The 141,762-nt window shown below is 50.6% G+C and overlaps 1 protein-coding gene across 1 annotated transcript; it reads right to left on the bottom strand.

The window, feature by feature from the left end:
- Nucleotides 1-25,515: 25,515 nt before the first annotated feature.
- On the bottom strand, nt 25,516-131,885 carry CD109 (CD109 molecule). Its single transcript, XM_054398291.1, has 33 exons — nt 131,815-131,885; nt 131,169-131,329; nt 116,306-116,334; nt 112,828-113,058; nt 111,972-112,097; nt 102,801-102,840; nt 99,814-99,898; nt 94,870-94,966; nt 92,022-92,157; nt 90,581-90,690; nt 89,403-89,642; nt 88,303-88,404; nt 88,146-88,208; nt 87,163-87,339; nt 85,716-85,868; nt 84,385-84,459; nt 83,838-83,898; nt 82,517-82,652; nt 81,230-81,347; nt 58,523-58,636; nt 57,432-57,650; nt 54,641-54,785; nt 53,570-53,746; nt 50,753-50,834; nt 48,259-48,487; nt 46,002-46,167; nt 44,147-44,337; nt 39,884-40,039; nt 39,726-39,791; nt 30,934-31,070; nt 28,317-28,473; nt 26,819-26,921; nt 25,516-25,706 (listed from the first exon to the last, which is right to left on the bottom strand). Exons 1-33 carry the CDS (start codon nt 131,883-131,885, stop codon nt 25,516-25,518), a joined length of 4,344 nt encoding a protein of 1,447 aa, XP_054254266.1.
- Nucleotides 131,886-141,762: the final 9,877 nt, after the last annotated feature.

Raw genomic sequence — 141,762 nt, 5'->3', positions numbered from 1 at the left:
GAGGATGGGGTATGCACAGGACTCTTGGTACAGGAACTGCAGCTGGGAGGTGGGCAAGGGGCTTGTCAATAATGAGATAGCTCAATAATGAGATCATTGGTTAATTCATGTAGACAAGTTAAATGCCACTGGCTCGCTGCAGCATGGGAGTTTTGTGCAGCCTTGATGGCTGATGCTCTCACAGCTGGGAGGGTGATGGAGCTGCTTACTGAGACCAGATCTGCTGGATTTGGCTTCCAGTGGCTGTGCTCACGTGGCTCCTTGCACATCTGTGGGGCCAGAGGGTCTAGGAGCCCCAGATCTTAGCCAGGTTTTTTTCACTGCTGTGGGACTCATGGTCTTCTTCTCCCTCTGCTTTACTGCTGTCTGTGTGTCTTTGCTGCTGCCATCGTTTGGCTGCAGACCATCAGCAATGTGCTGCTCCACTATGCTGAGATCATCTCCAAGGATTTCTCCTCGTACTGTTCCAAGGAGAAGGGGAAAGTGGTGATGTGTCTTCCTTCTGCTTGCCACCCATTACCCTGGTTGCTCGCCAGTATGATTGTTCCCAGGAATCGAGATGCATCACCAAACCTCTATATTGGCTTTTCCCTCTTAACAAAAAGAGTAAAAAAAAACAAGAAGACACATGCCACAACTTCCATATTCACATACATAATTACCCCTCCCACACACAACTGCACTTCCTTTTTTCATCGAAACAAGCCGTCATACAACCGACCTTTGAACTCATTTTTCCCTTGCTACTTCACCACACTCTACATCTATAGCACGAGAAATTGTCAAATAAAATGCCCCACCCCCTTCAACGTCCCTCCCAGCAAATACATTAAGAAGCTGCACCCATCCCACCTCGAATAACTCCCTTCCAACACAGGACAAAACAACCAAACCGCCAACCACACAGGATTTTGCACATATATTTTGCAGTGTACCCTGGAGGTCTCTCCCTGCTGATCTTGGACCACAGAGGAGGGTGGCTCTGTCAGAGGGTCCTGAGGGCAGTACCATTCCTTTCCCTTAGCATGAGGCTGCTACCCACCTGATTTCATTGCTAGCATAGCATCACAGAATGGCTTCAGTTGGAAGGGACCTCAAGGACCATCCAGTTCCAACCCCCTGCCATGGGCAGGGACACCTCACACCACAGCAGGTTGCTCACAGCCACATCCAGCCTGGCTGCAAAAACCTCCAGGGATGAGGCTTCCACCACCTCCCTGGGCAGCCTCTGCCAGTATCTCACCACCCTCATGGGTGTCCAACCTAATGTCCAATCTAAATCTACTCTGCTCTAGTTTCACAGAATCACAGCAACATTCAGGCTGTAAAAGCCCCTCAGGAGCACTAAGCCCAACCATTAACCCTTCCAGCCCCCAACAGTCTGTGATTCTGTGAAAACAGTGTGGCAGTTTAGGCTGGGTGCCCCCTGCCACTGCTACATAAATTACACCTCTGGTGTCCTGGGTGCCCACCCACTAGGGGTGGACACAGGAAACGGCATATTTCTAGCCATAAATCCTGCGCCCTATCAATCCATCTGCAGAGTCATCCTCTTCCTCTTTCTTCCCTCTCTGCTCCCATGGGAGATGTCCTCTCTTATCGGGTTATGCCAGGGGAGTATCTCAGGCCTCTTAGGCCTGTCTAGGCCTAATGCCAGGAGGAGAATGGAGGGGGGGGCAGTCTCAGACCTGGACAGCCTGAGACTTGCCTAGCAGCGGGAGGGGGGAAGAAGGAGCCCTGAGGGATTGGGTATACCCTCAGGTGGGAGGAGGGAAGGATTGGAAGCCTCTGGGAATTGTGTAAGGGACTCTGTATGCTTTAGGATATTATTGCCACTATGCTATGTAGTTTTTCTGTAGTTTCACCAATCGCTTTTCCATTTAAACTTTCCATCACTCTCCAATCCGTTTGTGTGTGTCATTCTTTTGTCCCTTTCGGGGCAAGAGATGTTCTGTCTGGCCTCAAACCAGAACAAACATCAAGAACAGAAATAAGCCCCAAAAAAATACAGTTAAAATAAATAAAATACAATAAAATGAAATAAATAAAATAAATAAAATAAAATAATAAAAACTAAAAAATAAATAAAATATGAAATAAAATAAATAAAATTAAAATAATAAATTAACAAACTAAACTAAAATAAAAATAAATAAAAATAATAAAAATAAAATAATAAAATAAAAAAAAAAAATAAAATAAAATAAAATAAAAAAAAAAAATAAAAAAAAAAAATACTAAAAATAAATTAAATTAAATTAAATTAAATTAAATTAAATTAAATTAATAAAATAATAAAATAATAAAATAAAATAAAAATAAATAAAATAAAAATAATAAAATAATAAAATTATATTAAATTAAATTAAACTAAATTAAATTAAACTAAATTAAAAAAAAAACACAACAAAGAGAGAAAAAAATACAAAACAGCTCCACACCATTTCAGATGAAAAAAGGAAAAGGAATTGGGCTTTATTCTGCTTATATTTTCCAAACCCTTAAAATCTGAAGAGGATAGAGTGAGATGAGCTGCTGTAGAGAAAGGAAGGGAAGTGCAGAATTATTACAAATTATGCCAACTGATAAGGCTTTCATTGTCCTCACCACAGATGGCAAAATATGAGGAAGACAAAAATCTGTACTTGGAGGAACCTAGAGAAAATTGAGGACAGTGGTGATCAAAGCACTGATTGCTCATTTTCACATGTTCAGACTCCATCATATTTCCAGAGGAGCAAAATGAGTTACGGGGAGGCGGGGGGGGGCGGGGAAAGACTATGGTGAAAGAGAAGAAGCTCTGCTTGGCAGTTGTGCTATAGAAAGAGTTAGAAAATCCACACAATGGAACTGAAAGGGAGAGGGGAGAGTATGAACTGCTGAGAGCCTGCCAGGATATTACTCACCCCTTGAGTCTCCCCTGAAATGTTAGGGATATTTTTAAGAAGACATTCCTTTAAGGAAAAAATAATTTCCTAGCAGAGGTCATTTCTGGATGGGCATAAACTCTCTCAAGGGAAGCAGAAACCCCAGCAATGAAGTCAACAAAAGTGAGGAGGAGGAAGAGAAAAACTGCACAGGAGTCCTCAGGGCAGCCCCAGGAGTGACTTCCTACTGGAAGGGAAGATATGGAAAATCCTGGCAGAGGGCAGCTGCTGAGTAGATAAAGATCTGGATGGGAAAACAAGGAAAGGGAGCAGGAAACTTCTTTACAGTGAGTGTGAGGGAGCCCTGGGTCAGGCTGCCCAGAGAGGTTGTGGAATCTCCTTCTCTGGAGCCTTTCCAGCCTCACCTGGATGCATTGCTGTGTGGCCTGCCCTGGGTGATGCTGCTCTGGCAGGGGGTTGGACTGGAGGATGTCTGGAGCTCCCTTCCAGCCTGCAGTGTTCTGTGGCTCTGTGTGATTCTGTGAAACAGATGTGTGCTTCCTGGAGATCAGCTCAGGTTAGATGGCAGTGCAGAAGGCTGCCTTGCTCCAGTTTAGCTCAGGTTGGCTTAATCTGAACCACATGAGATTATGAGATTTTCATGGGGAAGGAGCAGGCCAGAATGTTGTCACCTACCCTATGGCTCACAGCACAGAATTCATGAATTTTCCCTTTTGAAGGATTTTTAAGGCTATCTCTAGCAACACTTAACCACCTGAGAGCTGTTATGCAGATGTTTGTCAACCTTCTGGTTCCATAGCAGACTCCCAGGCCAGCGTCTTCTCCAAGCAGCCTCAAGCTGCACTGGAATCTAATTAGTCCAGTGAAGAAAACATCACTGACTGTGCAAGCTGAAAACACCAATTTTTATCATTCTTTGTTTTACTGAAGGACTGCAGAGGGGGTTAGACAGGATGACCTTTGGAAGGCCATTCCAACCCAGACCATTCCATGGATCTATGGTTCTTTGGTCCTATAGTTCTAGGATTCTGTAGTTCTATGAATCTTAGGTTCTGTGATTCTGTGACTTTATGATTCTATGATTCTAAGGTTCTATGATTCTGTGGTTTTATGATTCTATGATTCTGTGACTCTATGATTCTATGATTCTATGATTCTGTGACTCTATGATTCTGTGACTCTATGCTTCTATGATTCTGTGATTCTATGATTCTATGATTCTGTAATTCTATGATTCTATGATTCTCTGATTCTGTGATTCTATGATTCTGTATTTCTATGATTCTATTGTTCTGTGATTCTGTGGTTTTATGATTCTATGATTCCCTGGTTCTATGATTCTGTGATTCTGTGACTCTATGACTCTATGGTTCTGTGACTCTATGACTCTATGATTCTGTGATTCTATGGTTCTATAACTCTGTGATTCTATGATTCAATGATTCCATGATTCTATGGTCCTATCATTCTATTATTCTAGGTGTTTTATTTCCTCTGGACTTGTAGCATGTTTCCCAGGAGACAATCAAAACCTGTTTTATGAGACTGTGGCAGGTCTTATCCATCCCTGGAAGGAAATAAGGGTGTGGAGAGAGCCCATCAGCCTGGAGAAGCACTGTGCCAGCACCTGATCTGGAAGCCCCCAAAGCAACAAGTTTGTGAGCACTCCTAAGCCCCTGTGACCTGCCTGTCACAGACTGAAGGCTGCCCAGCACCTCTGGGTGAATCCCTACCACAGCAGTTTGATCCATTGCCACCTGGAGAACAAAACACTCTGCCCACTGAACAGCAAAGGCTGACCCTTGCCTCACTGACATAACTTCATGTGTCAAACAAGCTTGATTGCTAAGCCTTCTTTAAAACTAAAAAACCCACACTGGTAGGCTGAGTCATTTGATCTGCTGTGAGGTGAAGATGATGCACTGCAATGCTCCTCTGAGTTCAGGAAGGAAGAAAGAAATCCTGTGATGTTAGCCTGTAAATTCAGTTTATCACCTCTAAGCAATCACAGCATCCCAGCAACATTCAGGCTGGAGAAGCCCCTCAGGATCCCCAAGCCCAACCATTAACCCTACTCTGCAAGGGGCACCCCTAAACCACAGCCCCAAGCACCACAGCCAAACCACCTTCAAACACAGCCAGCCTTGGGCACTCCACCACCTCCCTGCCCAGCACATTCCAAGCCCTGACCACTCTGCTGCCTAAGGGACACTCTAAACCTCCCCAGGGGCAGCTTGAGGCTCTTCCCTCTTCTTCTCTCACTAATCACTTGGGAGAAGAGACCAGCACCAACCTCTCCACAACCTCCTTGCAGGGAGCTGCAGACAGCCAGGAGGTCTCCCCTCAGCCTCCTCTCTTTCACACTAACCAGCCCCAGCTCCTTCAGTCTCTCTCCAGCACATTTCTTCTCCAGGCCCTTCCCAGCTTCCTTGCCCTCCTCTACACTCACAAAGGATCATCCTGACCAACAGCAGACATAAAGACTCCTGAACGTGCCTGTCATTCATGGCAAGGCTTGCAGCTAAGTGTTTCAGGTGCAATCAGGTTTCCTTTGCTGTCTGCCCTCTCCACAGTTAACCTCCTTTCAGTCTGTCACACCTCAAATATGTTCATGTTGTGGGAATCTTCTTGGAGCAAGGAAATACAGTTCTAAGCTCCACAGAATCACTCAGAGAATGGTCTGGATTGGAAGGGACCTCCACAGCTCATCCAGCCCGACCCCTCTGCACTCAGCAGGGACATCCCCAACTAGAGCAGCTTGCCCACAGCCCTCTCCAGCCTCACCTGCAAGATCTCCAGGGATGGAGCCTCAACCACCTCCCTGGGCAACCTGTGCCAGTGTTCCACCACCCTCCTGCTGCACAACTTCTTCCTCACATCCAATCTCAAGCTGCTCTGCTCTCCTTTGAAGCCATTGTCCCTGCTCCTGTCCCTGCAGCCCTTTGCAAACAGTCTCTCTGCAGCCTTCTTGGAGCCCCTTCAGGTCCTGGCAGGCTGCTCTTAGGTGTCCCTGCAGCCTTCTCTTCTCCAGGCTGAACACCCCCAGCTCCCTCAGCCTGTCCTCCTAGCAGAGCTGAGGAGCACTTTTGTGACCCTGAATGATTCATCTGAGCCTCTTTGAACTCTCAAGACAGGGCACTCAGGACACCCTTGTGCTTGTGCCTCCATTTGGCAGTTTTAAGCCTTCTGCAGAGCTATCTCTGGGGATCTGCATCCACCCTTGCAAACAAATGCTCTGCTTTCATGACACCTTCTGATAGACCCTGATAGACCTCCAGGCTTGTGAAAGAGTACAAAATGATCACAACACCAACTAATGACCAAAAATAATCTCTGCTGTCCATAGCAGAACACACAGAGCTGCACCTGAAGCCTTCTGAAGTACCTCCATACCACAGTACCACAATACAGATACTGTGAGCACAGGATCACAGCATCACAGAGCATCACAGGTTGGAAGGGAGCTCCAGAGACCCTCCAGTCCAACCCCCCTGCCAGAGCAGCAGCACCCAGGGCAGGCCACACAGCAATGCATCCAGGTGGGGTTGGAAAGGCTCCAGAGAAGGAGACTCCACAACCTCTCTGGGCAGCCTGCTCCAGGCCTCCCTCACCCTCACATCAAAGAAGTTTCTCCTCCTCTTGAGATGAAACCTTCTCTCTTCCACTTTGTCTCCATTGTTCCTTGGCTTCTTGCTGTGCAGCACCCAGCAGAGCTTGGCCCCCTCCACTTGACCCCCAGCCCTCAACTCTTGAGAGACATTGATCAGATCCCCTCTCAGCCTTCTCTTCTCCACACTAAACAGCCCCAGGGCTCTCAGGCTCTCTTCCCAGGGGAGATGCTCAAGTCCCCTAAGCATCCTCCTGCCTCTCCCTTGCACTCTCTCCAGCAGCTCGCTGTCTCTCTTCAAGGGGGGAGCCCCAAACTGGACACAGGATTGCAGCTGTGGTCTCAGCAGGGCAGAGCACAGCAGAGGGGGAGCAGAACCTCCCTAGCCCTGCTGGCCATACCTTTCTCGATGCTCCCATATCTTTTTTACCTGCCCAAGAATGTGTGCAACCCCTCCCTCAGGCCCAGACATTACCCAGCAGCGTTGGCTGATAAAGGTTTTCCTGCTCCTAAACCTCTTTGCTTTCTGAGCCCTTTCAGTGAGGCCAATCTCTTGGAGGCAGATGATGGTTGGCAGCAGATGTTTCAGATTCAGAAGTCCTCTGGAGCTCACCCCAGAGTGAGCTGCTTTCTCAGCTCTCCTAAAGGTGTCAACAATCCAGCTTTAAACCAATGGAGAAATTGTACAGCTCTGGGGTTTCCAAATTTCAAGGCAGAAACATTGAAGCTTTAAGAAAGTTCAGGTTTGGTTCAAATTTTCCAGTGTTGTTGGATCTGGAATTCTCTCTCTTCTCTCTTCACTACCCCCACTGGTCATCTGGATCTCCTCTGCTCATAAATCATCTCCTGCATGACCAGGCAGTTCCAGAGCACTGTGCTCATCCTTTCTATTTCTGAAGATGGTATTTGCTTACCAGGAGCAGAAGCCAGCAGCTTGAGGTTGCTCTTCAATTTTGTTTTGGTTTTTGCTTTCTCCTGTGATTTATTTCCAACCCCCCACCGCCACCACCCCCACTCTCTAGTTCTGCACACAGAGGTGGAGCAGGAGTCCTCCAACAGGGAGAAAAGATAACTTAGGCGAGGGCTGCTTCTATTTAATTAACTTTTACTTTGAAAAAGAGAAGATAAAAATTACATCTGCAGAGCTTTGACCTTCAGCTCGTTTCAAAACTTGTTGTTTTCCAAGGGGGAAACTTGACTGCAAGGCTGAAACTTCTCTTCTGGGTAGCATTTCTTGTTAAGGCACTTTAATGATGTTTCCAGAATCACTATTTGGTTACAGGGAGGGGAGTAATCAAAAGAAAGGAAGCCCTTTTTGTTGTTATTATTATTATCATTTCCTTTTTAACATTGAAACCAATATTCAAGCTGTCACCCCCCAGATCTGCAATCAGCTACAGGTGTGCTCAAATCCCATCATGGTTCTTCATCTGGCCCTGAAAAACTCATCAGGAGACTGCTAAAAGACCCAATCAAAGTAGTCTTAATGATCATAGAACCATAGAATGGGCTGGGCTGGAAGGGACCTCCAAAGCTCATCCAGTCCAACCCCTCTGCACTCAGCAGGGATATCCCCAACTAGATCAGCTTGCATAGAGTCCTCTCCAGCCTCACCTGGAAGATCTCCAGGGAAGGAGCCTCAACCACCTCCCTGGGCAACCTGTTCCAGTGTTCCTTTTATTTTTGGCTTTGTTTCTCCTGTAACCTGTCATAGAAGTCCTCTAGATTGTGGTTGGTCTCTGTGCTGGAAAAATGGTGGAGGAAGGAAGCTGGGGAAGGAAGCTGGAGAGCTGCATCACACCACCTGCAATGGAGCAAGCAGAATATACAGCACAGAGTACAGCATCAGCCAGCAATGGGAGGCTGCAGCTCAGGAGGCAGCAGTTGTGCTGGGCTGCAGCAAAAAGCAGTGAGAGCAGCAGGAGGAGGGAGGGGATCCTCCCCCTCTGCTCTGCTCTGCTCTGCTCTGCTCTGCTCTGCTCTGCTCTGCTGAGACCCCAGCTGGAGTAGTGTGTCCAGTTCTGGTGTCCCCAGCACAAGGACAACCAACTGCTGGAGGGGGTCCAGAGAAGTGCCATGGAAATGACCAGAGGGCTGGAGCACCTCTCCTCTGGGGACAGGATGAGGGAGCTGAGACTGTCAAGACTGAAGAGAAGGCTCCAAGGAGACCTTAGAGCAGCCTTCCAGTACCTGAAGAGGGCCTACAAGAAAGCTGAGGAAGGGCTTTTGACAAGGGCTTGTAGCGATAGGATGAGAGGGAATGGATTGAAGCTTGAAAAGGGCAGATTTGGACTGGATATAAAAAAGAAATTCTTTAGAGTGAGGGTGGGGAGACACCAGAGCAGGCTGCCCAGGGAGGCTGTGGATGCCTCCTCCCTGGAGGTGTTCAAGGCCAGGCTGGATGAGGCCATGAGCAACCTGGGCTGGGGGGAGGTGTCCCTGCTCGTGGCTCAGGGGTTTGGAACTGGATGAGCTTTAAGGTCCCTTCCAACCCAACCCATTCTCTGATTGTAAGAATGTCAAACTCAGCCCTGACAGCTGTCTCACCATAACTTAATGTTGTTAAGGAGTTAAAGTGTTCAACTTTTGTTGTTGTTGTTGTTGTTGTTGTTGTTCTAGCTCAGATCAAATCAAAACCAGGGAGGGAGAAACAACAAACCTAAGGTGCATGTGAAGGACTGACCAAAGAAGAGGATCCTGCACAGGAGCAAAACATTTTAACCACATTAACTCTCATCTACCCTCCCAAGCCAAGCCATCCACTCATCTTTAAATGCTCACTGTGCTGCTCATGCATAGCTCATAGAAACACAGAGTCAGAGAATCACAGAATCATAGGATCATAGAATCATAGGATCATAAAATCATAGAATCACAGAATCATAGAATCAGTCAGGGTTGGAAGGCACCACAAGGATTATCCAGTTCCAAGCTCCCTGCCATGGACAGGGACACCTCACCCTAGATCAGGCTGGCCAGAGACTCATCCAGCCTGGCCTTAAACACCTCCAGGGATGGGGCCTCAACCACCTCCCTGGACAACCCATTCCAGGCTCTCACCACTCTCATGGGGAAGAACTTCTTCCTCACATCCAGTCTGAATCTTACCACTTCCAGCTTTGTTCCATTCCCCCCAGTCCTATCACTCCCTGATATCCTAAAAAGTCCTTCCCCAGCTTTTTTGTAGCTTCCTTCAGATACTGGAAGGCCACAAGAAGGTCACCTCAGAGCCTTCTCTTCTCCAGACTGCACAACCCCAACTCTCTCAGTCTGTCTCCAGAGCAGAGCAGCTCCAGCCCTCTGATCATCCTCGTGGCCCTTCTCTGGACACCTTCCAGCATGTCCATAGCCCTCTTGTAGCAGAGGCTCCAGAACTGGACACAGTACTCCAGGTGGGGTCTCACCAGAGCTGAGTAGAGGGGGAGAATCCCCTCCCTGGCCCTGCTGGCCACACTTCTCTTGCTGCAGCCCAGGCTCTGCTTGGCTCTCTGGGCTGCAACTGCTCACTGCTGGCTCCTGATGAGCTTCTCATCCCCCAGCACCCCCAAGTCCCTCTCCTCAGGGCTGCTTTCTAGCCAGTCCCTGCCCAGCCTGGATTTGTGCTTGGGATTGCCTTGACCCAGCTGCAGGACCTTGCACTTTGTCTTGTTGAACCTCCTGAGGTTGGCTTGTGCCCACCTCTCCAGCCTGTCCAGGTCCTTCAGTTCATTCCTGAACTCAAGCTGCAAACCAGAGAGGGAAAAAAATGCTGTGGCACCTTGCTGCTGCTTGCTCTTGTGCTGAACTTAGAATGCAATGTACAGAGAGAGCTCTGCCTTCACCAGCTGCCCCTTGAGCTGCTGGAGCTGGCTGCTGGATGTTTTTTTTCTCTCCATATGAAACCACAGAGCTTGCTCAGTACATTGCTTCCACATGTGTTTATATTACTATCCCTGGTCCTTGATCCAGCATTTTAATAAACATTAATCTCTAAAAATAAATATAAAGAAATGTCTCTCCACTCACCTAAAGTATCCCTCAGCCCAGTCTTGCCTTTCCATCAGTGTGAGCCAGGAGGATCCCCAGGGAAGTCCACAGAGACTCCCTGGCAGGCTGCTGTTGTGAGAAAGATCAAGAGGCTCTTTTTTTATATCATTGTATTTCACTTTATCAGTGAAAGCAGTTCTCATTCTTTGCTCCAGTGGCCACAGGGCTTAAAGTCCTCTCTTGCCTGAGTAGCAATGTCTAAGGTTCCACTGATTTCAAGACATAGAACCAGAATTGTCAGGGCTGGAAGGGACCTCAAGGCTCATCCAGTTCCAACACTGGAACTTACCTCACACCACAGCAGGTTGCTCACAGCCACATCCAGCCTGGCTGCAAAAACCTCCAGGGATGAGGCTTCCACCACCTCCCTGGGCAACCTCTGCCAGTGTCTCACCACCCTCATGGGGAACAACTTCTTCCTAACATTCAGTCTGAATCTCCCCATTTCTAGTTTGTCTCCATCCCCTCCCCAGTCCTATCACTCCCTGACACCCTCAAAAGTCCCTCCCCAGCTTTCTTGGAGCCCCCTTCAGATACTGGAAGGCCACAAGAAAGTCTCCTGCGGGCCTTCTCTTCTCCAAACTGAACAGCCCCAACTCTCTCAGCCAGGGGAACCACACCAGCAATGCCAGCCAGCTCAGCAGTCCAGGCTGTGAACCCAGAGAGCCGAATGCTCAGGTCCAAAACTGCAGCAGGGCAGGTGGCACTGAGAGCTGGCTGCCACCCCTGGCATCAGAGCCGAGGCAGAGAGCCCTGGGCAGAGCTGCAGTGAGGGCTGTGCTGCTCCTTGACAGACTCAAGAGCTGCTTGGCTCTCCGCCCACTGCAAATTCCTGTTTGAGTTGTCAGGAGGTTATCCCTCCTCTCTCCCCTCCCTTTGTCCCTGTGTCGGTGTGAGCTGAAATTCCCCCCCCCCACCGACAATAACCAGGCTGGCCCAGTCTGGAAGCAAATGAAAAGCTGTATTTACAAGCAGAGTCTAAAATCTACAGTGAAATGCAATGAATATGTACAAATATACAAAATTCACAACATTCACAAATATATACAATCAACAGAAAAAGCACAATCGATCTCCCTTTGCTTCCCCCCAAGGGGACCCTCCCAAAGGGGCCTCTCCTCTCCCAGGAGCTTCCCCCCAGACCCCCCTGGACAGAGAAGCAGAGTTAGTTAAGCAGAAAGTTGTTAACTTAGCTGCCAAGGTCAGTGTGTTATCTTCAGCCAGAAGAGAAGAAGAAACAGCAGCCAGACAGCCCAGCAACTGCCCCCACTGCCGAACGCAGAATGTGCAGAGTGCCTACTTTGTTTTGGGTAATAGTTCTTAAACATTTCTATCTATCCAATGGAAGTGTTTAGAACAATCGTTATTTTGCTTTCTTACACCCAATAGTGACTTATTTACATTCTTTCACTTTCTCTGTTCTGAACTTTGCAAGGAAAAATTAAAAAGACATTTTCAAACCATCACAGTCCACCCCTTCTAAACAATTCCATTGGCTGCTACTATCATTTATCTAATCTAAAATAATATCTACAACAATAGGTGAATAAAGACCATAGTCCATTCCGGCTATCTCAGATGTAGATGATTCAAAAGAGTCAAATCACAGGAAAAACAGCAAACAGCTTGTTTCCTCGCAGATGGAGAGAAGAAAGGAACAGGGACTCTCAGGTGACTCAGGGCTCTCAGGGTTCGTGCACCGTAGATCTCATGAACTCTCCTCTTGGGCGCGATGCTGTATCTGCGCAACACTCTGAATTTAACCTCTCTCAGCCAAAGTTAGATTTCTTTGTGGAATACACTGAATTTCACCATTTTCTTGCATCACCCAATAGGTGTGACCAGGACCTTCAGCAGAAACCACCCCTCGGACAGGTTTGGCCTCTCCTGAAGGAGAAAATACCCAAACAGTTTTGCCTAACAGATTCTTTTCTCTGATAACAGGAACTCTATCACCTTCCTCCTTTCGCAACAAATCTGATTGGGCAGGTCCAGCTCGATTCACTGAACCTCTACTATTCACCAACCAGGTTGCTTGTGCTAAATGTTTCTCCCAGTTTTTCAAAGATCCACCCCCCATGGCTTTGAGAGTGGTTTTCAGCAAACCGTTGTAGCGTTCGATCTTCCCTGCAGCTGGTGCATAGTAGGGAATGTGGAATATCCACTCGATGCCGTGCTCTTTGGCCCAGTTTTTTACAAGATTGTTCTTGAAATGAGTTCCGTTGTCCGACTCAATCCTCTCTGGAGTTCCGTGTCTCCACAGGATTTGTCTCTCCAGACCAAGAATGGTGTTACGTGCAGTTGCATGAGGAACTGGATAAGTTTCCAGCCATCCAGTGCTTGCCTCTACCATAGTCAGCACATACTGCTTACCAGATGGAGAACGAGGTAGAGTGATGTAGTCAATCTGCCAGGCTTCACCATACTTGTACTTGGACCATCGGTCACCGTACCACAAGGGCTTGATCCGCTTTGCCTGCTTAATAGCAGCACAAATGTCACAGTCATGGATGACTTGTGTGATAGCATCCATGGAAATGTCAATGGATCTGTCACGAGCCCATCGGTAGGTTGCATCTCTGCCTTGATGTCCTGACGAGTCATGGGCCCACCGAGCTAAGAACAGCTCACCTCGGTGTTTCCAGTCAAGATCAGGATCAGGATCAGAGTTTGTGTCCACCTGGGAAACTCTTGCAGCTAGATCTGCCTGATGGTTGTGTTGTTGTTCCTCAGTAGCTTTGCTCTTAGGAATGTGAGCATCGATGTGTCTCACTTTCACTGGGATTCTCTCAATGCGAGCAGCAATGTCTTGCCACAGATCTGCAGCCCAGATTGGCTTTCCTTTCCTCTGCCAGCCATTCTTCTTCCAGTCTTTCAGCCAACCCCACAAGGCATTGGCTACCATCCACGAGTCGGTGTAGAGATAAAGCTTTGGCCATCTCTCACGTTCAGCTATGTTAAGAGCTAGCTGGACAGCTTTTACCTCTGCAAATTGACTGGATTCTCCTTCTCCATCTCTCGCTTCTGCAACTCTGCGCGTTGGGCTCCACACTGCAGATTTCCATCTCCGCTTGTTCCCAACAAGACGACAGGAACCGTCTGTGAACAAAGCATATCTCTTTTCATCATCAGACAGATCACTGTAAGGAGGAGCTTCCTCTGCATGAGCTACTCTCTCCTCTGGAGGTTTTGCACAGCTTGTGCCTTCTGGCCAGTTTGTGATCACCTCCACCAAACCAGGCCTTTCGAGATTTCCCATTCGAGCTCTCTGTGTTATCAGAGCCATCCACTTAGACCAGGTAGCATCTGTTGCATGATGTGGTGAAGAACCTTTGCCTTTGAACATCCAATTCAGAACTGGCAATCTAGGAGCTAGAAGAAGTTGTGACTCAGTTCCAATCACTTCAGAAGCAGCTTTCACTCCTTCATAAGCAGCTAAAATCTCTTTCTCTGTTGGAGTGTAGTTTGCCTCTGAGCCTCTGTAGCCACGACCCCAGAAACCAAGAGGACGTCCTCGTGTCTCCCCTGGAGCTCTTTGCCATAAGCACCAGGTTGGACCATTGTCACTCGCGGCCGTGTACAGAATGTTCTTAATGTCTGGACCAGTTCGGACAGGTCCCAGACCCATCGCTTGGACTACCTCTCGCTTGATCTGGTCAAAGGCTGCTTGTTGCTCAGGACCCCATTGGAAACTGTTTCTCTTTCGAGTCACATCATAGAGAGGTTTCACAATCTGACTGTATCCAGGAATGTGCAGTCTCCAAAATCCCACTATGCCTAAGAAACGCAGAGTTTCTTTCTTGTTGATGGGATTTGCCATGGTGGAGACTCTGTTTATCACATCCATTGGGATGTGACGGCGACCATCTTGCCACCGCACTCCCAGAAACTGGATTTCTCTGGCAGGTCCTTTCACCTTGTCTCGCTTGATAGCGAAACCAGCTTGCAAGAGAATGTCAAGGATTTTGTTACCTTTCTCGAAGACTTCTTCAGCAGTCTCACCCCAGACGATGATGTCATCGATGAACTGAATGTGTTCTGGAGCTCCACCTTTCTCCAAAGCATCATGGATCACTGCATGGCAGATGGTTGAACTGTGAATCCACCCCTGGGGCAAACGATTGAATGTGTACTGAATGCCTCTCCAGGTGAAAGCAAACTGAGGCCTGCATTCCTCTGCTATGGGAATAGAGAAGAAAGCATTAGCAATGTCTATGGTAGCATACCATTTGGCCTGCTTGGATTCCAGCTCATATTGGAGTTCCATCATGTCTGGTACAGCTGCACTCATGGGTGGAGTTACTTCATTCAAGGCACGGAAATCAACTGTCAGACGCCACTCTCCATTCTGCTTTCTCACAGGCCAGATTGGACTGTTGAAAGGTGAATGAGTTTTGCTGATGACCTTCTGACTCTCCAACTGACGAATCAAGTTTTGAATGGGCACCAAAGAGTCACGGTTGGTTCTGTATTGTCTGTGATGCACAGTTTGAGAAGCAACCGGCAGCTTTACATCCTCTATCTCATGTTGTCCCACAACTGCAGATTCATCTGAAAGCTCAGGTCTAATGGACAACTTCAATTTTCCTCCATCAATTTCTACAGTTGCTATTCCAAAAGCCCATTTGTAACCCTTAGGGTCTTTAAAACGCCCTTCTCTCAGAAAGTCAATTCCCAAAATACAAGGTGCATTAGGACCTGTTACAATAGTATGTTTCTTCCACTGCTTCCCAGTTAAACTTATATCAACCTCTATCTTAAACAACTCTTGAGATCCACCAGTGACTCCCTGAATAGTTATAGATTCTCCCCCTTGATAATTTGATGGTATTATGGTGCACTGAGCTCCTGTGTCAACCAAGGCCCTGTACTTCTGAAATTTTGAAGTGCCAGGCCACTGGATGTACACATCCCAATAGATTCTGTTATCTCCATTATCCCTTACCTCCCCCTGGCGGAAGGCAGGGCACCCCTAATGGTGGGGATTACCTCCACATGTACAGCTGGCACAATGTCCAGCACCAGAATTAGGATCACTGTTGGAGCTATCAGAGTTGTTCTGGGAAACTGAGGAAGCGACAGCTACCCTCCTGGTATTGCTACCTCGGGATCTGCCCCTCTGCAGCTCCCGTAACCTCTTGAAAAGATCAGAAGTTGGTTGACCATCCCATCTGTTCATGTTCTCACCAAACTGATCACGCAGAGTTATCCAGATACTGCCACGTGATTGCCTCTGCTGTCTGTTTTGGTTTGACCTATTCTGGAATGGCCTTCTTGGAGCACGTCTGTTCCTAACAGCTGAAACTTGTATCCATCTGGAGGAAGAGGAATCAGAATCATCCCCCTTCATCAAGTTGGATATGGAGGTTTTAAGTTCCTCCTTCAGCTCTTTCATGCAATTCTCCATCTTCTCCAGACAGAGTTTCAATGGCTGAAACCAAAGAAGTACGTGCAAGACTATCCTCCAACTGCCTCATTTGGTCAGTGAAATGGCCAACAGTAGGAGGTGCTCCACCATAATTTCTTGCCACAATCCTGCTTGCCAGAATAGTAGCATAATTAGGAGGAGCAAGCTTAATGAGCTTTTTGGCAAGGCCTGTTCCAACAGGAATTTCATCAGGATTCAGAGTCTTATGATCTCCATACATTACTTCTCTCACAGCAAACTCTCTCAGACGCTTGATTCCCTCAGCTATTGTGGTCCAAGGCTTAGGGTTCCATGGTAAATCATCTCTGCTGGGGTACCTCAGCGAGACTGCCAGTAGGAGGCGTGCCCACAGAGAAACTTTACCAATGCACTTGCCTAGGTGCCTGTCTATGCCTGTATCCTTTGAGAGCATCCCCAACTGAGAGGCCGACTTGTCACCTACCACCAATGCTGGGGCTCCCATATCAAAACACCTGGCTAGCCAAGACAGGACTGGCTCATTATCTCCTCTGATGTAATCCTTCCTCACATGTCTAGTTTCCTGTCTGGGTGCATCAGCTGACTGTATGTCATCCTCATCGTCATCATCATCATCATCCTGAGGTCGCTGTCCCCATATTCCTATTGTAATCCTCCGTTGAATTTCCTTGAGTTCAGAGGCTCTGCCAGCAGTTGCTAATCTACCAGGGTCTACATCCTGACCTACATCTCCATCATCCATGTGGGGTCTCAAGAGGTCTACCAGAGTTTTAAGGCTAACCCTCTCTTCCTCATCAGAAGGATCTTTCTTAACAGAGGGACCCTGAGTAGAAGGACCCTCATCTCCATCTGCACCATCTCCTGCAGCATCTGCATCTCCTTTACGCTTTCTGGTTACAGTGGCCACCAAATTTACTGGCTTGGTTTTCACATTCACAGCAGAGTTGGAAGAGCAAGTAGCCTTATGTCTTTCTTGACACAGTGCTATCAGTAGCCATATGATTATTCCAAGAAGCAACAAAATTAAGATTAAGGCTAGCACAAGATATCTAGGGTACCACTGGTTCCAAGACCCTCTGTAGTTGTAAGAGGAGTAACAAACTCATATGTGTCTGCTAGCACATCCATAGTTGAGTTACCATAGCTTCTTAGCCCAATAAGACCACAACAGAATTCACCAACATTCAGTAACTTGTTCTTAACCCAAAGAAATGACTTATATGCCACATATCTCACAATCTTGTCTATCATGCAGGAAATGGCCCATCTGTAAACAATCACACTGATAATAGACGAAATAGAATGACTCAGAATCCAAAACAGCTTCATTTTGCTTCCTAATCTGAGCAGAAATAAATCACAAGCAATCGAGCCCCACGTTGGGCGCCAAAAATAAAAAGTGTGTCGGTGTGAGCTGAAATTCCCCCCCCCACCAACAATAACCAGGCTAGCTCAGTCTGGAAGCAAATGAAAAGCTGTATTTACAAGCAGAGTCTAAAATCTACAGTGAAATGCAATGAATATGTACAAATATACAAAATTCACAACATTCACAAATATATACAATCAACAGAAAAAGCACAATCGATCTCCCTTTGCTTCCCCCCAAGGGGACCCTCCCAAAGGGGCCTCCCTCTCCCAGGAGCTTCCCCCCCAGACCCCCCTGGACAGAGAAGCAGAGTTAGTTAAGCAGAAAGTTGTTAACTTAGCTGCCAAGGTCAGTGTGTTATCTTCAGCCAGAAGAGAAGAAGAAACAGCAGCCAGACAGCCCAGCAACTGCCCCCACTGCCGAACGCAGAATGTGCAGAGTGCCTACTTTGTTTTGGGTAATAGTTCTTAAACATTTCTATCTATCCAATGGAAGTGTTTAGAACAATCGTTATTTTGCTTTCTTACACCCAATAGTGACTTATTTACATTCTTTCACTTTCTCTGTTCTGAACTTTGCAAGGAAAAATTAAAAAGACAGTTTCAAACCATCACAGTCCCCATAGGGAAAAGATAGGCAGGGGGAGCAAAAGGAGTAAATGAAAGACTTGCACTGAACTGGAAGTTAAAAATGTCATTTTAACTAAAAACATCAAAGGCATTTAGGGGAAAGGGATATACAGATGTGTTAGGGAAGAAAAGTCACTCCCCAGCTTTCTTGTACCTGATCAACTGGGAGTCCACAATGAGATCTCCTTGGAGCCTTTTCTTCTCCAGACTGAACAAGCCCAACTCTCTCATTCTGTCTCCAGAGGGGAGAGAAATCCACACTACTAATGCCAGCCAGACTTGTGCTACCTCAGCACAGGGAGCAGGATACCATCACCAACTTCCACTTCCTTTCCAAGGGGTAAGAGGTGTTGTAAAGATATCCATGGACCAAGGGAAAAAAGGAATAGCAGCACTGCTGTACAATTTACACATGGAGCTGCCTGACACTTCCAGGGCTGCTCCTGTAGAACAAGAGGAAACAGCCTTAGAACCAGAGGAAATGGCCTCAAGTTGCACCAGAGGAGACTTAGGTTGGATGTTAGGAACAAATTTCTTTGCTGCAGGAGAGGTCAGGCATTGGAACAGGCTGCCCAGGGAGGTGGTGGAGTCACCACCCCTGGAGGTGTTAAAAAACCTCCTAGACATGGCTTAATGGCCATGGTGGTGCTGGGTTGAGCATTGGGCTTGACCTTAGAGGTCTTTTCCAGCTGAAATGTGCCCCTGGCTCTCTGTGCAGGAGAAGATGGAATGTTCACACCAGTGTTTACACTTCAGCTCCAGCTCTGACTGCTTCTGTGTTTTATCTCACAGCCTGAACCCAAACCTTCCTAGGAAGTGGTCTGTAGTCTGAATGTCTCATCTGCTCAGGGTGCTTTACTTAGGGCTAATAGCAAGAGTGGAAAAAGAAATAAATTCAATAGAATGTTTTGACTGGCATCCAAAGTCGACTTCAGATGTTGTTCCAAGCTACATTTCTGCAATCTTTTTGCTCATATTTCAGTCATAGAATGGCTTAGGTTGGGAGGGACCTTGGAGACAGCCTGCCCCACCCTCCCCACCATGGGCAGGGACACCTCTCAGCTAGACTCAGCTGCTCAAAGCCTCATTCAACCTGGCCTTCAACACCCCCTGGGAGGAGGCAGCCACAGCCTTCCTGGGCAGCCTGTGCCAGAATCTCACCACCCAGGTGCTGCAGGACTTCTTCCTCAGCTCCAGTCTGACCCTGCTCTGGCTCAGCTTCACATTCCAGTTCCTGACCACTCTTTTGGGCAACTCTAAACACAGAGTTTAACTAAAGCCTCCTTCTTTCTTCACTCTTACTTCTGGGTCACACACATGGAGTTTAATGAAAGCCTCCTTCTTTGTGCACTCTTTGGGGACAGAAGACTGGAGTATTGTGTCCACTTCTGAGCACCTCTAATGGACAAGCACAGGTTGCCCAGGGAGGTGGTGGAAGCCTCATCCCTGGAGGTTTTTGCAGCCAGGCTGGATGTGGCTGTGAGCAACCTGCTCTGGTGTGAGGTCTCCCATGGCAGGGGGTTGGAACTGGATGGTTCCTGAGGTCCCTTCCAACCCTGACAATTCTATGATTCCATGAATCTGATCCAATGCAATCTGTGAAGCTGTGAATTTAAGTGCTTGTATCAGTAAAGCAAATGATAAGTTTCTGGAGCCGGGTAAAGAAGAGTGTCAGGGACACTGAGAAATTATTTCCATGCCCCCAGCTCCTCCAGGAACTCTCTCCTCACATCATCTCCTCCAGGAACTCCCTCCTCACACCAGCTCCTCCAGGAACTCTGTCCTCACACCAGCTCCTCCAGGAACTCTGTCCTCACATCATCTCCTCCAGGAACTCTGTCCTCACATCATCTCCTCCAGGAACTCTGTCCTCACATCATCTCCTCCAGGAACTCCCTCCCAACATTGCCCTCCATTAGTCTTCTCAGTGCACCTCACCAGCAGCCTTTGCAATCTTGCAGTGGTCCAGCTACAGTTGTTGGATTCCATAGCTTAGGCTTCCATGGTATTATCTGTGCTTGATGACTCTGGGGTCACTTTTGGGCCCCTGACTACCAGAAGGACATTGAGGGGCTGGAGTGTGTCCAGAGAAGTGCAACCAAACTGGTGAAGGGTCTGGAGAACAGAGCTGGGGAGGAGCAGCTGAGGAACCTGGGGGTGTTTAGTGTGGAGGAGGCAGAGGGGAGACCTCATTGCTCTCTACAGCTCTCTGAAAGGAATTTGGAGCCAGGTGGGGGTTGGTCTCCCTAGTATCAGTTGATAGAATGAGAGGAAATGGCCTGAAACTGTGGCAGGAGAGTTGCAGATTGGAAAACAGGACAAAATTCAATGCTGCAAGAGTGACCAGGGGTTGGAGCAGGCTGCCCAGGGAGGTGGTGGAGTCCCCATGCCTGGAGGTGTTGAAGGAATGTGTGGCCATGGCAGCCTGAGACATGGTTTAATGGCCATGGTGGTGTTAGGCTGACCTGGGACACACTGATCTTAGAGGTCATTTCCAGCAGCAGCAGGTCCTTTATTTTGTGATTCTCTTTATGCCTCTTTATGTTCCCTCCACAGCAGAAGGACAACAAATTAATCAATCAATCAGGAGATATTTTAGGGGCCCTGACTTATAACACCCCATCAATTATGGGGCTGACAGGAAATCTGGGGAGGGACTTTTCAGGGTGACAGGACTGGGGGGAGTGGATGCAAACTGGAGGAAGGGAGATTTAGATTGAGATTACCCTAGGGGATCCTGCTTGGGCAGAGGGGTTGCACTCGATCTCTGGAGGTCCCTTCCAACCTCTGATGTTCTGTGAAACAAACAAACTGCAGCCTGACCAGGAAACCACTTCAGATAATGAGCTTTAAAACACAGGAGAGGAAGCCTCTAAGGTGTGCTGAGGACAGGGAGTGGTCAACAGTGTCTAGAAACTCTGATGGACTATAGGTCTCCAGGACAGGTTAGGAACTGCCCTGCTGGAGAGCAGCTCCATGGAGAAAGAGCTTGGAGTGCTGGTGGGCAGCAAGTTCTGCATGGGACAGCAATGTGTCCTGGTGGCCAAGAGAGCCAATGGGGTCCTGGGGTGCAGCAAGCAAAGTGTGGCCAGCAGGGCTAGGGAGGTTCTGCTCCCCCTATGCTCTGCTCTGCCCTGCTGAGACCACAGCTGCAATCCTGTGTCCAGTTTGGGGCTCCCCAGGTCAAAAGAGACAGAGAGCTGCTGGAGAGAGTGCAAGGGAGAGGCAGGAGGATGCTTAGGGGACTTGAGCATCTCCCCTGGGAAGAGAGCCTGAGAGCCCTGGGGCTGTTCAGTGTGGAGAAGAGAAGGCTGAGAGGGGATCTGATCAATGTCTCTCAAGAGCTGAGGGCTGGGGGTCAAGTGGAGGGGGCCAAGCTCTGCTGGGTGCTGCACACCAAGAAGCCAAGGAACAATGGAGACAAAGTGGAAGAGAGAAGGTTTCATCTCAAGAGGAGGAGAAACTTCTTTGGTGTGAGGTGAGGGAGGCCCTGGAGCAGGCTGCCCAGAGAGGTTGTGGAGTCTCCTTCTCTGGAGCCTTTCCAACCCCACCTGGATGCACTGCTGTGTGGCCTGCCCTGGGTGATGCTGCTCTGGCAGGGGGGTTGGACCTGATGATCTCTGGAGGTCCCTTCCAACCTCTGATGCTCTGTGATGCTGTGATCCAGGTAGCTGCACTGTGAAGCAAGCAAACACTACACATCTGTTATTAAAAGTCATCTTTAATAGAATTTAAAAATCAGCTACTGCTAACTTTATTGGAAGGAAAAAACCCAAAATAAATCAGTACCAAATTTCCAGCCCCTGCAGGAGACAGCCTAGTTCCTTAATGGTGCAACTTTAGGCTGGTGCCTAGGAAAATCCCAGAGAAAAGAGGAGAAATGCAAATAAATTACCCTTGGATGGAAAAGGAAAACAATGATAAGGTCTAAGAAATTCCATTGGTTTGCTAACTGGCATACAGTGAGTTGTATCAACTGTTCTGCTCTTATCTCTAGCTCCAGCTGATACCAGCTGGTGCCTTCTGCTTGGCTGTGCTGACCCTGGCTGCATCCTGTGTTGTGGCTAACAGCTACACTCTCTGCTTTCTCCTTTCCTCCTTTCCCTTTTACAGGGGAGGTGGGGGCAGGGAGGGGAGCTATTGGGAGCCCCCTGGTTGCGTCCAGAGGGGGTCTCTGTGTTGTTCATAAATTGTGAATATTTAATCTGTATGTTGTACACATTCATTGCATTTCACATTTCTAGATTTTTAGATTGCTTGTAACTAGAGCCTCATTTGCTTCCCAGCCCCTTCTGAGCTGGTCTGGTGATTTATTCTGGGGGCAATTGCTCCAAATTCGTGTTGGGGGGTGATTAGCAAACCCACCACACTTAACAGTTGGGGTATGATTGGAAAAGAGAGAAGCACTCTGCACAGCTGGCAGATCAGTTCATCCCTGTCTCCCCCAAACACCACTGATCTGCTCTGACCACCATTGGAACTCCCTACAGTGGCCCCAACTAGGTCAAAGTGGCTACCTATGCCTCAAGGCAGCCAAGAATTTTACTGCAGATTCCTTAGGGGCATGGAAAAAGAAGAGCTGTGATAGCCAATAGGACAGGTAGTGTATGGAGCATCAGAGCTGCTTGTGTGATACCTCCTCTGAGACACTTCTTTGGCTATTTCCTTCCTCATATGAGCGTGAGGAAGAAAGGAACAATACTGAGAACCACCACCACAACAACAAATCAATTAATAATATAACACTAAAATCTGAGCAAGGCTTGAGAAGCTCTGGGGTAGCAGCTAAGAAATACAGAAACATACAATGCATGGTTTGAAACTGAAGGGAAATGTGAGCACTGGAGTTCCAGTGACTCTAAATGCAGCAAATCAGCAATTAATGCCAGAGAGAGCTGCAAAATAATGAGCTGTTCATTAGGGAAATGGATGGGAGGCTGAGCATGAGCCAACAATGTGCTCTGGTGGCCAAGAAGGCCAATGGCATCCTAGGGTAAATTAGAAGGGCTGTGGTTAGGAGGTCAGAGAGGTTCTCCTCCCCCTCTACTCTGCACTGCTGAGGCCACACTTAGAGTATTGTGTCCAGTTCTGGGCCCTCAGGTCAAGAGGGACAGGGCTCTGCTGGAGAGAGTCCAAGGGAGGGCTCCAAGGATGCTGAAGGGACTGGAGCACTGCCTGGGGAGGAGAGGCTGAGAGCCCTGGGGGTGCTTAGTCTGGAGAGGAGAAGGCTGAGAGGGATCTGATCAATGTCTCTCAATAGCTGAGGGCTGGGGGTCAGGAGGGAGGGGACAGGGACAGGCTCTGCTCAGTTGCAGCCTGGGATAGGCCAAGGGGCAATGGATGGAAACTGCAGCACAGGAGGTTCCAGCTCAACAGGAGGAGGAACTTCTTGACTGGGAGGGTGACAGAACCCTGGAGCAGGCTGCCCAGAGAGGTTGTGGAATCTCCTTGTGTGGAGCCTTTGCAGCCCTGTCTGGATGTGTTCCTGTGTGACCTGTGCTGGATTCTCTGCTCCTGCTCTGGCAGGGGGTTGGACTGCAGGATCTCCAGGGGTTCCTTCCAACCCCTAACATCCTCTGATCCTGTGATGCTCTAGGCACTGAAGTCTACAGAATGGCTGTGTACAAACAGATGTTCTCCAGGCATCTGCTCCAACCAAACCCTCTCCAGATTCATACCTGCTTGAGCAGCACTACCTTGCTAAGGTAGTGTTTGGAAAGCTGAATTCAAGTAATTTTTGACTCTCAGGCTTGATTGTCAATGCAAAGGAGAGGCAGATAAATAAAGCAGGCACTGTGCCACACAATCTTCCCTTTGCCACGTCCCATTCACTGCCAGCACCCTACCCAAACCCCTCTACAGCTCATCCAAAGCAGGGGCCACAGCTGTAGGAATGTTCAAGTCCACTTGGTGTAAAGGCATAGGATGGGCACTGATCCTTTCCAAGAGCTTAGACCAGAAGCAGATGTGGGAGTCTGTAATGAGAAGTTTGCTCTATAGAACAAAAAAGTAAAACAAAAGAGATTTGTTTGTCCCCTGGCTACAACAATTTCCATCACTTGGGGCTTTGTGACTGAGACTTCTTCGCAGCAAGGCAGCCAAAAGCCATTTCAGAACCTCTGCTGTTTGTCTCAGGAATTAATGCAAGCAAACACTAAAGCAGAGCTGCCCTGCCTGGATTCAGGCTGAGCAATTCACATCCTTTCTTCCCAAAGCACATTCAGGAGGCAGGGACTGCCTGCAAACTAAAACCAGTAGATTTCTACTACCTGCTGCAAAGGAGTAGTTTATCTCCAGAACATCTTGTCTAGAAAATAAACCTCTTCATCTTAACATTCATCAGGCATCAGTCTCCCTCTTAGAAGCTCTCTATAAAGCAAGAATTGAAAGGATGACAGCTTGCAGTTCTTGAAGTTGTGTTTTTTAGAGGCAAAGGACAAGTCTGTTTAGTGTTAAAGAGAGGAGGCTGAGGGGAGACCTCCTGGCTGTCTGCAGCTCCCTGCAAGGAGGTTGTGGAGAGGTTGGTGCTGGTCTCTTCTGCCAGGTCAGTAGTGAGAGAAGAAGAGGGCAGAGCCTCAAGCTGCCCCTGGGGAGGTTTAGAGTGGCCCTTAGGCAGCAGAGTGGTCAGGGCTTGGAATGTGCTGGGCAGGGAGGTGGTGGAGTGCCCAAGGCTGGCTGTGTTTGAAGGTGGTTTGGCTGTGGTGCTTGGGGCTGTGGTTTAGGGGTGCCCCTTGCAGAGTAGGGTTCATGGTTGGGCTTGGGGCTCCTGAGGGGCTTCTCCAGCCTGAATGTGCATCAGGAGGGTGGTGGAACACTGGAACAGGTTGCTCAGGGAGGTGGTTGAGGCTCCATCCCTGGAGATATTCAAGGTGAGGCTGGAGAGAGCTCTGAACAACCTGATCTAGTTGGGGATGTCCCTGCTGACTGCAGAGGGGTTGGGCTGGATGAGCTTTGGAGGTCTTTTGGAGGTCCTTTCCAACCCAGATCATTCTATGAAATCAGACTGACAGTTTCCTGGAGCACTCAGCACTTTTTGGCTCTTGGCTCTGTTCTGGTGCCAGATCTTTGTATTTTTTTTTCATGTTATTCCCCAGGGGAGCACACAGCAAATTTCAATCCTAATGCTTAGCATCACGTCTGCAGAGTAGAGCAGAGCAAAGCAAGCTCTGGTTGCAAGCTCTCAGCACTCTGCCTAGCAGCACCCCAGCAGAGAAACAGGTCTGGGACAGCATGGGAAGCTAATACCCACCCCCACTAAAAAGCAGGCACAGCTGGAAGCTGGGCTAAAAAAGCCAGTGGGGATGTGGAGCTGGGTTTGTATGCCCTCAGCCTGCTCCCTCAGGAACTCTGTGCTTCTTCAAGAAAAATAACTCCAGTAAGAAACTAAACACTTGTTTTTTCCAGCAGACACTCAAAGAAGTTCTTTCTGGCACAGCCAGAAATTCACCACCTGGGCCAGCCCAGCTCTCCCTGAATGAAGCAGGAGTTTGGTCACTCTGAAAGCACTAAGGACAGGCTGGGAGCTGCACACAAAACTTTCTTTGGATCAGTCATGAAAGCCTTAGATGCCAAAGAGTCTGTTTCCTTTTTTACAGCACCCAACTGCACAGCAAGTTTACATGAAGGACAAACAGCACACAGAAGGAAGAGGCCACTGGAGAGTGCTGAAGCAAGGCTGGAGAAGCATCTCGGGGGCAGAGGCTGCAGTCACTCTCACAGAAGTCACAGGGGGTTATGCTCTGCATCACTTCTGAATTGTAGCTTCTCACTGCTCTTCTCCCTGTTCAGAAAGGTTAATTCACATGGGTTAATGAACTCCTGAGAGCTGAGCAGCAAATTAACCTCACAAGGAAAGCACTTTGCAAGGATGCACTAAACTCTGCTGCAGACCACATCATACTCTGCCAGACACTTCCCTAAGCCTGGGCATTGATCTTTGCTCTGCTGCCAAAACATAAAAACATTCTCAACATACTCAAGCCAAAGCTTGCACTGACTCAAGTGGCTGGAAGGTCACATCCAGAGGGTGCTGCTCAATGGCTTGAAGTGCAGATGGAGAGCAGTGACAGTGGTGTCCTTCAGGGGTCTGTGCTGGGACCTGTGCTGGGTAATGTTTGTAGCAATGACACAGAGAATGAGAGTGAAAGCACCATCAGCAGTGTGCAGGTGGCACCAGGCTGAGTGGTGCTCATACCCCAGAGGGACAGGAAGGGATCCAGAGGGACCTGGACAGGTGGCAGAGGTGGTGCAAGGGTGAACCTCATGAGGTTCCACCAGAGCAAGTGCAGGGCTCTGCACCTGGGCTGAACAACCCTCACTGGCAAGACAGACTGGGGGAGGAGGGGAGAGAAAGCAGCCCTGAGGAAAAGGACCTGGGGGTGCTGGTGGGGGAGAAGCTGGCCAGAAGCAGGCAGTGTGAGCTTGCAGCACAGAAGGCCAAGGGCAGCCTGGGCTGCATGCAAAGCAGCATTGCCAGCAGAGCCAGAGAGGTGATTCTGACACTTTGCTCTGCTCTGCTCAGACCTCCCCTGCAGTGCTGTGTGCAGCTCTGGAGCCCTCAGCACACAGGAAGGACATGGAGCTGATGGAGAGGGGCCAGAGGAGGCCAGGAAAATGCTCAGGGGCTTGGAGCAGCTCTGCTAGGAGGACAGGCTGAGGGAGCTGGGGGTCTTCAGCCTGGAGAAGAGAAGGCTGCAGGGACACCTAAGAGCAGCCTGCCAGGACCTGAAGGGGCTCCAAGAAGGCTGCAGAGAGACTGTTTGCAAAGGGCTGCAGGGACAGGAGTAGGGACAATGGCTTCAAAGGAGAGCAGAGCAGCTTGAGATTGGATGTGAGGGAGAACAAAGAAACTTTCTGAATCACTCAGATCAGTCTGCAGTGAGTGACACTTACTGGGTTCGTAGTAATCCACCACGGACACTGAAGCATCTTGGATATTTGCCACTTTGAAGTCTCTCACAGCTGGAATATCCACACAAAGCTGTGTGTCATTGAGCTAGAAACAGAGAACAGATACATCCTGAAAAGCCTGTTGACAGTGGGTATCCATGGAAGAGGTATCAGAGAATCCCAGCAACATTCAGGCTGGAGAAGCCCCTCAGGATCCCCAACCCAACCATTAACCCTACTCTGCAAGGGGCACCCCTAAACCACAGCCCCAAGCACCACAGCCAAACCACCTTCAAACACAGCCAGCCTTGGGCACTCCACCACCTCCCTGCCCAGCACATTCCAAGCCCTGACCACTCTGCTGCCTAAGGGCCACTCTAAACCTCCCCAGGGGCAGCTTGAGGCTCTGCCCTCTTCTTCTCTCACTAATCACCTGGCAGAAGAGACCAGCACCAACCTCTCCACAACCTCCTTGCAGGGAGCTGCAGACAGCCAGGAGGTCTCCCCTCAGCCTCCTCTCTTTCACACTAACCAGCCCCAGCTCCTTCAGTCTCTCTCCAGCACATTTCTTCTCCAGACCCTTCCCAGCTTCCTTGCCCTCCTCTGCCCTGGCTCCAGCACCTCCACATCTCTCTTGCATTCAGGTGCCCCAAACTGGACACAACACTCCAGGTGTGGCCTCCCCAGAGCTGAGTCCCAGGAGACAATCCCCTCCCTGCTCCTGCTGGACACAGCATTGCTGATCCCAGCCAGGATGCCTTTGGCTTTCTTGGCCACCTGGGCACACTGCTGCCTCCTCTTCAGCTGCTTGGCCATCAGCACCCCCAGCTCCCTTGCTGCCAGCAGCTTTCCAGCCACACTGCCCCAAGCCTGCAGCCTTGCTTGGGGTTGTTGTGCCCCAAGGGCAGCACCTGGCACTAGGCTTTGTTGAAGCTCCCCCTGGTCACTGCAGGCCATGGATCCAATCTATCCAAGTCCCCCTGCAGAGCCTCCCTCCCCTGGTGCAGATCCACACTGATCCTCACTTGGTGTCATCTGAGAACTCACTGCTGACACACTCTGGGTCTTCATTAAGGTCATCAAGGTCAAGACTTCTAACCCCTCAGTAGTCTGCTTCTGAAGAGTTGGGAGTCAGGATGCATATAAAATCATTATCCCATTTGTCGACTTCTTTAAATATCTGACTTTTAAATGTCTGATTTTCAAGAATCTTAACCCAGAAACCTCTTCCAGCAGACCTGAGTTGTACCTAATCCAAGCAGACTCACTGAGAAACAGTGCAACTATTACTTCAGTGTTGATTTCCTCCGAGACAATCAGGACATCTAGTGTGAGGTGTCCCTGCCCAGGGCAGGGGGGTTGGAACTAGATGATCCTTGTGGTCCCTTCCAACCCTGACTGATTCTATGATTCTATGACATCCTTCCACACCTAAGCCAAGCACTGGCAGCTCAGCATCACTCCAAACACAACTCTTTTGTGATTTTTTTTTTCAGCTTACAGAGTCTAAGTAGAGGTTGACTTTTCCATTGTCCTTCTCCGTCTTCTTCACTCTGTGGTTTAATGGAATGAAATCTGGTGGCACGGAGAAGCCACTGAGTAAACCAACCTCCATCAGCACCATTCCGCTGTTGGGAGCTGTGCCAGGAGCCAGGTACCTGTCCCAGACACAGAGGAAAAGAAGCTTTTAATGCAAAAACTCTCTCAGAGAAACTCTTTGGTCATCAAATCCCAATTCTGGAAGTAACAATCCCTGAATCACAGAAGGGTAGGGCTTGGAAGGGACCTCTAGAGATCATCCAGTCCAACCCTCCCTGCTAAAGCAGGGCCACCCAGAGCAGGGCACACAGCAATGCACCCAGGTGGGGTTTGAAAGTCTCCAGAGAAGGAACCTCCACAACCACTCTGGGCAGCCTGCTCCAGGGCTCTGGTAGCCTCAAAGTGAAGCTTTTCCTTCTGTTCAGATGGAACTTGTGTTCCAGTTTGTGCCCTTTGCCCCTTGTCCCAAGCACTACTCAAAGAGTCTGGCCCCATCTGGTTTCAGTGCAGAGAGGCTTGATCTAATCTGGGCAATAGCCAGCAGGCACAAAGCCAGAGCCCTGTTTTGGTATGTTTCTGGTTACCAGCTCAGTAGCACAGATGCTGGGCTGGGCCACCAGGGCACATGAGAGCCCTTGAGATAGCCTGGGCTTGTTTTGGTTTCAAGGCTTCTCTGAGGTGTCAACAGCTGTCTGAAGACTAACACAAACCCCTGACATGTGAAAGGCTTACAGGATGAGTCTGAGATAAGTCTTGGCTGAGCCTTCTGTGATTCTAGCTGAGATCTTTGACTCAGGAATACAGGCAGCAAGGGCTCCCATTCTCAGATTCACCAGAGCTGGTTATTTGTATGGTGGTGTCATCTACAGGCTCCAGTTCCAGTCACAGCTCTTCTCTGGTAGGCAGACCATAAATATAGTTCTAGGCAGGCAGGAATGAAGGCAAGAAGGAAGGAGAGCAGGAAGGCAGGCAGAAAGGCAAGAAGAAAGGAGGACAGGAAGGAAAGTAGTCAGGAAGGCAAGAAGGAAGGAAGACAGGAAGGAAGGCAGGAAGGCAGGCAGAAAGGCAGGAAGGCAGGAAGGAAGGAAGACAGGAGGCACAGCAACAGGTTGCCCCAGGGAGGTCGTCCCTGCCCATGGTGAGGAGGTTGGGGCAGATGCTCTCTAAGTTCTCTTCAACCTAAGCCATTCTGTGATTCACAGAACTGTCAGGGCTGGAAGGGACCTCAAGGCTCATCCAGTCTCAACCCCCTGCCATGGGCAGGGACACCTCACACCACAGCAGGTTGCTCACAGCCACATCCAGCCTAGAATGAAAAATCTCCAGGGATGAGGCTTCCACCACCTCCCTGGGCAGCCCGTGCCAGTGTCTCACCACCCTCATGGGGAACAACTTCTTCCTAACATCCAATTTTAATCTCCCCACTTCTAGTTTTGCTCCATTCCCCCCAGTCCTATCACTCCCTGACACCCTCAAAAGTCCCTCCCCAGCTTTCTTGGAGCTCCCTTCAGATCCTGGAAGGCCACAAGAAGGTCTCCTGGGAGCCTTCTCCTCTCCAGACTGCACAACCCCAACTCTCTCAGGCTGTCTCTGTAGCAGAGCAGCTCCAGTCCCTTGGAGGTGTTCAAGGCCAGGCTGGATGAGGCCTTGAGCAGTGTGGTCTAGTGGAAGGAGTCCCTGCCTATGGCAGGGGGATTGGAACTGGATGATCTTTAAGGTCCCTTCCAGCCCAAAGCATTCTGTGAATCTATGAATCTCTGGTATGGAGGAAAGGAACTCAAGAGCATCCACAGAGTACCAGGAGGTGCTTTCAAAACTTGCATTTCCCAAGAATGCATTCAAGTGTCAGCAGAAGAAAGCAGTGTTGCTAGGAGAAGCATTCACAACCAGGGGGAAGCCTAAAGATACAAAGACTGCAATCACCTCAACATCCTTGTAGAAGAGAAAAAAGTACAACTAGCCAGGGATGCAATGCCCAGCTGGAGTCTCCTTCTCTGGAGCCTTTCCAGCCCCTCCTGGATGCCTTCCTGTATGACCTGCCCTGGCTGCTGCTGCTCTGGCAGGGGGGTTGGACTGGATGATCCCTTCCAACCGCTAACCTTCTATGATCCTCCACATAGCCAAGGAGCACTTGAACCAAAGAAGCCTTTGAGTTTTCTCTTGCATTTCACACAGCCTTTTCCACCTGCCCCTAACATTTAGGGTACCACTATCTTTATGCATACCAGTATGGAAAATATCACTGAGAGCAAAATCTATGCATAAATATATATATATATATATACATATTCCTTTCTATACTGACTTCTGAATTGCTTCTTAGCTTAACTACTGCCATTCTTACAGAGCAATTGGATCTAGGTGGGGATGTCCCTGCTTACTGCAGGGGGGTTAGTCAAGGTGACCTCTAGAGGTCTCTTCCAAGGCAGTGCAGTCTATGATTCTATGATTTTACTCTCTAGTTAGACATTTGTCTCCCACACATAAGCAGATTCACTCAAACAAATGGCTAATTTAGCTCACTTTAAATAATTCCCAAGCTGTGTAGATTCCTGAGCTGCTCCAGGGGAATCACCTACCTTGTGCACACATTCACAGTCAAATGGTTTTGATCTTCTTTGTCATCCTTTACATCAACATTCAAGTCAAAGGCTTCTTGTTTCTGGGCAGATCTGAGCCTCTGCTCAGGGTGTTTGGTGTTGTAGATAACATTGAGCTGTGGGTTGCAAGCAGAGACATTAGATGGTTTTTGGAAAGCAAATCTGTGTGGTTAAAACTCTGAGTTTCTAACAGCACAACCAGGTCTCCTGAGGTGAGACCTCACCTGGAATATTGCATCCAGCTCTGGGCTGCCCAGCTCAAGAGGGACAGGGATCTGCTGGAGAGAGGCCAAGGGAGGGATCCAAGGATGCTGAAGGGACTGGAGCACTGCCTGGGGAGGAGAGGCTGAGAGCCCTGGAGGTACTTAGTGTGGAGAGGAGAAGGCTGAGAGGGATCTGATCAATGTCTCTCAATAGCTGAGGGCTGGGGGTCAGGAGGGAGGGGACAGGGACAGGCTCTGCTCAGTTGCAGCCTGGGATAGGCCAAGGGGCAATGGATGGAAACTGCAGCACAGGAGGTTCCAGCTCAACAGGAGGAGGAACTTCTTGACTGGGAGGGTCCCAGAGCCCTGGAGCAAGCTGCCCAGAGAGATTGTGGAGTCTCCTTGTGTGGAGCCTTTGCAGCCCTGTCTGGATGTGTTCCTGTGTGACCTGTGCTGGATTCTCTGCTCCTCCTCTGGCAGGGGGCTTGGACTGGGAGAACTCCAGAGGTCCCTTCCAACCCCTAAGATCCTGTGAGCCTGTGATAACACCAGAGGAGTGCTCACATGAGACAGGATATGTGGTCTTGTATCTAATAGTTGTACACTTGAGGTTTATAAGGAATTACTGTGAAAGAAATTTCCTCTCTGTAGCTTTGTAATGCAGCAGGACCAAAGCAATCAGCAGGACACAACTGTGGCAAATGTAAGGCAAACTGAGGCACTCTGGAGCCCCTATTAAAAGAAGGATCTGGAGGTGCTGGAAGGTGTCCAGAGAAGGGCCACCAGGATGAGCAGAGGGCTGGAGCTGCTCTGCTCTGGAGACAGACTGAGAGAGTTGGGGTTGTGCAGTCTAGAGAGGAGAAGGCTCCCAGGAGACCTTCTTGTGGCCTTCCAGTATCTGAAGGGGGCTCCAAGAAAGCTGGGGAGGGACTTTTGAGGGTGTCAGGGAGTGATAGGACTGGGGGGGATGGAGCAGAACTAGAAGTGGGGAGATTCAGATTGGATGTTAGGAAGAAGTTGTTCCCCATGAGGGTGGTGAGACACTGGCACAGGTTGCCCAGGGAGGTGGTGGAAGCCTCATCCCTGGAGGTTTTTGCAGTCAGGCTGGATGTGGCTGTGAGCAACCTGCTCTGGTGTGAGGTGTCCCTGCCCATGGCAGGGGGTTGGGACTGGATGAGCCTTGAGGTCCCTTCCAGCCCTGACAATTCTGTGATTCTATGAATCTATGATTCTATGATGAGGGAGCTCAAGGACACCCAGCAGCTTTCCCCCAGAGTTATCTGCTGGTTTATGTTTGCAGCTACTTCCTGACAGTGCAAAATGGGAGGAATGAAAGCAAAGTGCAGAGCCCAGCCCCCACTGGGTTCAAAGAGACAGGGCTGGATATGAAAGCAGAGCAAGAGCCTAATCCCCAGCATGCATACAGAATGTGCCTTGGGTCTGCACCTCCCAGCACTTTGTACACTCAAACCAGATGAGGATTCTTCTGCAAGCTCAGAGCAATAGAGTTCTCTTGCAGCTAAGGAAGTAGTTTCATTATCTGCTTCATCTGTGCAAAGACAAATTTCCAGTCCTCAGCCTGCCCTCAGGGCCCAAGCTCTTCCCATCTCTGCTCAACAGCTGCCAGGCTCTGCTACATGAGCCAAGTAAGGAAGTGGGACAGGATGTCCAGGGCAGGGCAGGAACATCAACAAGCTAAGCTGTTACACACAGCCTGAAGAGGTTCCAGGTCTTCTTGTGCAGATGTACAGAAGATGCTTGAAATAATGGGAGAGGAATGGTAAAACCCTTGGAACAGTGGAAGAGGAATGGTAAACCCTTGAAACAGGGGAAGAGGAATGGTAAAACCCTTGAAACAGTGGAAGAGGAATGGTAAATCCTTGAAACAGGGGAAGAGGAATGGTAAATCCTTGAAACAGTGGAAGAGGAATGGTAAATCCTTGAAACAGGGGAAGAGGAATGGTAAACCCTTGAAACAGTGGAAGAGGAATGGTAAATCCTTGAAACAGGGGAAGAGGAATGGTAAATCCTTGAAACAGGGGAAGAGGAATGGTAAACCCTTGGAACAGTGGAAGAGGAATGGTAAAACCCTTGGAACAGGGGAAAAGGAGTGGTAAAACCCTTGGAACAGGGGAAGAGGAATGGTAAAACCCTTGGAACAGGGGAAAAGGAGTGGTAAAACCCTTGGAACAGGGGAAGAGGAATGGTAAAACCCTTGGAACAGGGGAAAAGGAGTGGTAAAACCCTTGGAACAGGGGAAGAGGAATGGTAAAACCCTTGGAACAGGGGAAAAGGAGTGGTAAAACCCTTGTAACATGGGAAGAGGAGTGGTAAACCTCTTGAAACAGGGGAAGAGGAGTGGTAAACCCCTTGGAACAGGGGAAGAGGAATGGTAAAACCCTTGAAAGAGTGGATGAGGAGTGGTAAAACAAGAAACTCTTTTAAGATTGCTCTAGTGCATCAAAACTGGCAAAAGAATACAACTCTCCAGAGGTCCCTTCTAACCCCTAACATCCTGTGACCCTGTGGCCCTGTGAAACTCAGCACCCTCACATTAAACAGAGATCTGTGGAGGTGGTGATTCACTGGACTGGGTAGTGGACACCTCACCCCTGGAAGTGTTTAAGGCCAGGCTGGCTGAGGCTTTGAGCAACCTGCTCTAGTGGAAGGTGTCCCTGCCCATAGCAGGGGAGTTGGAACTGGATGATCACAGGATCAGAGGCTCACAGGGTGTCAGGGCTTGGATGGGACCTCTGGAGAGCTTCCAGTCCAAGCCCCCTGACAGAGCAGGAGCAGAGAATCCAGCACAGGTCACACAGGAACACATCCAGACAGGGCTGCAAAGGCTCCAGACAAGGAGACTCCACAACCTCTCTGGGCAGCCTGCTCCAGGGCTCTGTCACCCTCCCAGTCAAGAAGTTCCTCCACCTGTTGAGCTGGAACCTCCTGTGCTGCAGTTTCCATCCATTGCCCCTTGGCCTATCCCAGGGCACAAGTGAGCAGAGATTTAAAGGTCAGGTATTAAAAAAAGCTGCAAGTTCAACTGCATCTCTGATTTAAGCCTTTAAATGATCTTGAATGATCTTCCCACTCAAGGCATTCTAACAATGATTTCTCTGTTCCCTCAGGCATCAAGACAGAACACGTGGCAGGGCAGGGGGAGATCTTCTTTGACTTTTGGTAGAAAAAATGCCCAAAAAGTGGTTCAAATAACAACAGTGCACTGAACATGGCTGAAGAAAAGGGATTGAAGAGCATTTCTGGAAAATCCTAGTCCCTGTACAACAATTCCTGGCAGCAGATGGAACACTGTCAGTCCAGACCTCAAGGTAGGACAGAGAGTTGTCCAACTTAGAGGTCACCAAGCCAGTTTTAGGTTGCCAACCCAGTTCCAGGTTAGCAAGCCCATGCCAGCAGAGGAGTGTTTAACTTCTGATGTTCTGATGTTTTGCTTTTTTTGCTCTCAGGACCAGCTGTGGTGCAGAGGAAAGATTTATGGTGTCCAACTGCTCAGCAGGAGAAGGCAGCAGCCAGGATGAAGCCAAGCAAGTGAAGTCTGCCAGCTCCAGGCATGCAGAATGTCTGGTAAAGACAAGCTGGCACTGCCTCAGCCAGCTGTCACCACACAAACAAAGCTGTTTCAACTTCTGCCAGAAGAAAATAATGCATGGGAATTTTCTGCCAGGGCAGGATGTCTGAAGCCACATACAGAAGAGGTCAGTCAGCCAGGGGCTGCATGGAAGAAGTCATCACTGCTGTGCTCTGACTCATGATAGTCAAGGAAAAATCCTTTTCACAACAAAGGGTGCAGGCAAACCTCATGGAGTTCAAGAAGGACAAGGTGAGGGTCCTGCATCTGGGGAGGAACAACCCCAGGCACCAGGACAGGTTAGAGGCTGCCCTGCTGGAGAGCAGCTCCATGGAGAAAGAGCTTGGAGTGCTGGTGGGCAGCAAGTTCTGCATGGGACAGCAATGTGCCCTGGTGGTCAAGAGAGCCAATGGGGTCCTGGGGTGCAGCAAGCAAAGTGTGGCCAGCAGGGCTAGGGAGGTTCTGCTCCCCCTCTGCTGTGCTCTGCCCTGCTGAGACCACAGCTGCAATCCTGTGTCCAGTTTGGGGCTCCCCAGTTGAAGAGAGACAGAGAGCTGCTGGAGAGAGTGCAAGGGAGAGCCAGGAGGATGCTTAGGGGACTTGAGCATCTGCCCTGGGAAGAGAGCCTGAGAGCCCTGGGGCTGTTTAGTGTGGAGAAGAGAAGGCTGAGAGGGGTCTGATCAATGTCTCTCAAGAGCTGAGGGCTGGGGGTCAAGTGGAGGGGGCCAAGCTCTGCTGGGTGCTGCACAGCAAGAAGCCAAGGAGCAATGGAGACAAAGTGGAAGAGAGAAGGTTTCAGCTCAAGAGGAGGAGAAACTTCTTTGATGTGAGGGTGAGGGAGCCCTGGAGCAGGCTGCCCAGAGAGGTTGTGGAGTCTCCTTCTCTGGAGCCTTTCCATCCCCACCTGGATGCATTGCTGTGTGGCCTGCCCTGGGTGCTGCTGCTCTGGCAGGGGGTTGGACTGGAGGATCTCTGGAGCTCCCTTCCAGACTCTGATACACTGTGATACTGTGATTTAATTGAAGCCTCCTTCTTTCTGCACTCACACTTTTTGAGGACAGAAGAATTGAGTATTGTGTCCAGTTTTGGGTACCTCTAATGGCCAAGCAGCTGAAGAGGAGGCAGCAGTGTGCCCAGGTGGCCAAGAAAGCCAAAGGCATCCTGGCTGGGATCAGCAATGCTGTGTCCAGCAGGAGCAGGGAGGGGATTGTCCCCTGGGACTCAGCTCTGGGGAGGCCACACCTGGAGTGTTGTGTCCAGTTTGGGGCACCTGAATGCAAGAGAGATGTGGAGGTGCTGGAGCCAGGGCAGAGGAGGGCAAGGAAGCTGGGAAGGGGCTGGAGAAGAAATGTGCTGGAGAGAGACTGAAGGAGCTGGGGCTGGTTAGTGTGAAAGAGAGGAGGCTGAGGGGAGACCTCCTGGCTGTCTGCAGCTCCCTGCAAGGAGGTTGTGGAGAGGTTGGTGCTGGTCTCTTCTGCCAGGTGATTAGTGAGAGAAGAAGAGGCCAGAGCCTCAAGCTGCCCCTGGGGAGGTTTAGAGTGGCCCTTAGGCAGCAGAGTGGTCAGGGCTTGGAATGTGCTGGGCAGGGAGGTGGTGGAGTGCCCAAGGCTGGCTGTGTTTGAAGGTGGTTTGGCTGTGGTGCTTGGGGCTGTGGTTTAGGGGTGCCCCTTGGAGAGTAGGGTTCATGGTTGGGCTTGGGGCTCCTGAGGGGCTTCTCCAGCCTGAATGTTGCTGTGATTCTTATAGAGAAACCAGCATTAGATCAATAAAACCAACAACTGCATTTCTTTTTAACCCTTCTAAGAAGCAGCTTCTAAACCTTAAGGCAAAAGTAAACATTGAGGTGCTGGAGCACATCCAGAGAAGGGCAACCAAGCTGGGGAAGGGTCTGGAGAACAAGGGTGGGGAGGAGCAGCTGAGGGAGCTGGGGGTGTTTAGTGTGGGGAAGAGGAGGCTGAGGAGAGCCCTCCCTGCTGTCTATAACTCCTGGCTGTAGTGAGGTGGAGATCAGGCTCTTCTCCCTAATATCAGGTGACAGAACAAGAGCAAATGGCCTGAAATTGTGCCAGGGGAGGTGTGAAGGGATGAGCTAGGAGACTTTAGTGACTGCAGCAGCACTAAGCTACAAGCAAACATCTGTTTTCTCCATTATACTACCCAAAACAATTACCTTTTTTCAAGACCTTACAGGGTGAAGAGTGAAGGCACTGCCAACGTGCACACCAAAAATGAGGTGGGTTGGGTTTTTTTTTTCCTAAGAACCCATCCTGTTGGGCAAGCAGCCTCTTGCATTAATGGATCAGATCTTCTGGTGTGTGAGATTTACAGGAATTACTGCTTTGAGATGTTGCACTTGGGCAGGAAGCCAACTCCCAGGAGAGTGAATCTCACCACTGCACTCTGGCAGGGCTCAGACAACGAGAGCCAGCTGAAGGAATTATGGTGGTAATGTCCTATCCTATCTGATTTATCAAATGGGACCCGGATCTAGCTTGGGTGTGGGAAAAGAAAAAAAGAGAATCCTCACCCAAATGGCATCAGTGCTCTTTCTTGCAGAGCATCAGACTTGCCAGAGGAAGCAGGAGGGGAGGAAAAAAAATGATCCCAAGAAAGAAAAAATTGTGGAGAAGCTGCTGCAGTGTGTTAAGTACAATATTCTGACTCTGACCAAAGCCCCTCCTGACTCAAAGCTGCAGCAAGAGAGGCAAGAGCACAGTGACCTCAAAGGCGAAGATAAATCATGAACCTAAAAGAAGATAACCTGGCACTGGTTCCTGATCAGCAGTCACTTGGGAGCACATTTGATGCTCACACAGCAAACCAGGAACCTAAGGAGAAGATAATCACAGGATCACACAGAATTAACCAGCATGGAAAAGACCTTTGAGCTCATCCAGTCCAACCTATCACCCAACACCATCTGATCAACTAAACCATGGCACAAATGCCTCATCCAGGCTCTTTTTAAACACTTCCAGGGATGGTGACCCCACCACCTCCCTGAGCAGCCCAGTCCAAGGGCTAATCTCTCTTTCTGGGAAGAATTTCTTCCTAACATCCAGCCCAAACCTGCCCTGGCATTGGTTCCTGATCAGCAGTCACTGGGGAGCACATTTGATGCTCACACAGCAAAGCAGGAACCCAAGGAGAAGATAACCTGGCACTGGTTCCTGATCAGCAGTCACTGGGGAGCACATTTGATGCTCACACAGCAAAGCAAGATCTTCAAGCATGGTGCTGGTACGGCCCCAAGGAGCCCTCTAACCATGGAGCCAGCTCTTGGCTATTCTGGGTGGAAGACTTCTACTGAGTATTCTGCAGACAGCCTGGTCTGGATGTGAACTGTTCCTGCTGGCAGGGATGGAATTGGAAAGCAGCTTCTTGCCACAAAAAGCATTCATTCCTTTCAACAAACCAGCAGCTTCCAGCAAGAAACTTATTTGCTGAAAAGTTCTTGAGGAGCTGGCCTGACAAATTAGTTGACTTAATATCAGGGAGTGTTTCCCAGCAATGCCTAAGGTTAAGTAGCCTGAACCGTTCTGGAGCCTCCTTTTGTTACATTCCACATGCAAACCCCACAGCTGGAACCACAGATGTGTGAAGCCACTCACTCCCTGCTGAGAACTTGATTCCCACCCTAGCCAGCAGGGCTGAATTCAAATCACCCCCTGAGAAACTTTCCAACTTCCTTTGCACCTTTGAGAATGAACAAACACAGGTCAGGATTTATGGCCCTGTGGGTGCTGAATGAAGGAGGTGGATCTCTACCTGCTGTTCCCTGCTGGTAGGCAGCTGTGAATGTTTCTCTGTAAAGGTCTTTAGCCAAAAGCATCTTTGGCAACCATCACCATGAGTTGGTTTTTTGTTTGTTTGTTTCCCAGGTGCGTAAGAACACTGAAGTGAAGGTTGGAAGGGACTTGAGGTGGAATCTAACCTGGCATAAAACTTTGAGATCACATAATCCCAGCAACATTCAGGCTGGAGAAGCCCCTCAGGAGCCCCAAGCCCAACCATTAACCCTACTCTACAAGGGGCACCCCTAAACCACAGCCCCAAGCACCACAGCCAAACCACCTTCAAACACAGCCAGCCTTGGGCACTCCACCACCTCCCTGCCCAGCACATTCCAATGCCTAAGGCAGCCTAAGTTCAGTTTTCTCAAGTGTGACTAGAAGCAGCCTGGCAGGAACTCTGTCTGGTTTTGTTATCCACTCAGCAGTTAGGAGTTTGTCTAGATATTTCCAGTAAAATTAACCTCTTGTGCTCAGAGACTAACAGTTCTGCACTATGCCAGGCTTTCCAAAGGGCTTCTCTTTCAGCTATGTGATCCTAGCCACTACCATGCCTCTAGACACCCTTGTGACAAGTCCCTCTCCAGCCATCCTGGAGGATCTAAGCAGCTCTAAGTTCCCACCAGAGCCTTCTCCTCTGCAGGCTGCACACCCCCAGCTCCCTCAGCCTGTCCTCACAGCAGAGCTGCTCCAGCCCTTGGATCATCTTTGTGGCCTCCCCTGGCCTCTCTCCAGCAGCTCTGTGCCCTTCTCCTGCTGGGGACAGCAGAACTGGAGGCAGGATTGGAGGTGAGGTCTGAGCAGAGCAGAGCCAAGGGGCAGAATCCCCTCTCCTGCCCTGCTGCCCACACTCCTCTGGCTGCAGCCCAGCACACAGCTGCCTGCTGGGCTGCAGGAGGGCACTGCTGGCTCCTGGGGAGCTGCTCAGCAATCAATACCTCCAAATCTCTTTCTTCAGAGCCACTCTCCACACCCTCTGACCCCTGCCTGTATTTGTGCCTGGCCCAACCCAGATGCAGGACCATTCACACGGTATTTGGTCCCCAGCTTTCTCCAATCAGGGAAGTGCTTCGGTCCTGACTTAAGCCATTCCTGAAAAGCTGATGATAAGAGCAATCTTATGAAGCTTCCCCAAAAGCCCTTCCTTACAGAGAGCACATTGGTAGCAAGAATAACTGCACTGCCCACCTGGAAGACAGCAAATCCTGTTCCCTCTGCTGCCACTGTAAGAGTCATTGGCTGTGCAGGAGCAATCTGAAAGAAAAAAAAAAAAGGAGGAAAGCAACATTATCAAAACTCTTTCAGCCAGCAGGCTGGACAAGAGTGCTCCTCACTCCCTACTGTACCTCCTTGGTCTGCAGCAGGAAGCGGTTTTGGGAGTCAATTGAAAAGGTCTCTGGGCTTTTCCAAGAAGGTGCTGATACTCTTACATCCATTGCTGTTTTGCCCACAGCTGTGAGAGTTGCAAACAGACTCAAGGCTTGCAGGGCCACCACTGTGTCCTGTTGAGAGAAACAAATCCTTCTGTAGGAGCCTGCAGAGTGAGCTACCTGTGAGCTACAGGTGCTGCTTTGGGAAGATCATGGTCCCTGCATTGTCCCTTCTGTGCATCATGCTGGAGTCTTCATGCAGACACCCCCACAGCTGTGTTGGGATTCACAGAATCCCAGCAACATTCAGGCTGGAGAAGCCCCTCAGGATCCCCAAGCCCAACCATGAACCCTACTCTGCAAGGGGCACCCCTAAACCACAGCCCCAAGCACCACAGCCAAACCACCTTCAAACACAGCCAGCCTTGGGCACTCCACCACCTCCCTGCCCAGCACATTCCAAGCCCTGACCACTCTGCTGCCTAAGGGACACTCTAAACCTCCCCAGGGGCAGCTTGAGGCTCTGCCCTCTTCTTCTCTCACTACTGACCTGGCAGAAGAGACCAGCACCAACCTCTCCACAACCTCCTTGCAGGGAGCTGCAGACAGCCAGGAGGTCTCCCCTCAGCCTCCTCTCTTTCACACTAACCAGCCCCAGCTCCTTCAGTCTCTCTCCAGCACATTTCTTCTCCAGGCCCTTCCCAGCTTCCTTGCCCTCCTCTGCCCTGGCTCCAGCACCTCCACATCTCTCTTGCATTCAGGTGCCCCAAACTGGACACAACACTCCAGGTGTGGCCTCCCCAGAGCTGAGTCCCAGGGGACAATCCCCTCCCTGCTCCTGCTGGACACAGCATTGCTGATCCCAGCCAGGATGCCTTTGGCTTTCTTGGCCACCTGGGCACACTGCTGCCTCCTCTTCAGCTGCTTGCCCATCAGCACCCCCAGCTCCCTTTCTGCCAGCAGCTTTCCAGCCACACTGCCCCAAGCCTGCAGCCTTGCTCGGGGTTGTTGTGCCCCAAGTGCAAAGATTTCACTGCCACAAAGGACACCAGAAGGAGGATTGAAACACAGAACAAGTTATCTTGTCATTAAAAACACACCCCAATGAAACTGTTCATTTTTGCTGGCTCTGACAAAGCATCTGAAGGAGTCTGCCCTTCACTCAGACCTACTCACATCAAAGCACAGAGCAGCCCAGGCTTGAAGGAATCTTGAAGGACCATCTGGTCCACTTTTTTCATGAGGAAGGGAATCTAGATGAGATTATCCAGCACCCTCTCATTGTGTCTCAGTTCATGATGGAGATCTATGATGAAGACTCACAAAACGTCTCTCACAGCAAAGTGAATGAAAATCAAACGATCTAACACATCTACTTATCTGGTCTCTCTTACAGACCAAAGGAGCTCTAAGATCTTCCCAGAGAATCCAACCTTAATCATCTGAAAGCAGAAACATGCCTGCCCTTACCTAAGTTGTGGAAACCAGGGAATGCCCTGAAGCATCCTCAGCAAATCCTCACATTGCTTACACTTCCATTTTTCACCCTGAATGCAGACAGAGTTCAAGACACCCAACAGGGACCTTTCATGTCCAAATATCAAAACTCATGGCAAGCTCCACCCCATCTGTCCTCTAACTCTCAGCACATCACACATGCAACTGATTCACAGATTGTATTGGGCCTGAAGGGACCCTCAGAAGGTCACCTTGCCCAAGCCCCCTGCAGTCAGCAGGGACACCTCCAACTAGGTCAAGCTGCCCAGGGCCACATCCAGTCTGATCCTGAATGTCTCCAGGGACTTTTCTCCTTGTTCTTTACCAATATATTAAGTTTCTAATGTAATCAACTCACAGAAGGAAACACTGCAAACATTATCTTTTTAAAAGCAACCTTAACAAAACGCACAGCACCAATTCCACACATCAAGGAAAAAAAATAGTATCTAGAGAGATAGTGGAATAATCCTGAAATTAAAGTAGTTTAGGGTATGGAACAACAACAGGATCTAAATAATTTCTTAACTTCATCCTCAGGGGTAATGGCACTGCTGGATCTCCAACCTCCCAAGTGAGATGGGGTTTTGGAGAACAGAGAAAAGCTTTTCCAACTCATTGAGGGATTCATTGAATCATAGAACCATAAAATGGTCTAGGCTGGAAGGGACCTCCACAGCTCATCCAGTCCAAGCCCTCTGCACTCAGCAGGCACATCCCCAACTAGAGCAGCTTGCCCACAGCCCTCTCCAGCCTCACCTGCAAGATCTCCAGGGATGGAGCCTCAACCACCTCCCTGGGCAACCTGTGCCAGTGTTCCACCACCCTCCTGCTGCACAACTTCTTCCTCACATCCAATCTCAAGCTGCTCTGCTCTCCTTTGAAGCCATTGTCCCTGCTCCTGTCCCTGCAGCCCTTTGCAAACAGTCTCTCTGCAGCCTTCTTGCAGCCCCTTCAGGTCCTGGCAGGCTGCTCTTAGGTCTCCCTGGAGCCTCCTCTTCTCCAGGCTGAACACCCCCAGCTCCCTCAGCCTGTCCTCCTAGCAGAGCTGCTCCAAGCCCCTGAGCATTTTCCTGGCCTCCTCTGGCCCCTCTCCATCAGCTCCATGTCCTTCCTGTGCTGAGGGCTCCAGAGCTGCACACAGCACTGCAGGGGAGGTCTGAGCAGAGCAGAGCAAAGTGTCAGAATCACCTCTCTGGCTCTGCTGGCAATGCTGCTTTGGATGCAGCCCAGGCTGTGATTTGCCTTCTGTGCTGCAAGCTCACACTGCCTGCTCCTGGCCAGCTTCTCCCCCACCAGCACCCCCAGGTCCTTTTCCTCAGGGCTGCTTTCTCTCCCCTCCTCCCCCAGCCTGTCTTGCCAGTGAGGATTGTTCAGCCCAGGTGCAGAGCCCTGCACTTGCTCTGGTTGAACCTCTTTCAATACTCAATCAAGCTCCTTAAATACTCAGCAAAAATTAACACATTAGGAAGGCAGAAGAACCTCCAGGGAACCAGGCTGGATCTTAAATTGCATTTTATTGTGCAGAACTAATTTCTCTCAGATTAATCCCCCCTACAAACATATGAAAATCATGAAGGACAGAGACTGTACAGCTTGGTATGATGAAATGTGACCCAGCATTTGCAGTTAATTTCAGAGCTGGTTTGAACTAATGCAATCCAAAGTTATTTATTTTTTTTTCCTGGATGCCAGCACAGCTTACAAGCTGTGGTTTCAATAACACGGAAACCTCCTGGGGAGAAATGAAGATCTTCCAAATTTCACAGCCCCAGCAAAACTTTATGCCATAAAAGAGGACAAAGCACATTGCTAAGTTCAGGGAAGCTGCCAACAGAGGCATCAGGTCAGGTTGTTTCTATACAGCTTACTGCCCCCCTCCTTATTTCAGTTCATAGACTGCCAGGACTTTGAGGACCTACATATGGAAAGAATAGAAAGAGGCTTCTCCCCTTGGAAAGAAAGTGAACAGGGAGATTTATCAGACTCCCTTGGAAAAATCTGAGTTTTCTCCCCCATTTTTCATTGCTTCTTCTTAATTTAAGGTCTTTTGTCATTAGTATTTTACACAATCAAAGTGGCCTCAAGTTGCACCAGGGGAGGTTTAGATTGGGTATGAGGGAAAAGTTCTTCACCGAAAGGGTCATTGGGCACTGGAAGAAGCTGCCCAGGGAAGTGGTGGAGTGACCACCCCTGGAGGTGTTTGAACTGGGATAGGCTGCCCAGGGAAGTGGTGGAGTCACCATCCCTGGAGGTGTCACCATCCCTGGAGGCATCACCATCTCTGGAGGTGTCTGAACTGGAACAGGCTGCCCAGGGAAGTGGTCGAGTCACCATCCCTGGAGGTGTTTGAGCTGGAACAAGCTGCCCAGGGAAGTGGTGGAGTCACTATCCCTGGAGGTGTTACCATCCCTGGAGGTGTTTAAAAGATGCTTGGATGAGGAGCTTAGGGCCATGGCCTACCAGTTGTGTGCAGGGAGGTGTCAAGTTATGGTTGGACTCAAAGATCTCAAGGCAATTCTATGACTCTAGTTCTGTTTTGTCTAACATTTGCCCAACTCCTAAATCTGGTAGTCCAGGTTTCAGATGCCAACATCATCCCAAACCCCAACCTGCATGTAAGCAAAATGAAATTCAGTCATTATTAGGTAAAAAACCCCAACCAGTCTCTTTTCTTCTCTTACTTCTACACACAGAACTCATTTAGAAAGCATAACAAAGCCTCCTGAGGCAAGATACTACCTGAGTAGACAAGAATCCCCCGAGGTGGTTTCTTTGGTGGCTTAACCATTTCATAATGGGGATGCCCTCAGCTAATCTGTCTTGATAGAAGTGTGAGAGCAGAGCATATGCTGCCAGTTCAATGTCAATGGACCCTGGCTGCCATGAGTCAGACATCTCAGCAGCAGGTGTGACCCAGAAACGAAATTCTCCTGCAAAAAGAACCAGCAACAGCTTCAGACCCACAGGCTGAGGGCTCTGGGACAGACTTGAGGAAAACTTCTTAATTAATGCTTACACATGGGATCTCAGGCTCACAGGATGTTAGGTGTTGGAAGGGACCTCTGGAGAGCTTCCAGTCCAAGCCTCCTGCCAGAGCAGGAGCAGAGAATCCAGCACAGGTCACACAGGAACACATCCAGACAGGGCTGCAAAGGCTCCACACAAGGAGACTCCACAACCTCTCTGGGCAGCCTGCTCCAGGGTTCTGTCACCCTCCCAGTCAAGAAGTTCCTCCTCCTGTTGAGGTGGAACCTCCTGTGCTGCAGTTTCCATCCATTGCCCCTTGTCCTATCCCAGGCTGCAACTGAGCAGAGCCTGTCCCTGTCCCCTCCCTCCTGACCCCCAGCCCTCAGCTATTGAGAGACATTGATCAGATCCTTCTCAGCCTTCTCCTCTCCAGACTAAGCACCCCCAGGGCTCTCAGCCTCTCCTCCCCAGGCAGTGCTCCAGTCCCTTCAGCATCCTTGGAGCCCTCCCTTGGACTCTCTCCAGCAGATCCCTGTCCCTCCTCCACTGGGAAGCCCAGAGCTGGATGCAATATTCCAGGTGAGGTCTGAGCAGGGCAGAGTAGAGGGGGAGGAGAACCTCCCTGGCTCTGCTGGACACACTCCTCTGAATGCCCCCCAGGACCCCATTGGCCTTCTTGCCCCCCAGGGCACATTGCTGTCCCATGCAGAACTTGCTGCCCACCAGCACTCCCAGCTCCTTCTCCTTGGGGCTGCTCTCCAGCAGATCCCCTCCTAACCTGTACTGGGATCCAGTAAGATCCTGCACAGTGTGTCCATGTTTAGGCACCTGTCCCATAAAGCACTTTTTCAGAAGTGGCTGAATATAAAACCAGAAAAAGGCCAGGAGTGAAATCATCACTGCCATTGATTTCAGTGAACGTGAGAAGGATCTCCTGCTCAAAGGAGCCCTGCTGAAAAGGGCCTCTCCCTGCTGGGGTGCTGGGTCTTCAGGACGGGAAAAGGCTCCTCACTCACTATCCATTCTCTAGGCTCAGCCTGCGGTGAAGCCTTCAATAGAAGGGACCTCCTGCCCTCACTGCAGGCACTGCCAGCTGGGCACACTGCTGGCTCATGTTTAGCTGCTGTCACCCAGCACTGCCAGGGGCCCAAGGCTGTCCTGGAAGTTCTTAGCTCATTCTCTACATCACACTCAAGCCACTTGAAAGGAAGGATTCTCTTCATCTTTAATCCTCTGTGCAGCTGTGATAACAAAATGTTGCTAAAGTTGTGCAGGGGGAGTGCCCAGAGGCTGGAGCCAGGCTCTGCTGGGTGATGCCCAATGCCAGCACAAGGGGCAGTGGTGGAAGCTGAGCCATAGGAAGTTCCATGCAAACAGGAGGAAGAAGTTTTTCTCTGTGAGGGTGACAGAAGCCTGGAAGAGGCTGCCCAGGGAGGTTGTGGAGTCTCCCTCTCTGGAGATATTCCAACCCCACCTGTCTGTGTTCCTGTGTGAGCTGCTCTAGGTGCCCCTGCTCTGGCAGGAGGGTTGGACTGGATGAGCCTTGGAGCTCCCTTCCAGCCTATAAGAGTTTGTGATTCTGTGAAAAATCCATCTCTACCAGAGTGGAAGAACAGTTGTGTAGTACCTTGGTGCTCTGCTCTCTGGTTCAGTTCATTCAGGGCTTCCTTTGCTTTTGTGCTTTTTGCCCAGGACAAGGCATATGTCACAAGTGCCAGGGTGTAGTTCTCCACAATGCCCTCCTCCAGTTTGTCTTCCAGATAGTTTGTAGCACTCTTGATGACATAAGCATGCTGGAAATCAAGATCACATTAAAGAATGCTGAGGAAATAAAAGAGAAGGTGAAATATTTCAGAGTTGTGCAGAAACAGAAATATTACCATCTCCAAGAGACAACCAAGCAGTGAAGATCACATTGAAGAAGTAAAATATAGGCTGAGATATTGAAAATTAAGAGTTGTGAAGAAACAGAAACACTACCCTCACCAGGAGACAAGCAAGAAGTGAAGGTCACATTAAAGAAACAAAATATAGGTTGAAATATTGAAAATTAAGAGTCATGGAGACACAGAAACATTACCATCACCAGGAGACAACCAAGAAGTGAAGGTTACATTAAAGAAATAAAATATAGGTTGAAAGATTGAAAATTAAGAGCCATGGAGACACAGAAACATTACTATCACCAGGAGACAACCAAGAAGTGAAGGTCACATTAAAGAAGTAAAATATAGGTTGAGATACTGAAAATTAAGAGTCATGAAGACACAGAAACATTACCATCACCAGGAGACAACCAAGCAGTGAAGATCACATTAAAGAATGTTGAGGAAATAAAACATTGGTTGAGATATTGACAATTAAGAGTCATGGAGACACAGAAACATTACCATCACCAAGAGGCAATCAAGAAGTGAAGGTCACATTAAAGAAATAAAATATAGGTTGAGATATTGACAATTAAGAGTCATGGAGACACAGTAGCATTGCTGTCACCAAGAGGCAACCAAGCAATGAAGATCACATTAAAGAATGTTGAGGAAATAAAATATAGGTGGAGATATTGAAAATTTAGGGTCATGGAGACACAGAAGCATTACTAGCACCAAGATGCAAGCAAGAGATGCTGAACTTCTCTAGCAGAGACTGGCATGGGTATAGGCACACACCTCCAAGGCCAAGCTTTGGATCTGTTTTGAATGTAATTTTTTTCTGTGAACTCAACTGGAATGGCTTTAACATCTCTAAGGATAGCTCCTCCCAGAAATTTCTTTGCAAGATGTTGGACTAAAGTTCTGGCAGAAGTTGTTCCCCATGAGGGTGGTGAGACACTGGCACAGGTTGCTCAGGGAGGTGGTGGAAGCCTCATCCCTGGAGGTTTTTGCAGCCAGGCTGGATGTGGCTGTGAGCAACCTGCTGTGGTGTGAGGTGCCCCTGCCCATGGCAGGGGGTTGGAACTGGATGAGTCTTGAAGTCCCCTCTAGTCCCCATAGTTCTGTGATCTGTGACTCAAGTGTATCTGCAGAGGTTACTGTAGGACATTTATTCCTCCATTTTCCTAAATTGCCACTCTGATGCCCTGTGAAAGCCATGACAATATTCTTGCTAAAAGCAATTGCCTTTAGGTTTTGAAAGGCACAGCACGCTGCAGAGCCTGCCAGCACCACTTTGTACTGGAATCACTGAATCACAGAATGGGCTGGGTTGGAACAGACCTCCAAAGCTCATCCAGTCCAACCCCCTGCACTCAAGCAGGGACATCCCCAACTAGAGCAGCTTGCCCACAGCCCTCTCCAGCCTCACCTGCAAGATCTCCAGGGATGGAGCCTCAACCACCTCCCTGGGCAACCTGTGCCAGTGTTCCACCACCCTCCTGCTGCACAACTTCTTCCTCACATCCAATCCCAAGCTGCTCTGCTCTCCTTTGAAGCCATTGTCCCTGCTCCTGTCCCTGCAGCCCTTTGCAAACAGTCTCTCTGCAGCCTTCTTGGAGCCCCTTCAGGTCCTGGCAGGCTGCTCTTAGGTGTCCCTGCAGCCTTCTCTTCTCCAGGCTGAACACCCCCAGCTCCCTCAGCCTGTCCTCCTAGCAGAGCTGCTCCAAGCCCCTGAGCATTTTCCTGGCCTCCTCTGGCTCCTCTCCATCAGCTCCATGTCCTTCCTGTGCTGAGGGCTCCAGAGCTGCACACAGCACTGCAGGGGAGGTCTGAGCAGAGCAGAGCAAAGTGTCAGAATCACCTCTATTGTCTTGGGCAGATGAGGGAAGCCTGACAAAATCAGGTGCAGGTTGATCCCTCTGCTTCCTTCAACTACAAAGTGCTTGTCAGCTGCTATGACAATCTATGAAGTGTTCCAGGGGTATGGATTCGATTCCTGACCTCCAGTACCTGTTTGTCTGGGAAGCCTAGGAGGGAGGACATGACATAAGCTGTGAGAGACACTGGATTGTTGGTGCCTCCCTGAAGGTCACTGTGCAAGACTTTCCCAGGCTCCTGAAACTCTCCATTTAGCTTCTGGTGGCGAACAATCCACTTGGCTGTGTCCAGGAGCACATCTTGGTCAATGTCGATGAAGGGACGAGCTTGGAGGAAACATCTCAGCACAAAAGCTGATAGCCTGCGGGGAAGGGTAATCAAATGGCACAAAATTAACAACACAGCACAGCTTCACAGAGTCACAGCTCCACAGAGTCACAGCTTCACAGAAATGAGAGGTTGGAAGGGAGCTCCAGAGCTCCTCCAGTCCAACCCCCTGCCAGAGCAGCATCACCCAGGGCAGGCCACACAGCAATGCATCCAGGTGGGGTTGGAAAGGCTCCAGAGAAGGAGACTCCACAACCTCTCTGGGCAGCCTGCTCCAGGCCTCCCTCACCCTCACACCAAAGAAGTTTCTCCTCCTCTTGAGCTGAAACCTTCTCTCTTCCACTTTGTCTCCACTGCTCCTTGGCTTCTTGCTGTGCAGCACCCAGCAGAGCTTGGCCCCCTCCACTTGACCCCCAGCCCTCAGCTCTTGAGAGACATTGATCAGATCCTCTAACCTGTCACCACACTGTTTTCATGCCAGATTTGCCAACACAGATAAATGAGCAAGATCAGAGGCTCACAGGATGTTAGGGGTTGGAAGAGACCTCTGGAGAGCTTCTAGTCCAAACCCCCCTGCCAGAGCAGGACCAGAGAATCCAGCACAGGTCACACAGGAACACATCCAGACAGGGCTGCAAAGGCTCCACACAAGGAGACTCCACAACCTCTCTGGGCAGCCTGCTCCAGGGCTCTGTCACCCTCCCATTCAAGTAGTTCCTCCTCCTGTTGAGGTGGAACCTCCTGTGCTGGAGTCAGCACCATTTTCCAGTCCATCCACACTGAGCCTAAGTCAAATCCTGCTGCTGGCAATGAATGATGCTTGCTGGCTCCAGGAGCAGTGGCTCAACCCGTGGCATAGTACCTGGCATGGCCCTCTCAAAATAAGTGCAGTGAGGCTTGGGTTTGGGGGTTTGGAAGGCTTCTCATGTGAGGAGTGGCTGAGGGAACTGGGTTGGTCTGGTCTGGAGGAGAGCAGGCTGAGAGGAGACCTCACTGCTCTCTGTGATTACCTGAAAGGAGGCTGGAGGGAGGCTGGGGTTGGTCTCTTCTCCCAGGTGACCAGTGATAGAACAAGAGGAAATGGGCTGAAGGTGTGCCAGAGCAGGTTTAGGTTGGATATTAGGAAAAATTTCTTTACTGAAAGGGTGATCAGGAATTGGAAGAGGCTGCCCAGGGAGGTGGTGGTGTCCCCATCCCTGGAGGTGTTCAAGAACTGTCTAGATGTGGTGTTTCAGGATATACTTTAATGGTAGCTGGGTTACAGTTGGACTTGATGATCTGAAAAGCCTTTTCCAACCTTAATGATTCCAGGGTTCTCTTTCAAGCCAGCAGTGTGCACTGAAATCCCTCAGTACATGTAAGCTGAGCAAGGCTTAGCTGAATGAAGGGCTGGAACTCTCCACAAGTCCCTGAAGGGAGGTGGGAGTGAGCAGGGGACAGCCTCTGCTCCTTGGTGGCGAGCAACAGGAGCAGAGGAAATGTTTCCAAGCTGCACGAGGGCAGGCTCAGCCTGGATGCCAGGGAATATTTCTTCCCAGAGAGGGCTCTCAGACCTTGGGATGGTCTGCCCAGGGCTGTGCTGGAGTCACCATCCCTGGGGGTGTTCCAGCAGCCTGTGGAGCTGTGCTTAGGGACATGGTTTGGTGGTGACCCTGCAGTTTGGACTGGATGAGCTCTGACATCTCTTCCAACCAGATACATTCTGTGGTTCTGTTATTTGTCTCAGGTACCTGACTAGTTTCCAGTGCTACACTCCCCATGCTTCTCAGGGTGACATTCAGCACCAAAGTCTTTTCCACTTGTATCTGTGTCTCAAAAAAAGGAATGAAAGAGGCAAGGAGGACAAATTTTTACCACCAATAACTCTGTTCACCCCCTAGAAAAAGCCTCAGCCAGTTTTCAGCCTCCAGCCTGGAGAGAACTGAGGATCTGTTTGAAGCAATGATGATCACACAGTTCTAAATACTTCCAGTGGACCACAGGAATAAGTCATTTAATTATTATTCTACATTCCTTTGAGGGAAGCAACAGAAATCTTTCAGTCCAAGCTACTCCCCTGCCTAAAATAATTCATCTTCCATCATTTGCAAAAATGAAAGGTTAATTAATGGCTTTGACAGCAAGTTACCCAGCAGGGTGACCTTAGAGTTGGCCTAGACACCCAAGGAAAATCAGACAGAAGGCTTAACCCAGCTGGAAATTTTTACCAGCTTCACAATCAAAAAAATTTTTTTTTAGGCAGAGGGAAAATATGTGAAATACTCAAATCCTGCAGGGTGAAGCTAGCAGAAGCACTTACCATGTGCTGCCAGAGGGGTCTTGGTTTCCAAAGGCACTAAAAGAGCCATCATCCCTCTGGAAGAGCAGCTCTCTCTGGTAGCCTGGAGTGGAAAAGCAGAGACAGGTGTTGAACACTTTCCTCTCACACAAGTTCCAGCACCAACTGCCTGCTGATGGGCAGGGAGGCACTTCTTGAGGCTGAGAAGGGCACAACTTGAGCTCCTACTTCATTTAAAAAAACTCCTAAATATGTAGGAACACAAAAAAATCTGTGCAGAAGCTGATGAGAGAGCAGGCAGCAGTAACACAAAGGCTGTTCAGTGGGTAAGGAAGAGGCTGGATGGTTGCATCCAGAGGGTGCTGCTCAATGGCTTGAAGTCCAGATGGAGAACAGTGACAGTGGTGTCCCTCAGGGGTCCCTGCTGGGACCTGTGCTGGGTAATGTTTGTAGCATATGACACAGAGAGAGAGATTGAGAGCACCAGTGGAAGATCTTCCTCAGGAGGAGAGGCTGAGGGAGCTGAGGGCTCTGGAGCTTGGAGAGGAGGAGCCTGAGAGGTGAGCTCCTTGCTGGTGCTAAAGCTGTGCAGGGGGAGTGCCCAGAGGCTGGAGCCAGGCTCTGCTGGGTGATGCCCAATGCCAGCACAAGGGGCAGTGGTGGAAGCTGAGCCATAGGAAGTTCCATGGAAACAGGAGGAAGAATTTTTTGCCTGTGAGGGTGACAGAAGCCTGTTGGAGGCTGCCCAAGGGGGTTGTGGAGTCTCCCTCTCTGGAGATATTCCAAGCCCATCTGGCTGTGTTCCTGTGTGAGCTGCTGTAGGTGCCCCTGCTCTGGCAGGGGGTTGGACTGGATGAGCTCTGGAGCTCCCTTCCAGCCCTAACATTCTGTGACTCTGTGAAATATTCCCAAAGCCCTGAAGATGCTGAAATCCTGAGAAGGTCCTTCCTTCTCCACAGGGCTGCTCTCTAGCAGATCACCTCCTAAGCTGTACTGGTGCAACTGATTCTTCCTTCCCAGGTGCAGGTCTGACTACCCTCACCACCTTGCTGGCAGTGCAAAAGCACTCAGCTAAGCCCAACAGCCTGTGTAACACAGACTGCTGAGCAGCACAGGGATACATTTAGGCCAGAATTTGTTGAGCTTGGGTGGGATGAGAAAGCTGAGCAGAAGCAGAGGGAGAAGACTCAGCTATGTCCCACAGCTGCTCTGCTTTCTTCTCCACACCAACCCCCTCACAGGCATACAGAAGGCTCCAAACATGAGAGCATCTAAGACAGGGAAGCCTGGAACAGGAGACGTGGGGGCTGTGAACCACCACATCCATGCCAACAGGCACTCAATCAGACATGAAAAATGATGCTGCAAATGTCAACACACACAAGTGGGAAAGCAGGGAAAAGCAGGATCCTATTAGGAAGATGCAGGCTGGTACTCCCAGAGGAATGGCTGGCAGCCAAAAGGGGTAGGAGGCTGCAGGAGGAGCACAGCAGGGTGGAAAGGACTTCACCACCATGGGAAAGACTGCAGGGGCTCACATTTCAAACAGCTGGGAAATAGATTTGGTGCTTGCTTTGGGTCTAGCACCCAAGTTTTCAGAGCAGGCAGGACTTTTTCTTTCTGAAGAAGTGATTCCAAGCTGGGATCTGTTATTCCCACAAATGATGGACTGGGTCTTTTGGAAAGGCAATGGGTTTTTTTTTTTTTTTCTCTGCCTTTGCTCTAGGTTAATAAAAACTGCTGGAATAAAGATGATAGAGCAGTGCCTGGCCAAATGCCAGGTGCTGCACTTGGGGCACAACAATCCCAAGCAAGTCTCCAGGCTTGGGGCAGTGTGGCTGGAAAGCTGCTGGCAGAAAGGGAGCTGGGGGTGCTGATGGGCAAGCAGCTGAAGAGGAGGCAGCAGTGTGCCCAGGTGGCCAAGAAAGCCAAAGGCATCCTGGCTGGGATCAGCAATGCTGTGTCCAGCAGGAGCAGGGAGGGGATTGTCCCCTGGGACTCAGCTCTGGGGAGGCCACACCTGGAATATTGCATCCAGCTCTGGCCTCCCCAGTTCAGGATCTGCTGGAGAGAGTCCAAGGGAGGGCTCCAAGGATGCTGAAGGGACTGGAGCACTGCCTGGGGAGGAGAGGCTGAGAGCCCTGGGGGTGCTTAGTCTGGAGAGGAGAAGGCTGAGAGGGATCTGATCAATGTCTCTCAATAGCTGAGGGCTGGGGATCAGGAGGGAGGGGCAGGGACAGGCTCTGCTCAGTTGCACCCTGGGATAGGCCAAGGGGCAATGGATGGAAACTGCAGCACAGGAGGTTCCAGCTCAACAGGAGGAGGAACTTCTTGACTGGGAGGGTGACAGAGCCCTGGAGCAGGCTGCCCAGAGAGGTTGTGGAGTCTCCTTGTCTGGAGCCTTTGCAGCCCTGTCTGGATGTGTTCCTGTGGGACCTGTGCTGGATTCTCTGGTCCTGCTCTGGCAGGGGGCTTGGACTGGAAGGTTTCTGAGGTCCCTTCCAACCCCTAACATCCTGTGAGCCTGTGAAATCCATATGAATTACCTTCTAAACTCTATAGTTAATATGAAGTGGAGAAAAAAAAGTAGCTATATCAAAGCAAGATGGTTTCTTCTCTGAATCATCTTCTCTTTATAAATAGAACCATTTGCTCTTTAACTCTGACAGCCAGGAAAGAAGAGGGGAAAAAAAAGAAGTTGTGGACTTCTCTTCCAGTTCCCATGACACCAACAGTGCAGCATCTCAAATACTTTAATGCAGAGCTCCAGATGTCTTTATACCAGTAAGAGCTCTTAAAAACCTAGCTTTTTTTTTTCCCCCTCTCAAGCATACAGACCTTTCCTCATAAAGGATACAGCTTTAGATTTGATCTCCTCCCTCAGCTGCCTGGTTTTAGTCAGGTACTGCAGAACATAAATGTTGGGGGCAAAGTTGATCATATTCTGCTCGCCACAGCCGTAAGGCATCTGAATCAGTGCTGACAAGCCATGGATGGAAGGCCCAAGCAGGTCACCTGGAAGACCAAATGTAATGAAAAATGTCATCAAAAAAGAACATAAGAAGCAAACAAAACTATGGTAAGGGGTTTGAGCTAGTCCCTAGGGTCCCTGGCTTAGATACTAACTGTGAAGAGGAGAATTTTGGAGATGTTTGAGTATAAGATAAATAATGTAAGGCATTGGATACAGAGTGATGACAGCTGAGAGGTTAAAGTCATTCCATTGGGGTATTGAAAACCTTAGAGCTTGCAGCAGAGTTTGGTTGCTCTGCTTTGCCTGCTGGCTCTGCTTCTGGGATTCAGGCTGTGCTATCCTCCCTCTGGCCTTGGGCTTCTCTGTTTTTCACTTCTCTAAAGGCACTGGGAGGGACAAGAGGGAGTGTGTGGCTGTGTGGCTGTCTTGGGCTCCTTTGTCCCCAAGAGGGGGCAAAGAGCTGAATCAAAGGTACAGGGGGGTCCTGTGCTGTTGTTATGATAGATAGATAGATAGATAGATAGATAGATAGATAGATAGATAGATAGATAGATAGATAGATAGACAGATAGATAGATAGATAGACAGAGATAGAGATAGAGATAGAGATAGAGATAGAGATAGAGATAGAGATAGAGATAGAGATAGAGATAGAGATAGAGATATATAAATAGAGATAGAGATGATAGAGAGAAATTATAGAGATTAGAGAGATAGAGACAGAGAGATAGAGATAGAGATAGAGATAGAGATAGAGATAGAGATAGAGATAGAGATAGAGATAGAGATAGAGATAGAGATAGAGATAGAGATAGAGATAGAGATAGAGATAGAGATAGAGATAGAGATAGAGACAGAAATAGATAGAGATAGAGTTGATAGAGATAGCAAAGCAGTAAATACCAAAGATGGAAATCGAACAAGGCAGTCCTTACCAACAGCAGTGACCTGTACTCTCTCACTGCCACTGACAACATCAGCAGGAAAAGTGAAATCCAAAGTTTTTGACACTGCTTGTGGTTTATTGCCAGTCAGGTCCAAAAGGACTGTCTGAGAATAGGTCTGTTCCACTCCTTCAGCCTAGTAAAATGAAGAGAGGGTTATTGTAACCTCCAACAGTGTGCTGCTTTTAGGGCAGCAGTTGTCTGCTTGCTGTACTGAGGCTTCTAAAATGCTGCAGGTATTTTGTGCTGCTTGCTAACACATCAAGGAGCTGAGCTATTGGCCTGTCCAGACTGACACAGAAATGCCTTTCTTACAAAGACTTACCTCCATGACTTGCTCTTGAAGCCCACATTTCATTCACACACTCAGTCAACGAAAGCATCCACACCAAGGGCAGAGCTCCATGGCCAAGCACTTGCCAAGGCAGGAGATGGCACCTTTGTGCTCTCTGTAATCCTATGGCCTAAGGAGGACTTAAACTGAAGTTAGATACATGGCCAAGGAGTTTTTATTTCCTGATGCATGCAAAATCCCTTGAAAAAGCAAAAATAATGTCCCTGGAGCAGAGAAAATGAATGGGTTTCTTTCTTCAGCCTACACCTGAAGCCTAAAAGACATTTAAGTCTCTTCTGCACAACAACTGAACTCCAAAAGGAAGGATATTAAGTGGCTCCACCTGAAAACAGCTTCACAACCCTGCAGGATAGTGAAGTCATTTAAGAGAGGCTGAGCCAGCTGAGGCTGTTCAGCCTGAGGGAAAAGAAGGCAGAGGGGGTTCTCAGCCATGTGTATAAAGACCATGAAGGGAAGGTGTAAAGAAGGAAGGTGGAGCTGAGCTCTTCTCACTGGTGCCCAGAACAGGAGGCAATGCAGACAAATTGAAATAAAGGAATTTCCTTTTCCACATTAAAAAAAAACAACTAATCCTTTTTGTAACTGTGAGAGCAGTCAGACACTGAAATAAGATGCCCAGAGAGGCTGTGAAGGATCCTGCTCTGGCAGGGGGGTTGGACTGAATGATTTTTCAAGGTCCCCTCCAGCCCCTAACACTCTGTGGTTAAGACTCTGACTGCACACAATTCTGAGCATTCAGCTGTGGTTGATTCTGCCCTGAGCAGGGAGGTTGGACTATTCCCTTTCAATCCCAACCACCCTCTAATTTTATGGTCTTAAGCATTTATTTTAGGGTGAAGTCTACAAATGTCTGATACCTTCCCCGAAAATGGAGCCTAACACAAAACAGATGTCCAAAGCTAGGCAAGTCTTACAATTTCTGGTTTCTCACAACATCTGGGAGGGGGGCTAAAGGTCCACCACCAGCAAAAGAGAAATGTTCACTTAAAACAGGCTTTGAACTGAAGCCAGGTGTGTGGCACAACTGATTCCACTTATGCAGAACACAACTATTTGGTCCACTCTCCACAGATAATTAAGCACAAAGGCTTCACTGCTGCACAAGAGAGAATCCAAGGGAGAGGCAGGAGGATGCTTAGGGGACTTGAGCATCTCCCCTGGGAAGAGAGCCTGAGAGCCCTGGGGCTGTTTAGTGTGGAGAAGAGAAGGCTGAGAGGGGATCTGATCAATGTCTCTCAAGAGCTGAGGGCTGGGGGTCAAGTGGAGGGGGCCAAGCTCTGCTGGGTGCTGCACAGCAAGAAGCCAAGGAGCACTGGAGACAAAGTGGAAGAGAGAAGGTTTCAGCTCAAGAGGAGGAGAAACTTCTTTGATGTGAGGGTGAGGGAGCCCTGGAGCAGGCTGCCCAGAGAGGTTGTGGAGTCTCCTTCTCTGGAGCCTTTCCAACCCCACCTGGATGCACTGCTGTGCAGACTACCCTAAGTGATGCTGCTCTGGCAGGGGGGTTGGACCTGATGATCTCTTGAGGTCCCTTCCAACCTTTAATATATAGTGAGACTGTGAAGTAGGCTTCACCTTGCTTTCAGAAGCACTTGAGGCACTCTCTGTTACAGAACAACTCTACATGAGCATTACTGGAAGGGGATCTAAAGAATTTTAAAGGAGAAATTGTTTTCACAGAGTCACAGAATGTTAGGGGCTGCAAGGGACCTCAAGAGCTCATCCAGTCCAACCCCCCTGCCAGAGCAGGGGCACCTACAGCAGCTCACACAGGAACACAGCCAGATGGGCTTGGAATATCTCCAGAGAGGGAGACTCCACAACCCCCCTGGGCAGCCTCCAACAGGCTTCTGTCACCCTCACAGAGAAGAAAAAAATTCTTCCTCCTGTTTGCATGGAACTTCCTATGGCTCAGCTTCCACCACTGCCCCTTGTGCTGGCATTGGGCATCACCCAGCAGAGCCTGGCTCCAGCCTCTGGGCACTCCCCCTGCACAGCTTTAGCACCAGCAAGGAGCTCACCTCTCAGGCTCCTCCTCTCCAAGCTCCAGAGCCCTCAGCTCCCTCAGCCTCTCCTCCTAAGGAAGATGTTTCCATGGCACTTCCTATGCCTCAACTTCCACCCATTGCCCACTTTTAACAGAAGAGTTTTCACCTTACAGTCACCTGGGCTGGAAGCAGCCTTACAGAGCCTTACAGAAGCAAAGTGATTTCCGTTTTTAGTCACAGAGCCATAGGATGGGTTGGAAGGGACCTTGAAGATGACCCAGTTCCACCTCCCTGCCATGGGCAGGGACACCTCACACCAGCCCAGGTTGCTCAAGGGCTCATTCAGCCTGGCCTTGAACACCTCCGGGGAGGAGGCTGCATTCTGCTGCCTGTTTCAGGGAATGGTTGATTTCAGGAGCAAGGCAAGCTGCAGGCTGCTTACCTTCACTAACACTTTCTGGAGGACAGCATCAGAAGCAGCAGATGATATTGCTGTCACTCTGATGGGAATTTCTCCCAGTTGCTTTGGCTTGATGGGGAACTGCAGGGTTTTCCCATCTTCACTTGGTACAGATACAGACTCTTGATTCCCTGTAGCATTTACTTCACTGGATGTCAGGAGAATTTCAAAAGCCTCATTCACATCCAGAATCACAGTAACCTGCAAAGAGAGAAACATTTGCAAAACAAAAGGTTAATGTTGGAAAGATGCTTTTAGAAGCTGCCACCCTGTTTGTTTATAGAGAAAAAGCTTTTATGGTTCACCCACAGAAGAGAAGAGTAAAGCTCTTTAAAAAGAAAGAGTCATAGAATCAGAGTCATAGAATCATAGAATCAGAGAGTCATAGAATCAGAGACTCAAAGAATCATAGAATCACAGAATGGTCCATGCCAGAAAGGACCTCCACAGCTCATCCAGTCCAAGCCCTCTGCACTCAGCAGGGACATCTCCAGCTAGAGCAGCTTGCCCACAGCCCTCTCCAGCCTCACCTGCAAGATCTCCAGGGATGGAGCCTCAACCACCTCCCTGGGCAACCTGTGCCAGTGTTCCACCACCCTCCTGCTGCACAACTTCTTCCTCACATCCAATCTCAAGCTGCTCTGCTCTCCTTTGAAGCCATTGTCCCTGCTCCTGTCCCTGCAGCCCTTTGCAAACAGTCTCTCTGCAGCCTTCTTGGAGCCCCTTCAGGTCCTGGCAGGCTGCTCTTAGGTGTCCCTGCAGCCTTCTCTTCTCCAGGCTGAACACCCCCAGCTCCCTCAGCCTGTCCTCCTAGCAGAGCTGCTCCAAGCCCCTCAGCATTTTCCTGGCCTCCTCTGGCCCCTCTCCATCAGCTCCATGTCCTTCCTGTGCTGAGGGCTCCAGAGCTGCACACAGCACTGCAGGGGAGGTCTGAGCAGAGCAGAGCAAAGTGTCAGAATCACCTCTCTGGCTCTGCTGGCAATGCTGCTTTGGATGCTGCCCTTGGCCTCCAGCAGTGGAGAGCACCCTGGTGTCTGGTAATATTTAAGTACCAAGAGATTGTTTTTTTTTACCTTAGCTTCTTCTTTCAGATAGTTAAAGATGTTCACTTCCAGAATAAACTGCTCTCCTCTGATGACAGAATAGGGCAGGTTCAGGAAAATGAAGAAGGGTTGAAAAGCTTCCAACTGCAAGACAAAAGCAGTAGTGAACCCCTGTGTAAGGATTTAAGTTTGTCTCCCTCTAATTCATAGAATCACAGAATTGTCAGGGCTGGAAGGGACCTCAAGGCTCATCCAGTCCCAATCCCCCTGCCATGGGCAGGGACTCCTCACACTGCAGCAGGTTGCTCACAGCCACATCCAGCCTGGCTGCAAAAACCTCCAGGGATGAGGCTTCCACCACCTCCCTGGGCACCCTGTGCCAGTGTCTCACCACCCTCATGGTCAAGCAAGGCCTCCTCTGGATCCACAGAGAAAATCTCCAACATCTCAGTTTTTGCTGCTGGATCACCAGAACATCCCCCAGACCCATGGTGGGAATTATCTTTTTTGCTTTGCCATCCCTTGCTTATTATTTCATCCCTTTTCTATGTTCCTTTTTTCCCTGCATATATAAGCAAAACAAATTCAAATGGTTTGTTTTTTTTTTTTCCCTAACCAAGTACTCAGCTCCTTCTTGGTTTCATTAGGTTGGACTTGATGATCTCTGGGTCTTTTCCAGCCTGGCTGATTCTGTGGCTCTGTGTAATTCTGTGATTCATTCAGGGGATCCATAAAAGATCCATCCCTGACACAGGAAAAGAAAAAGTAGATTGAGACAGATACTAGCAAGAAACTGACTGTACAAGCTGTCTCCTGAGCTCTTTGAAACTGAGACGCCAGAGAGTGCTTACTTGGACTCTGCAGTTAACAAAATGCCTTGCAGCAGGGCTGCAGCAGAAGCCAAAGATGCCTCTGGTCGTTAGCACCTTTGTGGGAGCTCAGCGGGGGCCATTCAGCTGAGGGCTGCTGACAGCTTTGGCAGGGCAAGTCCCACCGGAGGCACCTGGATGAGGGCTGAGAGTCTATCATCCTGCCAGCCTGGAAGCTGTGGTGTCTCCTGAGGGCTGCTTGAGGTCTCTGGTGAACTGCTCTGAGTGCACCAGCAAGGGGTGGTTAAGACTCTGTCAGCTGCCCTATCTCCATGGCAATACAGAAATGCAACACAAAGCAGCTCTCCCAAGTCCTGGAAGTCACCAGCATCTCAGTGATGTTTTATTTTCCAAGATGGATCCTGGCAGGAGGCCTTTGGTTCTGTTTCTAAAAATACATCTTTTCTTAATTAAAAGGCAAACTGCAGTTAGTGTTCTCTGTGAACAGAGGATTTGGGATGGAGTCTTGGCTCTTAAGAAGTCAGTGTTGAGCTCTCAGCAAGCTAAACAGGATCAGAACTCCACTGTTTGTGGCCATCTGTGCCAGAAGAATGGCTGAAGCATGATAGCTTTCATTATTGACTTCTCAGCTCAAAATGGCTTTAATTTGGTTTTCATTAAAAAAGAAAAAACTCTCCCAAGTGTTTTGAGTTTCAGATTCAAACCCCCCTCAGATTTCTGCCTGCTTAGCAAATTTTCCAACATTTACTTTTCAAAACACTGCTGAAGCTGTCACCAGAAGCATTTCTTTAGGTAGTAGAGAATCATAGAATCACAGAACTGTCAGGGCTGGAAGGGACCTCAAGGACCATCCAGTTCCAACCCCCCTGCCATGGGCAGGGACACCTCACACCACAGCAGGTTGCTCACAGCCACATCCAGCCTGGCTGCAAAAACCTCCAGGGATGAGGCTTCCACCACCTCCCTGGGCAACCTGTGCCAGTGTCTCACCACCCTCATGGGGAACAACTCCTTCCTGACATCCAATCTCAATCTCCCCACTTCTAGTTTTGTTCCATTCTCCCCAGTCCTATCACTCCCTGACACCCTCAAAAAGTCCCTCCCCAGCTTTCTTGTAGCCCTCTTCAGATCCTGGAAGGCCACAAGAAGGTCTCCTGGGAGCCTTCTCCTCTCCAGACTGCACAACCCCAACTCTCTCAGTCTGTCCTCAGAGCAGAGCAGCTCCAGCCCTCTGCTCATCTTCGTGGACCTTCTCTGGACATGTTTTGATGGGAAATCTTTGGCTACTTTTTAGCCAAGGACTCCCCAGGTACCTCTCTTCTTTCACTTTTTTTTTTTTGTTTTTTTGTTTTTTTGTTTTTTTGTTTTGTTTCTCTAGAAGTTTTGCAATACTAAGGGTTTACACTCAGGAGTACTCTGATAGATTACAATAGCATTACAATGCCTTGCAGCTAAACTGAGGCAGTGTGGTCTGGAAGATCAGATAGTGAGGTGGATGGGAACTGGTTGAAGGGAAGAAGTCAGAGAGGTACAGAGAGCACTGTCAGCAAGATTGCTGATGGCACCAAACTGCTGTGGAGTGGTGCCACAGGAGGGTTGTGCTGCCAGTCAGCCAGACTGAGACAGGCTGAGAGCTGGACAGGGAGAATGGAAGGAAATTCAACACGGGCAAGGGGAGAGTCCTGCACCTGGGAAAGAACAACCTCATGGAGCAGGAGAAGCTGGGGACTGAGCTGCTGGAGAGCAGGGAAGGGGAAAAGGCCCTGGGGGTCCTGGTGGGTGGGAGGTTGCCCATGAGCCAGCAATGTGCTCTGGTGGCCAAGAAGGCCAATAACAGCCTGGGGTGGATTAGAAGGGCTGTGGTTAGGAGGTCAAGAGAGGTTCTGCCCCCCCTCTACTCTGCCCTGCTGAGGCCACAGCTGGAATCTTGTGTCCACTTCTGGGGCCCTCAGGTCAAGAAGGACCTCAGGGAACTGCTTGAGAGAGTCCAGCAGAGAGCAACAAAGCTGCTGAAGGCAGTGGAAGATCTTCCTTAGGAGGAGAGGCTGAGGGAGCTGAGGGCTCTGGAGCTTGGAGAGGAGGAGCCTGAGAGGTGAGCTCCTTGCTGGTGCTGAAGATGTGCAGGGGGAGTGCCCAGAGGCTGGAGCCAGGCTCTGCTGGGTGATGCCCAATCCCCTAAAGCCTGGGAGCCTGAGCTCCAGCTCTCACTCATTGTTAGTGACTTTATTTCTACAGAAGGGAGAGGGAAACATTTCCCACCCTGGCTCCCTACCATCATGCCACTCATGCCTACCATGCTCTGCAGCAAGCATGCCAAGACTGGGGGCACCCTTCTGTTCCTTCACAGAATACACTCAGCTGGAAGAGATTTTCAAGCTCATCCAGTCCAACCCCCAACCCAGCTCTGAAGGGTCACCACTAAACCATGTCCCTAAGTACCACAGGCTGCTGGAACACTCCCGGGATGGTGGCTCCAGCACTGCCCTGCTGTCCCTGTTAGAGATCTCACCTGAGGAGTGATGAAGATAGCTTAAAAGGTTAAATAAACTCCTCAAACACTTGAAAGCACAAGAAGAGCCTCAGGAACTGAGCAGCAAGAAGCACCTCAACCCATTGCTGGCTCTCAGGTGTCCACTCTGCTCTTCAACCACAGAATGCCAGGCTGGAAGGGACCCCAGGGACCATCTGGTCCAAGCTCTCTAGGTGACACTGTAGTTGAAATGAGCTGGCCCAGCACCCTGCCACTCCTGGTTAGTCCAAGACAAGTTTTGACAGATGAATGAAAGTGAGGCCAGAATGTAGTCTTCAAGCAATTCTCCCACCCTCCCTCCTGGGCTGTTAGTGGAACCTCTGCTCCATCCTCCTCCCAGTAAGCAAAGTGCCTCCCTCTCCCACCCCAGCCACCTCTTCCCAGCTAGTCTGTGCAAACCTCCCTGGCATGCACTCCCAAATCTTTGGAAAACCCTCTTGGCAGGGCCAGGAAAAGATGGAAGCACTCTGTCCTCAGGCAGCCATTCCCTCTTGACTGGGCACATCCTGAAAGAGCTCCAACAAAACAACTGGGCCAACAGAAAGAGGCTCCAAGCATGTGTGTGATGTCTGAGATATCAGAGGATCAGAGGCTCACAGGATGTTAGGGGTTGGAAGGGACCTCTGGAGAGCTTCCAGTCCAAGCCCCCTGCCAGAGCAGGACCAGAGAATCCAGCACAGGTCACACAGGAACACATCCAGACAGGGCTGCAAAGGTCCCAGACAAGGAGACTCCACAACCTCTCTGGGCAGCCTGTTCCAGGGCTCTGTCACCCTCACAGTCAAGAAGTTCCTCCTCCTGTTAAGCTGGAACCTCCTGTGCTGCAGTTTCCATCCATTGCCCCTTGGCCTGTCCCAAGGTGCAACTGAGCAGAGCCTGTCCCTGTCCCCTCCCTCCTGACCCCCAGCCCTCAGCTATTGAGAGACATTGATCAGATCCCTCTCAGCCTTCTCCTCTCCACACTAAGCACCCCCAGGGCTCTCAGCCTCTCCTCCCCAGGCAGTGCTCCAGTCCCTTCAGCATCCTTGGAGCCCTCCCTTAGACTCTCTCCAGCAGATCCCTGTCCCTCCTGATCTAGGGAGTCCAGACCTGGATGCAATATTCCAGGTGAGGTCTCACTAGGGCAGAACAGAGGGGGATGAGAACCTCCCTGGACCACATTCTGCTGGGAACACTTTTCTTGATGTACTGAGCAGAGCAGGCAGGGGAGGCAGATCCAGTATCAGATATGCCTCTGGTGCTGATATTTTCTGGACAGTCTGAGCACACATGGCCTTTCCATCACTGCATTGGGATAAGGAGGTGGCTGCTCCAGTAATAACCTGAAGCGTGTCCAACTTGGTAGAGTGGGACAGGGTAGTGCCTGGTACCTTGTCCCAGTTAGAGCACGCTGCTTGAAGGAAGACCACAAAGTTACAGACCTGCAGGGCTCAGAGTGTCCAGCCCCATGGGTGGGCACAGGAAATTCTGTATTTCCTCCCATAAACCCTGCACCATCATACAGCTGTCTGCGAGGTCAGTTCCTTTCTCTTTCTTCCTCTGCAAATGAGGATGCTCAGACGACTTGACCATCTCCCTGGGAAGAGAGCCTGAGAGCCCTGGGGCTGTTTAGTCTGGAGAAGAGAAGGCTGAGAGGGGATCTGATCAATGTCTCTCAAGAGCTGAGGGCTGGGGGTCAAGTGGAGGGGGCCAAGCTCTGCTGGGTGCTGCACAGCAAGAAGCCAAGGAGCAGTGGAGACAAAGTGGAAGAGAGAAGGTTTCATCTCAAGAGGAGGAGAAACTTCTTTGGTGTGAGGGTGAGGGAGCCCTGGAGCAGGCTGCCCAGAGAGGTTGTGGAGTCTCCTTCTCTGGAGCCTTTCCAACCCCACCTGGATGCACTGCTGTGTGGCCTGCCCTGGGTGATGCTGTTCTGGCAGGGGGGTAGGACTGGAGGATTTCTGGAGGTCTTTTCCAACCTCTGATGTTCTGTGGTACTGTGATACCATGATTCCTGGATGCAGTGAGCTCACTTATCTGCTGTGTGGGGAGGATGGTTCCAGTGCCATCTGTGGCTTTCAAGACCTGACAGATTTTTACTGTGCAATCTTGGCATCGTTAGCTCTAGTCCCAGGCACTAAGTGGAAGCAGTTCCAGACCTGGCCAGCTATAACCCAGCCTAGCAATGGGGGCAAGAAAGAGCCCTGGGGCATATGGTGAACCCCAGACTGAGAGAGAAGGAGCACTGGGTTTTTGCTGTGATTTGATGTACGGTTTTGTGTACAGCTTTTGGCTTAATAATCTTCTGTGTTAAGCCCAAACCATATACTGATTTGTGTTTCATCTGCTTGGCTCTGCTCAGCACTCTGCACTGCTCTGTGTTTCATCTCCTTGGCTTTGCTCAGCACTCTGCACTGCTCTGTGTTTCATCTCCTTGGCTCTGCTCAGCACTCTGCACTGCTCTGTGTTTCATCTGCTTGGCTCTGCTCAGCACTCTGCACTGCTCTGTGTTTCATCTCCTTGGCTATGCTCAGCACTCTGCACTGCTCTGTGTTTCATCTCCTTGGCTATGCTCAGCACTCTGCACTGCTCTGTGTTTCATCTGCTTGGCTCTGCTCAGCACTCTGCACTGCTCTGTGTTTCATCTGCTTGGCTATGCTCAGCACTCTGCACTGCTCTGTGTTTCATCTCCTTGGCTATGCTCAGCACTCTGCACTGCTCTGTGTTTCATCTCCTTGGCTCTGCTCAGCACTCTGCACTGCTCTGTGTTTCATCTCCTTGGCTATGCTCAGCACTCTGCACTGCTCTGTGTTTCATCTGCTTGGCTCTGCTCAGCACTCTGCACTGCTCTGTGTTTCATCTGCTTGGCTCTGCTCAGCACTCTGCACTGCTCTGTGTTTCATCTGCTTGGCTATGCTCAGCACTCTGCACTGCTCTGTGTTTCATCTGCTTGGCTCTGCTCAGCACTCTGCACTGCTCTGTGTTTCATCTGCTTGGCTCTGCTCAGCACTCTGCACTGCTCTGTGTTTCATCTGCTTGGCTCTGCTCAGCACTCTGCACTGCTCTGTGTTTCATCTGCTTGGCTCTGCTCAGCACTCTGCACTGCTCTGTGTTTCATCTGCTTGGCTCTGCTCAGCACTCTGCACTGCTCTGTGTTTCATCTGCTTGGCTCTGCTCAGCACTCTGCACTGCTCTGTGTTTCATCTGCTTGGCTCTGCTCAGCACTCTGCACTGCTCTGTGTTTCATCTGCTTGGCTCTGCTCAGCACTCTGCACTGCTCTGTGTTTCATCTCCTTGGCTCTGCTCAGCACTCTGCACTGCTCTGTGTTTCATCTCCTTGGCTATGCTCAGCACTCTGCACTGCTCTGTGTTTCATCTCCTTGGCTCTGCTCAGCACTCTGCACTGCTCTGTGTTTCATCTCCTTGGCTATGCTCAGCACTCTGCACTGCTCTGTGTTTCATCTCCTTGGCTATGCTCAGCACTCTGCACTGCTCTGTGTTTCATCTCCTTGGCTCTGCTCAGCACTCTGCACTGCTCTGTGTTTCATCTCCTTGGCTATGCTCAGCACTCTGCACTGCTCTGTGTTTCATCTGCTTGGCTATGCTCAGCACTCTGCACTGCTCTGTGTTTCATCTCCTTGGCTTGCTCAGCACTCTGCACTGCTCTGTGTTTCATCTGCTTGGCTCTGCTCAGCACTCTGCACTGCTCTGTGTTTCATCTCCTTGGCTCTGCTCAGCACTCTGCACTGCTCTGTGTTTCATCTCCTTGGCTATGCTCAGCACTCTGCACTGCTCTGTGTTTCATCTGCTTGGCTATGCTCAGCACTCTGCACTGCTCTGTGTTTCATCTCCTTGGCTATGCTCAGCACTCTGCACTGCTCTGTGTTTCATCTGCTTGGCTCTGCTCAGCACTCTGCACTGCTCTGTGTTTCATCTCCTTGGCTCTGCTCAGCACTCTGCACTGCTCTGTGTTTCATCTGCTTGGCTCTGCTCAGCACTCTGCACTGCTCTGTGTTTCATCTGCTTGGCTATGCTCAGCACTCTGCACTGCTCTGTGTTTCATCTGCTTGGCTCTGCTCAGCACTCTGCACTGCTCTGTGTTTCATCTCCTTGGCTCTGCTCAGCACTCTGCACTGCTCTGTGTTTCATCTCCTTGGCTCTGCTCAGCACTCTGCACTGCTCTGTGTTTCATCTGCTTGGCTCTGCTCAGCACTCTGCACTGCTCTGTGTTTCATCTCCTTGGCTTGCTCAGCACTCTGCACTGCTCTGTGTTTCATCTGCTTGGCTCTGCTCAGCACTCTGCACTGCTCTGTGTTTCATCTCCTTGGCTCTGCTCAGCACTCTGCACTGCTCTGTGTTTCATCTCCTTGGCTCTGCTCAGCACTCTGCACTGCTCTGTGTTTCATCTGCTTGGCTCTGCTCAGCACTCTGCACTGCTCTGTGTTTCATCTCCTTGGCTATGCTCAGCACTCTGCACTGCTCTGTGTTTCATCTCCTTGGCTATGCTCAGCACTCTGCACTGCTCTGTGTTTCATCTCCTTGGCTCTGCTCAGCACTCTGCACTGCTCTGTGTTTCATCTGCTTGGCTCTGCTCAGCACTCTGCACTGCTCTGTGTTTCATCTCCTTGGCTCTGCTCAGCACTCTGCACTGCTCTGTGTTTCATCTCCTTGGCTATGCTCAGCACTCTGCACTGCTCTGTGTTTCATCTCCTTGGCTATGCTCAGCACTCTGCACTGCTCTGTGTTTCATCTGCTTGGCTATGCTCAGCACTCTGCACTGCTCTGTGTTTCATCTGCTTGGCTCTGCTCAGCACTCTGCACTGCTCTGTGTTTCATCTCCTTGGCTCTGCTCAGCACTCTGCACTGCTCTGTGTTTCATCTGCTTGGCTCTGCTCAGCACTCTGCACTGCTCTGTGTTTCATCTCCTTGGCTCTGCTCAGCACTCTGCACTGCTCTGTGTTTCATCTCCTTGGCTCTGCTCAGCACTCTGCACTGCTCTGTGTTTCATCTCCTTGGCTATGCTCAGCACTCTGCACTGCTCTGTGTTTCATCTCCTTGGCTCTGCTCAGCACTCTGCACTGCTCTGTGTTTCATCTCCTTGGCTCTGCTCAGCACTCTGCACTGCTCTGTGTTTCATCTGCTTGGCTATGCTCAGCACTCTGCACTGCTCTGTGTTTCATCTGCTTGGCTCTGCTCAGCACTCTGCACTGCTCTGTGTTTCATCTCCTTGGCTATGCTCAGCACTCTGCACTGCTCTGTGTTTCATCTCCTTGGCTATGCTCAGCACTCTGCACTGCTCTGTGTTTCATCTCCTTGGCTCTGCTCAGCACTCTGCACTGCTCTGTGTTTCATCTGCTTGGCTCTGCTCAGCACTCTGCACTGCTCTGTGTTTCATCTGCTTGGCTATGCTCAGCACTCTGCACTGCTCTGTGTTTCATCTCCTTGGCTCTGCTCAGCACTCTGCACTGCTCTGTGTTTCATCTCCTTGGCTCTGCTCAGCACTCTGCACTGCTCTGTGTTTCATCTCCTTGGCTATGCTCAGCACTCTGCACTGCTCTGTGTTTCATCTGCTTGGCTATGCTCAGCACTCTGCACTGCTCTGTGTTTCATCTCCTTGGCTATGCTCAGCACTCTGCACTGCTCTGTGTTTCATCTCCTTGGCTATGCTCAGCACTCTGCACTGCTCTGTGTTTCATCTCCTTGGCTCTGCTCAGCACTCTGCACTGCTCTGTGTTTCATCTGCTTGGCTCTGCTCAGCACTCTGCACTGCTCTGTGTTTCATCTCCTTGGCTCTGCTCAGCACTCTGCACTGCTCTGTGTTTCATCTGCTTGGCTCTGCTCAGCACTCTGCACTGCTCTGTGTTTCATCTGCTTGGCTATGCTCAGCACTCTGCACTGCTCTGTGTTTCATCTCCTTGGCTCTGCTCAGCACTCTGCACTGCTCTGTGTTTCATCTCCTTGGCTATGCTCAGCACTCTGCACTGCTCTGTGTTTCATCTCCTTGGCTATGCTCAGCACTCTGCACTGCTCTGTGTTTCATCTCCTTGGCTATGCTCAGCACTCTGCACTGCTCTGTGTTTCATCTGCTTGGCTATGCTCAGCACTCTGCACTGCTCTGTGTTTCATCTCCTTGGCTATGCTCAGCACTCTGCACTGCTCTGTGTTTCATCTGCTTGGCTCTGCTCAGCACTCTGCACTGCTCTGTGTTTCATCTCCTTGGCTCTGCTCAGCACTCTGCACTGCTCTGTGTTTCATCTCCTTGGCTCTGCTCAGCACTCTGCACTGCTCTGTGTTTCATCTCCTTGGCTATGCTCAGCACTCTGCACTGCTCTGTGTTTCATCTGCTTGGCTCTGCTCAGCACTCTGCACTGCTCTGTGTTTCATCTCCTTGGCTCTGCTCAGCACTCTGCACTGCTCTGTGTTTCATCTCCTTGGCTATGCTCAGCACTCTGCACTGCTCTGTGTTTCATCTCCTTGGCTCTGCTCAGCACTCTGCACTGCTCTGTGTTTCATCTCCTTGGCTCTGCTCAGCACTCTGCACTGCTCTGTGTTTCATCTGCTTGGCTCTGCTCAGCACTCTGCACTGCTCTGTGTTTCATCTCCTTGGCTCTGCTCAGCACTCTGCACTGCTCTGTGTTTCATCTCCTTGGCTCTGCTCAGCACTCTGCACTGCTCTGTGTTTCATCTGCTTGGCTCTGCTCAGCACTCTGCACTGCTCTGTGTTTCATCTGCTTGGCTCTGCTCAGCACTCTGCACTGCTCTGTGTTTCATCTGCTTGGCTCTGCTCAGCACTCTGCACTGCTCTGTGTTTCATCTGCTTGGCTATGCTCAGCACTCTGCACTGCTCTGTGTTTCATCTGCTTGGCTATGCTCAGCACTCTGCACTGCTCTGTGTTTCATCTGCTTGGCTCTGCTCAGCACTCTGCACTGCTCTGTGTTTCATCTCCTTGGCTCTGCTCAGCACTCTGCACTGCTCTGTGTTTCATCTGCTTGGCTCTGCTCAGCACTCTGCACTGCTCTGTGTTTCATCTGCTTGGCTATGCTCAGCACTCTGCACTGCTCTGTGTTTCATCTCCTTGGCTCTGCTCAGCACTCTACACTGCTCTGTGTTTCATCTGCTTGGCTATGCTCAGCACTCTGCACTGCTCTGTGTTTCATCTGCTTGGCTATGCTCAGCACTCTGCACTGCTCTGTGTTTCATCTGCTTGGCTCTGCTCAGCACTCTGCACTGCTCTGTGTTTCATCTGCTTGGCTCTGCTCAGCACTCTGCACTGCTCTGTGTTTCATCTGCTTGGCTCTGCTCAGCACTCTGCACTGCTCTGTGTTTCATCTGCTTGGCTCTGCTCAGCACTCTGCACTGCTCTGTGTTTCATCTGCTTGGCTCTGCTCAGCACTCTGCACTGCTCTGTGTTTCATCTCCTTGGCTATGCTCAGCACTCTGCACTGCTCTGTGTTTCATCTCCTTGGCTCTGCTCAGCACTCTGCACTGCTCTGTGTTTCATCTGCTTGGCTCTGCTCAGCACTCTGCACTGCTCTGTGTTTCATCTGCTTGGCTCTGCTCAGCACTCTGCACTGCTCTGTGTTTCATCTGCTTGGCTATGCTCAGCACTCTGCACTGCTCTGTGTTTCATCTGCTTGGCTCTGCTCAGCACTCTGCACTGCTCTGTGTTTCATCTGCTTGGCTATGCTCAGCACTCTGCACTGCTCTGTGTTTCATCTCCTTGGCTATGCTCAGCACTCTGCACTGCTCTGTGTTTCATCTCCTTGGCTCTGCTCAGCACTCTGCACTGCTCTGTGTTTCATCTGCTTGGCTCTGCTCAGCACTCTGCACTGCTCTGTGTTTCATCTGCTTGGCTCTGCTCAGCACTCTGCACTGCTCTGTGTTTCATCTCCTTGGCTCTGCTCAGCACTCTGCACTGCTCTGTGTTTCATCTGCTTGGCTCTGCTCAGCACTCTGCACTGCTCTGTGTTTCATCTGCTTGGCTCTGCTCAGCACTCTGCACTGCTCTGTGTTTCATCTGCTTGGCTCTGCTCAGCACTCTGCACTGCTCTGTGTTTCATCTGCTTGGCTCTGCTCAGCACTCTGCACTGCTCTGTGTTTCATCTGCTTGGCTCTGCTCAGCACTCTGCACTGCTCTGTGTTTCATCTCCTTGGCTCTGCTCAGCACTCTGCACTGCTCTGTGTTTCATCTGCTTGGCTCTGCTCAGCACTCTGCACTGCTCTGTGTTTCATCTCCTTGGCTCTGCTCAGCACTCTGCACTGCTCTGTGTTTCATCTGCTTGGCTCTGCTCAGCACTCTGCACTGCTCTGTGTTTCATCTCCTTGGCTCTGCTCAGCACTCTGCACTGCTCTGTGTTTCATCTCCTTGGCTATGCTCAGCACTCTGCACTGCTCTGTGTTTCATCTGCTTGGCTATGCTCAGCACTCTGCACTGCTCTGTGTTTCATCTCCTTGGCTCTGCTCAGCACTCTGCACTGCTCTGTGTTTCATCTGCTTGGCTCTGCTCAGCACTCTGCACTGCTCTGTGTTTCATCTGCTTGGCTATGCTCAGCACTCTGCACTGCTCTGTGTTTCATCTGCTTGGCTCTGCTCAGCACTCTGCACTGCTCTGTGTTTCATCTGCTTGGCTCTGCTCAGCACTCTGCACTGCTCTGTGTTTCATCTGCTTGGCTCTGCTCAGCACTCTGCACTGCTCTGTGTTTCATCTCCTTGGCTCTGCTCAGCACTCTGCACTGCTCTGTGTTTCATCTCCTTGGCTCTGCTCAGCACTCTGCACTGCTCTGTGTTTCATCTGCTTGGCTCTGCTCAGCACTCTGCACTGCTCTGTGTTTCATCTCCTTGGCTCTGCTCAGCACTCTGCACTGCTCTGTGTTTCATCTGCTTGGCTCTGCTCAGCACTCTGCACTGCTCTGTGTTTCATCTGCTTGGCTCTGCTCAGCACTCTGCACTGCTCTGTGTTTCATCTGCTTGGCTCTGCTCAGCACTCTGCACTGCTCTGTGTTTCATCTGCTTGGCTATGCTCAGCACTCTGCACTGCTCTGTGTTTCATCTCCTTGGCTCTGCTCAGCACTCTGCACTGCTCTGTGTTTCATCTGCTTGGCTCTGCTCAGCACTCTACACTGCTCTGTGTTTCATCTGCTTGGCTCTGCTCAGCACTCTACACTGCTCTGTGTTTCATCTCCTTGGCTATGCTCAGCACTCTGCACTGCTCTGTGTTTCATCTGCTTGGCTATGCTCAGCACTCTGCACTGCTCTGTGTTTCATCTGCTTGGCTCTGCTCAGCACTCTGCACTGCTCTGTGTTTCATCTGCTTGGCTCTGCTCAGCACTCTGCACTGCTCTGTGTTTCATCTCCTTGGCTCTGCTCAGCACTCTGCACTGCTCTGTGTTTCATCTGCTTGGCTATGCTCAGCACTCTGCACTGCTCTGTGTTTCATCTGCTTGGCTCTGCTCAGCACTCTGCACTGCTCTGTGTTTCATCTCCTTGGCTCTGCTCAGCACTCTGCACTGCTCTGTGTTTCATCTGCTTGGCTCTGCTCAGCACTCTGCACTGCTCTGTGTTTCATCTCCTTGGCTCTGCTCAGCACTCTGCACTGCTCTGTGTTTCATCTGCTTGGCTCTGCTCAGCACTCTGCACTGCTCTGTGTTTCATCTCCTTGGCTATGCTCAGCACTCTGCACTGCTCTGTGTTTCATCTCCTTGGCTCTGCTCAGCACTCTGCACTGCTCTGTGTTTCATCTCCTTGGCTCTGCTCAGCACTCTGCACTGCTCTGTGTTTCATCTGCTTGGCTATGCTCAGCACTCTGCACTGCTCTGTGTTTCATCTGCTTGGCTCTGCTCAGCACTCTGCACTGCTCTGTGTTTCATCTCCTTGGCTATGCTCAGCACTCTGCACTGCTCTGTGTTTCATCTCCTTGGCTCTGCTCAGCACTCTGCACTGCTCTGTGTTTCATCTCCTTGGCTCTGCTCAGCACTCTGCACTGCTCTGTGTTTCATCTGCTTGGCTCTGCTCAGCACTCTGCACTGCTCTGTGTTTCATCTGCTTGGCTATGCTCAGCACTCTGCACTGCTCTGTGTTTCATCTCCTTGGCTATGCTCAGCACTCTGCACTGCTCTGTGTTTCATCTCCTTGGCTCTGCTCAGCACTCTGCACTGCTCTGTGTTTCATCTCCTTGGCTCTGCTCAGCACTCTGCACTGCTCTGTGTTTCATCTGCTTGGCTCTGCTCAGCACTCTGCACTGCTCTGTGTTTCATCTGCTTGGCTCTGCTCAGCACTCTGCACTGCTCTGTGTTTCATCTCCTTGGCTCTGCTCAGCACTCTGCACTGCTCTGTGTTTCATCTCCTTGGCTCTGCTCAGCACTCTGCACTGCTCTGTGTTTCATCTGCTTGGCTATGCTCAGCACTCTGCACTGCTCTGTGTTTCATCTCCTTGGCTCTGCTCAGCACTCTGCACTGCTCTGTGTTTCATCTCCTTGGCTCTGCTCAGCACTCTGCACTGCTCTGTGTTTCATCTGCTTGGCTCTGCTCAGCACTCTGCACTGCTCTGTGTTTCATCTCCTTGGCTATGCTCAGCACTCTGCACTGCTCTGTGTTTCATCTGCTTGGCTCTGCTCAGCACTCTGCACTGCTCTGTGTTTCATCTCCTTGGCTCTGCTCAGCACTCTGCACTGCTCTGTGTTTCATCTCCTTGGCTCTGCTCAGCACTCTGCACTGCTCTGTGTTTCATCTGCTTGGCTCTGCTCAGCACTCTGCACTGCTCTGTGTTTCATCTCCTTGGCTCTGCTCAGCACTCTGCACTGCTCTGTGTTTCATCTGCTTGGCTCTGCTCAGCACTCTGCACTGCTCTGTGTTTCATCTGCTTGGCTCTGCTCAGCACTCTGCACTGCTCTGTGTTTCATCTCCTTGGCTCTGCTCAGCACTCTGCACTGCTCTGTGTTTCATCTGCTTGGCTCTGCTCAGCACTCTGCACTGCTCTGTGTTTCATCTCCTTGGCTCTGCTCAGCACTCTGCACTGCTCTGTGTTTCATCTCCTTGGCTCTGCTCAGCACTCTGCACTGCTCTGTGTTTCATCTGCTTGGCTCTGCTCAGCACTCTGCACTGCTCTGTGTTTCATCTGCTTGGCTCTGCTCAGCACTCTGCACTGCTCTGTGTTTCATCTGCTTGGCTCTGCTCAGCACTCTGCACTGCTCTGTGTTTCATCTGCTTGGCTCTGCTCAGCACTCTGCACTGCTCTGTGTTTCATCTGCTTGGCTATGCTCAGCACTCTGCACTGCTCTGTGTTTCATCTGCTTGGCTCTGCTCAGCACTCTGCACTGCTCTGTGTTTCATCTGCTTGGCTCTGCTCAGCACTCTGCACTGCTCTGTGTTTCATCTCCTTGGCTCTGCTCAGCACTCTGCACTGCTCTGTGTTTCATCTCCTTGGCTCTGCTCAGCACTCTGCACTGCTCTGTGTTTCATCTGCTTGGCTCTGCTCAGCACTCTGCACTGCTCTGTGTTTCATCTGCTTGGCTATGCTCAGCACTCTGCACTGCTCTGTGTTTCATCTCCTTGGCTCTGCTCAGCACTCTGCACTGCTCTGTGTTTCATCTGCTTGGCTCTGCTCAGCACTCTGCACTGCTCTGTGTTTCATCTGCTTGGCTCTGCTCAGCACTCTGCACTGCTCTGTGTTTCATCTGCTTGGCTCTGCTCAGCACTCTGCACTGCTCTGTGTTTCATCTGCTTGGCTCTGCTCAGCACTCTGCACTGCTCTGTGTTTCATCTGCTTGGCTCTGCTCAGCACTCTGCACTGCTCTGTGTTTCATCTGCTTGGCTCTGCTCAGCACTCTGCACTGCTCTGTGTTTCATCTCCTTGGCTCTGCTCAGCACTCTGCACTGCTCTGTGTTTCATCTCCTTGGCTCTGCTCAGCACTCTGCACTGCTCTGTGTTTCATCTCCTTGGCTCTGCTCAGCACTCTGCACTGCTCTGTGTTTCATCTCCTTGGCTCTGCTCAGCACTCTGCACTGCTCTGTGTTTCATCTGCTTGGCTCTGCTCAGCACTCTGCACTGCTCTGTGTTTCATCTGCTTGGCTCTGCTCAGCACTCTGCACTGCTCTGTGTTTCATCTGCTTGGCTCTGCTCAGCACTCTGCACTGCTCTGTGTTTCATCTGCTTGGCTCTGCTCAGCACTCTGCACTGCTCTGTGTTTCATCTCCTTGGCTCTGCTCAGCACTCTGCACTGCTCTGTGTTTCATCTGCTTGGCTCTGCTCAGCACTCTGCACTGCTCTGTGTTTCATCTCCTTGGCTCTGCTCAGCACTCTGCACTGCTCTGTGTTTCATCTCCTTGGCTCTGCTCAGCACTCTGCACTGCTCTGTGTTTCATCTGCTTGGCTCTGCTCAGCACTCTGCACTGCTCTGTGTTTCATCTCCTTGGCTCTGCTCAGCACTCTGCACTGCTCTGTGTTTCATCTGCTTGGCTCTGCTCAGCACTCTGCACTGCTCTGTGTTTCATCTGCTTGGCTCTGCTCAGCACTCTGCACTGCTCTGTGTTTCATCTGCTTGGCTCTGCTCAGCACTCTGCACTGCTCTGTGTTTCATCTGCTTGGCTCTGCTCAGCACTCTGCACTGCTCTGTGTTTCATCTGCTTGGCTCTGCTCAGCACTCTGCACTGCTCTGTGTTTCATCTGCTTGGCTCTGCTCAGCACTCTGCACTGCTCTGTGTTTCATCTGCTTGGCTCTGCTCAGCACTCTGCACTGCTCTGTGTTTCATCTGCTTGGCTATGCTCAGCACTCTGCACTGCTCTGTGTTTCATCTCCTTGGCTCTGCTCAGCACTCTGCACTGCTCTGTGTTTCATCTGCTTGGCTCTGCTCAGCACTCTGCACTGCTCTGTGTTTCATCTCCTTGGCTCTGCTCAGCACTCTGCACTGCTCTGTGTTTCATCTCCTTGGCTCTGCTCAGCACTCTGCACTGCTCTGTGTTTCATCTGCTTGGCTCTGCTCAGCACTCTGCACTGCTCTGTGTTTCATCTCCTTGGCTCTGCTCAGCACTCTGCACTGCTCTGTGTTTCATCTGCTTGGCTATGCTCAGCACTCTGCACTGCTCTGTGTTTCATCTGCTTGGCTCTGCTCAGCACTCTGCACTGCTCTGTGTTTCATCTCCTTGGCTCTGCTCAGCACTCTGCACTGCTCTGTGTTTCATCTGCTTGGCTCTGCTCAGCACTCTGCACTGCTCTGTGTTTCATCTGCTTGGCTCTGCTCAGCACTCTGCACTGCTCTGTGTTTCATCTGCTTGGCTCTGCTCAGCACTCTGCACTGCTCTGTGTTTCATCTCCTTGGCTCTGCTCAGCACTCTGCACTGCTCTGTGTTTCATCTCCTTGGCTCTGCTCAGCACTCTGCACTGCTCTGTGTTTCATCTGCTTGGCTCTGCTCAGCACTCTGCACTGCTCTGTGTTTCATCTCCTTGGCTCTGCTCAGCACTCTGCACTGCTCTGTGTTTCATCTGCTTGGCTCTGCTCAGCACTCTGCACTGCTCTGTGTTTCATCTGCTTGGCTCTGCTCAGCACTCTGCACTGCTCTGTGTTTCATCTGCTTGGCTCTGCTCAGCACTCTGCACTGCTCTGTGTTTCATCTGCTTGGCTATGCTCAGCACTCTGCACTGCTCTGTGTTTCATCTCCTTGGCTCTGCTCAGCACTCTGCACTGCTCTGTGTTTCATCTGCTTGGCTATGCTCAGCACTCTGCACTGCTCTGTGTTTCATCTCCTTGGCTCTGCTCAGCACTCTGCACTGCTCTGTGTTTCATCTCCTTGGCTCTGCTCAGCACTCTGCACTGCTCTGTGTTTCATCTGCTTGGCTCTGCTCAGCACTCTGCACTGCTCTGTGTTTCATCTGCTTGGCTCTGCTCAGCACTCTGCACTGCTCTGTGTTTCATCTGCTTGGCTATGCTCAGCACTCTGCACTGCTCTGTGTTTCATCTCCTTGGCTATGCTCAGCACTCTGCACTGCTCTGTGTTTCATCTGCTTGGCTCTGCTCAGCACTCTGCACTGCTCTGTGTTTCATCTGCTTGGCTCTGCTCAGCACTCTGCACTGCTCTGTGTTTCATCTCCTTGGCTCTGCTCAGCACTCTGCACTGCTCTGTGTTTCATCTGCTTGGCTCTGCTCAGCACTCTGCACTGCTCTGTGTTTCATCTGCTTGGCTCTGCTCAGCACTCTGCACTGCTCTGTGTTTCATCTGCTTGGCTCTGCTCAGCACTCTGCACTGCTCTGTGTTTCATCTCCTTGGCTCTGCTCAGCACTCTGCACTGCTCTGTGTTTCATCTCCTTGGCTCTGCTCAGCACTCTGCACTGCTCTGTGTTTCATCTGCTTGGCTCTGCTCAGCACTCTGCACTGCTCTGTGTTTCATCTGCTTGGCTTGCTCAGCACTCTGCACTGCTCTGTGTTTCATCTGCTTGGCTCTGCTCAGCACTCTGCACTGCTCTGTGTTTCATCTCCTTGGCTATGCTCAGCACTCTGCACTGCTCTGTGTTTCATCTGCTTGGCTCTGCTCAGCACTCTACACTGCTCTGTGTTTCATCTCCTTGGCTATGCTCAGCACTCTGCACTGCTCTGTGTTTCATCTCCTTGGCTCTGCTCAGCACTCTGCACTGCTCTGTGTTTCATCTGCTTGGCTCTGCTCAGCACTCTGCACTGCTCTGTGTTTCATCTGCTTGGCTCTGCTCAGCACTCTGCACTGCTCTGTGTTTCATCTCCTTGGCTCTGCTCAGCACTCTGCACTGCTCTGTGTTTCATCTGCTTGGCTCTGCTCAGCACTCTGCACTGCTCTGTGTTTCATCTGCTTGGCTCTGCTCAGCACTCTGCACTGCTCTGTGTTTCATCTCCTTGGCTCTGCTCAGCACTCTGCACTGCTCTGTGTTTCATCTCCTTGGCTATGCTCAGCACTCTGCACTGCTCTGTGTTTCATCTCCTTGGCTCTGCTCAGCACTCTGCACTGCTCTGTGTTTCATCTCCTTGGCTCTGCTCAGCACTCTGCACTGCTCTGTGTTTCATCTGCTTGGCTCTGCTCAGCACTCTGCACTGCTCTGTGTTTCATCTCCTTGGCTCTGCTCAGCACTCTGCACTGCTCTGTGTTTCATCTGCTTGGCTCTGCTCAGCACTCTGCACTGCTCTGTGTTTCATCTCCTTGGCTCTGCTCAGCACTCTGCACTGCTCTGTGTTTCATCTGCTTGGCTCTGCTCAGCACTCTGCACTGCTCTGTGTTTCATCTGCTTGGCTCTGCTCAGCACTCTGCACTGCTCTGTGTTTCATCTCCTTGGCTCTGCTCAGCACTCTGCACTGCTCTGTGTTTCATCTCCTTGGCTCTGCTCAGCACTCTGCACTGCTCTGTGTTTCATCTCCTTGGCTCTGCTCAGCACTCTGCACTGCTCTGTGTTTCATCTGCTTGGCTATGCTCAGCACTCTGCACTGCTCTGTGTTTCATCTGCTTGGCTCTGCTCAGCACTCTGCACTGCTCTGTGTTTCATCTCCTTGGCTCTGCTCAGCACTCTGCACTGCTCTGTGTTTCATCTCCTTGGCTCTGCTCAGCACTCTGCACTGCTCTGTGTTTCATCTCCTTGGCTCTGCTCAGCACTCTGCACTGCTCTGTGTTTCATCTGCTTGGCTATGCTCAGCACTCTGCACTGCTCTGTGTTTCATCTCCTTGGCTCTGCTCAGCACTCTGCACTGCTCTGTGTTTCATCTGCTTGGCTCTGCTCAGCACTCTGCACTGCTCTGTGTTTCATCTCCTTGGCTCTGCTCAGCACTCTGCACTGCTCTGTGTTTCATCTCCTTGGCTCTGCTCAGCACTCTGCACTGCTCTGTGTTTCATCTGCTTGGCTCTGCTCAGCACTCTGCACTGCTCTGTGTTTCATCTCCTTGGCTCTGCTCAGCACTCTGCACTGCTCTGTGTTTCATCTCCTTGGCTCTGCTCAGCACTCTGCACTGCTCTGTGTTTCATCTGCTTGGCTATGCTCAGCACTCTGCACTGCTCTGTGTTTCATCTGCTTGGCTCTGCTCAGCACTCTGCACTGCTCTGTGTTTCATCTCCTTGGCTCTGCTCAGCACTCTGCACTGCTCTGTGTTTCATCTCCTTGGCTCTGCTCAGCACTCTGCACTGCTCTGTGTTTCATCTCCTTGGCTCTGCTCAGCACTCTGCACTGCTCTGTGTTTCATCTGCTTGGCTATGCTCAGCACTCTGCACTGCTCTGTGTTTCATCTGCTTGGCTCTGCTCAGCACTCTGCACTGCTCTGTGTTTCATCTCCTTGGCTCTGCTCAGCACTCTGCACTGCTCTGTGTTTCATCTCCTTGGCTCTGCTCAGCACTCTGCACTGCTCTGTGTTTCATCTGCTTGGCTCTGCTCAGCACTCTGCACTGCTCTGTGTTTCATCTGCTTGGCTCTGCTCAGCACTCTGCACTGCTCTGTGTTTCATCTCCTTGGCTCTGCTCAGCACTCTGCACTGCTCTGTGTTTCATCTGCTTGGCTCTGCTCAGCACTCTGCACTGCTCTGTGTTTCATCTCCTTGGCTATGCTCAGCACTCTGCACTGCTCTGTGTTTCATCTCCTTGGCTCTGCTCAGCACTCTGCACTGCTCTGTGTTTCATCTGCTTGGCTCTGCTCAGCACTCTGCACTGCTCTGTGTTTCATCTGCTTGGCTATGCTCAGCACTCTGCACTGCTCTGTGTTTCATCTGCTTGGCTCTGCTCAGCACTCTGCACTGCTCTGTGTTTCATCTGCTTGGCTCTGCTCAGCACTCTGCACTGCTCTGTGTTTCATCTGCTTGGCTATGCTCAGCACTCTGCACTGCTCTGTGTTTCATCTCCTTGGCTATGCTCAGCACTCTGCACTGCTCTGTGTTTCATCTGCTTGGCTCTGCTCAGCACTCTGCACTGCTCTGTGTTTCATCTGCTTGGCTATGCTCAGCACTCTGCACTGCTCTGTGTTTCATCTGCTTGGCTTGCTCAGCACTCTGCACTGCTCTGTGTTTCATCTCCTTGGCTATGCTCAGCACTCTGCACTGCTCTGTGTTTCATCTCCTTGGCTCTGCTCAGCACTCTGCACTGCTCTGTGTTTCATCTGCTTGGCTCTGCTCAGCACTCTGCACTGCTCTGTGTTTCATCTGCTTGGCTATGCTCAGCACTCTGCACTGCTCTGTGTTTCATCTGCTTGGCTCTGCTCAGCACTCTGCACTGCTCTGTGTTTCATCTGCTTGGCTCTGCTCAGCACTCTGCACTGCTCTGTGTTTCATCTGCTTGGCTCTGCTCAGCACTCTGCACTGCTCTGTGTTTCATCTGCTTGGCTATGCTCAGCACTCTGCACTGCTCTGTGTTTCATCTCCTTGGCTATGCTCAGCACTCTGCACTGCTCTGTGTTTCATCTGCTTGGCTCTGCTCAGCACTCTGCACTGCTCTGTGTTTCATCTGCTTGGCTCTGCTCAGCACTCTGCACTGCTCTGTGTTTCATCTGCTTGGCTCTGCTCAGCACTCTGCACTGCTCTGTGTTTCATCTGCTTGGCTCTGCTCAGCACTCTGCACTGCTCTGTGTTTCATCTGCTTGGCTCTGCTCAGCACTCTGCACTGCTCTGTGTTTCATCTGCTTGGCTCTGCTCAGCACTCTGCACTGCTCTGTGTTTCATCTCCTTGGCTCTGCTCAGCACTCTGCACTGCTCTGTGTTTCATCTCCTTGGCTCTGCTCAGCACTCTGCACTGCTCTGTGTTTCATCTGCTTGGCTCTGCTCAGCACTCTGCACTGCTCTGTGTTTCATCTCCTTGGCTATGCTCAGCACTCTGCACTGCTCTGTGTTTCATCTGCTTGGCTCTGCTCAGCACTCTGCACTGCTCTGTGTTTCATCTGCTTGGCTATGCTCAGCACTCTGCACTGCTCTGTGTTTCATCTCCTTGGCTATGCTCAGCACTCTGCACTGCTCTGTGTTTCATCTGCTTGGCTCTGCTCAGCACTCTGCACTGCTCTGTGTTTCATCTGCTTGGCTCTGCTCAGCACTCTGCACTGCTCTGTGTTTCATCTCCTTGGCTCTGCTCAGCACTCTGCACTGCTCTGTGTTTCATCTGCTTGGCTCTGCTCAGCACTCTGCACTGCTCTGTGTTTCATCTCCTTGGCTCTGCTCAGCACTCTGCACTGCTCTGTGTTTCATCTCCTTGGCTCTGCTCAGCACTCTGCACTGCTCTGTGTTTCATCTGCTTGGCTATGCTCAGCACTCTGCACTGCTCTGTGTTTCATCTCCTTGGCTATGCTCAGCACTCTGCACTGCTCTGTGTTTCATCTGCTTGGCTATGCTCAGCACTCTGCACTGCTCTGTGTTTCATCTGCTTGGCTCTGCTCAGCACTCTGCACTGCTCTGTGTTTCATCTCCTTGGCTCTGCTCAGCACTCTGCACTGCTCTGTGTTTCATCTGCTTGGCTCTGCTCAGCACTCTGCACTGCTCTGTGTTTCATCTCCTTGGCTCTGCTCAGCACTCTGCACTGCTCTGTGTTTCATCTCCTTGGCTCTGCTCAGCACTCTGCACTGCTCTGTGTTTCATCTCCTTGGCTCTGCTCAGCACTCTGCACTGCTCTGTGTTTCATCTCCTTGGCTCTGCTCAGCACTCTGCACTGCTCTGTGTTTCATCTGCTTGGCTCTGCTCAGCACTCTGCACTGCTCTGTGTTTCATCTCCTTGGCTCTGCTCAGCACTCTGCACTGCTCTGTGTTTCATCTCCTTGGCTCTGCTCAGCACTCTGCACTGCTCTGTGTTTCATCTGCTTGGCTCTGCTCAGCACTCTGCACTGCTCTGTGTTTCATCTGCTTGGCTCTGCTCAGCACTCTGCACTGCTCTGTGTTTCATCTCCTTGGCTATGCTCAGCACTCTGCACTGCTCTGTGTTTCATCTGCTTGGCTCTGCTCAGCACTCTGCACTGCTCTGTGTTTCATCTGCTTGGCTATGCTCAGCACTCTGCACTGCTCTGTGTTTCATCTCCTTGGCTCTGCTCAGCACTCTGCACTGCTCTGTGTTTCATCTCCTTGGCTCTGCTCAGCACTCTGCACTGCTCTGTGTTTCATCTCCTTGGCTATGCTCAGCACTCTGCACTGCTCTGTGTTTCATCTCCTTGGCTCTGCTCAGCACTCTGCACTGCTCTGTGTTTCATCTCCTTGGCTCTGCTCAGCACTCTGCACTGCTCTGTGTTTCATCTCCTTGGCTATGCTCAGCACTGTGCACTGCTCTGTGTTTCATCTGCTTGGCTCTGCTCAGCACTGTGCATTGTACCACTGCAGTATTGTATCTTCTGAATAGATTTTCCATCTAAACTTTATTCCAATCCTTCTGTGTGAAGATGTTTGCTTTTGCTCCAGGGGACATCAAGAGCAGTCTGTCCCACTCTAAACCATGCCATACCTCCACTGGAGCAGTGGTCACTCCAAGGCCTCCTTGTGGAGAGATCACAAAGGCACTGGCTGCCCAGGATGTGATGGTGTCAGGTACAGTGACTTCCAGGGTGGTGTCTGTCCCAGATCTGAGGGCAGAAGGGGAGAGAAGACTTTCAAAGGCATTCACTTACAACCATGAATGTTTCAAATGCATCCAAAATTAAGTTCAAAGCTGCTGATTTTATGTTTGGTTTGGTTTCAATTTTTACTTTTCTTAATCTCTTGGAGATATTTGTGAGGGAATCCAAATGATTGTTTCAATTTTTAATTGTTTTAAATGACATGAACTGAGAACAACTACCCTGAACCACATCACTTGTCAGCAACAGTCACAGATCCTCCAAACCAGACCCAGGTGAGGGTGGAGTCCGCAGCTTGTTGGCTGTCCTTAATGACACAGCTTTTGTCCTTAATGACACAGCTTTTGTCCTTAATGACACAGGGTCAGATTTCACCATCATTTGACAGTTTGAAGTGCAGGCAGGAATAGATTTCCCTTTCTGGGCTAATCACCTCCTTTTCAAGCCCTGAAAGGAAAACGCCTTTCTCCTTATCTATTATCTTCCCATTTGTAAAAGGAGAAGAGTTTCTTTCATCCCCAGGATTTCTAGTTTCCATTATAACTACCAGGCCTTCAGACAGGCACTGTCCTATTTTGTGCAGCTGCACACCACAAAGATGAGCAGAGGGCTGGAGCACCTCCCTGAAAGGCTATGAGAGTTGGGGGTGTTCAGCCTGGGGAAGAGAAGGCTCCAGGGAGACCTCACAGCAGCCTCCCACTACTTCCAGGGGGCCAACAAGAAAGCTAAGAAAGGATTTTTGACAAGGGCTTGGAGTGATAGGATATGAGGGAATGGATTGAAGTTTGAGGAGGGCAGATTGAGACTGGAGATGAGGAAGAAATTCTTTGCAGTGAGGGTGGGGAGACACTGGCACAGGTTGCCCAGGGAGGCTGTGGATGTCCCCTCCCTGGAGGTATTCAAGGCCAGGTTGGAGGAGACCTTGAGCAACCTGGGCTGGTGGGAGGTGTCCCTGCCCACTGAACGATCTCCAAGGTGCCTTTCTCCCCGGAGCATCCTCTGCATCCTTCGGTGTGCCTCTGATCTGACTCCTGGCCTCTAGGTGGTAGCAGAACATAACCAATGCTGCATCTTTAAGCCAAGTCCTTTAGCATCAGCGCAGGATGCTGCTGGCACCGACCCAGAACCACAACGGCCAGGGTGAATCAGTTCCCACCTCCCTCTAACCCCCGCACCGAGTTTTGGTGTCGATCCAAAGCCAAGTCTCTGGGAAATGTGTCCTGACGTAGAGATTGCTGAAATCAGGAGGTCCGTTCTTAGCTATGGGCATATCTTCACCAAAACCATCCTCTATGGGGATCATTCCTCCATCTGCAGCACGGAGAGAAGAGAGGGGAAGGGAAAAAAAAAAACACAACAAAAAAAGCGATTTTCTTACCTACAAACAGGTTTAAGGGGGCGGGGGGGGTTGGAACCAAACCAAAACAACCTAACCAAGCCAATTGATCCAGTTAAGCAAAGTCACATCTCAACAGAGTGTTTGGGGTATAATCTATAGTTTTGTTCCATATGGTAACATTAATCAGTGACATTAGGAGCTTTGTTTATTTATCTATCTATCTATCTCATTTATTTATTTAATTTTGTTTGTTTTCTACCCTGCTTTTGGTTTTCTGAAGAATACAAAATTTCATCACAACCTTACTATCCCTACGTGGTCTCCCCAGAGTGCTAAGGGAGCTGCTTAAATGCCACCACAGGACAAATCACCTCAGCATACATCACCTTGAACTGCAGATAAAGAAACTCCATTCACCCTCAGGCCTCTGAGGGGTAGTGTTGCTCAGGACAGCAGCAAAAAAAAAAAAAAAAAAAAAAAAAAAAAAAGTGGGTTGTTTTTTAATACTAATTATATGTATTTTATTTATCTTGAGTCCTGGTAATGGTTTGCAAGGCTGACTGCAGCCTGGATGTGGCACAGGAAGAGGGGCCCTAAGCCACCACACCCTTCTGCTCTGCTGAGACCTCACCTGCAGTGCTGTGTGCAGCTCTGGGGCCCTCAGCCCCATGCAAGGACATGGAGCTGATGGAGAGGGTCCAGAGGAGGGTCAGGAAAATGCTCAGGGGGTTGGAGCAGCTCTGCTAGGAGGACAGGCTGAGGGAGCTGGGGATGTTCAGCCTGGAGAAGAGAAGGCTGCAGGGACACCTAAGAGCAGCCTGCCAGGACCTGAAGGGCATGCAGCACTAGGACAAGGGGCAGTGGTTTTACACTGGAGCAGGGTAGGTTTAGACTGGACAGTAGGAAGGAGTTCTTTAACATGAGGGTGGTGGAACACTGGCACAGGTTGCCCAGGGAGGTGGTGGAGACCCCAGCCCTGGAGACACTCCAGGTCAGGCTTGATGGGGCTCTGAGCAACCTGATCTAGTGGAGGATGTCCCTGCTTGCTGCAGGGGGGTTGGACTGGGTGACCTTCAAAGGTCCCTTCTACCTCCATCCTATGATTCTTTTCCCCACTCAGTAAATTAGATTTGGCTACATTGATTATTATTACTTACAAAGAAAATGTTCCTTATCCTCCTCAAGAATTGCATCAGTTGATACCCAAAGGTTGCATTTCTGGATAAAATTTATACAGCATATCTCAATCCAGGGACATTCAGGACATCAAGAGTGCTTATCTATTTGCTTTGCTTGCTCTTTTAAAAAGAAACTTAATTAATCACAATAAAGCAATCACAGAACTTAAGGTAGAGTAATGCACAGAAACCAACAAACACTGAGATCAGCTGCATCTGAATATTGCCTTAAGGACTGAAAGCTGCCCAAAGGGAAGACAGGAGCAAGCAGGAAGCAATCTGCATTCAGGAAAGCACAAACAAATTCTTTTGCACTCAGAGCATTTATATATTGATAAAATTCACAGTTCAAAGCCCACAGAAGCCATCAGAACATTGCATTGTCTACAGCCCCAAACAAGAACCACAAACAAGAACCACAGCATTTCTCCTTCTAGCAAGTGACGTGCAAATCACTAGAAGCAGTAAAAAAAAACCCAAACCTAGCTTGGAATTTAAAATGTTAAAAAAAAAAATAAACATTTACCTGAAAGACACCAAAAAACCCTCTGACCAGGGGGAAGTACTGCATTGTGCTGTACAAATCCAGCTCATGGGAGACCTGAGACAGGAAAAACAAAAATGAGCCAAAGACTGAAGGCAAAATAGATCTTTCAGAAGCTTCACTGGTCACAGGCTCACAGGGTATCAGGGGTTGGAAGGGACCTCTAGAGAGCTTCCAGTCCAACTCCCTGCCAGAGCAGGAGCAGAGAATCCAGCACAGGTCACACAGGAACACATCCAGACAGGGCTGCAAAGGCTCCACACAAGGAGACTCCACAACCTCTCTGGGCAGCCTGCTCCAGGGCTCTGTCACCCTCTCAGTCAAGAAGTTCCTCCTCCTGTTGAGCTGGAACCTCCTGTGCTGCAGTTTCCATCCATTGCCCCTTGGCCTATCCCAGGCTGCAACTGAGCAGAGCCTGTCCCTGTCCCTCCCTCCTGACCCCCAGCCCTCAGCTATTGATAGGCATTGATCAGATCCCTCTCAGCCTTCTCCTCTCCAGACTAAGCACCCCCAGGGCTCTCAGCCTCTCCTCCCCAGGCAGTGCTCCAGTCCCTTCATCATCCTTGGAGTCCTCACTCACACACAGTGCTCCAGGTGAGGCCTCCCCAGAGCAGAGGACTGCTGCAGCATCAGCTCCCTCAACCTGCTGGCCACACTTCCTTTGATACAGCCCAGGACACAGCTGGCTTCTGGGCTGTGAGTGCACATTGCTAGGTCATGTCCAGCTTATCATCAACCAATACCCTCAGGTCCTTCTCCACAGGGCTGTTCTCAGTCCCTTCATTCCCCAGCCTGTTTTGATCACACAGTCACAGAATGCCAGGGGCTGGAAGGGAGCTCCAGAGCTCATCCAGTCCAACCTCCCTGCCAGAGCAGGGGCACCTACAGCAGCTCACACAGGAACACAGACAGCTGGGCTTGGAATATCTCCAGAGAGGGAGACTCCACAACCCCCCTGGGCAGCCTCCAACAGGCTTCTGTCACCCTCACAGAGATAAAACTCTTCCTCCTGTTTCCATGGAACCTCCTATGGCTCAGCTTCCACCACTGCCCTGATACCACGGATTGCCCTGACCCTGGTGCAGGACCTTGCTCTTGGCGTTGTTAAACCTCATGAGGTTCACATGGTCCCAGCTCTCAAGCTTATGCAGGTCCCTCCAGATGGGTTCCTGTCCTTCGGGAGTGTCAGTTTGCAGAAGCAACAAATATTTGCATAATTAGGAGTAAAGCATTACTCATTCAGCACATCAACATTTCCACATTCACCTTCCATACACCCAGCCATGAACACATTTTTGCCCCCAGGTACTCACAGTATCCTCTGTTATGTCACTGCTTTCTCCTAGGAGCTTTGTGCTCTTATCCACAACTGCCAGCCCAATCACTGATCCTGGTTCTGTCGTGCTGATTTTAAGGGAGACTTTGTCAGATGGCTTGACCTTGTCTTTGCTCCAAGAGATTTTAATCTAGAGGGAAAAAAATAAAAAACCAAAGCAAAGTAAACCCCAGCAGTAGTTTAAATTCTACAGTGAGATTTACAGCTACTATTAACTCTGAGGAAAGATTTTCTTAGCTTCATTCCCTGCAAACAAGACTCTGGATTAGCTTTTCCTGGGAGCCTTGGGACAATACCAGGGCACTCATTTTCCTCTCTTGCTTTCCTACCTCACCAGTTCCCCAGACAATGCACAAGGTCTAGTCTATTACTGTTCTGCTCTTTTTCCCCTCATCAGAACACCACTACTGCAAAGTCTGGAGGTGGAATTCAGCTCCACACTTCAGCTATGTTTATTTAGCTGCCCATGTTTCAGTTCAGGGGTAAAGCTCCCATCACATCCAGAGTCAAAGGAAATAATGGAGACTATCACAGGCTCACAGGATGTCAGGGGTTGGAAGGGACCTCTGGAGAGCTTCCAGTCCAACACCCCTGCCAGAGCACAGGTCACACAGGAACACATCCAGACAGGGCTGCAAAGGCTCCACACAAGGAGACTCCACAACCTCTCTGGGCAGCCTGCTCCAGGGCTCTGGCACCCTCCCACTCAAGAAGTTCCTCCTCCTGTTGAGGTGGAACCTCCTGTGCTGCAGTTTCCATCCATTGCCCCTTGGCCTATCCCAGGGCACAACTGAGCAGAGCCTGTCCCTGTCCCCTCCCTCCTGAACCCCAGCCCTCAGCTATTGATAGACATTGATCAGATCCCTCTCAGCCTTCTCCTCTCCAGACTAAGCACCCCCAGGGCTCTCAGCCTCTCCTCCCCAGGCAGTGCTCCAGTCCCTTCAGCATCCTTGGAGCCCTCCCTTGGATTCTCTCCAGCAGATCCCTGTCCCTCCTGGGGATATCATTGGTGATAACACTTTCAGTTTCTCCCTGCCCAGCTCTCAGCCTGTCTCAGTCTGGCTGACTGGCAGCACAACCCTCCTGTGGCACCACTCCACAGCAGTTTGGTGCCATCAGCAATCTTGCTGACAGTGCTCTCTGTGCCCTCATCCAGGTCATTGATGAATAGATTGAACAGCTCTGGTGCCAGTGCTGACCCCTGAGGGACTCCATTAGACTCTGGCCTCCAATTGGACTCCATCCCATTGACCACAACTCTCTGACTTTGTCCCTTCAACCAATTCACAAGCCAAGGATTTACACAAACCTCAAATCAGATCCTCAATGAGGATTTTTTTTTTTTTACATTGACAATTTTGTGCTGTTTACAGTGCAGGAAACAGACATGAGCATGGTCTCAGACTGAAGTGCAGTGGAGTTACCTTGTCATCCAAAACTGGCTGAATGGGGAGGGAGAGAACATCATTTACAACCACCCCAAGTTCATCAACATAGAATACAAGGATGCATGCCAAAGGAGCCCAGGAATTTTCTGCTGTTAGAGTGAAGGTCTTTGCAGACTTTGTGCCAAAATCCATAATCTCCTCCTTAGACAACACCTAAAGGGAAAAAAAAAATGCAAGAGTCAATCTGTTGCCGTCTCAATTTATCACCAGCTCTGCAGCTCCTTCTCCCAATAGCTGTTAAAAGGAGACACACTGAACTGTGATTTTGTGTTATCTCTGTTTTTTATTACTTAAAAAGGACTATCCTGATGGAAAGGAATTTGTTTGGCCACCTCCTTCACAAGGCACCATTGAAAAGGCTGAATTGCTCCAATGTTCAGTAACATTCCACTCAAGTTGGATGGTCCTCAGGTGGAAAAATCAATGAACTAGGCTCTGGGGAGGCCACACCTGGAGTGTTGTGTCCAGTTTGGGGCACCTGAATGCAAGAGAGATGTGGAGGTGCTGGAGCCAGGGCAGAGGAGGGCAAGGAAGCTGGGAAGGGCCTGCAGAAGAAATGTGCTGGAGAGAGACTGAAGGAGCTGGGGCTGGTTAGTGTGAAAGAGAGGAGGCTGAGGGGAGACCTCCTGGCTGTCTGCAGCTCCCTGCAAGGAGGTTGTGGAGAGGTTGGTGCTGGTCTCTTCTGCCAGGTGATTAGTGAGAGAAGAAGAGGGAAGAGCCTCAAGCTGCCCCTGGGGAGGTTTAGAGTGGCCCTTAGGCAGCAGAGTGGTCAGGGCTTGGAATGTGCTGGGCAGGGAGGTGGTGGAGTGCCCAAGGCTGGCTGTGTTTGAAGGTGGTTTGGCTGTGGTGCTTGGGGCTGTGGCTTAGGGGTGCCCCTTGGAGAGTAGGGTTCATGGTTGGGTTGGGGCTCCTGAGGGGCTTCTCCAGCCTGAATGTTGCTGGGATTCTGTGACACTTACCAGATAGTGGAACTGTCTCACTGGCTTATTGCTTGCAATGCTCAGCTCAAAAGGCTTCCCAGCCTAGGAAAAGCATAAGATAGATATGGATGAGGATGGAAGCCTGCTGGAGAACTGGAACTGTTCTTATCTTGGCAAGTTTTGTCTCAGGCTGTACCTTTATGTCCTGGCTCTTGGTGTCGACCTGGAGGTAGGTCTGGCTGGGGGAATTGAAGATATCATAAACACCAATGTCAGTCCTGCTGCTGAGGAACTCTGCCTGTGGGGCAAGGCAAAGCAAAGCTCTGACAAACCAGCCATGGTTGTCTGATGAGCACACATCACAGCACCACAGTGCATTAGAGGCTGGAAGGGACCTCCAGAGATCCTCCAGTCCAACCCCCCTGCCAGAGCAGCACCACCCAGGGCAGGCCACACAGCAATGCATCCAGGTGGGGTTGGAAAGGCTCCAGAGAAGGAGACTCCACAACCTCTCTGGGCAGCCTGCTCCAGGGCTCCCTCAGCCTCACTTCAAAGAAGTTTCTCCTTCTGTTGAGTTGAAACCTTCTCTGTTCCAGTTTGTCTCCATTGCTTCTTGTCCTCCCTAGCCCTGCTGGCCACACTTTGCTTGCTGCACCCCAGGACCCCATTGGCTCTCTTGGCCACCAGGGCACATTGCTGTCCCATGCAGAACTTGCTGCCCACCAGCACTCCAAGCTCTTTCTCTGTGGAGCTGCTCTCCAGCAGGGCAGCCTCTAACCTGTCCTGGTGCCTGCTGTTATTCCTCCCCAGATGCAGGACCCTGCACTTGTCCTTCTTGAACTCCATGAGGCTGCCCAGCTCTGGCTGGATGCCAGCACAGCCTGAGGGGTGCCAGCTACCCCACCCCAGTTCTGTATCATCAGAGGAGTTGCTGAGGGTGCACTCAGTGCCCTCAGCCAGGTTGTTGATAAAGACATCATCAAGACTGCACCCAGTACTGATCCCTGGGGTATGTGGTACACTTTACAAGAGCATGGTGACCTTGATGGCAGCACCAAAAGATGAGCTAAGGATCCCTTCCCTGCTTGCTTGGGGTAGCTGTTTTGGTTTCTCCCCTGCTATCTTGGTGCAGTTATTCATCACAGCCAGGATCCCATCACTTTCTTTCCTGTTCTAAGCTGACTAGGAGGTCAGGAAAAGAATGGTAGGTGAGGTATCAGCTCTTGTGGCTGGCAGGCACAGCCTAGCCCTGATCCCAGCTGCCCCAATTGCTGTGAGGCTGCTCCAAAGCAATACCTGAACCCTCAGGGTTTTTGTGTCAGGCAAGACTGGAAACTCAACATCAATGATTCCGTTCTCTGGGACTGTGTAATTCAGGACATGGACTGTGAGATTTCTCTCCTCTGTTGCCTCATTCTCCAGGTGAGAGATGGCAGGGTCATGGAACAGCAGGTCTGACTGCTGAGCAGTGACTGTCACAAGGTTCTGCCTCTCCTCAGCTGTCAGCTGGTTGCTGTCAGAGCGTGTCACCTTCAGCTGCAAGCAAATAGGAAGCAAAGAGGCATCAGCAGGGTACAGCAAGGGTGCACAGAGCACAACATGGAACAACTGACTTGCACCCACATCATATCAATGAAACAAAGCATCCTCAGATTTCTCACAACATCAGGGACTTCATTTTTAATCCCTTCTGAGCACTGCAGGTTGAGAAGCCAGCCAAGAACAAAATTATTCATAACTCCAGAGAGTCAAAAAAGAGCAAAAGCAGAGCTGAAGGAACCTGCAGAAAGGTGAAGAGCCTGAAGCAGAAAGCTGAGCTACCTTCCAGCTCTCCCAGTTACTCTTCTTGTTGGAAATGCTTGGCCCTCAGGCAAACCATACACAGAATCACAGAATGGGCTGGGCTGGAAGGGACCTCCACAGCTCATCCAGTCCAAGCCCTCTGCACTCAGCAGGGACATCCCCAACTAGAGCAGCTTGCCCACAGCCCTCTCCAGCCTCACCTGCAAGATCTCCAGGGATGGAGCCTCAACCACCTCCCTGGGCAACCTGTGCCAGTGTTCCACCACCCTCCTGCTGCACAACTTCTTCCTCACATCCAATCTCAAGCTGATCTGCTCTCCTTTGAAGCCATTGTCCCTGCTCCTGTCCCTGCAGCCCTTTGCAAACAGTCTCTCTGCAGCCTTCTTGGAGCCCCTTCAGGTCCTGGCAGGCTGCTCTTAGGTGTCCCTGCAGCCTTCTCTTCTCCAGGCTGAACACCCCCAGCTCCCTCAGCCTGTCCTCCTAGCAGAGCTGCTCCAAGCCCCTGAGCATTTTCATGGCCTCTATTTTCCAACATGCATCATGAAGAAGAGGTGATTTGAAAACAGATCTGTAAATTGTACTGAAAATCCAAGGCAATCTCTGACATCCCAGCAGCAATACAGAAGTCCCAGTAGTTTCTGCAGAGATCAGAATAAAACAGAAGAACTTACAGTGGCTATGAAGTTCAGGGAAGGTTTTATAACTCTGGAGTAGTCCATGAACTCAATAAAGTAGTCACTTTGCTTTGGGAATATGATGGTGCTTGAGTTCTGGGAGATTCCTGTTGAATAATTAATTGTATGTGTTTAGCCAGCATGCTCCTGACACATATCCCTTTCACACCCACACTAGTCACTGCTAGGGCTTTGAAAAGAATTCTGTCCCATTTCTCACCACTTTCAATCCTATTGCTGTTCATCCTTACAGCTAGGGATCAGTGGGATGTGTACTGGGGCTGCTTCCCACAAGACTCCATAAGCCAGACCACACAGAGCTCTCCTGTGTCTGAATCACAGCTCACAGGGTGGTAGGGGTTGGAAGGGAGCTCCAGAGCTCCTCCAGTCCAACCCCCTGCCAGAGCAGCAGCACCCAGGGCAGGCCACACAGCAATGCATCCAGGTGGGGTTGGAAAGGCTCCAGAGAAGGAGACTCCACAACCTCTCTGGGCAGCCTGCTCCAGGCCTCCCTCACCCTCACACCAAAGAAGTTTCTCCTCCTCTTGAGCTGAAACCTTCTCTCTTCCACTTTGTCTCCAGTGCTCCTTGGCTTATTGCTGTGCAGCACCCAGCAGAGCTTGGCCCCCTCCACTTGACCCCCAGCCCTCAGCTCTTGAGAGACATTGATCAGATCCCCTCTCAGCCTTCTCTTCTCCACACTAAACAGCCCCAGGGCTCTCAGGCTCTCTTCCCAGGGCAGATGCTCAAGTCCCCTAAGCATCCTCCTGCCTTGCACTCTCTCCAGCAGCTCTCTGTCTCTCTTGACCTGGGGAGCCCCAAACTGGACACAGGATTGCAGCTGTGGTCTCAGCAGGGCAGAGCAGAGGGGGAGCAGAACCTCCCTAGCCCTGCTGGCCACACTTTGCTTGCTGCACCCCAGGACCCCATTGGCTCTCTTGGCCACCAGGGCACATTGCTGTCCCATGCAGAACTTGCTGCCCACCAGCACTCCAAGCTCTTTCTGCATGGAGCTGCTCTCCAGCAGGGCAGCCTCTAACCTGTCCTGGTGCCTGGGGTTATTCCTGCCCAGATGCAGGACCCTGACCTTGTCCTTCCTGATCTCCAAGAGGTTTGCCTGCAGCCAGCTCTCAGCCTGTCCAGCTCTGGTTGGATGCCAGCACAGCCTGAGGGGTGTCTGAAGTGCCATGGCCACAAGTTTCTTGAACCTCTCAGGGACAGTCACTCCACCACTTCCCTGGGCAGAATAGAAATTTTTGCTAATCTCCAACCTAACCCTCCCCTGGCACAATTTCAGGCCATGTCCTGTCCTTCAGTCACCTGAGATACTATGGAATGATGCTTTTCTAGCCCTTCAAGCCTTTCCACATTGTGCCAAACCTTCCCAGCTGCACTCACTCCTTGGGTTTCTCTCAGGAGAAATCACACAGCCACATACCTGTGAGGGACTCTGTGACCACTGCAATGATTTCTATGGGCTCTGTGTATTCACTGTCACCTTGGTGCCACAAGTGATCAGTGTTCAAGTTCTGCAGCATAACCTTGTTGCAGGTTACATTCACAGATCCATTTATCTGCAATGGAGAGAACAGAAAAAAACACCACTGGGGAGCCAGCAGAGCCAAGGACAACTTTTAATCTACAGCAATTCATTTCTGCTTAAGCCCTGTAGCTCTCTCTCCTCAGACAAGCTCTGGAGTGTCAACAACAGGAAATAATGACTGCTTTTGATAAATGTAGTAGAATTCATTGCTTTTTACTCAGCAATGCCTCATGAATGACAGTTCCTTCTTTTTTTCCTCTAATATCTCAAATTAACACAGAGTCACAGACTGTTAGGGGCTGGAAGGGAGCTCCAAAGCTCATCCAGTCCAACCCCCTGCCAGAGCAGGGGCACCTACAGCAGCTCACACAGGAACACAGCCAGCTGGGCTTGGAATATCTCCAGAGAGGGAGACTCCACAACCCCCCTGGGCAGCCTCCAACAGGCTTCTGTCACCCTCACAGGCAAAAAATTCTTCCTCCTGTTTGCATGGAACTTCCTATGGCTCAGCTTCCACCACTGCCCCTTGTGCTGGCATTGGGCATCACCCAGCAGAGCCTGGCTCCAGCCTCTGGGCACTCCCCCTGCACATCTTTAGCACCAGCAAGGAGCTCACCTCTCAGGCTCCTCCTCTCCAAGCTCCAGAGCCCTCAGCTCCCTCAGCCTCTCCTCCTAAGGAAGATCTTCCACTGCCTTCAGCAGCTTTGGGGCTCTCTGTTGGACTCTCTCAAGCAGTTCCCTGAGGTCCTTCTTGAGCTGAGGGGCCCAGAACTGGACACAAGATTCCAGTTCCACAATATTAATCATTTTTGTGGTTTGTATGTGGCCAGAGAAGTGGTGCCTGTGCTTTAGAAAAAAACTCCAATGGGCAGGACCCTGCCAGAGGAAAAGGCTCTACCCTGGGCCACATCAGTGATTTTCTGCAGGCTCAGTGCTGCTGAAGACACTGAAGCCAGCCAACAGAAAAGGACAGGCACAGCAGGCAGCAGAAATTCATCCTCTTTTCAACATAACTCACCAATCAAGAGTTAAAAGTTTGATTTTCACAGCATCCCAGCAACATTCAGGCTGGAGAAGCCCCTCAGGAGCCCCAACCCAACCATTAACCCTACTCTGCAAGGGGCACCCCTAAACCACAGCCCCAAGCACCACAGCCAAACCACCTTCAAACACAGCCAGCCTTGGGCACTCCACCACCTCCCTGCCCAGCACATTCCAAGCCCTGACCACTCTGCTGCCTAAGGGCCACTCTAAACCTCCCCAGGGGCAGCTTGAGGCTCTGCCCTCTTCTTCTCTCACTAATCACCTGGCAGAAGAGACCAGCACCAACCTCTCCACAACCTCCTTGCAGGGAGCTGCAGACAGCCAGGAGGTCTCCCCTCAGCCTCCTCTCTTTCACACTAACCAGCCCCAGCTCCTTCAGTCTCTCTCCATTGGATGTATTCACCATGAGGATATTTTACAAGAGGATGCTGTGACTCTGTCCCCACTTTGAAGCCTTCACATCAATCTGCATTCCCTTCCTTGATGTCCTGCTCCAGGTTACAACTAGCAGAGTAACTCCACTGTAATTATTATGTAATTAGTAGGCAAAATGCTTTGTTTTCTACCATGCTGGACCTCCACCTAGACAATTGCAGTGGTCTGCTCTGGCCTTGCTACACAGGGCTGTGTCTGCAGGGGCACCCATGGGGACAGCCACTGCTCTTAGGCATAGGTCCTCCATCACCTGTGCTGCTAGATTGGATCCTGCAAGGTTATTGTACCTGGGCCAGTTAGCACTCTGCAAAATAACTATCAGGCAGCCAGGCACAGCTCAAGGCACCAGAGCAGCCAAGTATCAATCCCAATGAGCAGTTGGAATGTAGACATTTTGTTCTGGAAAATAAGGAGTTTAAGACTATCCATGCAAATGACTCCACAGAGCATGCCTGCAGAGCCTGGCACTACAAAAGGAGGCAGAGGTTTCACAATCTCACTGTATGCCAGAGGTGGGGAGTGACCTCAAGAGATCATCAGGTCCAATCCCTCTGCCAGAGCGGGATCACCCAGGGCAGGCCACACAGCAATGCATCCAGGTGGGTTTGGAAATGCTCCAGAGAAGGAGACTCCACAACCTCTCTGGGCAGCCTGCTCCAGGGCTCTGTCACCCTCACTGCAAAGAAGTTTCTCCTCATGTTAAGCTGAAATCTTCCATGTTCCAGTTTGAATCCATTGTTCCTTGGCTTATCACTGTGCACCACCCAGCAGAGCTTGGCCCCCTCCTCCTGACACCCACCCCTCACATATTTATAGACATTGATCAGACCCCTCTCAGCCTTCTCTTCTCCACTCTAAACATCCCCAGGGCTCTCAGGCTCTCTTCCCACGGGAGATGCTCAAGTCCCCTAAGCATCCTCCTGCCTCTCCCTTGCACTCTCTCCAGCAGCTCTCTGGCTCTCTTCAACTGGGGAGCCCCAAACTGGACACAGGATTGCAGCTGTGGTCTCAGCAGGGCAGAGCAGAGAGGCAGAAGAACCTCCCTAGCCCTGCTGGACACCTTTCTTGATACACCCCAGGTCCCCATTGGCTCTCTTGGACACAGGGCACATTGCTGTCCCATGCAGAACTTGCTGCCCACCAGCACTCCAAGGTCTTTCTCTGTGGAGCTGCTCTCCAGCAGGGCAGCCTCTAACCTGTCCTGGTGCCTGCAGGCTGTAGGTTTGAAGTCTACAAGCCTACAAACTGCTAAAAGAAGACTCACCTGCAGCGTTGTGGTTATGTTTCTCTTGTTTGTCCAGTAAGAGAGAGAGAGGCAAGTGACTGTCACAGTCCCCTTTACTAGCTTTCCATACATGTACCTGAAACACATCAAAGTCAAACACAGAGCCACTTCCAGGGCTTGGGCTGCACAGTAGCTCTCATGACAAAAAATTCTATACTAAAATATTTCTCTATGGCTACAACACATTTGGACTGCAATTGATCAGCACTAAAGGCAAAAGCCCAAAACAGAATCACAGAGTCACAGAAACATTCAGGCTGGAGAAGCCCCTCAGGATCCCCAACCCAACCATTAACCCTACTCTACAAGGGGCACCCCTAAACCACAGCCCCAAGCACCACAGCCAAACCACCTTCAAACACAGCCAGCCTTGGGCACTCCACCACCTCCCTGCCCAGCACATTCCAAGCCCTGACCACTCTGCTGCCTAAGGGACAGCTCCAGTGGCAGCTTGAGGCTCTTCCCTCTTCTTCTGTCACTAATCCTCCCCAGGGGCAGCTTGAGGCTCTGCCCTCTTCTTCTCTCACTAATCACCTGGCAGAAGAGACCAGCACCAACCTCTCCACAACCTCCTTGCAGGGAGCTGCAGACAGCCAGGAGGTCTCCCCTCAGCCTCCTCTCTTTCACACTAACCAGCCCCAGCTCCTTCAGTCTCTCTCCAGCACATTTCTTCTTCAGGCCCTTCCCAGCTTCCTTGCCCTCCTCAGCCCTGGCTCCAGCACTGAGGTGAGAATCACAGAATGATTGGAGTTGGAATGCACCTTAGAGATCATCCAGTTCCAACCCCCTGCCATGGGCAGGGACACCTTACACCAGCCCAGATTGCTCAAGGCTTCATCCAACCTGGATTTGAACATCTCCATGGAGAGGGCATCCACTACCCATTCCAGTGTCTCACCACTCTCACTGGAAGGAATTTCTTTCTAATCTCCAGTCTCAATCTGCCTTCCTCATGTTTCAATCCATTCCCTCTCATCCTATCACTACAAGCCCTTGTCCAAAGTCTCTCCCCAGCTTTCCTACAGACTCTCTTCAGGCATTTCAGACACAGTGCCTCTCTTTCCTACACACAAGCTCTATTACTATTATTCTGCGCTGTACAATGTAGAAAAATTAACTGTATTAAGCTAAACTGGAAACAACTCAGTAAATATGGCACCAATGTAAGCACCATAACTAATGTGCACTGCTGTTAAAATGGGATGGGGGCAGTTCCCTGAGGTCCTTCTTGAGCTGAGGGGCCCAGAACTGGACACAATATTCCAGCTGTGGCCTCAGCAGGGCAGAGTAGAGGGGGAGGAGAACTTCTCTTGACCTCCTAACCACAGCCCTTCTAATCCCCTCAGGATGCCATTGGCCTTCTTGGCCACCAGAGCACATTGCTGGCTCATGGGCAACCTCCCACCCACCAGGACCCCCAGGGCCTTTTCCCCTTCCCTGCTCTCCAGTAGCTCAGTCCCCAACCTCTCCTGCTCCATGAGGTTGTTCTTTCCCAGGTGCAAGTCTCTCCCCTTGCCCTTGTTGAATTCCATTCCATTTCTCCCCGAATCTCAGTCCGTTTCTCCCTGCCAATGCATGAGAGATCTCATGAAATTTGTTCTCAAATGATTTAGTAGTCCCAGCTTAAATAAATCCTGGTATTATTATATGGGAATCTTAATTTGCAGCTGTGGCAGCTCTGAAAGCTCTCACCTACTCACTTCCTCAAATGCCATTAGCAACTTGTAGGAAGTGAACAGTAGTAACATTAGAATTGTGCAGCAATGTTGCCAAGTCACGCAGAAGAGAAACCATGACATTACCAGATTCAGACAGAGAAAGGGGAGGAGAAAACCCAGAGCCATTGTAGTCCATCAGGAGCAATACTCCCAGATGCTGTCTACCAGGAGGGTGGTGGAACACTGGCACAGGTTGCCCAGGGAGGTGGTTGAGGCTCCATCCCTGGAGATCTTGCAGGTGAGGCTGGAGAGGGCTGTGGGCAACCTGATCCAGTTGGGGATGTCCCTGCTGAGTGCAGAGGGGTGGGACTGGATGAGCTTTGGAGGTGCCTTCCAACCCAGAGCATTCTATGATTCCATGATTCTGTGATAACTATGCTTCAAATCACTACAGATTTGATTGGCAGCCACTTAAGGAATAACAAAAGCTGGGAAGCAGAGGGAAAGAATAATCAAATGGCGTAGTTACAGGAAGAACTCTGACAGCCTTTCCAAGCAGACCTAATTACAGTAATAAGCTGCAATTAACCTTGAAAAATATTACTGCCATTACTGCCATTAGCATCTCCATGCTGCTCTTAATCTAATAATACTCCAGAACTGAGAAAGGAAAAGGGGTTTATGACATCTGCAAGTGTAAGGGATGTAGAAACTCTTTGTACCCAGAGGCATTATGCCAAAAAAAAAACTAGTCCCCAGGCATGAAGTCATTCCCTACAAATAACTGTGATGTATCAGCAGAGCTTTGGCACTGCTGGGATCCAATCTCAGGCATGTTGTGAATATTTTACTACAGGCAGCATACTGGTGTCTGAGTCTGGATTCACTGCAGCAGCCAGGTAGGCTTCCAAACACCTCCAGAGCATCCCTCACAGAATCACAGACAGGTAGGCTTCCAAACACCTCCAGAGCATCCCTCATAGAATCACAGACAGGTAGGCTTCCAAACACCTCCAGAGCATCCCTCACAGAATCACAGACAGGTAGGCTTCCAAACACCTCCAGAGCATCCCTCATAGAATCACAGACAGGTAGGCTTCCAAACACCTCCAGAGCATCCCTCACAGAATCACAGACAGGTAGGCTTCCAAACACCTCCAGAGCATCCCTCATAGAATCACAGACAGGTAGGCTTCCAAACACCTCCAGAGCATCCCTCACAGAATCACAGACAGGTAGGCTTCCAAACACCTCCAGAGCATCCCTCACAGAATCACAGACAGGAAGGCTTCCAAACACCCCAAGAGCATCCCTCACAGAATCACAGACAGGTAGGCTTCCAAACACCCCAAGAGCATCCCTCATAGAATCACAGACAGGTAGGCTTCCAAACACTTCCAGAGCATCCCTCATAGAATCACAGACAGGTAGGCTTCCAAACACCCCAAGAGCATCCCTCATAGAATCACAGACAGGTAGGCTTCCAAACACCTCCAGAGCATCCCTCACAGAATCACAGACAGGTAGGCTTCCAAACACCTCCAGAGCATCCCTCATAGAATCACAGAATCCTTTGGGTTGGAAAAAGTCCTCTAAGCTCATTGAGTCCAATGCTCAACCTCAGACCATGGTGGCGATTAAACCATGAATAAGGGAGTCAAGTACCCTGTGGATGACCAGAAACTACTTGGGGAACCAAGTTCCCATGGGCATATAATGGATTGCAAGTGAAAGAGGATGGGGAAGGGAGGGAATAAGGACAGGTTTATTCTTTTTAACACTTCCCCTTTTAATAGCAGGTTCATTACCTCAATCCCTCTTCTCAACAGTGGAAATGCTGCATTTAAATAGTTTGTTAAACAACCCTTTCTATACTTCACTTCTACATCAAGTGCTTGTTTAGAAGGGATGTCTTTTGCAGCATTAAATCACCCATAAAAGCCTTTTTATTTTTAACCCAGGTCTTCTTGATCAGATTCTGACTCTCAGCTTTCCCAAAATGAAATGAAATTTCTATCTGATAATCCATGCTTGAGAATATTTTTGTCCATTTGTTAGAGATGGGAAATTAAAAAAAAAAAAATTCTACAGTAGCCTACAGTGAAGTCTCCTCTGAACTTCTCCAATTTTTAGTTCCTCTATTTGGATAAGCAGGAGAAGCCATACTCCAAACCCACAATGTGGATAAACTGGATTGAGAAGGATGTGCCTAGAAGTTTATATAATTTTCCAAGTAGTCTAATAAAACAGAGTCAATCTACACACCTGGATGTGATGAGTTTCAGAGCACCATAAAAGAGTCATAAGAATCCCTAAAATCCCTCAAAATATACATTATAAGCCCAAAAATCCCTCACAATATATGTTATAGCTCCAAAAATCCCCCAAAATATACATTAGAACCCCAAAAATCTCTCAAAATATACATTATAAATTCAAAAATCCCCCAAAATATACATTATAAACCCCTAACATGCCCTAAAATATACATTATAAACCCAAAAATCCCTGAAAATATACATTATAAATTCAAAAATCCCTGAAAAATATGCATTATAAATTCAAAATCTCCCAAAATATACACTATACACCCAAAAATCCCTGAAAATATACATTATAAATTCAAAAATCCCTGAAAAATATGCATTATAAATTCAAAATCTCCCAAAATATACATTATAAACCCAAAAATCCCTGAAAATATACATTATAAATTCAAGAATCCCTGAAAATATACATTACAAATTCAAAACATGCCCCAAAATATACATTATAAACCCCAAAATTCCCCAAAATATATAATATAAACCAAAAAAACTTCTCAAAATATACATTATAACCCAAAAAATCCCTCAAAATATATATTATAACTCAAAAAAATCCCTCATAATATACATTATAAATTAGAAAATCCCTCAAAATATACATTATAACCCCCCAAATCCCTCAGAATATACATTATAACCCCCCAAAATCCCCCAAAATACATTATATATGCAAAAATCCCCCAAATATACATTATAAACCCAAAACATGCCCCAAAATATACACTATAAACCCAAAAATCCCCCAAAATATATATTATAAACCAAAAAACCTCTCAAAATATACATTATAACCCTAAAATCCTTCAAAATATATATTATAACCCCCAAAAGCCCTCAGAATATACATTATAACCCCCCAAATCCCTCAAAATGTACATTATAAGCCCAAAACCTCCCCCAAAATATCCATTGTAACCCTCCAAAAACGATTTCCTTACTTGGCAGTGACGACCCCAGTGACCTCCTCCTCTCTCAGGGAGTAGTACATTGGTGTTGTTATTGTAACATCAAATTTTGGTAAAACTAAAGAAATGGGGGGGAAATGATAATAAATCATTACATGAATAAATAAATACATCAATAATAAAGCATTGCATTCACACAAGCAAAAAACACCTCCCTTATCACGTAAGGGAATGTGATAAAGACTCCCAGTTTCCTAAGGAATACAAGGCAAGGTCACAGCCCACAGGAGCCATGCTTTAGTCAGTCATGAGGTGCTGGGTGATACGTTGGACTTGATGATCTCTGAGATCTTTTGGAACCTTGTTGATTCTATGATTCTAGGTCAGGGGTTGGAAGGGACCTCTGGAGAGCTTCCAGGCCAAGCCCCCTGCCAGAGCAGGAGCAGAGAATCCAGCACAGGTCACACAGGAACACATCCAGACAGGGCTGCAAAGGCTCCAGACAAGGAGACTCCACAACCTCTCTGGGCAGCCTGCTCCAGGGCTCTGTCACCCTCCCAGTCAAGAAGTTCCTCCTCCTGTTGAGGTGGAACCTCCTGTGCTGCAGTTTCCATCCATTGCCCCTTGGCCTATCCCAGGCTGCAACTGAGCAGAGCCTGTCCCTGTCCCTTCCTTCCTGGCCCTCAGATATTGATAGACATTGATCAGATATATAGAAATGTTTCAGCTGGAAAGGACCTCAAAGATCATAGAGTCCAACCATCAGCCTAAGACCACCCTGGCCACTGAATCACGTCCCAGATCCTATGCATGCCCCAGTCAAAGCCCTGCTGTTGAGAGAACAACCAGCCGCATACTGGCAGCCTGCACACAACCTTGTAAGACTGAAAGAGAAGCTGTTTCTCTTTCAGCCTTAACAGAATCATCAGCAGGCTTCATGATGAGGCAGCACACAGATTATTATGGGATGAACACATGGCCTGCATCATCCTGTAAGAGCAGGAACAAGAACTGCACCTCAGAGACTGAAGGTTCACAGATTGCATCAGGTTGGAATGAACTCTGAGAGTCCTTCATTCACCCAGTCCAAGCCCTCTGCACTCAGCAGGGACATCCCCAACTAGAGCAGCTTGCCCACAGCCCTCTCCAGCCTCACCTGCAAGATCTCCAGGGATGGAGCCTCAACCACCTCCCTGGGCAACCTGTGCCAGTGTTCCACCACCCTCCTGCTGCACAACTTCTTCCTCACATCCAATCTAAGTTTGCACTTCCCTAGTTTCAAGCCATTATGTTGCTTTAGTTCTTCTGGCTCCTAGTATTTCCCCACCCTCCTATGAAAAACCAAAATCTCCCCTGCTCCAGTTTCAAACCAATGCCTCTCATCCTATCCCCACTGGCCCTTCTGAACAGTCCCTCCCCAGCCCTCCTGGAGGTCCCCTGCAGATAATGAAATGCAGCTATAAAGTCTCCCCAGAGCTGTCTCTTCTCCAGGCTGAACAGCCCCAAATCCTTTCAGCCCATCTTTGTAGGAGAGGTGATCCAGCTCTGATCATCTTTGTGGCCCTCTTCTGGACCTGCTCCAGCAGGTCCATGTCCCTCTTGTGCTGGGGGACCCATAGCTGGACACAGTACTCCAGGTGAGGTCTCACCAGAGCAGAGTAGAGAGGCAGAATCACCTCTCCAGATCTGCTGGCAACAATTCTTCTGGTAAGTATTTTAAATATTTTGGGCTCCCCAGGTCAAGAGAGACAGAGAGCTGCTGCAGAGAGTCCAAGGGAGAGGCAGGAGGATGCTTAGGGGACTTGAGCATCTGCTCTGGGAAGAGAGCCTGAGAGCCCTGGGGCTGTTCAGTGTGGAGAAGAGAAGGCTGAGAGGGATCTGATCAATGTCTCTCAAGAGCTGAGGGCTGGGGGTCAAGTGGAGGGGGCCAAGCTCTGCTGGGTGCTGCACAGCAAGAAGCCAAGGAGCACTGGAGACAAAGTGGAAGAGAGAAGGTTTCATCTCAAGAGGAGGAGAAACTTCTTTGGTGTGAGGGTGAGGGAGGCCTGGAGCAGGCTGCCCAGAGAGGTTGTGGAGTCTCCTTCTCTGGAGCCTTTCCAACCCCACCTGGATGCATTGCTGTGTGGCCTGCCCTGGGTGATGCTGTTCTGGCAGGGGGCTTGGACTGGAGGAGCTCTGCAGGTCCCTTCCAACCTTTGATGCTCTGTGGTTCTCTGATACTGTGACAAGTATTTTAATGATTGCATGACATGCAAACACCACAGCATGAGACCATTTGGCCTACAAGAAAGCAGGGGAGAGACTTTTTAGGAGGGCTTGTTGTAAAGGGAAAAGGGGGAATGGATATAAGCTGTAGGAAGGTAAATTTAGACTGTAGAAAGAAATACTTTCCAGTGAGGGTGGTGAGACATTGGAACAAGTCGCCCAGGGAAGTCAAGGAGGTATTCCAGGCCAGGATGAATGGGGTCTTGAGCAAGCTGGCCCAGCAGGTTAGAATCATAGAATCACAGAACTGTCATGGCTGGAGGGGACCTCAAGGACCATCCAGTTCCAACCCTCCTGCCATGGGCAGGGACACCTCACACCAGAGCAGGTTGCCTCACAGCCACATCCAGCCTGGCTGCAAAAACCTCCAGGGATGAGGCTTCCACCACCTCCCTGGGTAACCTATGCCAGTCTCTCACCACCCTCATGGGGAACAACTTCTTCCTGACATCCAATCTGAATTTACCCATTTCTATTTTTGTCCTTGCCCATGGCAGGGAGGTTGGAACTGGATGATCTTCAAGGCTCCTTCCAACTGAAACCATTCTATGATTCTATGATTGTGACTATCAAAGCTAAAGAGGGCAGCTGCTAAGACAATGCTTTTCCCAGGGCACAGAGTCAGTCTCAGAGAAGCAAGAGATTTGGGAATTAGGAGGATTCAAGAGGTTAGTGCTGGCCAAGGGAAGCAGCTCTATGTGGAGAATCAACCACCAGTTTTGGTCACTAGTAAAATATCTTTATGTAGTACTTACCATATTCCATCACTTTAAATCTTTGATAATGAACTTGACCCTATTGGAAAAAAAACCAAACACACAAAAAATCATATGAGAAAATACAGACAACTGTGGTTAGGTCAGCAAGCTTAAGATAGCTTCTAGGCCAAGTCCCACCCATATTCAAGTTACAAACCAATTTCTGGCATGATCTGATTATAAATCATGGCCTCAACCATTAACAGCTCCTGTTGTAGGCACCAGCAGATCTATGTGCACACCAGAGCAGCACAGCAGTTCATATGCAGCAGACTTGTAGCATGTGGAGCTTCCAATCTGCAGACAGCATCACCAAATACATCTGACTGGAAGAGACCTCAAATATATCTGACTGGAAGAGACCTCCAAGCTCCTCCAGTCCACCCCTCCACCCAGCACTGAAGGGTCACCACCAAACCATGTCCCTAAGCACAGCTCCACAGGCTGCTGGAACACCCCCAGGGATGGGGACTCCAGCACTGCCCTGGGCAGACCATTTCAGTGTCTGAGAGCCCTCTCTGGGTAGGAATATTTCCTAGCATCCAGGCTGAACCTCCCCCGGTGCAGCTTGGAACCATTTCCTCTGCTCCTGTGGCTTGCCACCAAAGAGCAGAGGCTGTCCCCTCCTCACTCCAACCTCCCCTCAGGGAGTTGTAGGCATCTACATCCAGGTGGGTTCTGTACAAAACCCCCAAATACCCAAGCAAGCATCTGCATCATTTCTCTGCAGACAGAGAATCCTCACTCGATGACTTGTTTAGCAGCATCCTATCAAAAGCTGCCAGCAGCAGCGAAATGGCAGAAGGTGATTTAAGAGCAGTGCCTAAACCTGCAGTTGTGAGTCTGGAGCAAGGATTTTTCAAGAAGAAAATCTAAGCTCAGCTGGGCAGGAAACGTGGTTTGAGAAACTGAAGGAGCCTCCTGCTCTGGCAGGGGGCTTGGACTGGCTGAGCTTTGGAGGTCCCTTCCAGCCCCTAACATTCTGTGACTGTGATTCTCAGAAGTCATTTGGGTCTGACCCAACAAGTGAAATCACAGGAATCGCTTTCCCTCCACCCAGACTTCTTCTTCTTCTTCGGCAATTGAAAGTTTCTGAGACAAATCTGATCTAGGTGTATTTTCTTCTTTGTTTGTGCCACCTCTGCGAGTCAGCAGTGAAAGCATCAGGAAGGAGTCCGGGTGTGGTGTCAGAGCTTGGCCAGCACTCTGCTGGCAGCAGCTGCACTGCTCTGGCTGCTCTGCCGTCCCACGCCCCCTCACAGGCATTGCCCTGTCTCTGCTCTGCAACTGAATAAACACAGAGCTGTACCCAGACAGCGTCCACAGCACCACTCGGTGATTGCTTTGCTGCTGTCTTTTCACCTGCAGGAAGCAAACCCTCCATGAATTCCCTAGAGTTTGGTCAAATCCAGAAACTGAGTCCCACCACTGTCAGTGGTATCCACACTGTCAGATCCACACTAAATAGCAGGAAGCATGGGAGAGAGCTGACACTTTTTTTTTTAAGGAATAACACATAGAACCTTAAAATCAACTACTCAGATGTGAAATCCACAGCTGGTCTAGCAGCACAACATCACAGGATCACAGAATGTTAGGAGCTGGAGGGGACCTCCAAAGCTCAGCCAGTCCAGCCCTCAGCGTCACAGAATCAACTGCAACATACATAAAGCCTCAAAGGTTAAGAAATTCCAAGTGTAAACTATATCATGAACCCCAGCTGGTTCATTTATCATATACAACATTCTTCAAGCATCTTTTAGAAAGCCCTAAAAGATTATAACTCTTCAGTATGTGATCACCAATTGCCATAAATAACAACCTCCATAAATTAGATTTTAAAATCACAGTCACAGAATGCCAGGGGCTGGAAGGCAGCTCCAAAGCTCATCCAGTCCAACCCCCTGCCAGAGCAGGGGCACCTACAGCAGCTCACACAGGAACACAGCCAGATGGGCTTGGAATATCTCCAGAGAGGGAGACTCCACAACCCACCTGGGCAGCCTCCAACAGGCTTCTGTCAACCTCAAAGGGCAGAAAAAATTCTTCCTCCTGTTTGCATGGAACTTCCTATGGCTCAGCTTCCACCACTGCCCCTTGTGCTGGCATTGGGCATCACCCAGCAGAGCCTGGCTCCAGCCTCTGGGCACTCCCCCTGCACAGCTTTAGCACCAGCAAGGAGCTCACCTCTCAGGCTCCTCCTCTCCAAGCTCCAGAGCCCTCAGCTCCCTCAGCCTCTCCTCCTAAGGAAGATCTTCCACTGCCTTCAGCAGCTTTGGGGCTCTCTGCTGGACTCTCTCAAGCACTTCCCTGAGGTCCTTCTTGAGCTGAGGGGCCCAGAACTGGACACAAGATTCCAGCTGTGGCCTCAGCAGGGCAGAGTAGAGGGGGAGTAGAACCTCTCTTGACCTCCTAACCACAGCCTTTCTAATCCCTCCCAGGCTGCCATTGGCCTTCTTGGCCACCAGAGCACATTGCTGGCTCATGGGCAACTTCCCACCCACCAGGACCCCCAGGGCCTTTTCCCCTTCCCTGCTCTCCAGCAGCTCAGTCCCCAACCTCTCCTGCTCCATGAGGTTATTCTTTCCCAGGTGCAAGACCTTGAAAAACTTCTGGTCAGAGATGCCTACTACCAAAATGCAGCAGCTAAAAGTCTTTCAGCAGTAGGCTCCACAACAGGAAATTTAAGATACCCAACTAAAATATAAGGTGCAGGCTTTGGAACCAGCCTGTAATTACTTTGTCTTGTGTTTTCTTGGAAAAGCTGTACCAACACCTGAACTCTTATTAAAATGTACTACAGGATGTTTAACAGCAGCAAGCAGCCAGCACCTGATTTAAAACAGGATTCAGAGGCAATACTTCCAGGAATCCAGACTCAGCACCCTTGGGAACTGATCTGTAACCACTAGAAGGGAAATGTTATTAACTGACTCAAGAGAGAAACTTGGGACAGAAAGGGCTGCAGAGCTGACACTGTGACCAGAAAGCTCAGGTCACACAATCACAGAGTGTTAGGGGCTGGAAGGGAGCTCCAAAGCTCATCCAGCCCAACCCCCTGCCAGAGCAGGGGCACCTACAGCAGCTCACACAGGAACACAGCCAGATGGGGTTGGAATATCTCCAGAGAGGGAGACTCCACAACCCCCCTGGGCTGCCTCTGCCAGGGTTCTGCCACCCTCACAGACAGAGCAGGATCAGAGTCCCCAACCACCTGCCATGGGCGACCTGTTCCACCTCAGACCAGAGCAGGTTGCTCACAGCCACCTCCAGCCTGGCTGCAAAAACCTCCAGGGATGAGGCTTCCACCACCTCCCTGGGCAACCTGTGCCAGTGTCTCACCACCCTCATGGAGATGAATTTCTTCCTGATATCTAATCTGAATCTCCCCACTTCTAGTTTTGCTCCACCCCCCCCAGTCCTATCCCTACCTGACATCCTAAAAAGTCCCTCCCCAGCTTTCTTGTAGCCCCCTTCAGACACTGGAAGGCCACCAGAAGGTCTCCTTGGAGCCTTCTCTTCTCCAGACTGCACAACCCCAACTCTCTCAGTCTGTCTCCAGAGCAGAGCAGCTCCAGCCCTCTGCTCATCCTCGTGGCCCTTCTCCTCCTTGGGATCTTTACATTCCCTATAAATATGCAAGAGTTCAGACTGTCATTTATATGGATCTCTATCTCCTAGTTCCTCTTTTTCTCTCTTTTTAGGTGCAGTGTTTCTCAAATGTTCATCATCTCCTCTGTCAATGGAAAAAAAAAAATACCCCACTTGTGTTCTGCCCAAGTTAATCTTTTTCCCAAGAGTGTATTTTGTTAACTGCACCAAAAGCATTCTCAGCATATTCCACCTTGACTTGTCTGTGGTAACAATGAACAAAGCAAGCTGTGATATTATCCCTGCCCCTGGATATTCTCCATACTAATGTAAGCAATTGGAGCCCTCATTAAGAACTCCAAATATTCTGTGCTAAAAATCCTAGGTTTTGATAACTTAAGTCAGGGGAAAAAGGAAATGAAAATATGATAAAGACAACCCAGGAAAGGTTGTAGCCCAGTAGCTCTAGCAGGAGAGCCAATGTTCAGTGTTCAACACCTGAAGAATGGCTCCAAGCAAGGCAGCCAGCAATGACACTGTGCCAGTTCCAGCCTCAGGGCCCTCCAGTTTGACATAGACTCTGCTGCTGTGAATTTCCCCAGGCAATTTTGGGATCCCACTGGAGTTTCCAGTATGCCCTGGATTACAGCTGTGTGCTCCACAGGTCAGGTTTGCTGTTTCAATCATTTTGGAATGGCTCTTTCCCTCTCTCAGCTGGAGCCCTGCAGTGAGCTATTGGGAAAGGCAATTAACAAAACCTTCCCTGCTTCCTTTCTCCTTGTTCCTCAGGAAATGAGACATTCCCAGCCTGTCATATGTTTCTTACCCTCACCAGTGGTGTTCTTCAGGGCTTAGTGTTGGGACCACTTCTGTTTCACCTCTTTATTGCTGACCTTGATGAAGACCCAGAGTGTGTCAGCAGTGAGTTCTCAGATGACACCGAGTTAGGGTCAGTGTGGATCTGCACCAGGGGAGGGAGGCTCTGCAGGGGGACTTGGATAGATTGGATCCATGGCCTGCAGTGACCAGGGGGAGCTTCAACAAAGCCTAGTGCCAGGTCCTGCCCTTGGGGCACAACAACCCCAAGCAAGGCTGCAGGCTTGGGGCAGTGTGGCTGGAAAGCTGCTGGCAGCAAGGGAGCTGGGGGTGCTGATGGGCAAGCAGCTGAAGAGGAGGCAGCAGTGTGCCCAGGTGGCCAAGAAAGCCAAAGGCATCCTGGCTGGGATCAGCAATGCTGTGTCCAGCAGGAGCAGGGAGGGGATTGTCCCCTGGGACTCAGCTCTGGGGAGGCCACACCTGGAGTGTTGTGTCCAGTTTGGGGCACCTGAATGCAAGAGAGATGTGGAGGTGCTGGAGCCAGGGCAGAGGAGGGCAAGGAAGCTGGGAAGGGGCTGGAGAAGAAATGTGCTGGAGAGAGGCTGAAGGAGCTGGGGCTGGTTTGTGTGAAAGAGAGGAGGCTGAGGGGAGACCTCCTGGCTGTCTGCAGCTCCCTGCAAGGAGGTTGTGGAGAGGTTGGTGCTGGTCTCTTCTGCCAGGTCAGTAGTGAGAGAAGAAGAGGAAGAGCCTCAAGCTGCCCCTGGGGAGGTTTAGAGTGGCCCTTAGGCAGCAGAGTGGTCAGGGCTTGGAATGTGCTGGGCAGGGAGGTGGTGGAGTGCCCAAGGCTGGCTGTGTTTGAAGGTGGTTTGGCTGTGGTGCTTGGGGCTGTGGTTTAGGGGTGCCCCTTGTAGAGTAGGGTTAATGGTTGGGCTTGGGGATCCTGAGGGGCTTCTCCAGCCTGAATGCTGCTGGGATTCTGTGATTAACCTTCTGCAATAGCACTGAATGGCTAAAATTTAGAGTACCATCAGCTACAGTCTCCTAAGCCTTCACTTCATTGCCTGTTTTCTCACAGCTGTGAGATCAATCTGCTAGGCACTTTTCTTTCCATCCTATAATTTGTTTTTTTTTCCCTCTGTGGTTTTGTGTCAGGAGGGAGTGGCACCCACATTCAGGTCCTGAAAGCAGCTGTTGCAGTTCCTTCCAGCAGTGTCCTCATGACTTGAGCATTACTCAAGACTTTGCAGAAAGCCCAAACAGAATTTAACAAACACTTTCTCTCCTGGGAATGGGGCTGGTGAAGACACCAACCACTGACACCAGCCTTTGTTCCCATGCCTGAGCCACGCTTTCCCACCTCCTGAAACACCTCTGCAGCTCTGAGTGGTGCTTTGCAGTCAGTCAGATCAGTGCTGGTCTGACTCAGGCACACAAAGACACAGTTTGGGTCCCTTTGCCTCGACATGCTTTAGGTCTCAGCTTTACCACAGCCTCCTCAGTGTGTCTGAGAAGCTACTGAACAGCAGCACAGGGAAGGGAAGGAGCAGCCAAGCACAGGGACAAGGGCAGGAGCCACTGAAAACTTTTTCCCATCAAAGACAATGGTAACAAACTCCACACCCACGGGAGAACACATTCCAAAAAATCCAGTCCTGACACTTGAGCATCAGCCTCACCTCCCTCAGCCTGGAAAAATCCATCCAGCATGCAACCAGGGATGGAAAATATCACTCACAAGTCACACATGGTCACAGGAGTCATTCTGCTTCCCATCCCACCACCACCTCCCTCGTCAGGGGACACTAAGCAGTCCTGACTGCCCCTGCTAAATGTCTCTGAAGAGCCACTGCAAGCCAAGTTCAGAAATGAAGTCCCAAATTCACAGTGTCACAGAACAGTAGAGGTTGGAAGGGACCTGCAGACCTCCTCCAGTCCAACCCCCTGCCAGAGCAGCAGCACCCAGGGCAGGCCACACAGCAATGCATCCAGGTGGGCTTGGAAAGGCTCCAGAGAAGGAGACTCCACAACCTCTCTGGGCAGCCTGCTCCAGGCCTCCCTCACCCTCACACCAAAGAAGTTTCTCCTCCTCTTGAGCTGAAACCTTCTCTCTTCCACTTTGTCTCCATTGCTCCTTGGCTTCTTGCTGTGCAGCACCCAGCAGAGCTTGGCCCCCTCCACTTGACCCCCAGCCCTCAGCTCTTGAGAGACATTGATCAGATCCCCTCTCAGCCTGCTCTTCTCCACACTAAACAGCCCCAGGGCTCTCAGGCTCTCTTCCCAGGGGAGATGCTCAAGTCCCCTAAGCATCCTCCTGCCTCTCCCTTGCACTCTCTCCAGCAGCTCTCTGTCTCTCTTCAACTGGGGAGCCCCAAACTGGACACAGGATTGCAGCTGTGGTCTCAGCAGGGCAGAGCACAGCAGAGGGGGAGCAGAACCTCCCTAGCCCTGCTGGCCACACTTTGCTTGCTGCACCCCAGGACCCCATTGGCTCTCTTGACCACCAGGGCACATTGCTGTCCCATGCAGAACTTGCTGCCCACCAGCACTCCAAGCTCTTTCTCCATGGAGCTGCTCACCAGCAGGGCAGCCTCTAACCTGTCCTGCTGCCTGCTGTTGTTCCTCCCCAGATGCAGGACCCTGCCCTTGTCCTTCTTGAACTCCATGAGCTTTGCCTGCAGCCAGCTCTCAGCCTGTCCAGCTCTGGCTGGATGCCAGCACAGCCTGAGGGGTGTCAGCCACCCCCAGTTTGGTATCATCAGGAATTTGCGGAGGGTACTCTCAATGCCCTCAGCCAGGTGGTTGATAAAGATATTGATCAAAACTGGACCCAGCACTGATCCCTGGGGAGCACCACTGCCCACAGGCCTCCAAGCTGACTCTGTGCCACTGCTGACAACCCCCTGAGCTCTGTTGTGGAGCCAGTTTGCAATCCACCTCATGGACCAACCATCTGCGCTGCATTTCCTGAGCTGTTCTATGAGGATGTTATGGGAGACAGTACAATTCCAGGCATGCAAAGCAGGCTGAATAAAAACCTGGCACACAGAGTTTGGAACTGCTAAACCTTCAGCTTCTTTTGCAAGATACTCCACAGGATATGAGCACAGCTTAAAGGCTTGGACTCACAGAACTCACACCAACACCCCAGGCCACAGCAGATTTGGTAGGCAAGAGCTTCCCTTTACAATTCGTCCTTTCTACCTTGCAGTTATTTTTCCCCCATCAGCAGCTCATTAGTCATTGCAAACTGTTGAACCAGCCCTAAAAGCAGGCAGAGGTTTGCAAATAGCCTTTGATTCCACACCCCTTGAGAGGGTGCCTGGCTGGCTGCACAGCAGGGCACAAGGAATTTCTCTGTCATCCACTCACAAAATAAACAGGAGGCTGTTAAAAAAAATAAAATTAGTAGCCCATGAAATTCCTGCTATTAGCATTCAACCTCCCTCACCTTTTACATCACTTGTGTAGGTCAGAATCAAAACACATCCCTTAGAATAAAATACTGATTTTTTTTTTTTATCTGTATTTACACACTCTGCTGGATAAAGAACTGCCTGGATGGGACCAAAGAGTGGTGCTCCATGGAGTTAAACCAGCTGGTGGCCAGGCACCAGTGGTGTTCCTCAGGACTCAGTGTTGGAACCACTTCTGTTTCACCTCTTTATTGCTGACCTTGATGAAGACCCAGAGTGTGTCAGCAGTGAGTTCTCAGATGACACCGAGTTAGGGTCAGTGTGGATCTGCACCAGGGGAGGGAGGCTCTGCAGGGGGACTTGGATAGATTGGATCCATGGCCTGCAGTGACCAGGGGGAGCTTCAACAAAGCCTAGTGCCAGGTGCTGCCCTTGGGGCACAACAACCCCAAGCAAGGCTGCAGGCTTGGGGCAGTGTGGCTGGAAAGCTGCTGGCAGCAAGGGAGCTGGGGGTGCTGATGGGCTAGCAGCTGAAGAGGAGGCAGCAGTGTGCCCAGGTGGCCAAGAAAGCCAAAGGCATCCTGGCTGGGATCAGCAATGCTGTGTCCAGCAGGAGCAGGGAGGGGATTGTCCCCTGGGACTCAGCTCTGGGGAGGCCACACCTGGAGTGTTGTGTCCAGTTTGGGACACCTGAATGCAAGAGAGATGTGGAGGTGCTGGAGCCAGGGCAGAGGAGGGCAAGGAAGCTGGGAAGAGTCTGGAGAAGAAATGTGCTGGAGAGAGACTGAAGGAGCTGGGGCTGGTTAGTGTGAAAGAGAGGAGGCTGAGGGGAGACCTCCTGGCTGTCTGCAGCTCCCTGCAAGGAGGTTGTGGAGAGGTTGGTGCTGGTCTCTTCTGCCAGGTGATTAGTGAGAGAAGAAGAGGGCAGAGCCTCAAGCTGCCCCTGGGGAGGTTTAGAGTGGCCCTTAGGCAGCAGAGTGGTCAGGGCTTGGAATGTGCTGGGCAGGGAGGTGGTGGAGTGCCCAAGGCTGGCTGTGTTTGAAGGTGGTTTGGCTGTGGTGCTTGGGGCTGTGGTTTAGGGGTGCCCCTTGCAGAGTAGGGTTCATGGTTGGGTTGGGGATCCTGAGGGGTTTTTCCTGCCTGAATGTTGCTGTGATTGTGATTCCCTTACAAAACCAAATACTACTGAAGATCCTGGGAGGTTTGCATCTTCTCTGGGGCTTGCCAGGAGGGAAGCACTTCCTCATCTCATGGTCCATGCTTATTTCTGGTTTGCTACCCCAAAGCTTTATGCACCTCCATCAGCAGAAATGAAAGCTCTCTGTGACTTGGCAGGGTCACTACTCACGTTCACTTCCACCTCTATGGACCAGTCTCCTAGGGGAGGGTTCATTGATAACTGAAACTTCTTGGAAACTACTCCCAGATCTCCCTCCTCCATCAACCATTGCTGAATCAGCTTCTTCCGAGGGTCCTAGGAGAAAAGCCAGGCTGCATGTCAAGTGAATGCCAGGGGTCTTGCCAGCAAGATTTGAGCAGCAATGCACAGGACCCTGATTTGTCACAGAAACTTGGAGCACATTCAGAAATTCATGGAATGCTTTGGAAGGGACTTTCAAGATCATCCAGTTCCAACCCCTTGCCATGGGCAGGGACACCTCCCACCAGCCCAAGTTGCTCAAGGGCTCATCCAGCCTGGCTTTGAACACGTCCAGGGAGGAAGCCTCCCTGGGCAGCCTTCCTGGGCAGCCTGTTCAGTGTCTCCCCACTCTCACTGGAAAAATTTCTTCCTAATCTCCAGTCTCAATCTGCCCTCCTCAAACCTCAACCCATTCCCTTTCATCCTTTCCCTACAAGCCCTTGTAACAAGTCCCTTCCTGGCTTTCTTGTAGCCCCCTTTTAAGTGATAGAAGGCTGCTTATAAGGTCTGCCCAGAGCCTTCTCTTCTCCCTCCCTGGGCAACCTGTGCCAGTGTTCCACCACCCTCCTGCTGCACAACTTCTTCCTCACATCCAATCTCAAGCTGCTCTGCTCTCCTTTGAAGCCATTGTGCCTGCTCCTGTCCTTGCAGCCCTTTGCAAACAGTCTCTTTGCAGCCGTCTCTTCTCCAGGCTGAACAGCCCCAACCCTCCCAGCCTGTCCCCATAGGAGAGGTGCTGCAGCCCTCTGTTCATCCTGGTGGCCAGATTCCTATGGATACTTACTCGGATGTAGATGTTCAGGGATGCTTGGTAAGGCTTCAGGTCAGGGTAGATGGTGACAACTCGGAACATCACCTCTTGTCCTGGCTTATAGATGGATTTATCAGTCTGGATGAAGGCAGAAATGCTCTTTGGCACATATGTGAGGCTGGTACGGTTGGAGAAGACCTGCTGGCCCCCAGCATGGCCTTCCACCAGCAACTCATAGTTCCTAGCAGCACTGTTCAAAGGCAGCTAAAAGAAGAAAAAAAAACCACCAGTGACACTGTGACCACTGGCCACAATGGGCCTGAAGATAGCAGTGCTCTGAAAACATGTTCTTTAACATAAAGCTCTGACTTAGTCCTGAACACATCAGCTGAAGCAGATCCTCAGAAAGAGGAAGAGGAGCCTGAGAGGTGAGCTCCTTGCTGGTGCTCAAGATGTGCAGGGGGAGTGCCCAGAGGCTGGAGCCAGGCTCTGCTGGGTGATGCCCAATGCCAGCACAAGGGGCAGTGGTGGAAGCTGAGCCATAGGAAGTTCCATGGGAACAGGAGGAAGAATTTTTTCTCTGTGAGGGTGACAGAAGCCTGTTGGAGGCTGCCCAGGGGAGTTATGGAGTCTCCCTCTCTGGAGATATTCCAAGCCCATCTGGCTGTGTTCCTGTGTGAGCTGCTGTAGGTGCCCCTGCTCTAGCAGGGGGTTGGACTGGATGAGCTTTGGAGCTGCCTTCCAGTCCCTGGCATTCTGTGGTTCTGTGAAAGCTTGAGTGGTGTGCTCCTGTTTGCAGTTACAAGTGTAAAGCTGAAGTAAAACTTCCTAAGTCAGGGAAACTAAACCAGCCAGGCTTGCACATGGGAATGAACCACTCCTCTTGCACCAGTGATAAAAATCACAGCTGCTAAATGACCAGGCACAGCCCTCCAGAGGTATCCTACCAAGCTCTGTGTCAAAAGGCTGCTGTGCTGTCAGAACTCACTCTGGAAGTGCAGAGTCTCAGCTCCTGTGACCTGGAAAGAGGAATAAGCTATGACTTTATTCCTCTCTGGTGCCTTTCTGTTTTGAAAAATAAGCCAGGGGGAAAAAAAAAACCAAACTAAAATGAGGAAGGGGAAACACAAACAGGCTCCTGTTTCACTGATATGATGACAGAGGAAAAAGAGAGTCCTCCTTTAAAATCTGGCCTAATAGAACTAAATTTCAGGTGCAAAGCTGCACACTGAAATAGATTCTGCAGCATTTTTTCCAGCTGCAGGTTTGTGTGCACACAGTGCCAGGAACATCTGATTCACAGCTTGCAACTCTCCAGCTTCCACATCAAGGATTCTGGAATCTACTGAGCAGGAGGAACAGCCTCAGTTACAGCATCTGTCAAATGTTACCTCCAAATTAATTGACTTATTAATATTACCATTTATTAAGGAAGGTTTATCCCCTAAAAGTCAGACAGGAGACAAGACGTTATGGCCACAGGGGTCTTAGGTTGGCCATGGTGGCCTTAGGCTGAAGGTTGGACTTGAGCTTAAAGATCTCTTCCCACTGAAACAATTCTCTAAGTCCAGGAAATGTTGTGAGCATTCAAAATCAAAGTGGGAGGGAAATGAGGTCCTTTTGTCTTATCACAGCAGTGGATTTTCTTCCTGCAGCAGACTTTTAACATACATGCAAGGACTGACTTTGAGGTGAACCCCATGAGGGTCAACCAGAGCAAGTGCAGGGCTCTGCACCTGGGCTGAACAATCCTCACTGGCAAGACAGACTGGGGGAGGAGGGGAGAGAAAGCAGCCCTGAGGAAAAGGACCTGGGGGTGCTGGTGGGGGAGAAGCTGGCCAGGAGCAGGCAGTGTGAGCTTGCAGCACAGAAGGCAAATCACAGCCTGGGCTGCAACCAAAGCAGCATTGCCAGCAGAGCCAGAGAGGTGATTCTGACACTTTGCTCTGCTCTGCTCAGACCTCCCCTGCAGTGCTGTGTGCAGCTCTGGAGCCCTCAGCACAGGAAGGACATGGAGCTGATGGAGAGGGGCCAGAGGAGGCCAGGAAAATGCTCAGGGGCTTGGAGCAGCTCTGCCAGGAGGACAGGCTGAGGGAGCTGGGAGTGTTCAGCCTGGAGAAGAGAAGGCTGCAGGGACACCTAAGAGCAGCCTGCCAGGACCTGAAGGGGCTCCAAGAAGGCTGCAGAGAGACTGTTTGCAAAGGGCTGCAGGGACAGGAGCAGGGACAATGGCTTCAAAGTAGAGCAGAGCAGCTTGGGATTGGATGTGAGGAAGAAGTTGTGCAGCAGGAGGGTGGTGGAACACTGGCACAGGTTGCCCAGGGAGGTGGTTGAGGCTCCATCCCTGGAGATCTTGCAGGTGAGGCTGGAGAGGGCTGTGGGCAAGCTGCTCTAGCTGGGGATGTGCCTGCTGGGTACAGAGGGGTTGGGCTGGATGAGCTGTGAGGTCCCTTCCAGCCAAGACCACTCTCTGACTCTCTCCAGGTCTGTAAACACCACATAGAGCCCTCATCCATGTTTCTGTCTCCTGCTCCCACAGGAGCAATGACAGCCAGCATGGGTGGCTCTTTGTCTTTGGAAAGCTCCTTCCTTCCTGCACCAACAGTGACAAAACTGCCTGCTGCACCCTTCCTGCTGTCAGAGTCAGAGGCAATGAAGTCTGTGTGGCAGGAGCAGTGAATTAGGGCGGCTGAGGTGCAGAGCAACCCAGCTGCAGCTCAGGCATCTATGGGGACAGACTGCACTGCCACAGCACTGCCAGAAGGTCACTGCTGCCAGAATGGGAACCACTGACCTCAACCCCACCAAGCTCCTGCTCTAAAAGGTTGTTTCTCAACCCAGCTATGATGGAAGGTAGCTTTTAGCAGCAGGTAGTAGGAACTTGTGGTGCAAATGGTTTGTTTCAGTCAGTGGTGAATGGTTTCACTCTCTCCATCCTGGCACTCCTAACATAGGGAGAAAAAGACTTCTCCTGACCATGTCAGCCACCAGCACCTCAGACAAGGAAGCCTCTGTTGCCCTCTGGAAAAGATGACAGCTGGAACCATCAATTCATTACCCACCTTCTGCTACAGCCAGCTACACTCTGGACAAAACACCAACCCCACCAGGGCTACACAAATAAGAACTTTCATCTAGCAATGAAACTACTCATCCATTCTCATCACTTTCAGATAGTGGGGAGAGAGGGAGGAATTCACTTTGGCTAGCTTTATGTGGTGGGTTGAAAATTCTCCCTCCCAACATAAAATTGCTAGGCCAGCTCAGCTGGGAAGCAGATGATGCTGGATTTACAAGGAAAAGTGCAATCTAAAATATGGAATGCAATAAATAAGTACAAAATACACAACATTTACATTTATGTGCAATGTATGAACAACACAAGAACCCCCCCTGGACAAACCAAGGGGGTACTAAGAGCTTCCCCCTCCCTGCTCCTCAGCACCCCCTGATGAAGAGCTACAGAGAGTCAATGTTTTCTGAGGGAGGGGGAAAGGGAAGGAATACTTACTGCTGGAAGAACAAGAGTCCCAAAGGAATCTGAATGGAAAAAGAAGAAACAGCAGTGTCAGAACCCTTATAAAACCCTCCCCATACATCATTATTAGCAGGTCAATTAGAAGAGCTCTGCTCCTCCTCAATTCCCACGCTGCCCACAACGTCCCTCAGAGAGCCACGGTCCCTGGATGTGGCTTCTCTGGAGCTCAGGGCACAGGAGCTGCCCAGCCAACCACTGGTTGCCCAGAGTGCACACAATTATCCCAGAATCCCAGCAGCATTCAGGCTGGAGAAGCCCCTCAGGATCCCCAACCCAACCATTAACCCTACTCTGCAAGGGGCACCCCTAAACCACAGCCCCAAGCACCACAGCCAAACCACCTTCAAACACAGCCAGCCTTGGGCACTCCACCACCTCCCTGCCCAGCACATTCCAAGCCCTGACCACTCTGCTGCCTAAGGGCCACTCTAAACCTCCCCAGGGGCAGCTTGAGGCTCTGCCCTCTTCTTCTCTCACTAATCACCTGGCAGAAGAGACCAGCACCAACCTCTCCACAACCTCCTTGCAGGGAGCTGCAGACAGCCAGGAGGTCTCCCCTCAGCCTCCTCTCTTTCACACTAACCATCCCCAGCTCCTGTTCCAGTGTTCCACCACCCTCCTGCTGCACAACTTCTTCCTCACATCCAATCTCAAGCTGCTCTGCTCTCCTTTGAAGCCATTGTCCCTGCTCCTGTCCCTGCAGCCCTTTGCAAACAGTCTCTCTGCAGCCTTCTTGGAGCCCCTTCAGGTCCTGGCAGGCTGCTCTTAGGTGTCCCTGCAGCCTTCTCTTCTCCAGGCTGAACACCCCCAGCTCCCTCAGCCTATCCTCCTAGCCTCCTAGCAGAGCTGCTCCAACCCCCTGGAGTTTAAGTGACTTCCTCAATTAAAACTTTTCTACCTACACCCTCATCCCTCCTCAGCCCTGTGTGAGCATGGAAAACCATCTCTGGACTCACTTCAGACTGATTTCCTGACATGATGCCACATCGTTCTCCTGGCAGCTGCCTTCACAAATCCATGATCAGGAGGAATGTTTACAGAAAAGGATTTTCTTTTGTAGTGCTAAATGGATTTTTTTTTTTTCTACCGCAGAGTCTGCTTCAAAAGCTCATATCAGAGAAATAAAAAACTGCATTCTTCAGTGTCCTTCCAGATTTTTATTCCTAATCAAAATAGGGATTTTGACACCCCCCATGGCAGGGGTTTGGAACTAGATGATCCTTGTGGTCCCTTCCAACCCTGACTGATTCTGTGGTTCTATAATTCATTAATTATAGGTTATTTAAAAAAAAAAAAAAAAGAAGAAGAAGAAGAAGGAAGCATAAATACTTAAGAATATTGTGTCCAGTTTGGGGCTCCCCAGCTGAAGAGAGCCAGAGAGCTGCTGGAGAGAGTGCAAGGGAGAGGCAGGAGGATGCTTAGGGGACTTGAGCATCTGCCCTGGGAAGAGAGCCTGAGAGCCCTGGGGCTGTTTAGTCTGGAGAAGAGAAGGCTGAGAGGGATCTGATCAATGTCTGTCAAGAGCTGAGGGCTGGGGGTCAAGTGGAGGGGGCCAAGCTCTGCTGGGTGCTGCACAGCAAGAAGCCAAGGAGCACTGGAGACAAAGTGGAAGAGAGAAGGTTTCATCTCAAGAGGAGGAGAAACTTCTTTGGTGTGAGGGTGAGGGAGGCCTGGAGCAGGCTGCCCAGAGAGGTTGTGGAGTCTCCTTCTCTGGAGCGTTTCCAACCCCACCTGGATGCATTGCTGTGTGGCCTGCCCTGGGTGATGCTGCTCTGGCAGGGGGTTGGACTGGAGGAGCTCTGCAGGTCACTTCGAAGCCCTCCCATTCTGTGATTCTGTGATCAAGGTGCCCCTTACATAACCTGTGGTGATTTTAATTCTCCTCCTAGAAGTGTTACAGTGTCTATAAGTAAATGTTGGATCACCTTAGTACAATGTCTTGGGCAACAGCACAACGAATGAGGTAATTGCTGGAGCAGGTGTGCACTGCTGGCTGTGATGCAAAATCATAGAAACAATAATATTTAATTTCTGTGTTGTTGGTTCTGTACACAAACTGCTGTTCTTTGAGCTAACAACCTGCTGGAGCTGTGATTTCTTGCCCAGCACCTGTTCCAAAGCAAAGCAATTATCTCAAATCTGTGCTCTGCACACCAGCCAAGGGACCCCTTTTGGGGGGGCTACAGAATAAAGGGAAGGATGCTGTCCTTCCTCCTCCCTCACCATGGCATTCCCTGTGTCTTTCAGCTCCACATGGCAAAGGACTTACCACAGAATCCCAGCAACATTCAGGCTGGAGAAGCCCCTCAGGAGCCCCAAGCCCAACCATGAACCCTACTCTGCAAGGGGCACCCCTAAACCACAGCCCCAAGCACCACAGCCAAACCACCTTCAAACACAGCCAGCCTTGGGCACTCCACCACCTCCCTGCCCAGCACATTCCAAGCCCTGACCACTCTGCTGCCTAAGGGCCACTCTAAACCTCCCCAGGGGCAGCTTGAGGCTCTGCCCTCTTCTTCTCTCACTAATCACCTGGCAGAAGAGACCAGCACCAACCTCTCCACAACCTCCTTGCAGGGAGCTGCAGACAGCCAGGAGGTCTCCCCTCAGCCTCCTCTCTTTCACACTAACCAGCCCCAGCTCCTTCAGTCTCTCTCCAGCACATTTCTTCTCCAGACCCTTCCCAGCTTCCTTGCCCTCCTCTGCCCTGGCTCCAGCACCTCCACATCTCTCTTGCATTCAGGTGCCCCAAACTGGACACAACACTCCAGCTTCCAGAGAAAGCTTTCTTGACACCAGATCCAGGCTATGAAACCACAGAGCCAATTCAGACCCATCTCAGACTTAAGACTTTTATATATCTAAATTTATTTCCTTCACTCAGTTTTCCCTGTGATGACTACAGACAAGCACACAAACTCCCAGGCATTTGCATATCCTGCTTTCAAGGTACTATTTAGAATGAATCAGAGAATGATTTGGGTTGGAAGGGACCTTCAAAGGCCACCTAATCCAACCTGCTGGCAGTAAGCAAGGACACCTGCAACTAGATCAGGCTGCTTGGAGCCCCATTCATGTGAACTGGAATGACTCCAGGGATAGGGCATACAGGAAGATAGGGAACTCACAGGGAAAAGCAGGTCAAGGAGCAGATCATAGCAGTATTTTGTACCACAGGTCTGGATTAGAGAAGATCCCATCTGGGATCAAGGTGAGAATGGATTGGTAATGACCTTTGAGATCACAGAACCACAGAATGCCAGGGGCTGGAAGGGAGCTCCAAAGCTCATCCAGTCCAACCCCCCTGCCAGAGCAGGGGCACCTACAGCAGCTCACACAGGAACACAGCCAGATGGGGTGGAATATTCCAGAGAGGGAGACTCCACAACCCCCCTGGGCAGCCTCCAACAGCCTTCTGTCACCCTCACAGGCAAAAAGTTCTTCCTCCTGTTTGCATGGAACTTCCTATGGCTCAGCTTCCACCACTGCCCCTTGTGCTGGCATTGGGCATCACCCAGCAGAGCCTGGCTCCAGCTTCTGGGCACTCCCCCTGCACATCTTTAGCACCAGCAAGGAGCTCACCTCTCAGGCTCCTCCTCTCCAAGCTCCAGAGCCCTCAGCTCCCTCAGCCTCTCCTCCTAAGGAAGATCTTCCACTGCCTTCAGCAGCTTTGGGGCTCTCTGCTGGACTCTCTCAAGCAGTTCCCTGAGGTCCTTCTTGAGCTGAGGGGCCCAGAACTGGACACAAGATTCCAGCTGTGGCCTCAGCAGGGCAGAGTAGAGGGGGAGGAGAACCTCTCTTGACCTCCTAACCACAGCCCTTCTAATCCCCCCCAGGCTGCCATTGGCCTTCTTGGCCACCAGAGCACATTGCTGGCTCATGGGCAACTTCCCACCCACCAGGACCCCCAGGGCCTTTTCCCCTTCCCTGCTCTCCAGCAGCTCAGTCCCCAACCCATTCTGCTGCATGAGGTTGTTCTTTCCCAGGTGCAAGCCTCTCCCCTTGCCCTTGTTGAACCTCATTCCATTTCTCCCTGCCCTATTTGTCATCATTATTATCCATTCTGATGTCCATGAAGTAAACACAAAGCTCCTGTTACCGCCATTTAAAGGAGATGCAGTTTTCATTCTGGTATAAATGTGGTGAAATCCTACCAGGACAAAATGTGGCTAAGCCTGCCCCTGGCAGCCACTTGGCAGTGCTCATACCACCCTCCTCCAGTCACTTGCTGCAAAGGGAGCAACATTCCCAAGCCAAATCACCTCTCAAAGTCATTCACTGCAAAAAAAGCATTCAGGATTCATTCAAGTTTCCTCTCACAGAGAGTGGAAGGGGAGGGTGGTTTGTTTTTTCATCTTAGTTTGCTTGTAAAGAGAGCTTCATTTGCTTCCAAACCCCTTCTGAGCTGGTCCTGCTTATTTATTTTGGGGCTAATTCACTGAATTTGTGTTTGAGGTGATTACCAAACCAGCCACAAGTCTCAGCTCTGCCTTCACAGAGAGACAGCAGAGCATGGGAGCCAGCAAGGCTCCTGGTGCAGACAGCCCTCAGAGTCTCATCTCCCTAGCCTCTGCAGTCTGAAGCTTGGTGCTTGAGAAGCCACAATCAGTGTCTTCAACAGACCTTGATCATATTTTCCACCCACACCACCCGGGACACGGAGTTCTAGAACTCATTTCCACCTTCTGTCTGGTTAGAACTTGCCTCCTGAGATACCTGAAATCTGATCCTCTGCTTTCCCCTGGAATTTTGCCAGTCAGTTTGCAACCTCCTTGAGGAGTGCCTCAAACCCAGGCACCCCAGGTGCCTATCACAGAATCACAGCAACATTCAGGCTGGAGAAGCCCCTCAGGAGCACCAAGCCCAACCATTAACCCTACTCTGCAAGGGGCACCCCTAAACCACAGCCCCAAGCACCACAGCCAAACCACCTTCAAACACAGCCAGCCTTGGGCACTCCACCACCTCCCTGCCCAGCACATTCCAAGCCCTGACCACTCTGCTGCCTAAGGGCCACTCTAAACCTCCCCAGGGGCAGCTTGAGGCTCTGCCCTCTTCTTCTCTCACTAATCACCTGGCAGAAGAGACCAGCACCAACCTCTCCACAGCCTCCTTGCAGGGAGCTGCAGACAGCCAGGAGGTCTCCCCTCAGCCTCCTCTCTTTCACACTAACCAGCCCCAGCTCCTTCAGTCTCTCTCCAGCACATTTCTTCTCCAGGCCCTTCACAGCTTCCTTTCTAATTACTCACAGAAAGTATTTCTGTGCAAACATCTGAGCACAGCATTTGCTTCTCTTTTGAGCACTACAACATTGCTTACAAGCCTTCACCTCTTGGTGCCTTTAAGCCAGCATCCCACATACCTTTTCCACAGGACTGCTGTCTCACCTTGCTGCCCAGCCAGTGAATAATCTTTTATTCCTTAACACAAGCAGAACTATGCAGTTATCCTGGTTAATCACAGCCCTTTTCCCCCTGATTATTTCCCATACTGCCAGAATGAGTTTAAAATCACAGCATCACAGAATGTTACAGGTTGGAAGGGACCTCCAAAGCTCATCCAGTCCAACCTCCCTGCCAGAGCAGCATCACCCAGGGTGGCCCACACAGCAATGCATCCAGGTGGAGTTGGAGAGGCTCCAGAGCACCATGGGCAGTGTTCAGGTGGCACCAGGCTGAGTGGTGCTGTTGATACCCCAGAGGGACAGGATGGGATCCAGAGGGACCTGGACAGGCTGCAGAGGTGGTGCCCAGGTGAACCTCATGAGGGTCAACCAGAGCAAGTGCAGGGTTCTGCACCTGGGCTGAACAATCCTCACTGGCAAGACAGGCTGGGGGAGGAGGGGAGAGAAAGCAGCCCTGAGGAAAAGGACTTGGGGGTGCTGGTGGGGGAGAAGCTGGCCAGGAGCAGGCAGTGTGAGCTTGCAGCACAGAAGGCCAAGGGCAGCCTGGGCTGCATCCACAGCAGCACTGCCAGCAGAGCCAGAGAGGTGATTCTGACACTTTGCTCTGCTCTGCTCAGACCTCCCCTGCAGTGCTGTGTGCAGCTCTGGAGCCCTCAGCACAGGAAGGACATGGAGCTGATGGAGAGGGGCCAGAGGAGGCCAGGAAAATGCTCAGGGGCTTGGAGCAGCTCTGCTAGGAGGACAGGCTGAGGGAGCTGGGGGTGTTCAGCCTGGAGAAGAGAAGGCTGCAGGGACACCTAAGAGCAGCCTGCCAGGACCTGAAGGGGCTCCAAGAAGGCTGCAGAGAGACTGTTTGCAAAGGGCTGCAGGGACAGGAGCAGGGACAATGGCTTCAAAGCAGAGCAGAGCAGCTTGAGATTGGATGTGAGGAAGAAGTTGTGCAGCAGGAGGGTGGTGGAACACTGGCACAGGTTGCCCAGGGAGGTGGTTGAGGCTCCATCCCTGGAGATCTTGCAGGTGAGGCTGGAGAGGGCTGTGGGCAAGCTGCTCTAGTTGGGGATGTCCCTGCTGAGTGCAGAGGGCTTGGACTGGATGAGCTGTGGAGGTCCCTTCCAGCCCAACCCAGGCTGTGATTCTATGATTCATTCCCTATTACTTTACAACTTACTACTCCTAGTACTCTCCACTGTGTCACACACTGCCATGGCCAGAACCATATAATTAAGTATGCAAAGCCTGCTGCTGGTAAGGGCAGGTTTTCCATTGTCTGTTTGGATGATCACTGCGTGTCTAAGCTCGACAGATGTTCTCACAAGCTCTAGCAGGATTCATAAACCCTAGTTGAGTATTTATCAGGCTCTAGCCTGTTAGCAAGTGCATTTGCTTCACTGTAAAGAGCAGCAGCGCAAATTAATGACCATGCAGTGCAAGCCATTTACAGGGAACCCCAACTACCTGTGCTGTTATAAAATAGTCTCCTCAGTTCACAAAATACTTCTCACTCCCCTTGTCTTAAGTAGATTATGTTCTATCTTAAATACACTCATAGAATTGTCAGGCTTGGAAGGGACCTCAAGGACCATCCAGTTCCAACCCCCTGCCATGGGCAGGGACACCTCACACCACAGCAGGTTGCTCACAGCCACATCCAGCCTGGCTGCAAAAACCTCCAGGGATGAGGCTTCCACCACCTCCCTGGGCAACCTGTGCCAGTGTCTCCTAACATCCAATCTGAATCTCCTCACTTCTAGTTTTGCTCCATTCCCTCCAGTCCTATCACTCCCTGACACACTAGAAGGTCCCTTCCCAGATTTCTTGTAGCCCTCTTCAGATGCTGGAAGGCCACAAGAAGGTCTTCTCAGAGCCTTCTCCTCTGCAGACTGAACTCTCTCAGTCTGTCTCCATACCCAAAGCCCTAACTCAATCTTATTCTTAAGAACTCAAAACACTCACAGAGTCAGGTGAATGAAGGCAGCTCCTGAGTGAAGTCACCATCCCTGGAAGTGTTTAAAATAAGACTGGATGAGGCCCTTAGTGCCATGGTTTAGTTGATTAGATGGTGTTGGGTGACAGGCTGGACTGGGTGATCTCAGAGGTCTTTTCCAAGCTGGTTAATTCTGTGATTCTGTGACTCAGGGAAGCTTTTCTTACAGCTAATCCTCCTTGCAATTTACTTGCTGCTTGCTCTTTGCAAGTGATTCTAAGACCACAAAGGAAAGCAGGTTTGCAGGATGTCAGGGGTTGGAAGGGACCTCTGGAGAGCTTCCAGTCCAAGTCCCTGCCAGAGCAGGACTAGAGAATCCAGCACAGGTCACACAGGAACACATCCAGACAGGGCTGCAAAGGCTCCACACAAGGAGACTCCACAACCTCTCTGGGCAGCCTGCTCCAGGGCTCTGGCACCCTCCCAGTCAAGAAGTTCCTCCTCCTGTTGAGGTGGAACCTCCTGTGCTGCAGTTTCCATCCATTGCCCCTTGGCCTGTCCCAAGCTGCAACTGAGCAGAGCCTGTCCCTGTCCCCTCCCTCCTGACCCCCACCCCTCAGCTATTGATAGACATTGATCAGATCCCTCTCAGCCTTTCCTCTCCAGACTAAGCACCCCCAGGGCTCTCAGCCTCTCCTCCCCAGGCAGTGCTCCAGTCCCTTCAGCATCCTTGGAGCCCTCCCTCGGACTCTCCCCAGCAGATCCCTGTCCCTCCTGAACTGGGAGCCCAGAACTGGATGCCTCCTTGCAATTTACTTGCTACTGGCTCTCTGCAAGTGATTATAACACCAACATGGAACAAGAGACTTTTCAGAAGCTGTCACAACCAAGGTGTAAGATTCCTCCTGCACTGCAGTGGTTTAAGCTAGTACCTAGAGCCCCTCACTTAGAAATTAGTTGTGATAAGGACAACTCCAGAGACAACTTAGTCATGGATAAACAGTGTAAGGGGTTGGACAGAGAATGATAATGATGATAACAACAGAGAGGTTAATATCATTCCACTGGTGCTTTGATAAACCTTCTATCTTGCAGCAAAGTTTGGTTGTTCTGCTTTGCCTGCTGGCTCTTTGCTGCTCCGCTTCTGCCTCTGTGCTGTGCTATCCTCCCTCTGACCTTGGCCTTATCTGTTTTACTCCTTCAAAGGTAAAGGGGGGGAGGGGAGAGAGAGGGAGTGTGTAGTTGTAAAACTGTCTTGGGGCCCTCCGTCCCCAAGAGAGGGCAAAGAGCTGAATCAAAGGTTCAGAGGGGTCCTGTGCTGCTATTTTTGCTATATATATTTATATATATATGTAAATACACTCTGGACATGTTTATTGCTTTATTATACTGCTACATTTGCTTTATTTTATAAACACAATTCCAATTAGCTTCCATGTTCTGAGTGTGGTGAGATTTGCTCTCTGGGGCAGATTTCAAATTAAAAAAAAAGGTTTTGGCGGGGAATCTAATGGAAGCCCTAACAGTGCACTGCTACACACTGCAAGGGCTGGGGAGCAAACCCTGCCAGACCACAGCTCCTGCCAGTTCAAACTCCATCTTTACTGATCAATGACTGCATAAATATCACAGCATCAGAGTACATTACTGGTTGGAAGGGACCCAGTCCAACCCCCCTGCCAGAGCAGCAGCACCCAGGGCAGGCCACACAGCAATGCATCCAGGTGGGGTTGGAAAGGCTCCAGAGAAGGAGACTCCACAACCTCTCTGGGCAGCCTGCTCCAGGGCTCCCTCACCCTCACACCAAAGAAGTTTCTCCTCCTCTTGAGATGAAACCTTCTCTCTTCCAATTTGTCTCCAGTGCTCCTTGGCTTCTTGCTGTGCAGCACCCAGCAGAGCTTGGCCCCCTCCACTTGACCCCCAGCCCTCAGCTCTTGAGAGACATTGATCAGATCCCCTCTCAGCCTTCTCTTCTCCACACTAAACAGCCCCAGGGCTCTCAGGCTCTCTTCCCAGGGGAGATGCTCAAGTCCCCTAAGGATCCTCCTGCCTCTCCCTTGGACTCTCACCAGCAGCTCTCTGTCTCTCTTCAACTGGGGAGCCCCAGACTGGACACAGGATTGCAGCTGTGGTCTCAGCAGGGCAGAGCAGAGCAGAGGGGGAGCAGAACCTCCCTAGCCCTGCTGGCCACACTTTGCTTGCTGCACCCCAGGACCCCATTGGCTCTCTTGGCCACCAGGGCACATTGCTGTCCCATGCAGAACTTGCTGCCCACCAGCACTCCAAGCTCTTTCTGCATGGAGCTGCTCTCCAGCAGGGCAGCCTCTAACCTGTCCTGCTGCCTGCTGTTGTTCCTCCCCAGATGCAGGACCCTGCCCTTGTCCTTCTTGAACTCCATGAGCTTTGCCTGCAGCCAGCTCTCAGCCTGTCCAGCTCTGGTTGGATGCCAGCACAGCCTGAGGGGTGTCAGCCACTCCCCAGTTTGGTGTCATCAGAACTTGCTGAGGGTACTCTCAATGCCCTCAGTCAGGTCACTGGTAAAGACATTGAACAAAACTGGGCCCAGCACTGATCCCTGCATGGCAAAAGTGACTCTGCACTGCAATCACTGCCAAGGAAGCCATCCATGCCTCCAGCTGAACTTGCCTGTTACTGCTATCATCTTGTTGCTGCTGACCCAGGAAAGCCAAGAGCTCTGATTGCACACAAGCCTTTGATGCCTTCAGTCAGACTGAGGACCTGGCACTGCATCTCCACAGAAAAATGTGTCAAGGCTTGGTGCAGAGCACAGGAACAGCTTCCAGCTGGTGATGCATGCTTCTCTGCAATCCACTCCAGACAAGCAAAACCTCTTCTCTCCCATTCTCTCTTTATTCTTTTGGGTTGTGCTTGCTTGCACAGTTTTCCTGTGGCAGCAGCATCCTGTTTGCAAACACTCAGTTGCTCTGTTTCCACTACAGTTCATCTAATTGACCTCACTGCTGTACCAAAACATTGGTCTTAAGCCATCTCCCTGGACCCAGCACTGCTCCCTGGGGAGCACCACTGCCCACAGGCCTCCAAGCTGATTCTGTGCCACTGCTGACAACCCTCTGAGCTCTGTTATGGAGCCAGTTTGCAATCCACCTCACAGCCCAGCCATCTGTGCTGCATTTCCTGAGCTGTCCTATGAGGATGTTATAGGAGATGGCATCAAAAGCCTTACTGACACGAACTTTTGTCCTGTACCCTCACTTTTTTCATGGGACCTCTTGCAGAAAGGGAGTCTCCATCCTCCTGGTAGCCACCCTTTCTGTACTGCTCCATGGGAGGGCAAGCACTCTGATTCTTATAGAGGAAATAAAAGAGACACCAGGATATCCCTTAGGCCACCATTATCCCTAGAGGTTTGCAAGGCCAGGCATTGAGCAATCTGCTCTGGTGGAAGGTGTCCCTGCCTGTGGCAGGGGGGTTGGAACTGGATGATTTTCAAGGTCCTTTCCAACCCAAACCATTCTATGAATATATGAGTCTACAAGGGGAAAAATGACTGTGCCTCCAATTCTGCAAGAACTTTTTATGGAACTCACTCAGAAATTCAGACTACACTGAGCTGCTGCTGGAGAATCAGAACTCATCCATCCAGCGACTACAGAAGCACTTTGTCACAGGTATGGGAGGGTTGTTAAACTTAGGCACTCAGCTGAACTCAGCCTGCAAGGTTAAACAGCACTAATACAAGCACTACACTCAGCCTGCCCTCTGTCCCCAGAATCCCATTCCCAGCCCTGCTCCCACCTCGGCTCCATCGGCACAGATGTTGGCACTCGGAGCCAGGGAAGCTCTCTGCCAAAGAAAATATTGAACAAAATAATAACAACTTTATGCTTTAGGCAAAACAACCTCTCTCAAAGCAGTTAATCCCCTGCTGTTGCTGTCACTGTGCAGGGAAAAATACAGAGCATAGAACTGAGCCAGCTTGGGCAGCAGTGCCATGGAACTTGCAGCCTAAACGAGGCAGAGGGAGCAGCTCCAGCTCTCTGCATAGTCAGCCAACAACTCCAACTGCACCCTGACTCCCTGATTTTGCATGACACATCCTACTGAACATGGCAATCACAGAATGGTAGGGGTTGGGACCTCCAGAGATCCTCCAGTCCAACCCCCTGCCAGAGCAGCAGCACCCAGGGCAGGCCACACAGCAATGCATCCAGGTGGGTTTGGAAAGGCTCCAGAGAAGGAGACTCCACAACCTCTCTGGGCAGCCTGCTCCAGGGCTCCCTCACCCTCACACCAAAGAAGTTTCTCCTCCTCTTGAGATGAAACCTTCTCTCTTCCACTTTGTCTCCATTGCTCCTTGGCTTCTTGCTGTGCAGCACCCAGCAGAGCCTGGCCCCCTCCACTTGACCCCCAGCCCTCAGCTCTTGAGAGACATTGATCAGATCCCCTCTCAGCCTTCTCTTCTCCACACTAAACAGCCCCAGGGCTCTCAGGCTCTCCTCACAAGAGAGACCTTCTATTCACTTAATCATTCTCAAGGCCTCCTTGGAATCCCTCCAGCAGTTTCCTGTCTCTCTGGAACAGAGGATCCCAGAACTGGACACAATACTCCAGACGAGGCCCCACCAGGGCAGAGCAGCGGGGGAGGAGAAGCTCCCTGAATGAAGCTCATCAGCCTCATGCACACCACCAGAACAGTAACAGCACTGTATTACCCTCTCTGGGTAACTTAACAGGCCCAAGTGAGAGATAAAGGAACACTTCTGGGCACTAACATAAGCAGCAGTGATGTCATTTAAAGAAGATGCTGTGTGCTTGGGAGACAGACGGAGGGTCCTACCCTCAACAGCAACAGCTGGACCAGTAAAAGCCCCTCCAGTCTTCCTCTGCTCACATCCTTAGACTAACATCAGCCACAACAACATCACTACATATTTTAGCACAGCATCACAGTACTTTAGAGGCTGGAAGGGACCTCCAGAGATCATCCAGTCCAACCCCCCTGCCAGAGCAGGGGCACCTACAGCAGCTCACACAGGAACACAGCCAGATGGGCTTGGAATATCTCCAGAGAGGGAGACTTCACAACCCCCCTGGGCAGCCTCCAACAGGCTTCTCTCACCCTCACAGGCAAAAAATTCTTCCTCCTGTTTCCATGGAACTTCCTATGGCTCAGCTTCCACCACTGCCCCTTGTGCTGGCATTGGGCATCACCCAGCAGAGCCTGGCTCCAGCCTCTGGGCACTCCCCCTGCACATCTTGAGCACCAGCAAGGAGCTCACCTCTCAGGCTCCTCCTCTCCAAGCTCCAGAGCCCTCAGCTCCCTCAGCCTCTCCTCCTAAGGAAGATCTTCCACTGCCTTCAGCAGCTTTGGGGCTCTCTGCTGGACTCTTTCAAGCAGTTCCCTGAGGTCCTTCCTGACCTGAGGGGCCCAGAACTGGACACAAGATTCCAGCTGTGGCCTCAGCAGGGCAGAGTAGAGGGGGAGGAGAACCTCTCTTGACCTCCTAACCACAGCCCTTCTAATCCCCCCAGGACGCCCTTGGCTTTCTTGGCCATCAGAGTACATTGCTGGCTCATGCAAGCAAGCAATCAGTTGGTTTGAGTTTGGTTTAGGTTTGTATGAAAATATTGCCAGAAAAGGTCTGAAGAGGAAATTGTGAACTTAAAAGGGCAAGCTCACTGCTAACAGCATGACAAATGTCTCCAAGTTATTTCTCCACAGAATAAGAAGCGTCCTTTATCCACTACTGAATCCTCTGCTGGGTCTAGGCCAATAGTCTTAGTCTGTACTTTTGAATGAGTAAAATCTCAATGTGGCAGGCTGCACCTCATGGAGATTTAGGATTAAAAGCCACAGGCATGATGAGCAGCCTGGTTTTACTTGCATGGAGATTTCAGGTGCTAGCAAATACACCCTCCTAAATTAACTGCCTTAGGCATGCATCAGAACTGTTATTCTTAGGCTGGGACACAAACAGATCAGATGCATAAATGTTATTTAACTCAGGGAGGAACACTGAGATTAGTTGGTTTGTGGTTATTATAATTAGCAACAGTACTACAGGAGATTTGCAGTGGGTTTAGGCTTTTCCACTGGTTGCTGGAGGAGAATAAATCTGATGGAGAGGCTGAAGGAGCTGGGGCTGGTTAGTGTGAAAGAGAGGAGGCTGAGGGGAGACCTCCTGGCTGTCTGCAGCTCCCTGCAAGGAGCTTGTGGAGAGGTTGGTGCTGGTCTCTTCTGCCAGGTGATTAGTGACAGAACAAGAGGGAAGAGCCTCAAGCTGCCACTGGGGAGGTTTAGAGTGGCCCTTAGGCAGCAGAGTGGTCAGGGCTTGGAATGTGCTGGGCAGGGAGGTGGTGGAGTGCCCAAGGCTGGCTGTGTTTGAAGGTGGTTTGGCCCCCTCCACTTGACCCCCAGCCCTCAGCTCTTGAGAGACATTGATCACATCCCCTCTCAGCCTTCTCTTCTCCACACTAAACAGCCCCAGGGCTCTCAGGCTCTCTTCCCAGGGGAGATGCTCAAGTCCCCTAAGCATCCTCCTGCCTCTCCCTTGCACTCTCTCCAGCAGGTCTCTATCTCTCTTCAACTGGGGAGCCCCAAACTGGACACAGGATTGCAGCTGTAGCCTCAGCAGAGCAGAGCAGAGGGGGAGCAGAACCTCCCCAGCCCTGCTGGTCACACTTTGCTTGCTGCACCCCAGGACCCCATTGGCTCTCTTGGCCACCAGGGCACATTGCTGTCCCATGCAGAACTTGCTGCCCACCAGCACTCCAAGCTCTTTCTCCATGGAGCTGCTCTCCAGCAGGGCAGCCTCTAACCTGTCCTGCTGGCTGCTGTTACTCCTCCCCAGGTGCAGGACCCTGCCCTTGTCCTTCTTGAACTCCACGAGGTTTGCCTGCACCCAGCTCTCAGCCTGTCCAGCTCTGGTTGGATGCCAGCATAGTCTAGCAGTTGTCAGCCAGCCCCCATTTGGGTGTCATCAGAGAATTGCTGTAGGTGCTCTCCATTCCTTCAGCCAGGTCATTGATAAAGATACTGGACTTCCTATCACGCTCAGGTCCTCCTGCCATAAGCAGCAGCTAGCTCCAGGTTCTGTCCCCCCTTGTTTGACCCTTACCATCAGCCCCCTGGCTTCCCTCTCGGCAACAAGCCTAATCAAAAGCTCCTCTTCGTCTCTTTCTTCATCAGCAGCCCCAACTGCATTGACCAGAGCACTCCCTAGCTGCTCACAAACCCCACATCCCTCACACTTTCACCACTAGATGGTTATTTTCAGCATTTCCAACCAGTCAGCACACCCTGCAGCCACTCCCTGGGCCAGCTCAGTCACCCACATCTGCACCCAGTGCCAGCAGAGGACAAGAATATGTTCAGCTGCAGGATTTATTACTCTCAGTTAAAATACAGTTTGCTATTTTAGTACCGTTTAGAAGCTGTGATATTTTGGGAGCAACAAAATATTTGTGGGGGAAGAAAAAAAAACAAAGGCAAATTTAGATCCTTGCAGGCAGCTTCAGTCTCTTACCTTTCTCAAAGACCATCTCCCTTCTGAGGACAGTCTCATTATCCCTGATGACTTCTCCCCGGACAGTGACCTGTGCTGGGCTGTCCGGCAGCAGAGCCACCCCCACGGTCACGTTTGCTCCAGGTCTGATGCTCCAGGGAGCTACCACCAGGAACGTAGGTCTGGAAAATCCAAACGGGAGAGGCAGAAGGGGCAGGGAGTGAAACGCCAGCGCCCAAAATAAAGTACCAGCGCCCGCAAAACAAGGTCGCAAAGCTCCTGTGCTGGAGGGGATGCTCACTCCCAGGCGCTGCGCAGCACAGCAGGGCTTTGCCGAAGGGGGGGACAGGGCAGCGCTGTTCTGCTCCCTCCCCGGGCAGGCTGCTGGGCACGGAGACAGGCAGGAGGCTGCCGGGCACGGAGGGAGACAGGAGGCTGCCAGGCACGGAGACAGGCAGGAGGCTGCCGGGCACGGAGGGAGACAGGAGGCTGTCGGGCACGAAGATAGGAGGCTGCTGGGCACGGAGGCAGGAGGCTGTCGAGCACGGAGGCAGAAGGCTCCGGGCGGGCAGCCCCCACCGCCCCCCGCTGCCTCCGCGCCGGGCTAGGAGAAGAGGGAAGAGGAAGCGCCGCCCCCCACAGCCCCGTCCTGCCCGGCCCCACGTACCCGGCCGCCGCGGAGCTGCAGAGGAGGAGGAGGCCGAGGAGCAGGGTGCCAGCCCGGCGGGTCCTTGCCATGCCGCTCGCTGCCCGCGGTGGCCGCCGCTATGCGCAGGGCCGGGACACGGGAGGAGGCTCCGCGGGCGGGGGAGGGAGGGAGTGAGGGAGGTGGCAGGGAGGGAGGGATGGGAGAGGAGAGGTTGCCGCTGCCCAGGGGCAAGGCGCGGCTCCGGCGGGCAGACTGCAGCAGAACCCGCGGGGGCGTTCCTGGGGTAGGCACCGGGGGGAGCGGGGCAGGAGAACCGGGCAGCGGAATGTGGAATCACATCGAATGGGTTGGGTTGGAAGGGATCCCAAAGATCATCGAGTTCCAAGCCCCTGCCTTGGGCAGGGACACCTCCCACTAGAGCAGGTTGCTGTAGGCACCGTCCAACCTGGCGTGAACGCTGCCAGGGCTGAAGCCTCCACACGTACACACACACATCTATATCCACGGGTGCATGCTCACTCCCCACAGCCCTCCCACCCCTCATCTTCAGGCAGATGCTGCTGGGGAGCAGGTGGGATTCTCAGGCAAGCACAACAGCCTCCAAAAGAAACACGGGGGGGAATAGTTTTCAGGCTGGCATCCTGCAGAGTGGCAGCCTGCTGATGGGAACTGCCTGTTTATATGCTGACTTTGCATTCTGGAGACTGAGAGAGACTTTGGGGAGCCTTGGAAAGACTTGGGGAGACTTGGAGAGCCCACCAAGGCATGGGGTCAGGCTCAGGGTGAAGTGAGGAATGGTTCTGGGTCTGAACTGGGTGCTGTCAGGAAATGAAGGAACCTCATAGGTGATGAAGAGAGACTGAAGGAGCTGGGGCTGGTTAGTGTGAAAGAGAGGAGGCTGAGGGGAGACCTCCTGGCTGTCTCCAGCTCCCTGAAAGGAGGTTGTGGAGAGGTTGGTGCTGGTCTCTTCTCCCAGGTCATCGGTGACAGAAGAAGAGGGCAGAGCCTCAAGCTGCCCATGGGGAAGTTTAGAGTGGCCCTTAGGCAGCAGAGTGGTCAGGGCTTGGAATGTGCTGGGCAGGGAGGTGGTGGAGTGCCCAAGGCTGGCTGTGTTTGAAGGTGGTTTGGCTGTGGTGCTTGGGGCTGTGGTTTAGGGGTGCCCCTTGCAGAGTAGGGTTAATGGTTGGGCTTGGGGATCCTGAGAGGCTTTTCCAGCCTGAATGCTGAATGTAGCTCTGGCTGCATTGTGCTCTGTGCCCAGTGTCTGCAAAATAAGCTCATGTCTGCAGCTTAACCCATTTCCCAAGCCCAAAAAGTGGAGTGAAGCAGCCTGGGTGAGATTCTGCTCCTTTAGCACATCAGTTGGAACTGTGTAGACTAGACATAAGGATGTTTTGATTCATCTGTGTTCTGGCACAAGTCTAATATGTTCAGACATTCCACCCAGTTCTGGAAGTCTGCCTCTTCAGAATTACTGAGCTGGCATCCCCTGTGCTGAGTTACTCAGACAAAAATAGTCAGGTATAAAATAACCCTGAAGAGAAGCATCACATTTATTTTTTTTTTCTTATGAAAGTCAGATATAGAATCACAGAATCATAGAATTAGAGAATCACAGATTCATAGAATCATAGAATTACAGAATCAGAGAATCACAGAATCATAAAATCACAGAATCACAGAATCATAGAATTAGAGAATCACAGAATCATAGAATCAAAGAATCACAGAATCACAGAATCAGAGAATCATAGAATGGTCCAGGCTGGAAGGGACCTCCAAAGCTCATCCTCTCTGCAGTCAGCAGGAACATCCTCAACTAGATCAGGTTGCCCAGAGACCTCTCAAGTTTACACACCTACCCATGATACATCTCCTGAATGAAAATAACACTTTCAGAATCATTCAGTGCTATTGCAGAAGGTTAATCACAGAATCACAGCAACATTCAGGCTGGAGAAGCCCCTCAGGAGCACCAAGCCCAACCATTAACCCTACTCTCCAAGGGGCACCCCTAAACCACAGCCCCAAGCACCACAGCCAAACCACCTTCAAACACAGCCAGCCTTGGGCACTCCACCACCTCCCTGCCCAGCACATTCCAAGCCCTGACCACTCTGCTGCCTAAGGGCCACTCTAAACCTCCCCAGGGGCAGCTTGAGGCTCTGCCCTCTTCTTCTCTCACTAATCACCTGGCAGAAGAGACCAGCACCAACCTCTCCACAACCTCCTTGCAGGGAGCTGCAGACAGCCAGGAGGTCTCCCCTCAGCCTCCTCTCTTTCACACTAACCAGCCCCAGCTCCTTCAGTCTCTCTCCAGCACATTTCTTCTCCAGACCCTTCCCAGCTTCCTTGCCCTCCTCTGCCCTGGCTCCAGCACCTCCACATCTCTCATGCATTAAGGTGCCCCAAACTGGACACAACAGAGCAAACAGTGCTGTTTGATAAGTATCAAACCCAAAGCACTACACAACTTAAAATGCAGGGGGGAAATCAGATTTAAAAAAATTATGACAGCCAAGGGTTTGAAGGCTCAATGCCCTCTCCTGCTTTCAGTGTTCAAGGTGAGCCTGGCTGATCCCTCAGCAGGCAGATGGTGGTGCAAACAAAGCATTTTTCCATGAAATGAGGCAAATTCAGGGCAACCTGAAAGGCTTTGTCATGTGGCAATCTGAACTGGACGATCACTGTAGTCTCCTCCAGCACAATAGTCTGGCTTTGCAAAAACTCAGCCACTTGCCTTATGCATCACTGAACTGAAGGCCTGCAGCAAAGCTCATTTAAGTGTGGATAAATCTTTTAATTACTCTCAATAGGCTTTGGATGAGGTCCTAGCAGAAACTGTGATTCAGTAGCTCGTGGAACTGGGAAGGAATCAGAGAGACACAGAACGTTGGGGGATGGGAGGGACCACGAAAGCTCATCCAGCCCAACCCCCACTGCCAGAGCAGGGTCACCTAGGGCAGGTCACACACCCAGGTGGGTTTGGAAAGTCTCCAGAGAAGGAAACTCCACACCCTCTCTGGGCAGCCTGTTCTAGGGGTCTGTCACCCTCAGAGTCAAAAAGTTTTTCCCTCTGTTCACGTGGAACTTCCTCTGATCCAGCTTGCACCCATTGCCCCCTGTGCTGTCCTTGGACATCTCTGAGCAGAGCCTCGCTCTGTCCTTCCAGCACTCCCCCTGCACATCTTTAGCACCAGCAAGGAGCTCACCTCTCAGGCTCCTCCTCTCCAAGCTCCAGAGCTCTCAGCTCCCGCAGCCTCTCCTCCTAAGGAAGATCTTCCACTGCCTTCAGCAGCTTTGGGGCTCTCTGCTGGACTCTCTCAATCGATTCCCTGTCCCTCTTGAACCAAGGAGCCTGGAACTGAAGGAAGCAAAACTCTGTGTGATCACTCATAAAGAGTGGACAAGAATTACAGTGAATACTAAAAGTAGGTGGGTGGAAGATGATTCTAGAGTAGTAGGAAGGCTTAGATATAAATCTGAAGAGTTTGTGTCTGTAGGAAAAGTAATCCCAGGAACACAGGATATAAAGCTCTCCCAGAAATGCTCAGCTGTAACACTCCTCATGCTGGTTCTGATGATGGAATATGTCTAAATGTTTTACACTAGGGCTGAGGAAGGGTGTGCCCCACACTGAAACTTGCCCTGAGCTGTCAGGGTGGAGTTTCATGAAAATCTGAGATGTATTTCAACTACGATCCCTTTTCCTAGTACCTGAAGACATCTCTCTCTCTCCATAAATCATGTTATTTGCAAAGTCACTTCCAAAGTGGATTTTTGCTCCAGGTGGGTAGGGATTCACCTGGCCAAAGCATAGAATCATAGAATCATAGAGTCATTGAATCATAGAATCATAGAATCATAGAGTCATAGAGTCATTGAATCATTGAATCATAGAATGGTCTGGGTTGGAAGGGATCTCCAAAGCTCATCCAGCCCAACCCCTCTGCACTCAGCAGGGACATCCCCAACTAGAGCAGCTTGCCCACAGCCCTCTCCAGCCTCACCTGCAAGATCTCCAGGGATGGAGCCTCAACCACCTCCCTGGGCAACCTGTGCCAGTGTTCCACCACCCTCCTGCTGCACAACTTCTTCCTCACATCCAATCTCAAGCTGCTCTGCTCTCCTTTGAAGCCATTGCCCCTGCTCCTGTCCCTGCAGCCCTTTGCAAACAGTCTCTCTGCAGCCTTCTTGGAGCCCCTTCAGGTCCTGGCAGGCTGCTCTTAGGTGTCCCTGCAGCTTTCTCTTCTCCAGGCTGAACACCCCCAGCTCCCTCAGCCTGTCCTCCTAGCAGAGCTGCTCCAAGCCCCTGAGCATTTTCCTGGCCTCCTCTGGCCCCTCTCCATCAGCTCCATGTCCTTCCTGTGCTGAGGGCTCCAGAGCTGCACACAGCACTGCAGGGGAGGTCTGAGCAGAGCAGAGCAAAGTGTCAGAATCACCTCTCTGGCTCTGCTGGCAATGCTGCTTTGCATGCAGCCCAGGCTGTGATTTGCCTTCTGTGCTGCAAGCTCACACTGCCTGCTCCTGGCCAGAAGCCAAGTCTTAAATCAGCTCAGCCCTTGGGTAGTGCCAGGATAGGATACTCATTCATGCTGTTCAAAAAGCAGCTGTTTGTCAGTCACCCACAGCAACAGTCATGGATGGGTTGGGTTTTGGTTTAGTTTGGTTTGGTTTTAATGCTGAGGGTGTGGACCCAAAAGCTACATCTTTCCAAACCTTACTCTAGAAACTGAACCTTTGGAAGCTGCTGTCATAGGTCTGGAATGTGTCCTCTATTGGACAACTCTCTAAGGCCTCCTAGCCTGGTTTATAAGCTAAAGATTCACCCTGGGATTTTTCTGACCACTAACAGCACTTCTGGGAATTTTGTTCTTTTTTTTTTTTTTTTCCTTCAAATTGAGTTTACTTTGGATATTAAAATCCAAAACAAAATATATTTAAAGCATCCAGTGCCCAGGATGTTTTTTACTCTTGAGAGAGGTCACAGCATCACAAGACCACAGGAAAATTCAGAGCAGAGGACTCAGAGGGTCATCTAATCCAGGCTGCTGCTCAAAGCAGGTTGAGAAATGAGGTCAGAGAAGGTGACTCAGGGCTTTATGCAGAAAGATGTTGAAAACCTCCAAGGACTCCAAGGGATTTGGGGCTCTGTAGCTTGGAGAGGAGGAGCCTGAGAGGTGACCTCATTGCTGGTGCTGAAGATATGCAGGGGGAGTGCCCAGAGGCTGGAGCCAGGCTCTGCTGGCTGATGCCCAATGCCAGCACAAGGGGCAGTGGTGGAAGCTGAGCCATAGGAAGTTCCATTCAAACAGGAGGAAGAATTTTTTCTGCCCTTTGAGGTTGACAGAAGCCTGTTGGAGGCTGCCCAGGGGGGTTGTGGAGTCTCCCTCTCTGGAGATATTCCAAGCCCAGCTGGCTGTGTTCCTGTGTGAGCTGCTGTAGGTGCCCCTGCTCTGGCAGGGGGGTTGGACTGGATGAGCTTTAGAGGTCCCATGGCATTCTGTGACTCTGTGTCTGAGACTGCAAAGCTTGATGATTAGATAACTGCTCAGGAACTTGCAGTTACATCTGAAACTGAGTTCTTGGAATATCCCAACTGCACTTCTGCTTAGTTGCAACATATGCACATTTTCCTCTGGGTTGAAATCATCTAAAGCACAACCAGGCTCCTGTTTGAATGACTGCAGTAAGCACTGTGGCCTTGTTTCTCCTTCTCTAGTAAACATAAATGTTGACAACAGGACCAATACCAATAGCTCTCAGACACTGCCCCAGCAGAAGGAGAATGGGTGGTAAGGAAGGAGGGAGTCTGTGCTGCCACTGGGTCAGCTCTCTCAGCAAGGCATGAGTTGCACACTAGAGTGAGCAACTCTGAGAGGCATCAAGCCAAGATTTGATCCAAGGGACATTCACAGATTCATAGTGTACTTTGGAAGGCACCTTGGAGATCGTCCAGTTCCAACCCCCTGCCATGGGCAGGGACACCTCCCACCAGCCCAGGTTGCTCAAGACCTCATCCAGCCTGGCCTTGAACACCTCCAGGGAGGGGGCAGCCACAAACTCCCTGGGCAACCTGTGCCAGTGGCTCATCACCCTCATAGTAAAGAACTTCTAACTAATATCATCATCATTGTTACTCCCATTTCCCCTAGGAAGAGTACCTTTCATAAAGCAGTTTGGACACCAAGGTTGCCTGCACTGCCAGTCTGTCCTTCCACTGCCTACCACAACAACGACATTTAAGCCATCCAAAGCCCAGGTCATTGTTCTTGTTGTTGATAATGTTATTCTTTGTACTGTTGTTGTGATGATGATGATGATGGTGATGAGGATGTTGATGACGATGATGATGATCACAGGCTCACAGGATGTTAGGGGTTGGAAGGGACCTCTGGAGTTCACCCAGTCCAAGCCCCCTGCCAGAGGAGGAGCAGAGAATCCAGCACAGGTCACACAGGAACACATCCAGACAGGGCTGCAAAGGCTCCACACAAGGAGACTCCACAACCTCTCTGGGCAGCCTGCTCCAGGGCTCTGTCACCCTCCCAGTCAAGAAGTTCCTCCTCCTGTTGAGGTGGAACCTCCTGTGCTGCAGTTTCCATCCATTGCCCCTTGGCCTATCCCAGGCTGCAAGTGAGCAGAGCCTGTCCCTGTCCCCTCCCTCCTGACCCCCAGCCTTCAGCTATTGATGGGCATTGATCAGATCCCTCTCAGCCTTCTCCTCTTCAGACTAAGCACCCCCAGGGCTCTCAGACTCTCCTCCCCAGGCAGTGCTCCAGTCCCTTCCCTCCTTGGAGCCCTCCCTTGGACTCTCTCCAGCAGATCCCTGTCCCTCCTGAACTGTGGAGCCCAGAACTGGATGCAATATTCCAGGTGAGGTCTCAGCAGGGCAGAGTAGAGGGGGAGGAGAACCTCCCTGGCTCTGCTGGCCACACTCCTCTGAATGCCCCCCAGGACCCCATTGGCCTTCTTGCCCCCCAGGGCACATTGCTGTCCCATGCAGAACTTGCTGCCCACCAGCACTCCCAGCTCCTTCTCCCCAGGGCTGCTCTCCAGCAGATCCCCTCCCACCCTGTCCTGCTGCAGTTTATTCTTCCTGCCCAGGTGCAGGACTCTGCACTCATCCTTGTTGAACCTCATTAGGTTCCTCTCTGCCCAGCTCTCAGTCTGTCCAAGTTTCACTGAAAGGCCTCACAGCCTTCAGGTGCCTCAGGCAAGCCTCCCAGTTTGCTATCAGCAGCAAACTTGCTGAGCAGACTCTGTCTGTCTGTCTGTTCCCTCATCAATGGCATTGAGGAAGATGTTGAACAGGAACGACGACGACGACGTTGATGATGATGATGATGATGATGATGTATTTTCCTAATATCTATCTAGTCAGAGTGAAGCACTAGATTCAGCTCTGAATCTGACTGAGCACTGCCACACAATCCAGAGGAAGACTTTGCACTGTGTGCTTCCTTTCTTCCCTGTGAAAGCAATGCTGCTGCCAACTGAGGGACATCCCAAGCTTCCTGCTGCCACAGCCAATGCCAAGAACTGAGATGCAGAGAGAGCCTCTGCTAACAAATGCTTACACAAGCAGGCCTGACAAACACCTCCCCTCCCAACATACACCCCCAGGGAAGCAGATCTGTGGTGACAGGGAGCCCTGAGGCGTTTGCAGCAGACAGAATATTTCCAGACAGATGAAAACATATTGTGCTGCCAGAGTCACACCAACCAGCTCTGATTTGGTCAGCAGCAGCTTCTGCATGATTTAGGAATGATTTCATAGACAGCTTTACAGAAAGAGGACTCCACTACTCCAGGAATCCTAACATACTCCTTTCTGACTGACTCCAACTCCCTCTCTTGTGGGAAACCTGAGATTAATTTCTGTGGCTGGGCTGCATGTGGTGATCTATAAACTCAGATTATTTTTTGTTGTTGGGCTGCATGTGCAGATCTATTCAGGAAAGATCTGGAGGTGCTGGAAGGTGTCCAGAGAAGGGCCACAAGGATGAGGAGAGGGCTGGAGCTGCTCTGCTCTGGAGACAGACTGAGAGAGTTGGGGTTGTGCAGTCTGGAGAGGAGAAGGCTCTCAGGAGACCTTCTTGTGGCCTTCCAGGATCTGAAGGGGGCTACAAGAAAGCTGGGGAGGGACTTTTGAGGGTATCAAGGAGTGATAGGACTTGGGGGGGGGGGGGTGGAGCAAAACTAGAAGTGGGGAGATTGAGATTGGATGTTAGGAAGAAGTTGTTCCCCATGAGGGTGGTGAGACACTGGCACAGGTTGCCCAGGGAGGTGGTGGAAGCCTCATCCCTGGAGGTTTTTGCAGCCAGGCTGGATGTGGCTGTGAGCAACCTGCTGTGGTGTGAGGTGTCCCTGCCCATGGCAGGGGGTTGGAACTGGATGAGGCTTGAGGTCCCTTCCAGTCCTGACACTTCTGTGATTCTGAGCTCTTTTCTTGTCCAAATGATCTGACAATTGAACTCTATATGCTTTCATTTGCAAATTATTGGTCTATAACATCAATATCCTTGTCAGGCATTTACAGAATCACAGAATGGGCTGGGTTGGGAGGGACCTCCACAGCTCATCCAGTCCAACCCCCTGCACTCAGCAGGGACATCCCCAACTAGAGCAGCTTGCCCACAGCCCTCTCCAGCCTCACCTGCAAGATCTCCAGGGATGGAGCCTCAACCACCTCCCTGGGCAACCTGTGCCAGTGTTCCACCACCCTCCTGCTGCACAACTTCTTCCTCACATCCAATCTCAAGCTGCTCTGCTCTCCTTTGAAGCCATTGTCCCTGCTCCTGTCCCTGCAGCCCTTTGCAAACAGTCTCTCTGCAGCCTTCTTGTAGGCTCCTTTCTTCTGTTTTTCTTCACAAGCAAGACTTCAAAAATCAAACTTTTTAATAAGCCAGAAATAAATAAGGCAGCAATAAATAAAGCAGAAATAAATAAAAGGCAGAGATAAATGAGGCAGAAATAAATAAGGCAGAAATAAATCAGGTAGAAATAAATTTAGCAGACACAAATAAGGATCTCTTATAATACTAATTTTTAAAAGACTGAAAACAATCAAGTGAGAAACCAGAACCAAAGGATTTTTTTTAACTTATATCTATAACATTTCATAACCTGAGAGAAGAGAAATCATCTTGCTGCATGAAGCAATGCTGTGACTTAGGTCAGCATCACTGATATATTTTTTCCAGGCCACCTTCTTCAACTTCTAAGCAACCCTTAGGTTGAGGGTTGAGGGTGGCTGTTTGAAATAGGTAGTGTTAAATAGTTTCAAATATGCTCCTGCATCCTCACAGCCACATCCTGTCTGCACTGATGAATGAGTACAAAGCATGCCCTAAGGAGCCATGGCACTGGAGGGAATAAGGATGGAGCTTTCCTAAAGAGCCAAGCACCAGCCAAGGTTTCCTGTCCCAACTGGAACTGAGAGGAAAGAGAGCCACCTGGTGCTCTACACAAGACATGCTGCAGAGTTTTTTTGGAGCTTCATTGTGTGGAAGGCAAATCACAGCCTGGGCTGCATCCAAAGCAGCATTGCCAGCAGAGCCAGAGAGGTGATTCTGACACTTTGCTCTGCTCTGCTCAGACCTCCCCTGCAGTGCTGTGTGCAGCTCTGGAGCCCTCAGCACAGGAAGGACATGGAGCTGATGGAGAGGGGCCAGAGGAGGCCAGGAAAATGCTCAGGGGCTTGGAGCAGCTCTGCTAGGAGGACAGGCTGAGGGAGCTGGGGGTGTTCAGCCTGGAGAAGAGAAGGCTGCAGGGACACCTAAGAGCAGCCTGCCAGGACCTGAAGGGGCTCCAAGAAGGCTGCAGGGAGGCTGTTTGCAAAGGGCTGCAGGGACAGGAGCAGGGACAATGGCTTCAAAGTAGAGCAGAGCAGCTTGAGATTGGATGTGAGGAAGAAGTTGTGCAGCAGGAGGGTGGTGGAACACTGGCACAGGTTGCCCAGGG

The sequence above is a fragment of the Indicator indicator genome, chromosome 2 (genome assembly GCF_027791375.1).
Source record: "Indicator indicator isolate 239-I01 chromosome 2, UM_Iind_1.1, whole genome shotgun sequence".
Lineage (NCBI taxonomy): Eukaryota > Metazoa > Chordata > Aves > Piciformes > Indicatoridae > Indicator > Indicator indicator.
The sequence above is the reverse complement of the archived record's forward strand: the minus strand, read 5'-3'. Positions and strand labels throughout refer to the sequence as shown.

What these genes read in the sequence shown, in the direction of transcription:
- CD109 (XM_054398291.1), bottom strand. Translation starts at nt 131,885, where the DNA reads ATGGCAAGGACCCGCCGGGCTGGCACCCTGCTCCTCGGCCTCCTCCTC. An exon ending in CCAAGAGCCAGGACATAAAG is followed by an intron (nt 88,209 to 88,302) that starts GTACAGCCTGAG and finishes TGCTTTTCCTAG; the next exon opens with GCTGGGAAGCCTTTTGAGCT. An exon ending in AGTACAGGTCACTGCTGTTG is followed by an intron (nt 53,747 to 54,640) that starts GTAAGGACTGCC and finishes TTGGTCTTCCAG; the next exon opens with GTGACCTGCTTGGGCCTTCC.